This window comes from Anguilla rostrata, chromosome 18 (assembly GCF_018555375.3).
Source record: "Anguilla rostrata isolate EN2019 chromosome 18, ASM1855537v3, whole genome shotgun sequence".
Lineage (NCBI taxonomy): Eukaryota > Metazoa > Chordata > Actinopteri > Anguilliformes > Anguillidae > Anguilla > Anguilla rostrata.
In genome coordinates, this window is record NC_057950.1 from 14,005,926 (window position 1) to 14,149,795 (window position 143,870).

General features: G+C 44.4%; 7 protein-coding genes and 4 long non-coding RNA genes across 15 annotated transcripts in view; 5 read left to right on the forward strand and 6 right to left on the reverse strand.

Annotated features, from left to right (window-relative positions):
* Window positions 1-1,546: 1,546 nt before the first annotated feature.
* LOC135245272 (transmembrane protein 229B-like) lies at window positions 1,547-3,972 on the reverse strand. The gene has a single exon (XM_064318221.1). It carries the CDS (start codon window positions 2,791-2,793, stop codon window positions 2,215-2,217), a length of 579 nt encoding a protein of 192 aa, XP_064174291.1. The 5' UTR covers window positions 2,794-3,972; the 3' UTR covers window positions 1,547-2,214.
* A 5,163-nt stretch (window positions 3,973-9,135) lies between these two features.
* Window positions 9,136-11,930, forward strand: LOC135244901 (hydroxycarboxylic acid receptor 2-like). Of its 2 annotated transcripts, none has more exons than XM_064317568.1 (2): window positions 9,136-9,538; window positions 10,397-11,930. In XM_064317568.1, exon 2 carries the CDS (start codon window positions 10,550-10,552, stop codon window positions 11,516-11,518), a length of 969 nt encoding a protein of 322 aa, XP_064173638.1. In that variant the 5' UTR covers window positions 9,136-9,538; window positions 10,397-10,549; the 3' UTR covers window positions 11,519-11,930. The 2 variants fall into 2 exon arrangements, with proteins under 2 accessions (XP_064173638.1, XP_064173639.1); XM_064317569.1 differs by having other exon boundaries at window positions 10,431-11,930.
* Window positions 11,931-17,304: 5,374 nt separating this feature from the next.
* On the forward strand, window positions 17,305-20,575 carry LOC135244851 (hydroxycarboxylic acid receptor 2-like). The gene is made up of 2 exons (XM_064317459.1): window positions 17,305-17,399; window positions 18,782-20,575. Exon 2 carries the CDS (start codon window positions 18,958-18,960, stop codon window positions 19,909-19,911), a length of 954 nt encoding a protein of 317 aa, XP_064173529.1. The 5' UTR covers window positions 17,305-17,399; window positions 18,782-18,957; the 3' UTR covers window positions 19,912-20,575.
* Window positions 20,576-25,696: 5,121 nt separating this feature from the next.
* LOC135244949 (hydroxycarboxylic acid receptor 2-like) lies at window positions 25,697-27,602 on the forward strand. Its single transcript, XM_064317642.1, has one exon. The coding sequence runs from the start codon at window positions 25,702-25,704 to the stop codon at window positions 26,656-26,658; it is 957 nt and encodes a 318-aa protein (XP_064173712.1). The 5' UTR covers window positions 25,697-25,701; the 3' UTR covers window positions 26,659-27,602.
* A 2,175-nt stretch (window positions 27,603-29,777) lies between these two features.
* Window positions 29,778-80,810, reverse strand: LOC135245270 (metastasis-associated protein MTA3-like). 2 transcript variants are annotated; one of them, XM_064318218.1, is made up of 21 exons: window positions 80,632-80,810; window positions 80,382-80,422; window positions 78,420-78,487; window positions 74,447-74,540; window positions 72,483-72,609; window positions 70,406-70,469; window positions 70,167-70,284; window positions 59,429-59,531; window positions 56,118-56,217; window positions 53,361-53,549; window positions 50,910-50,984; window positions 50,595-50,653; window positions 49,648-49,763; window positions 48,551-48,705; window positions 47,338-47,560; window positions 40,392-40,481; window positions 39,814-39,993; window positions 37,482-37,513; window positions 36,569-36,687; window positions 34,502-34,529; window positions 29,778-30,808 (listed from the first exon to the last, which is right to left on the reverse strand). In XM_064318218.1, exons 2-21 carry the CDS (start codon window positions 80,407-80,409, stop codon window positions 30,761-30,763), a joined length of 2,016 nt encoding a protein of 671 aa, XP_064174288.1. In that variant the 5' UTR covers window positions 80,410-80,422; window positions 80,632-80,810; the 3' UTR covers window positions 29,778-30,760. The 2 variants fall into 2 exon arrangements, with proteins under 2 accessions (XP_064174288.1, XP_064174289.1); XM_064318219.1 differs by lacking the exon at window positions 34,502-34,529 and having other exon boundaries at window positions 80,632-80,805.
* A 2,022-nt stretch (window positions 80,811-82,832) lies between these two features.
* Window positions 82,833-93,256, forward strand: LOC135244603 (potassium voltage-gated channel subfamily G member 3-like). 2 transcript variants are annotated; one of them, XM_064317037.1, is made up of 2 exons: window positions 82,833-83,817; window positions 87,158-93,256. In XM_064317037.1, exons 1-2 carry the CDS (start codon window positions 83,165-83,167, stop codon window positions 87,801-87,803), a joined length of 1,299 nt encoding a protein of 432 aa, XP_064173107.1. In that variant the 5' UTR covers window positions 82,833-83,164; the 3' UTR covers window positions 87,804-93,256. The 2 variants fall into 2 exon arrangements, with proteins under 2 accessions (XP_064173107.1, XP_064173108.1); XM_064317038.1 differs by having other exon boundaries at window positions 82,833-83,787.
* LOC135244606 (uncharacterized) lies at window positions 88,823-94,800 on the reverse strand. The gene is made up of 2 exons (XR_010327018.1): window positions 94,297-94,800; window positions 88,823-89,969 (listed from the first exon to the last, which is right to left on the reverse strand). It is a non-coding gene; the product is annotated as an uncharacterized LOC135244606 (long non-coding RNA).
* LOC135244604 (cytochrome c oxidase subunit 7A-related protein, mitochondrial-like) lies at window positions 94,796-97,722 on the forward strand. The gene is made up of 3 exons (XM_064317039.1): window positions 94,796-94,990; window positions 96,373-96,507; window positions 96,886-97,722. The coding sequence occupies exons 1-3, from the start codon at window positions 94,919-94,921 to the stop codon at window positions 97,021-97,023; spliced, it is 345 nt and encodes a 114-aa protein (XP_064173109.1). The 5' UTR covers window positions 94,796-94,918; the 3' UTR covers window positions 97,024-97,722.
* Window positions 97,723-98,849: 1,127 nt separating this feature from the next.
* LOC135244605 (uncharacterized) lies at window positions 98,850-108,071 on the reverse strand. Of its 2 annotated transcripts, none has more exons than XR_010327017.1 (3): window positions 106,663-108,071; window positions 106,348-106,570; window positions 98,850-98,959 (listed from the first exon to the last, which is right to left on the reverse strand). It is a non-coding gene; the product is annotated as an uncharacterized LOC135244605 (long non-coding RNA). The 2 variants fall into 2 exon arrangements; XR_010327016.1 differs by lacking the exon at window positions 98,850-98,959 and adding an exon at window positions 100,906-102,374.
* A 27,709-nt stretch (window positions 108,072-135,780) lies between these two features.
* LOC135245052 (uncharacterized) lies at window positions 135,781-143,750 on the reverse strand. Its single transcript, XR_010327133.1, has 3 exons — window positions 142,535-143,750; window positions 138,389-138,487; window positions 135,781-137,160 (listed from the first exon to the last, which is right to left on the reverse strand). It is a non-coding gene; the product is annotated as an uncharacterized LOC135245052 (long non-coding RNA).
* Window positions 143,751-143,769: 19 nt separating this feature from the next.
* Window positions 143,770-143,870, reverse strand: part of LOC135245057 (uncharacterized) — a 1,728-nt gene continuing 1,627 nt past the window's right edge. The window contains exon 3 of the long non-coding RNA XR_010327135.1: window positions 143,770-143,870. This exon is cut by the window's right edge and continues 52 nt beyond it. This is a non-coding gene — a long non-coding RNA (uncharacterized LOC135245057).

Genomic DNA, 143,870 nt, shown 5'->3' on the forward strand with positions numbered 1-143,870 from the left:
TCATTTTCCTTTGAAATCAGTTTTTTATTCATTTATTTATTTATTTATTTATTTATTTATTTATTTATTCATTTAACAGGGGCCATGCATAACACAACCGTTGGACCAGAGTTAGCTATATAGCTAATTTACATCTGCGGTCCCTGGGCAGGAAGAATCATAAATATCTTCAATGATATTATCGTTATTTTTTTAACCGCTTTTACATGGTTTTATCATTTTCTTGGCCTAAAGATAAAAACTGTTTTTGCACTTAAAGCTGTAATGTAGAGCTGTGTAGAACCCTTTTGAGGGGCAGGTGAACAAATTGAGGAAAGCTTGCATAAACTCACAAAAACCTTATTAAAAAAATATATTTTTAATAAAATCAAAGGGGAAGGTGCTCAGGCCCCCAAAAAGCATGTAAATCCCATTTTTGTGAGTTTTTCCAAATGATTTATACATACATTTATTTTTCTGGCAATTGACCTGATGAAAATTAATTGAACACACACTCTACAATCTCTAGGCTAAATAAGCCTTACATCAACACACCACTGTTTATTCTTGGCTATTCAACAGGTACACTTACAGTCACATAAATGTCACATTGATGCCAGAATACTCTATGATAGTCTACAAATTATCAATAGCCTATCTCTGGCAGCACACATAAATTCTTCGTAGACCAAGGAAATATGTATATGCAGCTGAACTTGTATTTAAGATACTAGTTCAAGGTTTGGAAGACATTGCGTTCGGGAGACACGCACATTTTCTCCATCACACGTTTGTGTTCTGAATTGTCACACTCTATTTTTCTAAATTGTTTTGGTTTGGAACCATTATCAAGTGTAGCAGAGGTTTGACCTGACTTCGCACATTCATTTTACACAGTGAATATTATATTGGGGTCATCCTCTGCCCCCGAGTGCAGTGCACACAAGGGACACAAAATTGCAGGCTTTAGGCTAAAGATGTACTAAATTTAGGCCATGATTTCCTCAATGTAGCCTATCTTTGCCTACATTATGTTTCCCAGAATAGTTAAATATTTTGTCCGTCAAATAACGTCTGAAGCCAATCAGTCTACGTAAGCCTGATAATTATTGAAAAGGAGACAGGTAGCTGTTGGGTGCTTATTCACTTATTCCTGTCTTGGTGTTGTGTGTGATGTGAAGCCAAAGCTGTTGTGATGTCTATAAGTGGGTCTTTACACACCAAAAAAAAGAGAAAAAAGATGAGTACTCAAGTAATCACATGGACAAATTGGCTTGTCATCATGTATAGAAAATCATAAAATGTCCCTCCTCTAATATGAATATGTTGACAGTAATCCAAAGGTCATGTATGGCCAGTATGTACTGTATGCTGGTTTTGTTCTTGTCTTATGTTTGTAAAAAAAAAAAAAAACCTTTACGCAGAAGTGCTGCTTTATTCCCATATCAAACCACATTCAAATATTTTCAGCCAGCAGGGGTGTGCTGCTGTAGCCCAAGCCTCTATCAGAGATTTCCGTTAGGCAGACTGAATATATAAGACCAAACATTGACAGGACATTCTGAACTGTATCTGCCTCTGTTTTAATAGAAACCAAAGAAATGATTTGCACACATTTGCATAGTTTATGTCAGTCTTGGAACATGCAGTTTTCCTCAATGTGTGCTGTTGATTTAACAGTGATGCATGTTAATTATTAGTAAGTATAAATGCTTCCCCATTTCCTTGAGCTCAGTGTTAGGTTGAGCAGCATACATTGCACTTCATACAGAACTGAAAATATAATGAACATATTGCACAACTTCCCTGAGCTCCAACACAAAATTCTGTGTAAATTTTTTCCACTTGAATTTAAGCCCAGATGCACAATGAATACTGAAGTGGAAAGTCTGCTGTTCGTTTCGCAATATTGAAGAGAGAGTGACACAGACCCTATTTCATGTAATCATGAAAAAACATTGCGGTGGTAGCTGTGAGGAATTCAATAGGAAGCCTTCCTGCCTTAAGGCAAGGTGCCTACATTCATAGCAAGTTGAAAAGATTGTTTTTTTAAGACAAGACTTACAAAGTATTATCAATCAAAAGTTCAGTTTATGCAACAACAAAAAAAAAAAACCCTTTTTTTCCCCTTTTAGAACGGGTGAGTCACTCATTAACAGGCACAGGGAGCTCAGAAAGTTGGGGAACCCACTGTAGGATACCCACTGTCCCCTGTGGACATGGGGAAGCTGTCAGTCAGGTGTGGTGCGGGCTCTCCAGACGCATCCTGAGGGTGTTTCTGATGATGTGGCGCTCTGCGATGAGGCAGGCCAGGGCCCAGGGCAGGGCGTACTCCAGCGTCACCAGGCCCATCACGTTCCAGCGGAAGGACGAGTAGTCCCAGGGGCAGGCCCCCAGCAGCCTCAGAATGAACCCGGTGCTGAACTCCCACAGGTAGGTGAGCAGGGTGTAGACAGTCAGCCGGACCACCAGGGGGCAGCGTGGGTGCAGGCACAGGTGCAGGCGCTCGATGAGGAAGATGGCGGAGCTGTAAATGGGGAGCGCCCAGAGGCTGGTGTGGCCGACCAGCTTCCTGTCGCGGAGCTCGTACCAGTTGCAGGCAGCGGTGAAGGCTACCTCACAAAGGCAGCCGTGCAGGGCGTAGACGTAGAGGCGGGCGATGGGCATCAAGGGATGGAGCACGGCCGGCGATGCCCTCCCACGTCCCCCTGTCATGTTAAAAGAGGAAGAGCTGTGTTTGTGCAACGGCGGGCATTTGTGACGCGGGCATTTGTGCTGTGGTTTTCTTTTTAGAACACTGTTCAAACTTACCATTCCCCATTAAATATACTAGGTTATTTACATTACACAAGGAAATGGACATGGACAGCATTGTTTTTACATAAAATCCATATAGTTGGATATTTTTCACTGCCGCAATTTAGGTTAAGTCCCTTGCTCCGGGGTACAATGGCCATGCCCCAGCAGGAAATGAGTAGGGGTTGGAAGGAAATTTCCCCAGAAATGACACGTTATACCACACTGCCACCGGTATTTTGCACTCTATGCAAAAAAATTCTTGACATTTGCACTAAACATCTCTCACACCTATAACCACCCAGCGTGATGCTATCTTCGTCCTCTTGCTTATCTGCCAAAATCTGATTTACAGTTTTTCTCAATTGTTTAATCGCATTTCCTGAAACTATAGCTCAATTTCTCAAAACTCTACACACAAAGCACAGCAACAGTTAACTTTTTTCCAAAACTACACAAATCTCTTGCAAAATGCATTCATGCATTCAAAACCATGTTCTCTCTTCTCAAAATGGACTTTTTCTATCAAAATGATTCACACAGGCCTCATTTGAATAGGTCTTGTTTAGCATTGATTTCACACTGGTGCGATGAGGTCATGTTACATATTCAAGTGTATAAAATTCTGTAAAAATTGCTTATCTTTTCTCCTTTTTTGAAGTTTTAGTTTTCTTTTCAAGGGGTCCCAAAATAGGCTGCAATTTTACAGTAAATATAAAGACTGTTGCCATGATACGATACAGTAAATATATCATCATATAAATAGTGCATTTGCTAGGTAAACCTAATTCTAATTCAGTACAGTACAGAACAGAACTGTAGTTGCAATGTTTGGTTCCTTAGCTAATGCTAACTAGCACTAGTTGAGGTACTCAAAGTTGTGTTACAAAAAAGAGAACTTGAAGTATTTTGTTTGTCTCTCAGTTGGATTTGAGTTTATATAGTGCCTTGATTCGTGACAGATTGCAGAAGGATAAATAAATTATGGATACTCCCTTTTCTTACTTTTCTATCCAGAAGTACACTGCCCCAAAGAGAAGGAAACGATTTATCAACTGACACATACTACCTTATTACTGAGTCAGTTTAACCATTTCAGAATGAAACAATTCAAAAACATTAGTTACTGGAAAGAAGTCCTTGAACACTTAACTGCAGTTTCCAATATTGCAGATTTGTTTTTACGGCAGTTTATTTTGGCATCTGTATCAACATACAGATTGTTTAAGCTTTGATGACAGCACAATTTTATTACAATGAATTGGAAAAGAGACAGATTTGACCTGCAAACTGTTTTGTGTCACAATAATTTTGCAGTTTAAACAAATGTATCATTAGGACTTTGGAGTTGTTGGGTCTTGATAGCAAATCTTTATCTCTTACAGCAAATACTTCATCCATAACTGGAGACCTCATTCAGAGTTTGGTCAACATTCAGTCTTGCCCAGGCAGTTTTTTATTCACAAGTAATCAGTAATGTGAATGTAATCAAAAAATATATATATTTCTTGATTATTAAATTATTAAATATATATGTATTAATATATATATATATATATATGTATATATATATATATATATATACATATATATATATATATTTATATAATAACATATATATATATATATATATATATATATATATATATATATAATTATATATTTATACCACCGGCCACTTCATTAGGTACTTGCTAGTACCGAGTGTGGTCTTCTGCTGCTATAGCCCATCTGCTTCAAGGTTCGACGTGTTGTGCATTCAGAGATGCTCTTCTGCATACCTCAGTTGTAACGAGTGGTTATTTGAGTTACTGTTGCCTTTCTATCAGCTCTAGCCAGTCTGGCCATTCTCCTCTGACCTCTGCCATCAACAAGGTATTTTTGCCCAGAGAACTGCCGCTCACTGGATATTTTCTCTTTTTCAAACCATTCTCTGTAAACCCTAGAGATGGTTGTGCGTGAAAATCCCAGCAGTTTCTGAAATACTCAAACCAAACCATCTGGCACCAACAACCATGCCACGTTCAGAGTCACTTAAATCACCTTTCTTCCCCATTCTAATGCTTGGTTTGAACTTCAGCAGATCGTCTTGACCATGTCTACATGCCTAAATGCATTGAGTTTCTGCCACGTGATTGGCTGCTTAGATATTTGCGTTAATGAGCAGTTGAACAGGTGTACCTAATGAAGTGGCCGGTGAGTGTATATATATATATATATATATATATATATATATATATATATATATTTGATCTGCATACAAAAATAACAATGTTCATTTAGAGTTTTGAAAATGAATCCAATTCATCTCACCCTGAATTCTGGGCTCCATCCTCCTTGGACCTAATGCTCTTACATCCATCTCTGAGTGCCGAAATGAACTTGCATGGGCTGTATTTTACACCATTTCCTTATTTGTGCATAGATCTGCGTTTGTCCCGGGCTAAACATTAAGCCAAAGCTTGACAGTGACATCTCTCTGCACCAGTTCAAATGTAGAGGCGGAGGTGGGGGGGGGACTATCTGTCCTTCCTACCTGGGTCATCAACAGAGAGGGGAAATGGAAAAGCAAACCACCTTCACAGACCGGCTGTTCTTTCTCTTTTTCTCTGGCCTTTTCTCTGTGTTTTCTCTGTGTGGAACATTAGCTGGGTGTGGCACACTGGGGACAGCACACATAGGGAATCATTAGGGTTCATAGGCCATAAAACGTATCTCAGAAAAGAGGGACAGATATGGCAATATGGTGGGGGGGAAAGTGGATTTGTTGCAGCATAAGTTTGGCCCACTAGCACGCACTGTACTGTCAAGAAGCATGGAACACGTAACAACCAAATTCTTAAAAAAAATAAAAAATAAAAATAAAAATGTTTTAAAGAAAGATGCACATCATAGATGATCATTATCTCATTTCTAGCTGTGGTATAGCAGTATTCTTTACAAAATATTTCCTTATATATTTTGTTAGTTAGTCATGACTCTTTTCTATGGAAACAATTGCGGGGAAAATATACAATACAAATTACCTTACAGGGATTAACATTATGCTGCATAATTATACCGGCAATTGATTCTTGACTTGAAACCTGAAGCTTAAAATGATTTCACTGATTCTGGCCTGGCACAGTTGTGCTATGGACAGCACAGAAATCAGTCACTGCATTGTTCACTAAAGTTCAAGAATTTCTCATGTTTTTTTATCCTCTCAGCTGGCAGAACTAAACCTGTAGGGTTATTAAGGATACTACAGAATTTCAAAAGGTGCAAACAAGATGACTGCTGTGATGTGAGTTTTGCAGCACACAATGGATTAGACGACTAGCACTGACACATTGTGCAAAGGAATCAAGCTGTTCCTCCATCAGATGGATGGCCAGACTACCTTTCAAAAGCAGCAGTGTACTCAAACCTTTTGGTTCAAAATGTTTCATACAAGGGCCGAACAAAAAGACACAATTTTTGAGATTTTTTTGTGTGGTGTGTGCAAGCCCCCAGTGCAAACTGTTTGCAAGTATTTTGCAAGTTAGCAGACTACCCCCTGTCTGCAATTGGTCCATCCAAATATCAAAAGTTTGGTTGCTTCACGATTGAAAAGTGGGGAGGGGGGGGCAGAGTTCAGCTTTATTTTCCTGTTCCGTCTTATCACTACTGTCCCGTAACAGGCCATATCCACACTCTAGATGGGATGGAGAAGTGGTGTCCTATCCAATAGCTGTCCCATTTTGGAAGTGCTGTCCTATTCAATAGGTTTGCCAAGATTTCAATTGTGCCTTATTCCCCTTTGGAGGAAAGTTTGACCTCATTTGTTAGCCAAATAAAAGATGGGGAAACTAGTAACATTAGGTAGGTAGCTAGCTACTTTGTTACTAGTTTGCACATCTTCTGTTTGGCTACCTTTCTTTTCAGATAATGTACCCTTAGTTTGACAAATGAGTTCAAATTTCCTTGATTTAGTTCTTCAATCATAGTGAACGTATCGCATAGAACACATAGGCATAGGCATCCTCAAATCTTCTGTATCTCGTCTAGACGCAACTGTGGTAGCATCGCATCGTCATGATGAATACTTTCCAGGTTGATATTTTGAATGAAGTGTTACTGACTCATGCAAGGGCATCACCATCTTTATGATGGATCACACAGAGATTTTAAAGACAACAAAAGGTGCTCAAATTCCTGGCAGGAAATTTCCATGAAGTTTGGTGGCAATGATCCTGAGTTGTGCAAGAAAACCTGAGGAAATGGAAAATCAAAAAAGTTCTTGCATCCTGGATAGCCAAAAAAAAAACTGAGTTCGTATGGAGTATACTTACAACGATGTTTGGTGACATGTTTGCTGGTAGTTTTTTTTTCTATCATTTGGAGTATACTGCCTGCTTAACAGTGCAGCACTTGGTAAGCACACGCCCTCTAACACACGTGGACATGCACAGTGTAGCAGCAAGTGGGCATCCTGTGGCAGTAAGCAGGTATTAACCCGGTGGTGCGGCAGCGGTTGGGCTCCCTGTGTTTGTTTTTCTGCGTGGTGCAATAAAACATTGAAGGGTTCAGAGTCCAGCACACTGATATTGACTCACTAGAAGGGGTTGCGCTGCATGCCGGATGAACTGGATGCTCACCGCGGCAAAGCAGACAAAAGTGTGTCTGTGCTTTCCCTTAGTTATTGATAAGAGGTCTAGTTAAGCATAAATCACCAAGGTGATATTGATATTGAACATGTTTGAACCGACATAAAGAACCCACCCACCAACCCAGAAATTCCTTTGAATATAGATAATGGGCAATGCATTACAAGCTGAAAGGACAAAATTACAGCGTTACTATTGGTGACTACACATCACACATTACACAAGATTCCGAAGATATTGTACCTCTCTAACACACGTGGACATACCCAGTTCAAAGCCCTGACCCTTGCCTACACTGCTGCCAACAGGACAGCCCCCATCTACTTGCAGGACATGACTCGATTCTATGTGCCTGCTCGACCACTCCGCTCTGCGGCAGCAGGGCGCCTTGTAACCCCTCCCACCCGCCCAAAGGGATCCAATCAAACAATTAAACATTGGTGCTGATTAATAATCCCCAACAGCTGTGGCGCAGAGTTCCGAGAGCCACCCAGCCCACTCTCTCTCTGCAGCCAACGCAAAACCACGCCCACCCTACCACAGTAATGTACCTCAAACACTTTATCGAAAACAGGAAGCAGAATTTGCTTAGAATTGCAAGTAGTTGCTGAAACTTGTGGCCTGTCAAAAAAAAAAAAAAAAAAAAATTTAACAGATGGCATTTACAGGTTCAAGCTGCAATGTATAAACTCACTACAGAAATAAATTAGTCATTTTGTAAGTACTGTACAGCTTTCTGAGGAGTTGAGAAAAAACTTTCAAGAACACCTTCTCAATGCACAGTTAAACATACTGACTACGGCCCTGAGCCTAATCCATGGTAAACTCTGGCCAGTTTCACAAACTTCACTACTTCACAGAAATTAGACAAAACCAGTGGTGTCTCATGAGGTTACTGAAAAATGGATAAAAGGAAATTACTGAATAAAAGGTAATGTTACTCTCTGGAAATCATTGACATACCAACTCTCTGGAAAACATCTTACAAACCTCAATAACTGCATGTAAGCATTATCAAGCCACGGTGGTGGACATCATGCCTTGTCTCTGTGCTGTGCACAGCGAGGTATCTTTAAAGATGGCCTGGACAGAATCAACAGAGTTCCCTGGGATTGACAGGCACCACCAAGCTACTTTGGCCAGATGTGCGAGTCATTCTCAGGTGGACCTCCGGCACAGTTTATTGACTTGTTACCTTATTATGCCTGATAGTATGATTCATATTTAGATTAAATATTTTAATGAATCTGTCAGTACATTTTTGGTTTAGTGCTGAATGGATTTGCTTCAGTTTCTACAGTGCATGTGCACGCACCAGCATGCACTCTCCTATCTTACAGGGAGCAGAACACCATCTCTCCCACAAAACGGGCGGAATACCAGAACCCCCCCCCCCCTCCTCCCCCAGTACTCAGATGCAGATTCCAAAGAACAGGTGGCAGCTGGGTGGCAGTGGGTGAGCGCAATTCTGTGCAGAGCAAGTGAAGCATGCAAAAGCAGTGCAGGCAATCAGCAGCACTGGATAGGTTTGACTGCTGGTTTAAAAAAGAAGCTCCATTAGTGCTGTGTGCATGTGAATGGATGGGTATGAAGAAATGTGTTGTGTGTATGCTTGATTGATCATAAACACAATTGATTGATTTATTGATTGTGGAAACACGTGTGTATGTGATTGCTGAGGCCGACCATTGGTTGGCTGCACCAAAATTTCTTGACCGATCTTGAACATTGCATTCCCTGCCTGTCGCTCACTTATGACTCACAGTTTGTTTTAATGTGTTTGTTTTATTTGAATAGTTCAGGAAACTATACTACTCTAGTAGTAATAGGTTTACGTGATTCTTTCAGATTGGAGCCATACGTGTTTGCCTTCCCTGGACTGAGAGAATTGTTCTAATGTTGTAACATCTACTTTACTACTGCACTGTCTTCTAGGTTACTCAGAGAGATCTGTGACACAGACGTGTGAATCCCCACCCACCATCAGCAACTCATTTATCTATAAAATCAGGAAGTTTTGACTGCGTATAGGAAGGATGTTTGTTTGCAGTGCTGTCAATTTCACAAGGTTCCTTCACAAGGTCTCAGCTTCAGGCCATTCTTCCACAGACCAAAAGCCTCAGCTGCAGTTTCTGGTAAGCAATAATAAATTAAACAATATGGTGCTTGCCAATTTTTTTTACCTTGTGTTTAGTTGTTGGTGGTGGGGTCTGTGTGTTCATTTGTTTACCCGCTTTTTGTTGTAAATCACAGCGGATAAGGACTCTTGCTAAATTATATCTGCATTTAATGCACAAACTGGACATTGTACATCTTTGGTTCACTGATCAGTGATGCAACTTGCCAAACTTTGTCAGATTGTTATTTATTGATTAATCAAAAAAAGGATTCATCAATAGGACAAAACCCATGAGTACAATGCGGCTTCTCTTAATTATGTGGACACACGTTTCCCATGCTGAAGACCAAAACATTATAATAACCAGTATCTTCATGATAATCATCATCTTCTTCATTATCGTACAGCATTTCCATCTCAGCATGATGGTCTTATTTTTACAGTTTTACACCTGTGGTTAAGGGGTATCTGATAATAGTTGAAATACAGCTCTCTCTCATTACCAGAAACACAATCGGAGAGGATAAAAGTTATGGCATAAAATCTATCTGGGGGCAACTGAATCGAATGCCCCCCAGTGATGCCTCAAAGATAGTCAACCACATACGGCAGCATTTTGGGGCATCTGTGCAAATCACAGGGTACACTCGCTCTGTAAATGCAACATATTGGATGGCCCTTTAGCATTATTGTATTAAACACAGCTGCTCCACACTTATTGTGATAATTTTTGTTTCTGTTGCTTTAAGGTGAAAAATATACATTAAATATCCAGCAGTGCAGAAAATTAATTACAGTGAGACAGACCAGCTCTTACCAGTGAATGGCTTTGAATGTAAATTTAACTGGATCTCATCTTTTTCTTTTAATTCAGTTGTGGCTATCACTAAAGACTGTCTCTCCAACAGCGGCAAAGTAAAAAGAGGAAGAAAAGATTTCTACATCTACATATAGACTCGAGGGTGTGTTCGACACTTGAGTTTTCTAAAATAGTAGCCTGTGGCACATCAGCTGACCCAGTTCCATAATGGCCAACTCGTCCCTGCACTGCCCGTCGGTCCACAACCTGACAGTTGAAGTGCTGCCCCCTGTCCTCATTCTGGAGTTTATACTGGGGCTGCCTGGTAATCTGGTGGCCCTGTGGATCTTCAGCTGCCGAATGCAGAGGTGCACGTCCAACACCATGTACCTGCTGAACCTGCTGATTGCGGACTTCCTCCTGCTGGTCAGCTTACCCTTCCGCATCGACAGCCTGATGCGCGGTGAGAACTGGGTGTTCGGTGACGCCTGGTGCCGCATAAACCTTGTCATGCTGGCGGTCAACCGTTCGGCCAGCATCGGATTCATGACCATCGTGGCTGTCGACCGTTACTTCAAGGTGGTCCACCCGCACCACCGGGTGAATCGGATCACAACAGTGCAGGCGGGAATTCTCTGTGGCATGACGTGGGCGGTGGTGTTGGCTCTGCGGCTCCCCCTGCTGGCCGAACCCCTGTTGCAGCTATCACGGGACAACGTCTCCATGTGTCGCAGCTTCAACTCGTACAGCGATCCACCTCCGATCATCAGGCTGCACAACGCGGTCTACGTAGTAGAGTTCTTCCTGCCGTTCCTGCTCCTGATCTTCTGCTCCGTGCGGATCATTTACATCCTGCGTCATCGCCAGCTGGACAAGAAGCAGCAGGTGAAGCGGGCCATCCAGGTGGTGCTGCTCATCGTGGCCGTCTTCACCATCTGCTTCCTGCCGGGAATCGCCACTGGCATCACCGCCCTTTTCATCAAGAAATTTCGCCCCGAAGACTGCGCCTCCTACCAGATGGCTTCCCAGCTCTTCAGCTTGTCGATAGGGTTCACCTACCTGAACAGCACCCTGGACCCGATCATCTACTGCTTATCTAGCAGCACGTTTCGGAACACTCTCAAGAGGTCCTTCAATGCGATGGGCGTCTTCCACATGCAGCTGAGTCGAAGGGGTAGCGAGGTCAGTGACCAGTGAAAGGAGACCAGGGCGCGGAACGTCACCTTCTATTAACTTTACATCCTCATGCTGAACAAATCTGCTGTAAATATACTGTACTTTTCCCCACTTTCATATGCAACAGTGTTTTCATAATGGTAATCTCTTTCATTCAGGAAGTGTGCAGTATGTCAAAGGTCAAAGGTCAACAGTAGTTTGGGAGAAGAAATCCTGAGAGCATATGTCTGTTTCTCCTTTTAAAAATCAGGCATGAACTGTGATTCTTCTGTTGAGCTGTTAAATTTGTAAATTAGATATCACAGCATGTTTTTAAGGAATAGATATAGGTCATTGTTTCTATTGGCCATGTGACAAATTAGGCAATCAATGAATTAACTGTACTGATGTATGTATGTATGTACATGTACCAATAAATGACATGTGGTTCATATTTTTTAAGCCTCATTCATAGCTACTATAGCTAATTTGTGGAAATGGATCACCCTTACATAACTCCATGTTAAAATGAGATAAATTAAGTTTTATACCATTATAGAACTATTTGATTAAATGATATACATTATAAAAGGCAATGCATATTTTTCTTAATCTCCATCCATGCCAAATCTGTCGTTTTGCAAAGTCAGAGACCAAAAATTGGTCGTAACTACAGGTGTGTATAGTCAAAAATAGAATGCTAAAAGTATCCATTCTCACTGCCCATTGCAAAACTAGGTCAGACGTCCTCGTCGTCAGTGCCACCACTGGTTAAGGTCTGAAGACCATGTCCTGTTTTTACAATGTGTGGGCATAATTTTTACTAAAAGCTTTTTTATAACACCAGCAGAGAATGGATAAATTAGCTCAAAGCACAGTTCATGACAAAACAAAACTAATATTGTACATATTACATATATATATATATATATATGTGTGTATGTGTGTGTATCTGGCTTTTCCCAAATTTTCTTGGTCCAGTGTTGATGACGGTTGGCCCACTGAAGTATTTTCTTCTTCTTACCAAAGTGCGTAGCAAGGGCTTTTTTGCAGGTACACATTTTTTAGACCAGTAGATCATAGTCAACATTTCACTGTAGTCAGGGAAACTGGTTTCTTTCTAGTTGCTTTCAGTTCTTCCTTTAGTTATGCAGTTATGCCGTTTTATTACAGTTTTTTGCTAGACAATACAAGCTATTTGTGTCTCCCTCTTGATGTTCCTGATCTTCTCCTGTTAACATTACTGGCCATCAGCTGTACCTTTTCAGAGTGTACTGAACACTGCACCTGGAAATCTTGCTTTCTTACCACAATATGTTTTTTAAGGTAGATAAGATTTAACTCAATTAGATTTTTATATTGATAATTACTTATCTTCCCAATATTTATATTCATCATTACAAATATATTTATACTCATCATTACAAACATTTATAAACATGCTTCAGGAGTTCATAAATTACCAATTGTATAGTTTCCAATTCCTTAGCAGGCAAAAAAAAAAAAATAATTCTGTTCAGTAGCAATACAGTTTAGTAGAACAAAGGAAAAAAAATTGGATGGATTTCCCATATGTTTGGGGCACATATTTAGAGAATTAGAACAGGTATTGTGCGCATGTTTAAATCAGGTATTGTATCAAATAAATGTTAAAAAGAATTTATTATTATTATTATTATTATTATTATTATTATTATTATTATTATTATTATTATTAATAATAATAATAATAATAATAATAATCACAGTTTTCTCAGTTTGCATAACTGTGCTTGTCCTCAGAGGGCTCATTATTGGAGGTTTATAATTTCCTCCTGGGAGTTTTTTTTTTCATTGGGCCAGGCAGACAAACATAACGTGTGCATGCATCGCTCTCTCTCTCTCTCTCTCTCTCTCACACACACACACACACACACACACACAATGATACAATGAGTTGCACTAATTAAGAAACCATTATTGGGTTCCCAAATACCCCCTGAGAGATCATCACAGATAAACATGTGCAACAATGTGTGTGGGCTCATCCTTACAGTTTACATACACGGTATGCTTGTCCAGGCTTGCATGTATGTCTATGGGTGCATGTAGCCCACCTGGTCAGCATGTCCGAACGTTTCTGTACGGAATCTGTAAATGCATGTGTGTGTGAGCATGTGTACATGTGCTCCTAAAGCTAACATAATTTACTGAATTTGTGCTGAAGAATGGTTGTAAAAGTGCTTTATTTAGAAATGAGCCAGTTTATATCATGGTTATTGAATAGTACAAATTGTTGTATTAATTGCTATGCTTCCATTAGAAGTTTGAGGCAATTTTGTTTAGTCTATCATGTGCATCAGATCCCTGGTGCTGGATGTTCCTGACGCCCAACTCTCTTATACTGACCTTATATGCAAAAGTACAGAATTTTGAATCCTTATTTCAGATGTTTCTTTCTATTTGCAGTATTGCAGACAGAGCATCAGCATTGTTCCAGAAGACCTGTGCAAGAGTCCATTGTAACAGATAACTAATGAGAATTAGATCAGGTTTTCCAAATCCGCATATTGGCACAAATTGAAGTTAATTACTTAGTTAACAGAATTCAATGAACTGTTCTGCCAGATAAATTTGATGGATCAAACAGCTTCCTCAGTCCAGCAGTGCAGGCCTAATCACTGTGTGCAGACTACGTGTGTGTGAAATTAATCATTTAGTTGGGACTGTGCTTGTCAAATCATTCTAAGCAGTTGAGGACAATTTTGATAAACACATTTTCTAAACGTAATAACGATGGGCCCTATCTAATTCACAGTAAATTTAGGTGACTTTCATATTGTTCATTCAACATGTAAAATTCATGTATTTACGGGAGACACCAAAAATAAAAATAAATAAATAATGGCACCACTGAATGTTGCAACTTTTTGGAAAACATTTACATTAAAACACTCTGGAAAGCGCCTTACTATCCTTCATTACTGTATGTAAGCATTGAGTATACAGATATGGCGATCGACATCATGCCTTGTCATGGCGCCATGTACAGCTGGGCATGGTCTGAGACGACCCACACTGCATTCGTGGAATTTCTTTGAATAAGCTACGTCGGCCAGATCTGGGAGTTTTTTCACATGAATCTCTAAAATAGGTGATTGACTTTTTAACCGTGTGCTTCACCATCAAAATAGTGTTTAAATCTGGCCTTTTGTGTGTGGTCCAATCTGTCTATACAGCAGTTTGTGAGGATAGTTCAGCCTATGCCTCCATCTTCGTGAACAGTGTCAGAACCAAATTCTTTTCAGCTGTTTCTTGCTTCCATTTTGAAACTAAACTTAGTTAAGAGTCATTCGCCTTAAACTTAGTCTAACAGTATTCAATGTTTTGTTTTTTGGTTTTTTTTGGTCATCAATCAAGAAATTTAGATTGTCATGCCCCAGACACATTTCATATAACCAATCAACGTCACACATTTGTTCGATTTGTGCAATCAATACATAAACCTTCAAAAGTTGCCTTCAGTTTTCCTATGGCACCACTGGCTTGAAGTTGATAGTAGCTTATATTTCTTAATTCGTTTGCTCCATTTCTGTTTTAAAGAAAGTGTAGTTTGGGGATTTCAGGAGAAAACCTCAGTTTTTCTGTCCTTGACATAATTTTCATGGCTTTGAATTTTGTAGGGCCCTAACAATGACTCATAGTACTATACTACAGGAAATACTCTCCAATAGTTTTGCATGATTTTTTCAGATCAGAACTTTGAATTTTTGCCTTCTTTTGACTGAGAAAATTGTCCTAATGTTCTAGCAGTTATAACAGAAACATTTCTAATGTAATGACAGTGATAGGAAAGGTATTTCTGATTATTGGAAGTGATACAAAGAAATGAAGCCACTGTAATGTTGTGACTCAAGGTATGACCACATGTATTCACTGTTTGGGGGTTCAGACCTGGTGTTTGCTCTGTTTGTCTCTTGCCTTGCTACTCTGTAAAATGTCTTTTTGACAGTTCTCTGTAAAAAGCGCTATACAAATATCATTGAATTGAATAGAATATTTGAAGACACTTAATCCTAAAATAGCAATATATCAATGCATAGACAAGCTGCAGTGAACCTAACACTGTGTAGGACAGGAATGCTGAAGTCATACAGTTCAGGACAAAGTCTGTCTCTGAATGGTTCCTGTCCATGAGTTGACTCTGATACAATAAGGGTTTTGAGTTATGCAGTGAAGAGTGATAAAAACATTTTAAACTGATCATAGAGACAGACATGCCTTATTTCATGTGCTGTCATAAAATCATGAAAGCAACGTACTGTGCTGTCATCATGCTGTGCCTCATGTGTTATGACATGTGCTCTCATTAAATCATGAAACAAAATGTAATAAAAAAATAAAAAAAATTTAAAAGCTAAGACTCTAATGTAATTACCACTGATGTCAGCCCACATCAGTGTGTTCTCTTGTGTTCTCTTGGGAGCATTTGATTAATTTTTCTGTCACTGGTTAAACTGGGTAGAACCTGCCTGCTGAGTGAGTGTTGGAATGAAATGAAGTTCCTGTTTACACTTGTTCTGAGAAAATGTGCCGGTTTTAGCTGCATTCAGTCATAACTCACATTGATCATCATTAAATACAGTTTAATATGTACTTGCACATTGCCTTTGATTAAAATATTAACATTTCTGAGATACTATAAATTTGAGATGGTTACAGAAATGGAATACAGTGCAATAGAGCTGTAGGATACTGCTTCAGAAAAAACAGCAATGGTGGCTCAATTTGTCCAAATGCAAACAGTGTATTGCTTTTGTAGAGTAGCACAGATATGTAACTGACCTCTTCTGGTTATTATTTCAAATATTAAGTGCATTTCTTGAGTGAAAGTCATCCAATTGCTTCAATTTACATTGGTTTAAAAATAGATCAGTTTTGATTTCTATGATGATCAAAGTATGATGAATAGACAGATGTTAATATGACAGAATGCGATGGCACGTTTTGGAAAGCAGAGTGAAATTCAGACTACAGAAAAGGAAGAGCTTTAGAGAAATAACTAACACAAAATGGCACCGGCTTTTCTGTTGGTAAGTTGCCAGACAATGTTTATGTTTTAAATACAACAGCAAGGGTTGTTTCCAGTAAGATATTGCTGGTTGGAGACAAACAACATTTTTGTTATGGGTGGAGAGAAGTTAAGCTATAGCAATTTCCTCGATGACTTGAAATGAACAGTAGAGACATCAGTGAAGTCATTCAAGCCATTGCATGCAAGTGATAAATCATTCAGCAGTGCAGTTGAGAGAAAATAGGAAAAATCATAACTCACGTACTACACAAGAATCAATCTGTATGACAAAAATAAATGAGATTTCCCAGCATTCAGCAGAATCCTGCAGCTGCTACAGCTTCCACTGCAGTCTCAGGCTTTGCTGCGTTCTATACATGGGCTATTTATTCATGGGCTACATTAAAATAATGCAGCTTCTAAAGGATGTACTCATACCAAGCCTTTCCATCTGTGTGTGTTTTTGTTTGCATTTATAGCCAGGAGGTGCAGGAGGGAGAGTTGGGGGGGGGGGGGGGTTGTTGGTTGCCTGTAAGCTCTACTAAGGTTCTTGCTGTGACTGGGCAAGGGACTTGTGACACAGAAGTTTGAATCTCCACCCACCATCAGCACCTCATTTATCTGTAGCATTAGAGGAAGTTTAAAGTTTAAAGCTTGGGTGTCTTATTTGAATTACTGGGCAAGAGACCTGTGACACAGAAGTTTGACTTCCCGCCCACCATCAGCACCTCATTTATCTGTAGCATCAGAGGACGTTTAAAGTTTAAAGCGTGGGTGAATTACCTGAATCCTTGTAGTGCTGTTGGTTTTACAAGGTTCCTTCACCTCCATCTTCCACAGAGAGTCCAAAATCCCCCGCCTTACTGTCTGGTAAGAAATTAAAATCAATTTTTTAAAAATGTATTATGTTCTAGACAATGTACATGTGTTGTTAATTTGCTTGGACATGTTTCTGCTATACATGTCTGCATTCAATGCACACATAAGACATTGTATATGTTGGGTACATTGGATCCAGCAGGTACAGGATATGATGCATTTTGCATCACAGCAAACTGTTGTCAGGCTATTTATTGATTTTTAAAAAAAGACCAATCACTCGAATAATTCCCATGTTGAAGATATACCATACCAATGATGTGTGAAAGATAATCATCCACCACAGAGAGCAGGATGCGCTCTGAGTTGTCTTTACAAATCACAGGGTACACCTGCTCTGTAAATACAACACATTGGATGGCACTTAAAGTCTTATAACATTCTTGATTGAAACATATCTACCCTCTGCTTTTTCTGACATTGTTTTTGTGTCGGTTGCATTGATTACATTACATTTATTTGGCAGATGCTTTTATCCAAAGCGACGAACAAAAAATGCATTTCATGGTCATAGACAACTGCTAAACACAGGTTCAGTAAGGTACAATACTTATTTTGTACAGCTATTTCTAGCCAAGACACAGTTTAGTTCACACAGTGAACACTATTCAGACCTAACCTCTGCAAAGCCAACTAGGCAGAAGAATAAGCTACAGTATTAGGACAAATACAAATTACCAAAAAGTGCTGGGATGGGGCAACATGTAACAAGTGTCATGAAAAAGGGGGGGGGGGGGGATTGATGAAAAACATGCTTTAAATATTTGGCAGCATTGAAAATTAAGATTGAAGAAGGGGTGGGGTATCATTGTGATGTACTAGCATGTACAATGTATATATAGTAGGCCTATGCAATGATTTTCTAGAGATGTAGAAGTTTTAGAAATGTCAGAGTACTTAAAAATGGATGATCATGGCATTTTAATTTCCACAAATATACTTGGTCAGTTGCATTATGAGAGCTGAGGATGCAGCTGAAATTCAGGCTAAAGTCCTTTTTTATATAATGTACAAGACGTTTTCCCTCTTCAAAAAATAATAATAATTTTAAAAATAATAAAAAACTAGAACATATAAACTTTTGACTAACAAAAGAAGTAAAGCAGAAGGGGAAGCAATAGTGATTGCAATATGTGATTTTACCAGGAAAAAGTGGGACATTTTACTTGATGAATTCAAAATAATGAATAATGCTATCATTGTAAAATATGGATCACATTATGCAATCAGCACACATTGTGATAACCTTATCTTAAAAAATGCATTACTGTTGACTCACTACATTCCTGGAATAGGAACAGTGAGACAAAACCAGCCAATGGTTTTGAATATAAATGCAATTGGATGTCATCTCTTTCTTTTAATTCATTCAGGACTTCCACTAAAGAGATCATTCTCTCTACTATACTCCATTAAAACATCTCCATTAGAACATACTGCTCTAACGGTGGTGAAGTAAAAAAAAAGAAAAGAAAAGAAGAAGAAAGGATTTTCACAGCTTCTGCCCGTGGGCGTATTCAGAGTTTACATCAGCTGACCCAGTCACATAATGTCCAACTTCTCCATGCACTGCTTGGAAGCCCAGGACTTTGTAGGTAAAGTGGTGCCCCCTGCCCTCATCGTGGAGTTACTACTGGGGCTGCCTGGTAATCTGGTGGCCCTGTGGATCTTCAGCTGCCGCATGAAGGACTGGAAGTGCAACACCGTGTACCAGCTGAACCTGCTGATTGCGGACTTCCTCCTGCTGGTCAGCGTACCCTTCCGCATCGATCACCTGATGCGCGGTGAGAACTGGGTGTTCGGCGATATCGTGTGCCGCATAAACCTTTTCATGCTGGCGGTCAACCGTTCGGCCAGCATCGGATTTTTGACCATCGTTGCTGTCGACCGTTACTTCAAGGTGGTCCACCCGCACCACCGGGTGAATCGGATCACAACAGTGCAGGCGGGAATTCTCTGTGGCATGACGTGGGCGGTGGTGTTGGCTTTGCGGCTCCCCCTGTTGTCAATCCCCCTCATGCAGACACCACAGGACCTCAACGTCTCCCTGTGTCGCAGTTTCAGCTCGTACAGCAACCCATCTCTGATCATCATTCTGCACTACGTGGTCTACATATTGGAGTTCTTTCTGCCGTTCCTGCTCCTGATCTTCTGCTCCCTGCGGATCTTTTTGGTCCTGCACGGCCGCCAGATGGGCAAGAAGCAGAAGGTGAAGCGGGCCATCCAGGCGGTGCTGCTCATCGTGGCCGTCTTCGCCATCTGCTTCCTGCCGGGAATCGCCTCTGGCCTCGCCGCCCTTTTCATCCAGAAATTTCGCCCCAAAGACTGCGCCTCCTACCGGATGGCTACCCAGCTCTTCAGCATGTCCCTCGGGTTCACCTACCTGAACAGCACCCTCGACCCGATCATCTACTGCTTATCTAGCACCGCATTCCGGAACACTCTCAAGGACTCACTCAACGCACTGGGCATATGTCACTTTCAGGAGAGCCAGAACGAGTGAAAGGGGACCGGGGCGTGGCACAGCACCGTCTATTAACTTTACATCCTCATGCTGAACAAATATGCTATAAATATACTGCACTTTTACACCCACTTTCATATGCAACAGTGTTTTTGTAATGGTAATCTGTTTCATTCAGGAAGTGTAGGTTAAAGTTCAAAGGTGAACAGTGGGTTGGGAGAGCAAATCCTGAAATCATACATTTGTTTCTCCTTTTAAAAATCAGGCATTTTGGAACATTTTTAGATCCCTGTATCTGTTAAACTAGGCATGATACCAAGTGTAAAATATGGTTTTATTCATTTTAATACACAAAGACTGTCTGAAGAAAGTATGAGAAAAATTGGAAACACACTGTAAGCCCATAAAGCATAAAGATATAAAAAATATTTTATTAAATACTGTATATTATAAGAGGCAGTGAAAATTTTTCTTTATCTCCATCCATGCCAAATCAGTTGATTTGCCAAGTCAACGATCAAAGATTGATAGCAGCCTACTACAGGTGTGCATAATCACAAACAAATGAAAAAGTATACATTCTCATTCCACATTGCAAACTAGGACAGGCTTCATCAACATACTGATTTTATTCAAGCTCACACTGAAGTGCATAAGGTAAATGGTGGTGGAGAGCACAGATCATAAAAAGCATGAGATCTTAAGGGGCAAATGTTTCATCTTCGTCAGTGCCACCACTGTTCAAGGTATGAAGACCACGTCCTGTTTTTACAATGCGTATAATAATTGATACATTTGATAATAATTAACCAGTTAAATCAAATTTACTTTACATGTTGAACAAGTAAGGTGTTCTAATTGTTGATGCACTTGTGCTTGATACACAGAGTACCAAACATTAAATGAAGCTGTCGGCTGTTAGAATTTCTGAATTAAGATATTAAACATATTTTACTTAATCCTCACGTCCCTGAAAACCTCATGTCTAAGGAGGCAGGGGAGGGGATAGACTTAAATGTTTTTTAATTTATTTAAAATGGTGAAAAATTCATAAAGGTAAACTTTTGGATCTATTCGAGAAATATATTCCTCATGAGGAGGGGGATTGACATTAGATTAAGGTTGCAATGGAGAGGTGCGTGTACATGTTTCTTCCCACATGCACATTTATTGTTTTGCTCCTGCTATATTTTTTAATGTAGCAAACTTGTTTATATAACTTTTAAAGATATGGGGCAGCGGATGCTATATACCAAGTTTTGTGCAAACTGGATATATAGTCCAGGAGATTATGAATACCAGAAGATCCAATATAGCAGACTGTATGAGTTGAAATTGCAAATTTGTACACTTTGAATTGGAGGAATCTATGGATGCTGGTTTTGTGTTTCTAGGTTAAACACACTTTGATCATTTTGGTTCAACTGACTGTTATAGCGCCACTGTGAGGCCCATCTGTGTCAAACTTGAACATTTGCCTGCGCAAGGATCTGTCATCTATCATTCTTCCAATTACAATTGGTAAACACTGCCCAGACAGAATATAAAAAAATGGCAAACAAATATAATATGCAAGCAGAAATGGGGCAGTTGGTAGAAAATCTGGCCATATTTTAAACTCCAGATGTGATATACCATACGTTAAGGGTATATTAAAAATACCTTAAGCCATACCTTAAAGATCACTTTGAAAGTTGAATAAAGTCCACCCAGTAATGAGCCTCTCATTATTTGTGGACCCATCTTTTAAGGTCCTCAACCCTGCCATTTGTTGCCATGTAGTGTAGAAATGGAATGTTTTGATCACCCAGTGGGATGCTCAATGAAAAGTACTCAAACTACCTGCTATTTTCTTGGCAATTATAACACATGAGCTAAATTTTGTATTTGATATGGCACTTAGACAATGATGAGCACATTGCTTTCTGACCCAAACAATTGGTTTGTTCTGCCATTTAGAATTGAACCACTGGCAAAGCGTATTAGAGCCAATGAACTTCAGTTGTTGTTCATTGAAGTCACCAGCTCTACATTACCAGTCCAAACTTGAAAACACTTGAAAAGCTTCAGTCACTTTTATCTGCCGATTCACCTGCTTGGGTGCCAGGAGAAACATAAAATGTCATCCTGACTTTGGAGTTGACATCTGGGAGATCTAAATTGGCGTTGATATCTGAGTTTTGTACTTCAGTCTAGCTTTTCTAGATTTCATCTGTGGCTATTTTTACCTACTTAAGTGGCAGGAGGAACTGTAGCCATTTGAAGAACTGAGGAACGTGGTTGCAGCAAATAGAATTAGTAATTTGTTTCAAGACCTCATTAAACCAAAGAGAGTAGAACGAACACATGACTTTTTAACCATGGTCAGCACAATGTTATAGGGATAAAAGGGTATTGACCTCGTCATGTTGCAGTTACAAACCGTGAATTAAGCCCCTGTGCCCCACAGTTCATTTTCGAACTACAAAGTGTTATTTGGTTACCGGGTGTTTCTGAATTGACGTCTGGTGGTATCAACTGAATGCTAGTTCAAGTTAAGGAGCTTTCTCAGTTTTACTACCTATGACTGCCGAAATGAGAATTTATTGTTGTTGTTATTATTATTATTGTTGTTGTTGTTATCACGGTGTTCTCAGTTTGCATAACTGTGCTTTAGGGTCCTCAGGAGGCTCATTATTGCAGGCATGGAATCTCCTCCTGGGAGTTCTTCCACTGCACCAGGAGTGCAGAGGCAGACAAACACAACGCGTACACGCATGTCTCTCTTCCTCTCCTTTCCTCTCTCTCCCTCTCTCTCTCATACACACACACACACAATGATACACACACATGCACAAACTTGCATGGACTCAAAAAAGCGCAAACAACCGATTCACACAGCCTGATGGAGCTGTCCGCAGACTCTCTCCTTGTTAGTGAGAACAATGAGTTGCACTAATTAAGAAACCATTATTGGGTTCCCAAATACCCCCTGAGAGATCATCACAGATAAACATGTGCAACAATGTGTGTGGGCTCATCCATACAGTTTACATACACGGTATGCTTGTCCAGGCTTGCATGTATGTCTATGGGTGCATGTAGCCCACCTGGTCAGCATGTCCGAACGTTTCTGTACAGAATCTGTAAATACATGTGTGTGTGAGCATGTGTACATGTGCTCCTGCAGTCAATACAATTCTCTTGACATTTTACATTCAATCAAATAGCATATTTTGTAAAAATGCAATGTCTACCATTTTATATGGCGCTGCCTTCCATTTCCATGTCCAAGAACCAGCCAAAAGTACAGAATTATGAGTCATTATTTCAGATGTTTCTTTGTATTTGCAACATTGCGCACAGAGCATCAGCATTGTCACAGAAGAGAATTAGATCAGGTTTTCCAAATTTGCAGATTGGCACAAATTGAAGTTAATTACTTTGAAAGAGTTGATAGAATTCAATGAACTGTACCGCCAGGTAAATTTGATGGATCAAACAACTTCCTCAGTCCAGCAGTGCAGGCCTAATCACTCTGTGCAGACCAAGTGTGTGTGTGTGTGTGTGTGTGAAATTAGCCATTTAGTTGGGACTGTGCTTGTCACATCATTCTAAGCAGCTGAGGACAATTTTCATAAACACATTTTCTAAACATAATAACTATGGTTCCTCCCTAATTCACAGAAAATGTAGGTGCATTTCACATTGTTCATTCAAAATGCAAAATGCATGTATTTAAGGGAGACACCAAAAATAGAAGAAAAAAACTGACACCACTGAATGTTGCAACTTTTACTTCTAATTTATATTAATTCTCTCTGGAAAGCGACTTACTGTGCTGTCATACTGTGCCTCGTGTGTTATGACATGCGCCGTCATAAAATCATGAAACAAAATTTTTTAAAAAGAAAAACAGCTAAGACTCTAATGTAATTACCACTGATGTCAGCCCACATCAGTGTGTTCTCTTGTGTTCTCTTGGGAGCATTTGATGAATTTTTCTGTCACTGGTTAAACTGGGTAGAACCTGCCTGCTGAGTGAGTGTTGGAATGAAATGAAGTTTCTGTTTACACTTGTTCTGAGAAAATGTGCCGGTTTTAGCTGCATTCAGCCATAACTCACAGTGATCATCATCAAATCTAGAAAAGTTATTATTTAAACAGTGCATTGCTTTTGTAGAGTAACAACTTGATCTGGTTATTATCTCAAATATTAAAATAATTTTTGTCCAATCATCCAATTGCTTCAGTTTACGTTCTATGATGATCAAAGTTTGATGAACAGACACAAATCCAGATGCTGCAGCTGCTACAGCTTCCACTGCAGTCTCAGGCTTTGCTGTGTTCTATACATGGGCTATTCAAGAGCTACGTGAAAATGAGGAATGCATCTTCTAAATGATGTACTCATACCAAGCCTTTCCATCTGTATGTGTCTTTGTTTGCATTTGTAGCCAGGAGGTGCAGGAGGGAGAGTTGGGGGGGGGGGGGGTTGTTGGTTGCCTCTACGCTCTACTAAGGTTCTTGCTGTGACTGGGCAAAAGACCTGTGACACAGAAGTTTGACTCCCCACCCACCATCAGCACCTCATTTATCTGTAGCATCAGAGGACGTTTAAAGTTTAAAGCGTGGGTGAATTACCTGAATCCTTGTAGTGCTGTTGGTTTTACAAGGTTCCTTCACAAGGTCTCAGCCTCACCCCCATCTTCCAGAGAGTCCAATCCCCCGCCGTCTGGTAAGAAATGAAAAACAATTTGGTGCTCAGCACTCTTTTTTTACATTATGTTCTAGACAATATCCATATGTGATTAATTTGCTTGGTCATGTTTCTGCTATTAGTCTGCTACAATAGACACTGTATATTTTGGGTACATTGTTCAGTGGCTAGATCCAGCAGGTACAGGATCTAATACAATGTGCATCATAACAAACAGTTGACAGGCTATTTAATGATTTAAAGAAAAAAAAGATCACTTGGCTATTTCCCAAGTTGAAGATATACCATACCAATAGTGCCGCAAAGATAATCATCCACCACAGAGAGCAGGATGCGCTCTGAGTTATCTTTACAAATCACAGGGTACACCTGCTCTGTAAATACAACACATTGGATGGCACTTAAAGCCTTATAACATTCTTGATTGCAACATATCTACCGTCTGCTTTTTTTGACATTGTGTTTGTGTCTGTTGCATTGGTAAACAACATGCTTTAAATATTTGGCAGCAATTTTTGAAAATGAAGAATGAAGGAGGGGTGGGCTATCATTGTGATGTACTAGCATGTGCAATGTATATATAGTAGGCCTATGCAATCATTTTCTAGAAACCTAGAAGTTTTAGAAATGTTGAAGTAGTTAAAAATTGATGATTGTGGCATTTTAATTTCCACAAAGATACTTGGTCAGTTGCATTATGAGAGCTGAGGTTGCAGCTGAAATTCAGGCTTTTTTCATGTAAGAAGACTTTCCCTCTTCAAATAAATAAATAAAAAATTATAAAAAACTTGAACATATTAACTTTTGACTAACAAAAGAAGTAAAGCAGAAGGGGAGCCAATAGTGATTGTGATATGTGATTTTACCAGAAAAACATTTGGGACATTTCACTTAAATTCCTTGATGAATCCGAAATGATGAATAATGCTATCATTGTAAAATATGGATCACATTATGCAATCAGCACACATTGTGATAACCTTATCTTAAAAAATTGCATTACTGTTGACTACTACTCTGCTCCATTAAAACATAGTTTTACTGCTCTAACAGTGGTGAAGTAAAAAAAGAAGAAGAAAGGATTTTCACAGCTTCTGCCCGTGCATTATTACATAATGGCCAACTCCTCCATGCACTGCCTGGAAGCCCAGAGCTTGGTAGGTAAAGTGGTGCCCCCTATGCTCATCGTGGAGTTTCAGCTGGGGTTGCCTGGTAACCTGGTGGCCCTGTGGATCTTCAGCTGCCGCATGAATGACTGGAAGTCCAACACCGTGTACCTGCTGAACCTGCTGATTGCGGACTTCCTCCTGCTGGTCAGCTTACCCTTCCGCATCGACACCCTGCTGCGCGGTGAGAACTGGGTGTTCGGTGACGCCTGGTGCCGCATAAACCTTTTCATGCTGGCGGTCAACCGTTCGGCCAGCATCGGATTTTTGACCATCGTGGCTGTCGACCGTTACTTCAAGGTGGTCCACCCGCACCATCAGGTGAATCGGATCACAACAGTGCAGGCGGGAATTCTCTGTGGCACGACGTGGGCGGTGGTGTTGGCTCTACGGCTCCCCCTGCTGGCCGCCCCCCTCATGCAGACATCACAGGACCTCAACATCTCCCTGTGTCGCAGTTTCAGCTCGTACAGCAACCCATCTCTGATCATCAGGCTGCACTACGCAGTCTACATATTGGAGTTCCTCCTGCCATTCATGCTTCTGATCTTCTGCTCCCTGCGGATCTTCTGGGTCCTGCACAGCCGCCAGCTGGACAAGAAGCAGCAGGTGAAGCGGGCCATCCAGGTGGTGCTGCTCATCGTGGCCGTCTTCACCATCTGCTTCCTGCCGGGAATCGCCAGTGGGCTCGCTGGCATTTTCATTCTGATATTCAAACCCAAAGACTGCGCCTCCTACCGGATAGTCACCCAGTTCTTCAGCATGTCGCTCGGGTTCACCTACCTGAACAGCACCCTGGACCCTCTCATCTACTGCTTCTCCAGCAGCATATTTCGGAACACCCTCAAGACCTCCTTGAATGCACTGGGCATATGTCACTTCAAGGTGAGCTCGCAGGAAAACATGTCCGGTGACGATTGAGGGAGGACCAGGGTGTGGCCACCTCCAGGGGAAGGCCTCTCCCCCCCGCCCCCCCACCCCCCACAGCTTCTGCTCCAAGAGCATCTGCGCTCCCTCCTTTCTGCAGTTTACTGTTCAAACTTGGACTGTCACCTGCAGTGTACTGCCATAGCAACTTCTACTAATTTGCATCATCATGCTGAATAAACTACGCTAAAAATATATGCTCTGTAAATTTGACATAGTGGTGTTTAGATCAAAGGTCAATGGTGGGTTGGGATCTTGAGTGAGAACAAATCTGACAGACTTCCTTTTTGATTAAATCCTACATTTGTTTATCCTTTTAAAAACCAGGCATGAAGAATGATTCTTCTGTTATATTTGTAAATTAGATGTCACAACATGTAATGTTGACTTTTGTTGGAGAATGGCAATTGTTTTAAGCAAGAAAGATGTGTTTGTTATGCTACAAGTCAAAGACCAGAAATTGGTAGTATCCAGTTGCATGTATGTTTCATTCTTCAAATCATCGTCAGCACCACCTGAAGTCCTATTTTTGCAACGGGTGCTGATAATTTGTACTTTTTCTTTTTTTTGAACCCCAGCAGAGATTGTACGAATTAGCAAACATACTTCTTGATAAAACTAATATCACTTTGCTGGTGGAAGTGGATACGTCTTACTTTGAGGATTTTTATAATGAAGGTTTTGTTTTGTATTAAACTTTCTTGGTGAGGTTTATTTATTGTTTAATTATTAGAGGTCAGTGTATGTTACCATATCATTCTCCTTGATAAACAATTGGCCATTTCATTTGGAGAGGGTCAATGTTTTGATGCATCAAACAACACGTGTCTTTGGTCAAAATGATTTTTAAGCAGTTGTTGCTGCTGTAGATTTCATTGTTGTTAACTTGTTTGTTTGTTTTGTTCCATCTCAAAATGTTTTGCTTCGCATTAATTAAAGTCCCACTGCAGCCAAAAATATCAAAAAAGGTGTTCTGGTTTTATGTCTTTCCAGCAAGGGATTTTTCAATTTTGGAGCCCCCATTCTGACAAAGCAGTTTGGTGTAAAACCTGCAGTAGGTTAAATAAATTTTTCCATTTCCATTTTCCATTCCATTACATTACATCACATTTATTTGGCAGACGCTTTTATCCAAAGCGACGTACGCATTCCATTTTCAAATCAGCACCCCCAACCCCCCCGCCCCACTCACCCCCCCCCCCCCCCACCTCACCCACCAAAAAAGATTCTTGATCGGTGCTCACTGTTAACATGCATGGCAGCTTTGCTCTCACACATCTAAAAAAAATGATAACAGTGTGGCACGACGGCCAATCAGAAACCTCACACCATTCCCCTTGAAAACCACTTTGCCTGCTCACTCATTTGAAGAGTCTTACGTTATACAAAATCGTCAACAGTCTCCTTCAAACTCAGCTCCTGGGCTGTTTCACTCTCACTAGAAAGGGTAACTATAATGCCACCAGTAGTTTTTAAAAAATATATATAATTGTTTTACCTTTGGTAGAGAAGAATTCAGTAAATATATGCACATTTATTGAATAACAAACCAAGGTACAAAACTTTGTTTTTTCTATTTATACCTACTATAACACAGAAAGATGACATCTACTTAAAAGTTATCTTAAGCACAACTTTGCTCAAAATAGCCTCTTTTGGCTTTAATTACAATTTAATTAATTATTGGAAGTCTATACAATCATTTTGCAAAGTGGGAGGTAGAGGAGTGGGAGGTGTAGGGGAAATTAAATTGAGTGAAATCTTATCTACATTAAGTTTTTTTTTTTTTTTTTAACCCCAGGTAGCCTAATACCTTTAGTCCACAGTGCAAGTTAAATAGGCACTAAAGTTGCAAGACATATGGCAAAGAAAAAAGAGTTTTAGATGTGCAGGGCCAAGAAAACATTGTGGCAAGAAGGTTATTCCCAGTGAATAATTTGCAAAGCTTGAGACTTCCAGCTGCAGTGTTCAGTGCACAGTCAGAAGCCTCCAACTGATGGGCAGTAATGTTAACAGGAGAAGACCAGGAAGATCAAGAGGCAGTACACAAATATTTTGTGTTGTCTAGCAACTAAAACTGCCATAAAACTGCACCACAAGTACAGGAGGAACTCAATGCAACTAAAGAAAAACAGTTCCCCTGCCTGTGGTGAAACAACAACTATGACCTTCTGGTATCAAAGGATGTGTATCTGCAACAAAAAAAAGCCCTTGCTATGTGCTGCAGCTTTGTTCATGAAGCCTCCTGCAGACAGTAGTCACTGACACACGTGCCCTGAAGAGTGTTTCTGATCTGTCAGACAGGCGTTTGGGGATTTCCTTTCATTATGATGAGGATTCTTTGGCCATCAGAGGTGTTCTTTAGCCTACCAGGACCTTTCTGATTACTGAGCTCACCAACGCCCCCTTTCTTCTTAATGATGTTCTAAACAGTTGATTATGGTAAGCGTAAGGTTTAGCATATATATCAGGCTGTTTATTTCTTATTGATCAACCTCATAATGGGTTCCTTGACTTGCATTGGCACAACTCTGGTTCTCATGTTAGCAATTGCCTATAACAGACTCCAAAGGCAATCAAAAGCCTAGAATCAAGACTAGATACTGAAAACCTGCACTAAGGAAGTAAATGAACTCAGCTGACTAATCATAAACAATTGTGAAGCTATTTCCCCCAAACATTACGATGCCCTGAAATGGGGGACTATGCATAAAAGGTGCTGTCATTGCAACATGGTGAAACCTAAGTATGTAAAATACCCTGCCATAAAAGCTGCTAATCTGCACTTTAACCACAAGTCCATTTTCTTAATTACAAATATAAAAATGGTGAAGTACAGAGGAAAATCAAGAATAAAAATATGTCTGTGTCGGGAATATACAGTGAGCTCTATAATGTTTGGGACAAAAAGTCACCTGTAAACAAGAAGAGGAGACTTGAAGGCATTCAGGCCTTGCATGAATGTAAAGTTTAGTAACCATTTGCCACAATGTGATTTATTGATTGAAAAAATTGAAGCTGAAGTAATTTCGCTATGTATTTATATTGAAGACTAGTGCCAGGAAATCAACAAACATGGTATTTCAGGAATAATATTCAAATGGACACACAAGTAAGCAATTGAAGTTTCTTTTTATTTCTGTATATTTCATGGTGACTGACAGGAAAACACAACATAAATACGCAGGGAAAATTCACTTTTTCATTTATTCATGCGGTTCGGATCTACAACAGGTGCTTGCGACACCTCAAAGCTGGTCGTTCTGATGGTGCGGTATGTGAATATTTTGCAAAAAATCTCTGGGCGCCAGGCACATTTAGAGAATGTCCGGGAGGTTTGTTTACAGAACCTCAGTGAAACAGGCGTGTTGTATGTGAGTGAAAACTACTCACCCAGTCAAAACCACGGTCCGTATAAATTCTCTGTTGAGTGAATTTGATTCACGCATCATCACAGATGCTTGGTTATGAGTGATTGTCGGTAAAGTGATTGATGTGACAAGGATAAACAAGTTTCCATGCCAATCATCCAGGGCAAAAAAAAAAAAAGATCTCAGATTTTTAAAAAGAAAAGCGCACAATTATTTACAGAGAATTTAAGCTCACAGGAGATAGGAAAGGGCAGAAATTACCTCATGTACAGTTTCCAATACCTTAGCAGACCATTAAAAACTGATTTCTGCTAAAAGAGTTCAGTACTAACAAAAGAAGAAAAAAGAACTGGCACTGTACATCTTATTGCCGCTAAAGAGGTGTATTGACAGGTCTGCCACTAGAGGGAGCCTGACGGTGAGGAGGGTTTCTCCTCCCATGACCAATATCACCAACATGTTGTTGAGTGAGGTGTTTGCTGAAGGTATGGTTGGGGGCAGGAGGCGGTGGCCAATTGGTCAGTGTGGTAGTGGGGTCACGTGGGGGGTGCAGAGGGAGGAAAGAGCGGGTTTACTGGGGCTGATGAGGGGAAAACGTGGAAATAGTTCAGTCCTGAATGACAATGGGGCCCCGGGTCCTCAGGCTGGGGTGCGGGGGGGCCTGGGTCAGTCCTGGGGGAGGCCCCTGCGGGGCGCGGCGCACGCTGATCTGCTCGCAGGGCTGCCTACAGGCTCTCCTCAGCTGGGAACGGGACAGAAATCTTCGGACTCTCCTGCAGGGGGTGGGAGAGACAGGACGGTGAGAGACGGGCTACCCACAATTCACCCATCCCCAGACACGACATCAACCAATCCCACTGTGGAGGCTGGAAGAGAGAAGTGTCATGGCAACAAGAAGTCCTAGAACAGACGGTAAATATGCAATCACTAGATCACCTAGTCAGCTTGAGCCAAATTGCAAGCAGGGCACACATATTGGGCACATTGGATATGTCTTCTAAATACATGATGATGAACTTTAAAAATTGTCCTTCTTAGGCATTGATTTCATTATATAGCAGGAAGTGGAAACACACTTCAGGGAGGCAGGCTTTTTCCCAAACTACCAGCTGCATATCAATGAATCAGCACATGACCTGACCTTCATGACAATTCACTTCACAGAACAAGTTCCCGGTCCAGGTTCCTGCTTCTGCTCTGATCCAGCCTGCTAACTTAGTGCCGGGAGCGAGTGAAGGGGAAGTTGATGGAAGGCGTTGAGGGCAGCATTTGCAAAAACAAATGAACTCTTTTCCTGATAAGACCTCTTACAGTAGCCTACCACAGCTGCCTCATGCTAAAGCTAACACCATCTAATGGCCTGGGGACGATATGCAGGAAGGAGGGTGTTCACTGCTGGGTCTGCTCTTTGAAACTTCAGACTCCAAAGACAAGTATTCTACACGCCTCCTGCACACCAGTGCTGAGGCAAGCTTGTCTTTGTTTTATGGAAAGAAATAGGGAAGAAAAGGAACTAATTTCCAGTGTCTCTAACATTAGTGCACATTTGTTGTGCTATTTGACTGTGGTTATGGTGTTATTATTACGAGGTTTAATTAGAGTGGCATTGTGGGTATGGACATTTTTATCACTTGGAAAAAGTAGGACAGTTTCAAGGACAGCAGATAATTTTCAGGCTTTACATTATTGTGCTATACTGTTTATCTGATTGCTATCGTTTTTAATATGTATGTGTGTATGTACATAGCAGAAACTCAGAGATATGAACACTTTGGAAATGGGGGGGAGGCATTCATAATTCAGAAATGCCTGTAACAATGAAAGTGATGGCCAACTTTGTTGTTTCCTTATAGCTTTTTATTATCAAAGGAAAGTGCAACTCTGATTTCTGTTTCATGCTCATCTTTTTGCTCAAGTGATAATAGCAAAGAGAATCTGAGAAGCTTAAGAAGCTGTGATTACCTATGTCACCTACGCTTTTGGTTCATATGCTGATTGGTTCTCTGGCCAGTTCTTAACTCTGACGTATGTACCTCAGTTCAACGGCACATTTTATTCTTCCAATAAAGTGCTTTGAGCACACTACATGAACAGCGCAATATTATTTAACATTATTATTATTTTTGTAATAGTGTATCACGGTGTTCTCAGTTTGCATAACTGTGCTTCAGTGTCCTCAGGCGGCTCATTATAGAAAGTGTGTAATCTCCTCCCGGGAGTTCTTTCACTGCACCAGCAGAACAGAAGCAGACAAACACATATGCACACGCTCACATGCACGTACACACGCACGCTCGCACGTATGCACACACACGTGCGAGGTCACACGCACACAGGTACACAGGTACGCATGTACACACACACACACACACACACACACAGAGTGTACACACAAAACCACAGCACAACTATGCTTTCAAGAGGGCAGTCGTAGAGGGAATAGAATATCTGAGTCAAGGTGATATATGGTTTTAAAGTGTCGCGGAGACAAACTGCTTCTAAAAGCACATTTTGATGGCTCATCAGACATTTTCAGAGAAAATCCCTAAAATAAGCACATGTTTCAGCCAGAGCTTGCGAGTATCACTCCAATTTGCCTCTGATGATCTGATGACATCAATGTAACTGCATGTGGGCAAGGCCATATTCATCAGGCTAACAGAGGAAAGGCATGTATCTCCTGTTCATGCAAGATGTATGAGCCTGTTGGAGCCATCCACAGACACTCTCCTCGTTAGCGAGAACAATGAGTTGGACTAATGAGGAAACCATCCGGTTTCCAAATACCTCCCGAGAGAACACCACACAAAAATGCGCATCAATGCGTGCGGGTTTGTCCATACACTTTACATGGCGTTTATACTGGCACATGCTTGCACGTGTGTGTGCATGGGTGCACTTAGCTCGCCTGGTCTGCATGTCTGGCTGCTGCTGCTGCTACTTCACATATTTGTAAATGCATGTGTGTGAGTGTACATGTGCATGTGCTCGAACATTAACCAGAAAGCTGTTTTCTGGAAGAATGGCTGTAGAAGTGTAGAACACATTCATTGAATTTGCATATTTGGTAAAACTTTGGTCGTCCATTTTATGCGAGGCTGCCTTCTGTTTTTACATACATCACAAAAAAAAACCCCTGTTCTGAAGTCCCAGTAGCAGATGACAATGAATATTACAGGAACCACTATTGAGTTCCTCACAGTAATAAAGCACGTGCATTGGATCCCTAACCTTGTTTGTGAACTTTGACCTTTCTCTGACACAAGATCTCTCCAAACGAATCTTATATCCATAAGAAGAAGTCCAGAATTTTGAGTCATTATTTCAGATGTTTCTTTGTATTTGCAACATTTCACATAGAACATCAGAATTGTCCCAGAAGACCTGTGCAAGGGTTCATTGTAACAGATAACTAATGAGAATTAGATCAGGTTTTCCTAACTTGCAGATCATTGCAAACTGTAGTTAATTACTTGGAGGGAGTTAATGGAATTCAATTAACTGTCCTGTGAGATCATTTGGATACATCAACAGCTTTCTCAGTCCAGCGGCACCCAATGAACTTCCCCCTGTGACAAAGGGTTCGTTTGGAACAGCTGTGATGTCACAATGCAGAGAGAAATTGACCACTGTCGCGCAGGGCTTCCATTACACATGTATTAATAAAGGAGGGCGCGTCTCCCATTCGCAGGAAGGCTCACGTGGCATTAATCATCGCGTAATGGTTCGCCGGGCATCGCTATTATAAAACACTCTCCAGCCCTGTCCTGATGAATGCTCGTTTGTCTCGGGTTTCGTCGCAGTTAAACACTCATTCATCAGGCCTGGTGGTCTAAATTTGGCCCAGAGTCCGAGGCTGGGGGGGAGAGTCGTGCCTCATGCGGACATCGCGCTAATGGAAAGGAATTTTTCTCCCACGCCATGTTCTCCATCAGCTCACATTTATGAGGATTTTTAACTGGTGATTGGGTCTTGGGTCATAATTCCTCAGAGTGCTCCAAGGTCCCACAGTGAAGCTGTGAGGATATTGGTGGATTTCGCTCCCTCTCTCACTGGCCTCCTGATTCCCCCCCACCCCTCAGGTCCTCCACACATCAAGTCAGTCCTTTGGTGTCAAAGGCCCCATACTGGTAAACCTGCTCTTATGAAGCATTAGGAAGTGCTGGGGTACATGGGCCCCACAGGTAACACACACCACTCTAAAACCTTTCTCAAGAGAGACTGATGGGATATGTAGTCCAGAGCCAGCTAAAATGACATCCACAACGAGCAGTGCTGGACTTCATCTCCCATCAGAATCATTACAAACACGGCAATGTTAATGCTAATTGAACTCACTCCTGTAGTGGGGGAGGTGTGTAGAGTCATGTGTGGGCAGTCATCTGCAGCTGTGTGTGTGAGGTTTGGTGTGTGCAGGGGCGCGAAGGCCAGTACCAGTTGGAAGGGCGGTTTGATGCTCAACTTACCATAAGAAGCTGTCTAACGGCTGGGGCACTGAAATGAAACAAGCAGCCAGTTATTCACAGGGGGATGCCAACACACAGTCGCCCCCTCTACATGATGTCCCACAATGCACTGGGACACAGTATGGAGCAGAACCGAACAACCAGAGAAAACCCTCATGGGTCCTGGGGTCAAACGTCATCGGATTAGCCCACATATCTCTACTTCCAATTCTGATTCTCCCTCATCTGTGTAGCTCACGGCTAATCAGCTTGGTTCACTGCCAGCAGGCAGTCATGCACCACTTATTCTACTGCTCAAATAAAGTTTGTTTTTTAGCTTGCAATTTGAATTCTCATGGATGTAACCAATTGAAAAATGAAAAAAAATAATAATAATAAAGTTTATAATCTTGAGATACCCAGATGGGCAAAATTAGTATTGCTGATTTTCACATGGGTATTTACTGATCATTAAACGACTGTCAATTTAATCTGCATGAGGACTTGTTTTGCATAAAAATGTTTTGCACCTAAGAATCATGAGCCGTTTCATCCCACAAGATCATTCCTCAGGTGGCCTCTAATTAATGGAGCAGAGCAGTTTAGCAGGCTAATTGTGTCCGTGTGGGTAACAGGCTGCGCCGCAGGCCGAAGGGACCCACGGTCCTAATGACGCGCGCTTTCCTGGCAGATTCCTCCTGCAAAAGGGGTCCTCTAGATACAGACACAACCTTCTCAAGTGCTCGGCTTCACTGACCTGCCAATCACATCTAATATGAGTTCCGTCCTCCAGAGGAAATGCACTTCTGTGCGATCAAAGTGTTGTTTAAAAACCAAACACACACACACAGTCCGTGACAGAGTAACAGGGAACTGCATTATCTTGAAAGTTAATCTGAGAAGGCCAAAAAAAAAAAAGCTGGCTGATTCATAGAGACTGGGGAGCACTGTATAAGACTTTATACCAGCAATTATTGGCATAAGGGGTTATGCTGTTGTAAAGGTGATGGCAGGAATACTGAGTAGACAATATCAAAAAAAGAGTCCCTTGTGACTGCTCATATGGGTTAGAATAGACTATACTTATATACTGTGTGTGTGTGTGTGTGTGTGTGTGTGTATATGTGTGTGTTGGTGTGTGTGTGTGTGTGTGTGTGTGCAGGAGTGTGACCTAAAGGTTACCTGTGGAGCCCTCCACCACAACACCTAGGCAAACAAGGCAACATCTCCTGAACATCTCTGCCCCTCGACACCCTCTCTAATTACGACTGGGTGTCCCACTTACTGAGCTGCGAGGAAATGTGTCACCTCATCTGACAATGATCCAGTCATTAAGAGCTGCCACTCCTCGTTAAGCAACGCCCACTTTGCCTAAAACACTTAATCAGATCCACCATGCTGCTTACACAGATAATCACTACAGCTGTCAATCACATCCACCCTCACTATAATAGTATTTATGTTTGTGTGTGTGTGTGTGTGTGTGCATTTTGTGTGTGTGTGTGTGTGTGTGAGAGAGAGAGAGAGAGAGAGAGAGAGAGAGAAAGAGAGAGAGAGAGTGAGTGCGAGCAGGAGCTTGCTCATTTTCCATTGCAGGCAACTGGAACTGGAAGCCGCAGTACTAGAGTACAAGGTTCTCTCTGACCCTCTTAGCAAGTGATATGCCTCTGTGAACATGCACTGTGATATGCTGTTCCGAAGTTGTGAGCTGTAGTGTGCTCTCAAGTAAATTGACCTGCATTGCCATGTTGCTTGTAAGAAGCTGTGTGATGTTTCAACTTCTCTGGTGTCATCTTTCTGTGTGTAATGGGTTAAGTATGCAGCAATCTGGTGGTTACTGTGTTCAGAGATGTACAGGTTGTGAAAGCTGCTCTAGAAAAGAATCTGCAAAATATAATGCAATGCAACACAGGTGCCAACTAGCCAAACATGTGATGCCACTCATACCCACACACACATAAATATGCACGCGCTCACACACACACACACACACACACACACAAACAAACAAACAAACAAACAAACAAACACACACACACACACAGCCCCCGAACCAAGCGAAAGGTGCAGTACCTTGGTCTTGCCTACCTGGTCTCCCTGGAAACGAGAAAGAAACTGTCATTAGGGGCATCGATCCAGTTAGGGCGTCTCTTGCGAAGCATTGTTCCAGCAGTCCGTAGAGTGCTGCCACTACTCCTCCCATTGTGCTGCAGAGGGCGGGGTCAAGGAGAGGGTGCAGATGAGGTCACGGAGAGGGTATAGATGGGGTAGCAGAAAGGTGGGATCACAGAGAGAGGCGGGGTAGAGTTGAGGATGAGAGCAAGGGCTTGTAACAGGTGGTATATTATTAATTGGTTACAGGGAAAACAGCTCTGCTTTTCCCAGTGAAGAGCCTCTATTTAATTAACAGATGCTCACACAAGCCATGCTGCGTCAGGCCCCATTTTTGTCTCACGCAGGTAAACGGCCAATAGAAGGTGAGAGATAACTCCACTCCTCCCATTTTTCTCATTGGTCACTTTCCTCCTGGGTGTGTTAGTTGCCCCTCTGGCATTTAGAAGAACAACTGAGGGTTGCCATTACATCCTTGGATCATGGTTCCCTTTGGCCGACCCCTAAAGGGGGCGTGTTACCAGAGACACTCACAGGCAGGGAGCCAAAGAGGTGGAAAAAATGACATGGGATCAGGACCCTCCCACCACTTCCTCCTTCACCATGACAACAGGCCGACTTAGCTCAGAATCCATTTCTATTTACTGAGCTAGTCATCTCAGCACAAGGACTCTGATTTGAGTCATGCGCACGCCAATAAACTCTGCCGGCTGTTTGGCCCTGAACAAACAACACTTCTTTGTGAGGACTGTGGGATTTCTAGATGACAATTACTTTGTTATATGGTGTTCTGTTTAAGGTTACATAAAACCTGCATCACGTTCAGTATGGGCCTACTACATTTTGAATAATAACTGTGTGGGGACTGATGTAAACATGAGAAACTTACCAAGACAGGTCCCACACCGTGACTGGAATTATCTATAAAAAAAGAAAGACAGAGTGAAATAAGGAAGTGCATCTTGAGTGTGGAAAATCAATACAGTGGACAAGCCCGAGCGTGTCCAAAGGGAATTGTGAGATGCTGTGCGTCTGCTGGAGAAACCTGCGACTGAAGAAGAAATATAAAAACCTAGCTTCCATGCAAAACGCATGGCATGCTTGAAACTCTGAGCAGCCAATATGTGTGAACTGGGCTTGAGCTGGCTCTGATTGGTCAGTCCATACCACATCTGCAAGAAGCTCAATCAATGGGTGGAGCCAGTCTACTGACGCTAATAAATCAAAGAGGTAGAAAAAAAAAACCCTCAGGAAATGCTGAAGCACTTTGCCTGTTGCTGCTTAACAATTTCCCAGGCATAGGAACCCTTAAAACTGTCACCAGTGTGTGAACTCCACACGTCACATTCACATAAGCTCATGCAAGAACTGGAAACTAATTGGTCCCGGTTCTGACAGGCGTTGGATAAAAGGTGGACATTTAGGTTGGGGGCGGGTGGACGGAAGTGTCGGGGCTGAGCGCTACAGGACCTTTTCCGAGTCGGGAAGGCGGCAGGAGCGTCCCGCCCCCCGCGTCGGGCCCGGCCCGTTACTCAGCCCCTCCCCCGCCAATTACGCCTCCCAGCCCAGGAGGCGAGGGCGTAAAACCATCCAGCGGCCGACCTTCATCACTCCACTGACATTAGCCTGAGGCTGATCACGGGGGACTGTGAGCCGAGTCTCATGACCAGGCAGGGGTGAAAGGGATGCCCCCACCCCGCGAACAATGACCAGTGCCACCCATTAAGATAAAAGAAAACACCAATATATTTCAACTACATGGACTTCTGAATATTGAAACAATAAATATATTTCAGAGCAATACAAGCACTTATCACAATCTGAAATAGTAAATAATAATAGTCAATATATTGTGAAATGTTGCAATGTTTTCTGCTTTTAATATTTAGTTACATTTTTAATATTTCCAGAAAAGGTTCTGGTCACAGTTGTAGTCGCTGTAAGACACAAAAGACCTCAACGATTTCAGGACCAGCATAGTGCTTCCTGTGTGAAGAGGAAGTCATCGCAGTGTTTTCCGGTTTTAAGCGTTTACAGTAAGCAACTCATTTCAGTCATTGATTGGCTAGAGTCTGAACCGAACTATAAAACAAAAAAACTTTTTAAAAAACTGCAGACACTGCAAGACTGGAATTTGACCTTTTACTGTAAAGTGATTAACTATCTGAGCTAAGTGTAGAGTAATAGCTAGATTTGGGTCTTAGGCAGGGGACGGGTGTTCTTCAGTTGCTCCAGTCAGCAAAGCCGGGTTGTGAAATGATGCCATTTAGCAACTACTATTTATGATAAACATGCAGATGAAAAAATGAGAAATATGCAAATACATCTCACTGCAAAACTACTCAAAAGACCAGCGACAGAGCAAAGACACGTAGCAATGGCTATGTGTACAACCTGCTCTTTGCCTTGTTAACTCTGACTGAGGATATTTTCTGTTCCTGGAACTTCTACACACCGAAAAGTCTGCACCAGAGACACATGACACCTGGATCAGACCAGCGCAAGCTGACTTCTGAAGACAGATCAATCAGCAGATCCTGCACACAGCTGTGGAAGGGGGGGGGGGGGATGGCAGATGGTGGAGAGGAGAGAGAATCCGGGACGGGAGAGTGAGCCGATATAAAGTCGGCGTGCTGCTGTAACAGCCCAGCAACAGCGCGCCCTTAAAACGGAATAAGGAAGACTGCGTTGACACCCGTGCCTTCTCTCTGAGGGGCTGCAGATTGAGCTGCGATTCTGCAGACTGTGAAGCAGCTCGAAATACTGTGAAAATGAGTGTGTGTGTGTGTGTGTGTGTGTGTGTGTGTGTGTGTGTGTGTGTGTGTGTGTGTGTGTGTGTGTGTGTGTGTGTGTGTGTGTGTGAGTGTGTGTGTGTGTGTTAGATGCTTGGTGAGACTCTTCCTCTGTATTTTCTGCCAGTTGAAGATGCAGAAGAAAAGAATGAAGAATGTGTGTGTGTCTGTGTGTGCATGTGCACACATGAATGTGCATGTGACTGCACGCATGCTTGTGTGTCTGCGCATATGAACGCACATGTACGGATGTAAAGGTTGTGTGTGTGTGTGTGTGTGTGTGTGTGTGTGTGTGTGTGTGTGTGTGTGTGTGTGTGTGTGTGTGTGTGTGTGTGTGTGTGTGTGTGTGTGTGTGTGTGTGTGTGTGTGTGATGTGTGTGTGTGTGTGTGTGTGTGTGTGTGTGTGTGTGTGTGTGTGTGGTAAATCACCTTGGCTGGCTGCAGCTGCTCGCCTCTCTGTGTCCATCCTGCTATGGTGTTGGTAGCTACGCTTTCCCAGCATTCCTAGAGGCCCGTGGCTGGGCAGTGAAGAGATCAGGGTCTTGGGGGGCTGGACCTGCAGGCCAGGGGTCCGGGGGGGGCGGGGAGTATGGGGCACTGGACGAGACTCTGGAACAAATAGACCGTACATGCCAGCCAAACATTAGGAAACAGAACCCTCAGCTAAAAAACAGGAAACACAGACCAATGAACCATCTTCAAATCAGCCAACACAGTGCTGCATTGTACCCCTACTAAGTTCAAATTCTGAACAAACACTATACTCCCTTCAGGTAAAAATAATTATTGGGATACATACAGGCATGCATGTTAGGCCAAACAACACTGTCTGCTAAAATCATTAATGTAATGCATGCATACATACTTATACTTGTAAGTACGCATATGCGTACGCAAGCATGGGAGTACAATGGTTGTCCATACGTGTCCATGTGTATTTATGTGTATGTTAATTTGTGGGAGAGTCTAGGTGTGTGTGTGTGTGTGTGCGTGCGTGCGCGTCTCACCCAGGTACTGCAGGATGCTGGAGAGGGTGCTCCGCTGTGTGGCTCTGAAGCGAGCAGGCCGACCCGCTCCGTCTGGGACTCTGCTCAAGTCTGCGCATCAAAGAAACCCAGGAGCCCGATAAGAACACCAGCAGGCACAGAGACGTCCACACACAAGGAGAAGCGGCACTGAGCATCGGTGCTGTTCAGAGGGCACAGCAGCTGACGAGGGCAGAGAGGTTCCGGCTCTAATTAGTTCCTCATGGAACCCTGTAATGTCAGCCTGTCCTTGGGTTACAAAGTGTCAAAGAGAGGGAGCTGTGAAACAGCGCTTCTTATCCGTCCAGACAGGGATCCTAGGAGCGCTGATCAGCGCGTGCTGACAGAACGATCTTTGGGGCAGATGCACGGTTCTAAGCAACGAAGGATACGAAGGCACCCGACAAGAGCAAGTGTCTTCTAACAGGCCCGTTTCTGTGACTGACAACCAGCACACACAAACTACACACGCACACTTACACACACACACACGCCCACATATAGGAGATATTGAGCAGAATAATGGGATGAATGGTCCAATGAAACATTTGCCCATTGGAGATCGATATCATAGAGAGGGCGGGGGTGGGGGGGGGAGGGGGGCTGGAAGGAACGGGGTCACAGGGGGTTGGGGGGAGGGGGGGGTGGGCACTGAACAGAACTTTCAGAATCAGAAAGTAAAGATATCGACCTCACGACCTTCTCTCTTCAGGCTGGCGACTGTGGCTCTACTCCACCAGCAGCAGCACATCCGCACGCTGATCGCCCTGATCACCACAACGTATTACACAAGAGAGGGGCGCTCCAGGACACGCACTCTCATCACCCTCCGAGGCTAAACCAAGAAAACACCAGGCTGCGCTCGAGTCCCAGCCAATGATGTCGCTTCTGCCTCCCCTGTGAATGCGACACTCAAAGCAGTGTCACCCAGAGGGACACAGCTTCGTGAGTCAGCTTAAGAATCAGAGTGAGAATGTTTTTTCAGGTTATGAACAGGGGCGGGTTTGCTTTCAGAATATCAAAGTCATGAGAAACTCTTGAGAAACTCTTGAGAAACGTGACAGAGTATCCTCGTTTTGCAATACTTCACTAAACTGGGGCCACGTTTTGTCACCATTCCAAAAACTAAAGATATTCCAGACCTAAAGAATTAAAAATCCAGGACCTCTCAGAAGTAAATAATTTTTGAAAATGGGAGCTTTAGTTGAGATGTATGGTGTAAGTTTTGATTGATAATGCTTAGTCTTTGCAAGAATGTGACTCCGGATGGGCTGTTAAATGTGGTGCACTATGGTGGGTGGAAGGACTAGAAAGCAGGAAGAAACAAAAGATCTGGCAACAGATATTTTGTTATGTCTGTGACAGTGTCTCTGTGAAAAAGGCTCTACAAATAAGATTGAATAATCCAAACCAACTCAGAGACTCCATGACACATCACAGATATGCAGAGCCCCGAAGTCACAATAAGTTCTCAAAGCAGGCTGACATCTGTATAAACGGAACTTTTTAAAGGCAGTCAGAATGACCCCACAAAAAAAAATCAAGCAGACAAAACACGGCTTAGATATATTTTCATTTAACTAAGATGTACCAAAAACCAAAGGCCTTTATTTTTTATATTTCATTATATTTGCTCTACCATCTATAAGATTTCTGCAAATTAAGTGAAATATTAAGGGCACATTCTCAAAAGAAACACTTGTCCAATGCAGGCATCTCAAACTCCAGTCCTGGAGTGCTGTTTTTTTGTAGTTTCCTTTAGGGCTTGTGAATAAAGTGTGTGGGCTCTAGCCAATCAAAGACTTAAACCAAGCACTTGAAATAACAGTGAGAAATAAGTTTCTTTTTCTTTCTTAAATTTTCAATGCTGAATTTTGAATTCCAAACGATTTAACGACTTATTTTGATTAGTTTGAATGAAAGACCCAGTACTGGGATGAGGTCCACTTCAACATGCGTATCACTTAGAAATAAATAAGATATCATGAACATTGCACATGGATGAAACATTCATGCTTAAACACAGTGTGGAGAGATGCATTATGGGAAGGGTTAAAGCCAATCTGTGGTTTGGAGAGTACACCGTGAAAGGCATGTTTATGCATGTTTGGCAGAGATCTGTACTCCACCTCCAGCCAATCAGCAACAGGTATCACAGATGGCCAAGTGCTCCATGAAATTACAAGGACTCGGAAAATACTTTCAGCTACGGTTTTATTTATATTTCTTTTCTGTCATTTATTTTTGAAGAGATAAAAAAAACTACCACTCACATGATGATCACAGTCAAACAAATTCCTATGAGTAGGCTTTGTGACATGGAATAAAACACACACAAACACTCCAGGAATGAGTGAGGGTACAAGGTTACAGCATGAGAAAAGGACACAAAATGGACAACACATGAATGTAATAGAACAAATAAAATAGAAAGTAAGGAAATGCTAGGTTATTTATTTTAAAAATGGAGCTATTAAATGGATATGAAACATTAAGAACATCTGCTTCCCAGGCAACAAAGCCTTTGTTGAATTTCACCTGACCTAGAGTGTCAATGGAAGTGGTTGTAAATGAAAACACTGGCTTGTTCTTCATGAAAGGTAACACACACAGAAAGGTGTTTACTGGAGCACTTCTAAATGGCTACATTTCCATTAGCAAGCAAATATTACTGATGTTGTAATGGAAAAGTAGCTAATGGTCATCATCATTTCCCTCATCATTTCACAACTGATGTTTCCAGCTTGGGATGAATTACTGGCCTAATGAGAAGACAAAATGATGCCACATGGCACTAAATGCATCCATAATCTGTACAATTATTTAAAAATCAATCCTGTAATATGCACTTATCAGGCTGGTCCCCCTTCAACTGTACAGATCACCAATCAGGGCTCCCAATACAATACGATTACGCAAATTGAACATATTGCCGTACTTTTTATTTTTTAAAGGACCTTTGGGAAAATACGTTATATTTTACAGAAATGAACTATTTATCAAATATATTTTAGTAATTGAAAGTGGTAATAATTTGAATATTTCCCCATGTCTTTTGAAGCATTGGTACATTATGTAAGAAACCCCTCAGATACACCAAATGGTGTGTTGAGGTCGCCAACATCAAGAAACCAAAACTTATCACGCCGGGTCACCAACTGTAAGAAACCCATCAGATACACCAAACAGCAGAAGTATCTGAGTGGCGAAGGAACGCGTGTAGTCATACCCAGGGCTACCAGAACGGGATTCATTTAACATTATCTCAGTTATTTGATTGCAAAAATAATGTTATAACCTTTACTCTGCGCTGACAGTTGTGCATAGAGGGAGACTGCAAGTGATCCGCCAGAAGTGTTTCACTATATGGATCGCTATCTGTTGTCGGTAGTAGATGCCTATATGCCTCAGGCCTGAGTAGCCTGCATAGATACAGTAGTGTATCTTGCTATGGCACTAGTGTATAAGCGAGTGACTACAGGGTACAGATATCCTGAGTTCTATGCTTACGTTAGGACCCTGAAACTGCTAGGTGTGCAGCGGTAAGAGTCATAAAGGAATGCCAGGTTAAAGTGAATGCAGCTTATTTTACAGTATGCGTAGTGACGATACTAAGCAGATGCAAGAGTGTGTGTAGTGAGATGGCTGTACGCATCTGCGTAGGAGGTTGTATTGCCATTGCACCTTTCCCCTTACATATTCAAAGATCAAAGCAAAAAACCAAGTCATCAAATGAAGACACAACGATAACAGAACAGTACATTAATGATCCTGCTTGTGCTATCTCTGCAAGCATACCTCACCAGGTTAAACTTTGTATCTGGCTGGGCGCTGACCCATAGGTATCAAGATCTTTTGTCAGCACCCCACCCACCAGACAACAAATCGTCACCCATGACATTGGCTTTCTTTCAATACAAAACATGATGACACTGCATTATGGACAAACTAAGCTTTACTTAACGATGGTCCAGTGGGATGTTTTGCTGAGCACTGAGTCTTTGTATCAAACCCTGCTGACTCCCTGTCAGTAAACAGAGACTGTTTACCTTTGGGCCCCACTTCTGTAAACCCCCTTCCAATTGCCACAATCTTGGTAAAATATTTTATTTCAATACATTTTGGCATATTCCATTTCTGTAAGGGCAGCACTATTAAGCAATCAAGCGGTTTTCTGTAAGGGGAGCACTGTGGGTCAGGAGCAAACAAGCTGTTTGCACTGTTTGCCTGCCATGCCAACTAAAAAGGATTAAATGATAACAATCACTTGGTTTCTTAGGGTTCACCTGGATTGGGGTGCTTTGCACTCACTCTCCACCCACGCAGGCACAACCAGTCCGGTTTGCAAGGCACTGAAAGCCATTTAACTTCAAAGGTCTCCAAGTGGATCATTATCTCTCTTTTAAAAAAAAAAGTTCTTTCACCAGGGCATTCTTTGCCAGACTAACAGATCCTCAGTACACTGCTGAAAGCACGACCTTTTAAAAAAACAATTCAGCCAGTCAAAAGTTTCAAAATTAAATTAAGGAGCTTTTCAACAGCGAGACAAACCTGGGGGAAGAGTCAGATTTATGCTCATGCTGTTGGAGCATTCCTTCTCAAGCCTGCCAGACAAGACCAAAAGTTCTTCCCAGTGTCACCCCACCCACTGCAAAATCCTTAATATCCTGGAAACCCTACCAGGCCTGGGAGCCACACCCTGTATAAACAGCAGGGGTGGAGCCAGAATAGTCAACTGGGTGCCTCCTCGTTCAATTAGAGTGAGATCAGGCACTTTCCATTCTCCTGTCTGATGGAGATTGGATTGAATTGGAATCTGACTCAAGGAGAGGGAGGGAACAGCATCGCCAAGGCACAGACCTCTCTGAAAAAAAAAATGAAAAAAAAAGAGCTGGAAACAGCAGGAGTGATTGAGTTCGTATGGCTGACATCAAAATGCATACACGTCACAGAATTGAACGAGATTTGGAAATGAGTTCCCAGTGTTAAATGCCTCCTCCTGGCCTCTACAGTGAGACTGCATATATGGTATAGCAGCTTATGAATTTTAAGTTTTAAAGGGTAAGAGGTCAGAGATGACATCCCTTATTGAATGATAAGGAACCCCTTCTCAGTGTGCTGAGCTACAGAAACTGAGCCCCCAAATCCACAGAGCACGCCATCCTCCTGGAGAACTAAACACCCTTATCTGAACAATAACAGAGGCCTTCAGGACACTGCTTGGGACAGTCAAGCACATTCTGTCCACTGAGAATCATCGTACTGCTCAGCTCAAGACAGTCAGCCCACCTCGACTTAGGGGTTGGAACAACTTCTAACTTTTCCTTTGCTTTCAGATCTAGCAACAAATCCGAAAATCCATTCTCCCAAATTCCCACAAGAACCGGCCAACACGACTTTGCAGGAGATAAGACGAACACCACAACAGTTACAAACAGATAGATTTTTCCACACTTCTGCCTGGCCCATCACGTGAAGAGAAAAGAACTGTTTATGGAGAAATAACATATCCTTCCAAAATAACAAAATCCCCACAGCTGTTTAACCAACAGCCAGAGTTAAGCTTATATAAATATCAACACCATCGAGCCCTTAAGGGGACAAACAAATACCATTTCACACGTACAACTGGAGCCTGAAATAAACGTACAAAATGTTGCATTTGAAAATTAATCCTGAGGAAAAGGTTTCAACTTTCACAGGCTTTTTTCTTTACAGGAAACTAAACACATTCTCCAAGATAATGTTTTCCTCAAACAGCCACTAAAGGTGGCTTTAAAATGGCTGTTATTTAAATAATGTGATGAATGGGAATAATATCAGCAACAAAACTTCTGTGGAAAAAGTTGTAATGAAATGTTCCAAAAAAAACAGCAGGAATGAGCACACTATATTCATATGTTAGTTCAGTCAGGGGGAGTAACCTGCCTCCACAAAAAAGAAATAACAGTGCATTACTAATGCACCAGAAGAAAGCTTTCCCACAGATGCAAAATATATTCATCATTCAAATGAACTGCATCTTCATAATGCATACCTCGCATTTATAACTACTAAATAGCAATGCACGAAAGCTATATTAATACATTTTTGCATATTACAACGTTTAATGACCATATCATAAAGATAAAGGAAAACTTCAAAAATGACTTAAGCCATGCGGTCAGACAGAAAACTGATTGCTTTTACGAATACCATCCCACTGGGTTAATTTGAGGTAGCACGTCTTTTAGTGACCATATTGTGCACCGTTTAAATTTTGCCAATCGTTATGTACAAAATCAAAAAGTTAAAGCATATACTTTGTTGCCCTCATATAATGCTTACAGATGTTGAGTATGCATTATAAAGGTAGCTGGTGTAAAGCAAGACCCTTCATTCAGATAGTAGTGCACACCAATATCTGCAGAAAATTGCAAAATATAGCTATCTTCAGGTAAAAATATAACTATATAACACTCAAATATATAACTCATTCTCTTTTGTACATTTGTACAATCCTGATATGGTCTCAAGAGCACATGTAAAGGTGAGAGGGACAGTGAGAGGGGAGTGGAATGGTTTTTGGGTGCGTGTTTGTGCGCAAATCCTTTAGTTAGTGTGCCAGACTTCAGTTTCGCACCAAAAACAAGTTTAGCAGAGTTAAAAATAAATAAAAAAGTACTTAAAAGGGGTCTTTTTTTTTTGGCAAGAAAAAAAAACAGAAATCAAAACAAAAAGAACATCAATGATGCAACACAAAAAATGAGGGGTGCAGGTATTCTTTATTGGGAACGAAAAATACAAAAAAAACAAAATAATATAATAACGATGAGGAAAATAAAAGAGACGGTAAGGGGGAGGAGGGGGGGGAATGGCAGCGAGCGATGGGGGTGGGGGTGAGGGAGGGGGAGGGGGGGTGAGAGTTAGGAATTTAAAGAGCTCTTACACTCCGCCTTTACGGCGCCACAGTTAATGGGCACAAAGGGGCGGCGCGCCGCCTGGCGCAGCCTGATGAGGTCACGGCACATGTGACGGGCCAGCTTGGTGAGGCGCGTGGCCTGCAGCAGGAAGGCCTGCTTGGTCTTCATGGAGGACTTGGGGCTGCCGCTGTTCCGCATGGGGACCATGTGGGAGCCCTGCCGGGGGCCGTGGCCCCGCGAACGAGGCTCCTGAGGGGAGGGGGGCACGGATGGACAGAGAGAGAGAGAGAGAGAGAGAGAGAGAGAGAGAGAGGATAAGACATGGGATGGGAGTAAATGAGATGAGGTAAAGGAGACAGAAAGAGGAGGAAGAAATGAGTGAGGGAAAGAGAGAAAGGGACAATGAGAGGAAGGGCAGCAGTAGAAAAGGGGGAGAAATAGGAGGGAAGGAAAGAAAGGGGAGAGCGAGAAAAGTGGGAATGAGAGGGAGAGAGAGGGAGCAAAAGATAAAGTGAGGGTGAGCAAAAGGGCAGAGAGGAAAGGTATCAGTCATAATCCCGTGCAGTATTACCTTCTAATTCAGTCCAGCTTCTCTAATACAGATATATACAACGCCACCAGTGGGGCTGTCACCATCACCATATAACACGGCTATGAGAATCCATACGGTTACATTTCCAGAACCGTGGTGACAAATTTGTTTTTACAACATTTATAGCATTTTTCAATTTCAGTTATGTAAATATAGCCTCTTTAAAAGCAGCCATGCGTGTATTTCCAGGCAAAGAATGAAGACACACACAGAACGCAGCCGACAGGTCGGTGCCGGTAGGAGAGAGGGCAAATGGTAACAAGTGTTCTGAACATGAACTAACAATTTTGTAGCAGAAAGCATCTTTTTTGCACAGTGATGCAAAGACTACCAAACATCAATTTAAAAGAGACAGACCATACAAATTCTGCAAATAACCTGTTCCTTTTTTTTTTGTCCAACAATAACAAAAACACTCCGGACTTTAAGTTAAAATCACAGCAGTGATGATGACATAACTGATGTGAGCTGTAAAAGGAGGCGGAGCTTACACTGGGTGCAGGGCTAGCACTGAAGTGTGTTGTAATAGGAGGCGGGGCTTAAATTGGGGGCAGGGCTAGCACTGATGTGTGTTGTAATAGGAGGCGGGGCTTACATTGGGGGCAGGGCTAGCACTGATGTGTGTTGTAATAGGAGGCAGGGCTTACATTGGGGGCAGGGCTTGCGGGCATCTTCTCCTCCCCCTCAGCTCGGCTGGGCATTTTCAGGCCCCCGTACTTCTTCCAGTACAGCCAGCAGGACACACACAGACGGCACTGCATGTTGGGGGGGCCCCAGGAGTACCACTGAGCAGACTGCATAGCTGCAGGGGGGGGAAATCAGCAGAGGGTCATGTAGGTGCAAAAACTGACACTCCAGTTGTAAATTGTAAGACACACTTACGACAGTGATAATAAACTGAAAAAGTGTTGTATGTGTACGCTTATAAATCACAGTATTGATCAGATTTGTGGCATAGGTTATGTTATGAGACTGTGTGTCTTATAGTCGCACTACATCTTCAGCAAGGCCTGATAGAAGGCCTTATAAAACCAGCAGACAAGCTTGGCTCTCTGATAAAAAGTTTGGTTCCTGCCACAGCAGGGCGAATTAATCTGCGGGCTAAATCATGCTTGATAAATCACAAGATAAATGGTCATAGTGGTAATATCTCGGTCAGAGTGGCAGTAACCCTGGGTAACTCAGTGTAGCAGAGTCAGTGTGGCAGTAACCCTGAGTAACTCAGTGTAGCAGAGTCAGTGTGGCAGTAACCCTGGGTAACTCAGTGTAGCAGAGTCAGTGTGGCAGTAACCCTGGGTAACTCAGTGTAGCAGAGTCAGTGTGGCAGTAACCCTGGGTAACTCAGTTTAGCAGAGTCAGTGTGGCAGTAACCCTGGGTAACTCAGTGTAGCAGAGTCAGTGTGGCAGTAACCCTGGGTAACTCAGTGTAGCAGAGTCAGTGTGGCAGTAACCCTGGGTAACTCAGTGTAGCAGAGTCAGTGTGGCAGTAACCCTGGGTAACTCAGTGTAGCAGAGTCAGTGTGGCAGTAACCCTGGGTAACTCAGTGTAGCAGAGTCAGTGTGGCAGTAACCCTGGGTAACTCAGTGTAGCAGAGTCAGTGTGGCAGTAACCCTGGGTAACTCAGTTTAGCAGTCACTCCCTGGGTCAGAGTGGCAGTAACCCTGGGTAACGCAGTGTAGCAGTGACTCCTGCTGAATCTCTGTGTCTGTGAATCCGCGGTGAGAGAGAACCAGCGCTACTCACAGAAGCAGCTCTCACAGGCTCGCCCAGTTCCCGCCATCTGGTATCCGCCTGCCCCTGCAGCTCCGTTCATGGTGGCCATCTTCCCATTACTGATCTGGTTGGGGTTTGGCTTATTACTGCCAATCAGAGACAAGGGGAGGAGACTCGCTAAACCTCTATTCAATGAGGGAGACGCAGCGGAGGGAACTCACAGATGATTCCCTCCATGTGTGTAAATGGACTGCATTTATATATATATTACTTATATAGCACTTCTATCCAAAGCACTTTACAATTGATGCCTCTCATTCACCCATTCACACACACACTCACACACCAACAGTGAAAGGCTGCCATGCAAGGTACCAATCAACTCACTGGGAGCAATTAGGGGTTAGGTGTCTTGCTCAGGGACACTTCGACACGCCTAGGATGGGGGATCGAACCGGCAACCCTCTGACTGCCAGACAACCGCTCTTACCTCCTGAGCTATGTCGCCCCTGTGTCTAAATGTGCAACATGAGCTGAGCTGAAATGATAAGACTTGCAGAGGCTGGAGAGGACAGTGTACCAATCCAACAGTGCACTGTCCTAACACCACATATGCTCCGCAATAACACACCCACCTGGATTTATCTACACATGCACTCAGGGACAACACTGGAAATATATACATATCCACTCTGTAAGAACACCTGACAGGCACAAGCATATCTACTCCATTACACTGGACAAACACAAGCATGTCCATTTCATTACACTGGACAAACACAAGCATGTCCATTTCGTTACACTTGACACACACAAGCATAAATGGATGACAAAACAAATTAATGAGCAGTATCTCTAAGGTAATTTCCATTCCTTCTGAATGATTCTCAAAGCAGTTCATTATGAGGGGGTTAGTAGCACGGTTTCATGGGGCTAAAATGAGCATAGAGAGAGAACAGGGCAGGTTTCACACTCACTATGTGGGAATGTAAACTTGCTTCAGTTTGCTCTCTGCTTCCGCTGCCTTCAGCCGTTTCTGTTCACACCAGCGGGGACAAAAGCAGAAGTCAGAAGCTGCACTTCCTGTCTAAGATGCCACCCTTCCTCCAAACCACACAGTGCGACTGGGCTTCCTGTTTGCTCGATGACTAGTCATAGAGACTGTACAGGGTGCCGCTGGAGGTCTGCCGGCCGCAAGCCTATGGCTGACAGTGACATCACAAATGTCCAGAAAACCAACATTACACATCTGAGCCTATAGGTGGCAGCAGAGGAGAAAGGCTTAAGCTCACCTGCTGCACGTATCTGTCTGTGGTCTTCCACATGTAGTAATACTCTATGATGCTGGTCAGAGATTTCCATGGGAGCTGGAGGAGAGAGGGAGAGGGGAGGAGGAAGAGAAGGAGATGGGAGATGATATTAGTTGTATTGTGTATTCTTGTTTTTCCAACACTAATACTTTATTGTTACACAATGACAAAAAAAGTATGTTTGAGAGAGATAGAGAGAGAGAGAGGGGATAAAATGGGTGGCAGTGACCTCGAGTAGGAGTTTGCTCAATTTCCAGGTATTTTACACAACCGATAGAAGCTGCAGTACCGCTGTAGAAGATAGGGGGCACTGCTCCCTATGGGTTCCTCTCCATCTCAGGTTTTGAGTCCCAGCTGGTGCGCTGCCATTGCACCCGCGAGCAGAGAAGCTCAGCAAATCGCTTGAGTAAACATGCAGCTGCGCAGGGAAACGGCAGGCAAAGCGCTGCATGAGCCGTGCCCGCGGGCCTGGACACGAGAGAGCACACGGCAAGCGGACGCGACAAGCCAGGCGCCATGCAGCGCTGCACAGAGCACCCTACAGGGTACGGGGAGGGCCTTCTCCCTGCCTGCTCATAGGGGGAGGGGCCTTCTCCCAGCCTGCTCATAGGGGGAGGGGCCTTCTCCCAGCCTGCTTATAGGGGGAGGGGCCTTCTCCCAGCCTGCTTATAGGGGGAGGGGCTTCTCCCAGCCTGCTTATAGGGGGAGGGCCTTCTCCCAGCCTGCTTATAGGGGGAGGGCCTTCTCCCAGCCTGCTTATAGGAGGAGGGGCTTCTCCCTGCCTGCTTATAGGGGGAGGGCCTTCTCCCAGCCTGCTCATAGGGGGAGGGCCTTCTCCCTGCCTGCTTATAGGGGGAGGGCCTTCTCCCTGCCTGCTCATAGGGGGAGGGGCTGCTCCCAGCCTGCTCACGAGAACAGGAGGAGGAGGAGGGGGGAGAGAGAGAGAGAGAGAGAATAATGGCTCTGCCTAAAACAGCCTCGCCGACAACTTTCAGCCGATGGGGGGAGGAGACGTCGGGGAGCCTTTGCCCAGGTGCCGAGGGCCTGCTCCGCCGCTCCACGGCCCCAGCTTTATCAAGCTTTAGCTCAATAGCCGGGCCGCCGCGCAGAGAGGGATTAGCCGCAGGGCGAAGGCGCTCGCGTGCCGCTGATGGCGAGGCCTTCTCCCGCCCTCTTCTCCGTGCTTAGTGAGTCCCAGGACCCGGAATTTTGTCTGACAGCTGAGCCGCGCGTCCGTGTCCTCAGAGCACCCCTGTCCTGACGTTACCTACCCCGCTAACCTCGCCCCGCGCGTCCCTGCACAGAAGCGCTGACTAGCTCCCGCTCTCGCTCTCAGTGCAGAACGCTGGCTGGCAGCTCCTTTGTCTGTGATCAGCAGGAGGGACTCATGCACTCTTTCGCTGAATTCTCTCTCTCAAATTCAAATTCAAATTCAAAATGCTTTATTGGCATGAAATACACTTGTACTTATTGCCAAAGCGTACACATAGAAACAGGAACAGGAAACATGAAATACGAACAACATTGTGGAAACGACAACAATGCAATCAACAGTGTGGCAATGGCCACAATGGCTCTCTCTCTCTCTCTCTCTCTTTGCTTTCCACTCCCCAAATCTCTCCTCTCAGTCTCTAAACCCCTCCTTATCCAACAACCCCACACACCTCCTCACATGCCCTATATCCATAAAGGCAGTCTAACGCGCACTGTAAACACGGCACACAGGAATGACAGCGGCGCGCTCGTTACCGCTGTGGCATTAACGCGTCTAACTGGATCGTGGCTTTCTGCAGAGTGCGCCCGTTTGACTGGCGCATGCTGAGAGATCAGCGGTATTCAAAAATATTGCACGCCGCACACAGGAAAAAAAAGTCACATGTACAAACATCCCTTCACAGCCCACAGACATACTGTAAATAGCACAGTCCTCTAGTGACTCCTGCTGGCCAGACAGTGCTCATACTGTGTGCAGGCAGACACTGTTGTGCCAGAGGCTTAGATTTCTCCAGTGCAACAGAATTCTCAACACCCAACTGAAAACACTGTTTGAAGTATCACAGCTGGGAGTAATTAAGGTTAAGTGTTGATATAGTTTAATGTGGCGACGAAGTCTGCAGGATAAAACTGTCAATGAATCGGCAGACTTTACCAGCCTGCAGACTTAAAATATTGCTACTGCCACCATTTCCCATGATTATCCACTGCTCCCTCCGTTTGTACCTCTGTTCCCTGTGCACCTCACTCCTGGACACATGTACATCTCTCTCCGTTTCTCTACTCCTCTCTCTCTTTATCTCTGTTTCTCTCTCTCTGTTTCTCCCTTAGTCTGTTTCTCCCTCTGTTTCTCTCTCGCTGCGTCTCTCTCTCTGATTGTCTCTGTCACTCTCTCCCTCTCCCCCAGACCCCGTCACTCAGCTCTTTGCCGCCACTCACAAAGTCTTGCCGAATGTCGTTGAAGTCCTTGCCGTACTTCTCCAGCGCCTCCTCGAACAGGTTGGCCTCGGACGCGCTCCACTCCTCCATCTCGTCCCGGCAGAGGACGGGGCCGCCCTGCGGCACCAGCACGCCGATGGCGCTGGACAGGTCGTACCCGTGCCGGTGCAGCGTGTCCATGGCGTGGAACTGCACGGGGACAGAGTCGCAACCAGGTCACTCACACCACCTTAAACCCGACAAGCACATCACAGAGCCACAACCAATCGCAGGCTGCGTGCAGTTACCAATGGCAGCGGGGCCCAGGAGCAGCCAATAGAGAGTGCCCCGCTGTCTGACCTGCAGGTCTCTCAAAGGTCTTAATACGTGTGGACACTTTAAAGAGGACACATCACCAGGCTGCGGCCTCAATGACTCCAGCGCCCCCCTGACCTTTGATCACTTCCGAAATCAGTGGGGAGACAATTGGACTCAGTTTGCCTGACTGTCGGAAATGAAGGGGGCCCGGGGGCATTCCCCTCGGCGGGACGCACTCCGGCCTGATGAATGGCGCGCGGGGTGGCGGTAATGCGGATGAGGCGAGACAGCGAGACGGAGATTATATTGACCCTTCTCAATACAGCTAATTTCTCAGGGGAGAAGGCACAGACCTGGAAGGATGGATCTTAGATAAAACCCCCAGGTGTTTGCTGTATTTATAGTGACAGCACACCCCACATGACCACATTTTCAACGTTTGTGTTTGAGATTTTACGGTTATCGTATTTCTTCCTTCATAAAGAACACAAAGATATTATACAGATGTTTTTTTTTGCAATAGACTTAATTTCCAAAATGTAAAACCCTGAGAATTTCACTGTAAAATGATATGGACAATATAAATTAAATGAATTATTATTACAACACGTGTAAAGAATGTAACATTTTTGCGAAAGCTGGCCTAAATTTAGAGAACAGGACGGGCTGCTTTCAGGGGACAGAGCCCCAGAGGGCTTTTCATGCAAGTGCATGAGCTGGTAGGTGAGAAAAAATGTGTGGCTTTTTCAAGGGTGCTTATTTTTGCCCAGAAATATGCAGCTCCTCTCCTCCCTGCACCACCCCCCCCCCCCCCCACCCAAAAAAGACTAAATATTTGACTACTGAACTACTCTGTTATTCTGAGATGAAGTGGTGCTCGTACCGCTGAGCAGACAATGAGGTTTGTCCTCTCTGGAGGACTGCGAATCGCCTGCAGGCATATTTAGTTTGATCGGCCCTTAGATTAAAAATGCAGCTCAAAGCCAAAGCACCCCCAGCGAATTACCGATTCCAAATATCTCATTTGTTGGCTAATTGAGTTGCAGTTGCATGCTTCCTCTGGGGCGGGCGGGGTCGGGAAGGATTTCAGATAAGCCCTTCGAGCTGGGGCAGCGAGCCGGGCCCCCGTTAGCCCGAGCACCAACTGCTTTTCTTCAATGACAATCACAACAAATTAGTGACGGTCAACAGGTTTAAGATTCTTTCGCAACGAAACTTACACAACGCAGTTAAAGCCAAAGCTCGCGAAAGAGAAGAAAGCAAAACAAAGCCCTGCTTAATTACAAAAACCAGTCACTGTGGAATACTGGGCAAACTCTGCCAATAATGGATAAGGGTAACCGATCCTTCAGTGTGGCGTCAGCTCTTGGATTCAATCCCAGGACGGCTGCAGTGTAATGGGACTCAAGAGAGCATAAAAGAGTTCTGATGCCTCTTAAGAGGCCGGAGCAGCTGGACTGTCTCTCTGCGTGCAGCTGGACTGTCTCTCTGGGTGCAGCTGGACTGTCTCTCTGCGTGCAGCTGGACTGTCTCTCTGGGTGCAGCTGGACTGTCTCTCTGGGTGCAGCTGGACTGTCTCTCTGGGTGCAGCTGGACTGCCTCTCTGGGTGCAGCTGGACTGCTCTCTGGGTGCAGCTGGACTGCCTCTCTGGGTGCAGCTGGACTGTCTCTCTGGGTGCAGCTGGACTGTCTCTCTGTGTGCAGCTGGACTGTCTCTCTGCGTGCAGCTGGACTGCCTCTCTGGGTGCAGCTGGACTGTCTGCCTGGGTGCAGCTGGACTGTCTGTCTGGGTGCAGCTGGACTGTCTCTCTGCGGTGCAGCTGGACTGTCTCTCTGGGTGCAGCTGGACTGTCTTCTGGGTGCAGCTGGACTGTCTCTCTGGGTGCAGCTGGACTGTCTGTCTGGGTGCAGCTGGACTGTCTCTCTGGGTGCAGCTGGACGTGGTGATGTCTTCTGGGTGCAGCTGGACTGTCTGTCTGGGTGCAGCTGGACTGTCTCTCTGGGTGCAGCTGGACTGTCTCTCTGGGTGCAGCTGGACTGTCTCTCTGGGTGCAGCTGGACTGTCTCTCTGGGTGCAGCTGGACTGTCTCTCTGGGTGCAGCTGGACTGTCTGTCTGGGTGCAGCTGGACTGTCTCTCTGGGTGCAGCTGGACTGTCTCTCTGGGTGCAGCTGGACTGTCTCTCTGGGTGCAGCTGGACTGTCTCTCTGGGTGCAGCTGGACTGTCTCTCTGGGTGCAGCTGGACTGTCTCTCTGGGTGCAGCTGGACTGCCTCTTGGGTCAGCTGGACTGTCTCTCTGGTGCAGCTGGACTGTCTCTCTGGTCAGCTGGACTGTCCTCTGGTGGGACGTCTCTCTGGGTGCAGCTGGACTGTCTCTCTGGTGCAGCTGGACTGCTCGTACTGAGCCCGGAGTCGGCAGCTGGACTGTCTCTCTGGGTGCAGCGGGGCGGTTTCTCTCACCAGTGTGATATCTCGAGAGGCCGCGGCGGCGCTCATGTGTAAACTGGGCTGTCTGACGGAGCTGCTGCAGTCCAGCGCCCGGGCGAAGGTCCCCACCGCACTGCGAACAACAGAGCATCCTCATCATCAACATCATCATCATCATCGTTATCGTCATCATCATCATCGTCACTGTCGTTATCGTCATCATCATAACCATCATCGTCATCATCATCATAACCATCATCATCATCGTCATCGACGTCATTGTCATCGTCACCACCACAATCAGTGTTATCAGTATTGCAATCATTAGAACTGCATCAACATCACCACCAGCATCATAAGTACGAACAAAACTATCATCATCATGATCAGCAATCATCAATAAACTTCAAAACAAGAGGGAAAGAAACACCAGCTGTTTTAACACCCTTCCGTGCCCTTCACCGTGCTACAGAACCCTCCTGTGCCCAGTATCAATTTTTTTCAGAATTTGGAAAAGAAACTTTATCAGCTGCCACGTAAAGGGCCAGGAGGGAAACAGGAAACGCAGTCACTGCCACCGCCTGGGGAGTTCAGGTACTCCAGAGGAGCCAGAGAGAGAGAGAGAGAGAGGCTTCACTGGGCCAGACGGTGCCTACACTGGATGCGTTTCCCCCCTCAGGACCCTCAGGGATCGATTCGGCCTCCAGGCCGCTCACTACCACCACCGCGGTGTGGCACATCGAAGCCCAGAAAACAACCAGTGTGTGAGCCATTGTTCTGCTAATCCCCCAGGCTTGCCAGCCCAGATAAGGTAGGCAGTGGATCTGCACTGTTTACAATACAGAATGCAGGTTGAGATACAACAGAAGAACACCACAATGAGACTAAACTTTTTTTCTTTTTTTTACTGCCATTGCTGAAGATGTGGATTGGAGATTGTGTGACATTTTTCTGTTTGAATGGAATGAAATAGGACCAAGTGGAGAGAGCCACAAGACAAAGAGTGTGTATAAAAAATTTTTTTTTAAAAGAGTGAGCGGGATTGCAAACACAGCTCTGAAAGCTGGTGTGTGTAACCTTGAGGGAGGTTGCCATGGGAACCGGTAACAAAGGAAACAACCAGAGTGCTACTGCTGCTTCTGCTGCTGCTTACAGGATCAGCACAACAGGCGTTCACATGTGGATGGTACATGTGTCCAGCAGCAGTGTGTGACATTGTGGTTCCATGCAAGTGTGCGTTACAGTGATGCATTTTCCACAGGCCGTGTCCATGACATGTGTGTATGTTCCAGCGAGTGTGTGTACATGTGTGCGTTCCAGCAAGTGTGCGTACATGTGTGTGTTCCAGCGAGCACGTATACATGTGTGTTCCAATGAGTGTGTATATGTGTGTGTTCCAGCAAGTGTGTGCACGTGTGTTCCAGTGGGCATGTGTACATGTGTGTTCCAGCGAGTGCATACATGTGTGTGTGTGTTCCAGTGAGTGCGTACATGTGTGTGTGTGTTCCAGCGAGTGCATACATGTGTGTGTGTTCCACTGAGTGCATACATGTGTGTGTGTTCCAGCGAGTGCGTACATGTGTGTGTGTGTTCCAGCGGGCGTGTGCGTCTGCGTGCCCACTATCAATAGCAAGTAGTTTAATTCCAAAACTGATTAACATGCATCATTTTCACCTTGCCAGTGCTCAGGTACACCTCTCCCTGAGTGGCCAACAAGCACACGTATCTCTCCCTCCCTCCTTTTCTCTTACACATTTCCTTTTCAATCTCTACCTGACTAATACACACTTACACCTTTATACCTCTCCACTACAGCCTCTACCCGGCCCACACAGACCTGCAACTCTATTTTGCTACAAGTTCTGCAATACCATTTCCTTAAAACCTCTAATTCTGTAATACCTTTCTCTTAAAACCTCAACCTTACCTCACAATCTCATCCCGACCTACACACACCCATACTTTTCCCAATTCCTCGTAATATGCTTTTGAAATGGACTCCCTGAATGCCTCTCTTGGTGCTGGTAAAATCTATTTTAGACCAAGTGTTTTATTCTAGCACTCTTTTCCTATATGCTCTTCGACGGCTCTTCAAAAAGCAGCCCATCGCTTAGTCTCCTTTAAATGTGCTTGAAGCCAGACAGAAAGAGAATCACAGAACGGTTTTAGCATTTATTCACATCACTATTTCAGCAGATGACCAACCAGCAAAATTTGTATTTCTGGATCCACAACATCAGTCATAACCACTGTTTTAGTATTTCAAGCACTGACAACCGATGTAGACTTTTAAAGTATTAAATGAAGCATATAATTATCAATAGAGCTGAGATATAATGGGTTATTGATGAATTGAATTCTGAGTGAATGTCAGGTGAAGGGAAGGAGGGAATATTTTATTAGCATTAGAGGATTAGATAAGCATTAGAGGATTTATAGATTTATATATAAGCAGATAATGTATCTAAACAAGCAAATTGCTTTTCTACATCATAGAATTTCTACTTTACATACTATTGAATATGCATGGGTATGCACTGAATCAGTAAAGGTTACATGTCTAGCTTAAGGCTAAAATAGCACTGTTCCCAACACATGGATGGATTATTGCCCTGTATGTAGTCTTTGCCCACGTGAGCATGTGTATGTATGTAATTGAATGCATTTGTTACACAGCGTATGTGTATTTTTATTCCTACTATTATTTTTACCTTTAAGTTTTTATGTACGTATCAGGGAGAAATAGGAGCATTCATATTCACCAAAAGGCTACGTTGTACTGTGAGTCCCAACATCACAGTACAGTACAGACCAGGCGTGTGCAGAATAAGTATCTTCTCTGAACTCTCTTCTCTTTTAATTTAGGATTTAGGTTTGATTAAGTGGCCAGATGTCCGGTGCCAAGTCCGTGGAATTTGACCAGGACACTGGGGTTAACACCTACAGAAGTACACTTTTGAGAAGGCCATTTTCAATGACCACGGTGAGCAAGGAGCACAGACTAACATGACAATAATGACACAGACAACATTCTGTGCAGCAGGGTGCCCAAACCATTCTATTGGGCTAAGTGAGAAGAGTGCCCCCTACTGGCCCACCAATACCATTTCCAGCAGCAACTTAAGGTTTCTCAGGTCCCCCATCCAACTGCTAACCAAGACTACACCCGCTTACACAGGGTATGTGTGTTACAGAATGCACACGTCTTATGCAGTGCATGAGTGCTACAGAGCGGGTGTATAGTTGCGTAGTGCTTGCGATAGTGTGTACGTCACATGCAGCGTGTGCGGTTCACAGTGTCCAGGGGTGTTAGGGGGCCCATGGCTGGACAGTAAGGACCCTACCGTGCCACCACGAGGAACTGGTCGATCTGCTTGCTGGTGAGCGGGCAGTGCGGGTCCCACATCTTCTCCTCCAGTTTGGACAGGTCCCGATCGTCCGGCTCGCCTGAGCGGGAAAAAGAACAAAGCCTCATGTTTGAGGGAGAGCGTTTGCTCAGGGCCTGTCACTGTCTGTCTGCACCGCTGGTGCTGTGACTTCCTTTTGCATCATCACACCAATCAAACTCAATTTCACAGCCCGAACCTTTGACATAAAAGAAATGCTCATGCCACAGACCGATTCTGCCAAAGGAAACCATTGACACGAATCTTCCATCACAAAACAGTGATGAACAAGTAAAGAAAGAAATTTTTATTGATTGTACGGTGCATCATGGAATAGATTAAAGGATTTAAAAGAAATGAAGAGAAAAAATAAGGCTACGACCGGAAGAAAGAAATGGGGAGGGAGAAACGGCCAAAAAAATTTCACCAAAAATGCTCCCACAATGCACCTCTGCACTGCTGGAGGGAATCACACCCAATTAATAACGACTTTAATTTAACCGCTGAAGCGGTGTAGCCTCCGCCTTCAGAACCAGTTAAACGGACGCAGGATTATTAATAACAACGGAAGAAGTGAACCTGAAGCACAGCTTCACTGTGGCCACGGCTGGGAATGAGCAAATACAGCACCAATCCCAAAATCCCAAACAGGGAATAAGGAGGGAGAGTTAATCAGACACCCCCCCCTCCACTCCCAAACAGCCCCCCCACCCTCCCCCCCAGGTTGAATAACCATCGCCCTTCTCTTCCACTTCTCACCCCAGAGAGAGAGAGAGAGAGAGAAGAGAGAGAGAGAGCATTGATCACCGCTCCCCTCCTTCTGAAGCTAAGACGGATGCGTGTGTTCGATCAGCCGTGCCTTTAAAACTGCCACTGACAGCAGCGAGCAGATCAAAGGAAGTGCTCTCACTTGTGCGCAATTAGGTTTCTTCATTTTAGCCACGGTAAACAAGCCAATGCGCTCGATGGGATGTAAAAGCAGAGGGGGCCTGCTCCGTCTCACAGCCGCTCGGGTAATTGGAGCTCAAAGGGACGGGGGCTGGCGGTAGCGCGGGACTGTGGGTGCAGACTCCCGCCAGAGGAGCTCCTGAGCGCGGTCCTGCCGAAACGTCCAGTGGCACAGGCACTCTGACCCGCCCCGACCCGGCCCGGCCCGCCGCTGCCGCCACCGCGGGACCGATTCCTTAAATCGCAACTCGTTCACCAAGGTTTCACTCCCACGCAGAGTAAATTCCCCGTCTACCCGACGCGTGCGACTACATCGCTGCTTCGGTCCCGTAGAGCTCCCCGGAGGGAACCTGCCTCCTTTGTGAGACACTCTGCTGGGTAGAGCCCTAATCAATACCTCAACCGACCCCCCTTCCCCCCTCTCCAGCCCATCGCACACTGACTCCTGCCCCGACCCTCCCCTCGCTGGAGCCCACATTTGTTGACCTGATCCCCACACAAATTAAAGGCAGGAACAGGCTGGTTCACCTCTGCCACCCTCCGGTTGCTCACTCTGCATTCTGCTTTGAACCTGGTTCCAAAAAGCCTCAATTAAAATAAAAGACGGCGCAGGACACACATTTAAATTAGCTCTGGGTCACCGATAATTGTTGGGTTCTCTCATCCAGGGATGAATTTCTCTTTCACTGTTTTAGTCTGGGAACATAACAATGTCTTCCCTTGCAGAACTGGGGCTGGGGCTGGAGCTGGAGCTGGGGGGTGGGGCTGGGGCTGGGGGGTGGGGCTGGGGCTGGGGCTGGGGCTGGAGCTGGAGCTGGAGCTGGAGCTGGGGGTGGGGTGGGCTGGGGCTGGAGCTGGAGCTGGAGCTGGAGCTGGAGCTGGGGGGGGGGTGGGGGGGGGCCTCCAGACTTGTTCAACAGGGAAGCAGCAGACAGGCAGCTTAAGTCTGGCCCGACTCCTCAGGTCACAGTGCTCTCCGGTTAGAAGCAGACAGACAGAAAGGCTCGCCTTCGTATCGCGGTGGAAGGCACATTTAGTTTCCTACGGGCAAAGGAGGAGATTGTGTTTTTTGACACCCGTCTGAATGAAGTTCGCTCACTGGGCGGGTTGTGATAAACGACTGTTTGAATGCAGCAGTACGCAGTGCCCTGAGGAAGAGCGCATACTTTGGGCAAAGCCTTGCTTTGATGTCCATTTCACACTTTTTTCTTTTGGTGGCGGGGGGAGGGGGGAGGGGGGTGGTAGAGCTGTCAAACTCTGCGGCAGATTTGTCACCATCTTCCTGTCTTTTCACACATCTTTCTAAACTGACAGCAGAGAGGCACTGTTCTGATGTTTACCTGGATTGTGTGTGCGTGCATGCACACATGCGAGCATGTACACATGCACACACACACACACACACACACACACCATCCTGCATCAAGCTGCTTTTCTGGGAATTTACCCAGAGTGCTCGACTCTGGCTCTGTTTACCCCCCCTCTCTCCTGCAGACAGCAAACACAGCCTCTACCTCTGCAGCCCATCACCACGGTGACAGCCCTTCAGTGCGTTTTAAACGCTCTGCAGTGGCCATGTCCAAACGCTCCGGACTGTCAGCGTCTGCCTCAGGCGGAGCAGCCCCTGTTGGGGGGGGGGGACACCGAATGTGCCGGCGAGGCAAGACCTCGCCCCACGCAAGGCGGCCGACCCCATCTTTCACGACTCGGTCACACCTGGACCGTGGGAGACCGCTAATGTCCAGCAGAGTGAGAGCGTTCCGTCTCCTCTGCGGTGCCCCCGCCTGCTCCTGACCCTGCCAGGCAGGAGAGGCGACTCAGGCGGCCGGTCCGATGCGTGGCTGAGTGATGGGCTGGGTGATGGGCTGAGTGACAGCCGCGCTGGGCTCGCCGACGGGAGGGGAGGGGTGTTCACAGCGCCGCGACTGAAATCTCTATCAAGTGTCAAGCGTGCGCAAAGACTCTCTAAGAAACAAAAGAAAGATTCAATAAACACCGTGCCCGCCACCCTGACTCATTCAAATAAATGAGTGACAGCCTAAGGCCCCGGAAATCAGCAGGGTACACACAAATTCAAATGCATCTTTACCTCAGCTTGTTCCCCCGGTCTGCCCTAGCAGCCCTGCTCGAGCTCCCCGGTTCCCCACCACTCCGCGCAGCTCTGAGTGACAGCCCTCTGAGAATAACAGCGCAGACGAGCGCTACGCTGAGCCGCTCGTTCCAGCACGCCAACAGCCGCTCGTCTTACCCCCTCCCTACGGGTGCAGCCACAGGTGGGCAGATCTGAAGATCATGTGAAACTGGGAACGTTCTGATAAAATACCTTTCTGAGAAGCACATTTCTGATGCCCTATTAATTCCACTGGCTTTTGCAGTAGTAAGGCACTTATGGAGATGTTCTCTGTGCCATAAACATTTGTTCCGTTTCACTGACAAGTAGAAATAACAGAGAATTACAGGAAGAAAGGGGGAAGTCCCATGTGCCACAAAGTGGTCCTGAGAAGGTTTTCAAACACATATTCGTTTTGACGGGAGGGGCTCAGGATCAATCCCCCCGCAAACAATATTTCAGATAAAATTGATCCATTCAGGACGCAGATGCAAGATCAATGAGAGAATTGATCATTTTGTACACTCTACATTAATATTTCAAATCTCATATTTCTACTGCTGTAACGAGAAAACTCAAGCACCTCAAGCTACACACTGCACCATTGTGCCATGTGCCAAAACTCAAGAAGAACTGGAAACGTGAAAGGCCAAATTCAATGGATTACAACATATTACACGGGCGAGAAGCAGGAAATGACACATTTCTTTATCGCTGACACGGGTCAGTGAACAGGGAGGTCTCTGACTCACTTGGAGAAGCCAATGAAGGTCACTGCCCAGCGATGATAAAGACCACAATACACCACTGACAAAGACTGCACACATTCTCAGAGAAATACTTCTGAACCACGAAACCATGAAAAGCCACTGAGTAAAACTGTACTTACACACAGAGAAATGTTATGAGCCGTCATTTAGACCATTAAATGAAATAGGCAAATGGTACAATTGAGCACTGAAAAAGACAGCACACAAACACTGAGAAAGGCGACCAGGACCACTGACAAACATTACAGGCCAGCAGTAAGAAATGATAAGCACCCCTCACAAAGACAACAGAAGAGCAAAACAGCTTCAGTTATACCAGCAACACCGTAAATCAGCACTGAGCAAATGTATAAACAAGTCGAGCCCACACACAGATCTCAGTAATGATCTGAAGAGAAACAGCACCTTATATTAGTATTAGGGCACCAACACAACGACCACAGTGATCAATGACAGCATAAGAACAGCTCTGTTATGCCATATATTTTTCACGGCTGGAGCAAACAGAAAATGTTTGCTAAACACGGGTCCTTTTTTTGGCATGAGTTTCATCACATGAGTACCTGCCTCACAGCGTCCATCTTAAAGAGGGGAACATGGAGTTAGCACACCGCAGGGTAGGGTAACTGCATCCTGGGAGAGTCCAGGGGACAACAAAGGGATTTGTTATGAGCGCGTCATTAAAAACGGGCATATCCGTTTCAGAGAGTGAGCGATGACAACGAAAAGAACAGGCTAATCGATGCTTAGCGTGCCCCGTATCGCACAACACTCAGTAGAGAATGACACCAGAGGGGTACGGACACCATCGCTGGAGAGACAGGTCCTTTAAGTGATTCACTTCCCTTGAGGGTGTGTGGGGTGTAATCGCTCTGAACTCTGAAGACTGAATTATTCATAGTGAGAGGAGGAGACAGGGTGGAGACAAGAGAAAGGAAGAAAGGAGAGAGGTAGAGGAGAGAACAACTGTATTGTTCATCTTTTGCCTGTTTTTCGGGAAGTGAAGCAGCTGTCATCCTGGTCTCTCTTCTATAGAGTAGTGAGCAGTAGAAAGCACACAGCAAAGAATGAGGGAGAGATAAAGTCCTTTCATTCTCGTAATGTACCTGTCATCATCTTTAATAATATACTGGGATGGGGATGAAACAGGACTTAACACTGAGGGAGATAACACTGGTTAGACAGTGATCATTTCCCAGTGATCAGGTGGTGACGGAAGAATCTGCCTCCACATAGACCAAAGGGGGTGCTTTGAGCATGGCTGACCTCTCCAAGCTAGCAGGCCCGGCCTCAGCTCAGGCTGAGCCCAGGTCATCCCCATGGTAATGGGGGGCTGTGTCACCAAGGACAGCGCTCAAAAGGAAACCAGAGAGGAAAGCCTCTCCTCAACTCACCCGACCGCACACAGTACCTTCCCAGGAGACAATCGGCACTGTGAATGCTAGACACTAGACCAGCAAGAAATCTACTTTGCAGAGCCTCATAATAAACAAACCCACACACCTGGCTTACGCAGCCAGCAATCTGAGCGCAGAAGTAATTACAGAGAAGAGGGCGTCCGCTCCTCCGTCTCCACAAAAAAATAAGTGTCAAGTGAGTTTTCGGAGAAGAACCCTGAAACGACCCCACCTATATTGCGCACTCAAGGGCCCATTAGAATTTTAAATCAGGAGAGGCGATGAATCGGCAGATGGAGAGAAATAAAACCATGATGGGGGTCGATTGAGAAGCGGCCACCTGTCGCCCCTCATCAGCGACGTGGATCTTACCGATGCAGAAATCCTCTTCGCCTTATATCGCCCCATATTTTTTTTCGGTCCGTAACCGTCGCGTTCGCGGGACTCATAAGTGCCAAACTGAATTTGGGGAGGCCGGCATCACCGGGTGTGGATGCGAGTTCAAAGCAGGCCGTCTAACCTTAATGTCTGCGGTCTGAGGCACAGTCACGTCATGACTGAAGAGGCCAGGCACCCCAGAGGTTTCAGACAAGTCGCTCAGAATTACTGGAGCGGCAGTTTAAATAATCAGCGCTGGTGAGTGCTCATGAGAGGAGGAGGCCGGCCATGTAGACCGACACGGTTTTGCGGGCTAATCCTCTCTCCAGCAGGAGAACCTCGCACGGCACAGTGTCCCCCCGTGAGGGGCGCTGTTAAGGCACAGCGCAAACAAATGCATGGCGACCCTCGCAGTCCCGCCAGCGCATCGCCAACAAATCCTGGACATGCGCTCAGACACTGCACGGCTGCAGTTCCTGCATCAGTAACTGCATCGGTAAATCTCACTCAAAATATGAAAAGGATAAGCCTATTTCTTGCTATCTTCAGAAGACAACACAAAGAGCCTGATCATGACACATGCTGTGTTCACCCTGACAAGAGCACAGCACCCCTAAGATTCAGAAAAATGACTCCTGATGACATCAATCAAATCTATCATCTAGCCTACATACTACGTGTGGCCATAATTTGGCGCAGCAAAACAATGTTCCCGTGTCTTATCCCTTATTTTGTAAGAGAGTATGCAGCCAGTTCCTTGTTTTCCTTGCCTCCATCTCCCATAATCCATTGCAAAGTCATTGCCTGTGTCACAGCTTTTGGTGAACTGCCTGACAGATTACAACACAATCTCCCAGCATGACACATTTTAAAAAGTACGTTTCATAACTTATGAAGTAACAATGAAGCTACTCTTCACTATACAGTACTAAGATTACTAGCACAATAAATATACGTAATAATATGCAGATTAAGCTAAGGGTATGTAAATTTCCCATTAAGGCACACCAAGCAGGGGCACACACGCACACTTGCCAGGTAAGAACCAGCTGGGTTGCCATCACCTGAGATCAGGTACCTCTGACTAATGAGTTGAGCTAGTGCCAATAAACAGCCAAATGCAAGGTGTATCATAATTATCCATGAATGATTAATTACCAAAACCAATTGGGGGAAAAAACCACTTGCAGTAATGAAGTTAATAATAGATAAACTATAATAGAAAAATAAATATTTTATTATTTTTTCCCTCCAAAACCTACAATGCAGGCATATACAGAATTGCACATATCCTTTGGTGCTCAGGAAGATTGTGGAGAAATGGCATAAATGCTAGTCACTGATTGGCTTTCTGGAGACAAAATCAGTCACTATCAATGGAGGATTAATGGCCAATTTACAAAACTTGTCATGCAAAACAGGCAATTACGCAAGCAAGAGGACTACAGTGAGTGGCAATTAGGGAAGACGGCAACCCCATAAATACTGCAGGGAGCCTGAATCATGCCCACCTGTCTGGCAATCTAAAAAATCAAGGAATGCATCACACAGATAATTTTGCATTTTTACCGACAGGTGGGGAGAAAAAACCCGTGACTAGGTGTCACATGACTTCAGTGGCACAGAAGGCAAGTTATTTAAAGCTTACGGTAGCGGCACAATACCTGGACAAAACTGTTCATTCCTCTCATCTGTATTCAGAGGAGACTCCAGCACAACCAATAATGGAGTCTTCTCTGCATCCTTAGCAGCCATTCTTAAGCAGCTCCACAATCATACACCACGGTTGGCCTAAGCCTGTTCTAGTCTCTTATTTAAAGAGAAGCCTTGTGAAATAACGTGAACCTATTGGGCTTTGTTTCATAATGAAGACCCAGAGGAGAGAACATGGCTACAGCACACAAACCACCATTTAAAACCCTCAATTTACTAATGACAGCCCTTGACTCGATAATTCGTACATTTGGAACCGCTAATTGTAAGCTTCGTTTGAATCAGTCATGAGAGGTTAACAACAAAACTGAGGGGCTGCAATCAGTAAATTGAAAGTTCAAATGAACAAGAGGGAATAATTAGAATTTGATGTAGTCACACGCAATCAATACATTTTCCCTTTTTTGTGTGAAAGAACCAGTGGAAGCACAGTGCAATACAGTGTAGCGTAATGTAGTACGGTGTAGTATACTACACTACACTATACTGTAGCGTAGTGAAGTAGAGTGTAGTGTACTGAAAAAGATCCCATGGTGTACCATTTCGGTTCATATTGCTAGCAGACAAAAGCGGATGCATATTCACGCTGCGTTTTAGCAGTATCGTTTTACAGAAGGAAGGAACACGCTGAGCAGTCTGCTCAACCGACAACAGGTGCCTAACCGAACAGCTAGACCCCTCACTGCAGCCCCTGCTGCTAATCATCTGGTAGAGCGGCTTTGCTAAGGCTGACACGAATATAAAAATCCTCACGTGTCACTTCCTGTGCGTCATTTTGCCACGTCTCCATCGCGCTGTGGAGACTGCCAGGACAGGGGCTGCACGCACTCATTTTTTTCCCTTCAGGGACCAAAGACCAGCTTTTCTGCAAAACTTTGCTTTCGGTCATAATGAGGTCATATGCCGGTCGTAAATTCCACGGTTTTGCCGCGTGAGGTGGACTAACCACTGTACGCATATCCGCCAGCGAAATCTCAAATCTCATGCGCCTGAGGAAGCCCAAGGGGCATCCAGGTGCACCTATCCCGAGAAAGCATTCCTGGCGGATCTGAGCCATTGTGACTGGTTAGTGAATTAAATCACTCGCTCGCTGCGATTTCCCACCCGCAGCCTCTGCGGCTGCTTCTGAAGTGAAGTGAGATCTCAGTGTGCGCTCAGCCAGCCTGACTCCCAGCTGATTCCCAACAGACCCAGCCCTGACTGAGTTTCCATCTCAAGATAAAAACACAATGGCATGCATCCTACGCGATATGTTAATACCATTATCACAAGTCAACTAAATGAAAACGAAATCTATTCTCCGTGAAATATATATATATATATATAATTCTTTCAGCAGAAAACAGAACATATCATTGGGCTTATTGCAGAACAGGATTTTAAACAGGATAACCAGACCTATAGAATAGTACTGTAAAATAAAGAGGAAAAACTTAAGAAAAGCTTAAATGTGAAAACACACAATGTTATGACTGTCATTATTAGTAAACACTCTTGTTCACATTAAACGATCTGACAGAATTCTGGGTGGTTTGCGCACAGTTTTGCAGCAGTGCTTGTCCTATTCTGCATCTCCCTTCTATTTCATGAATCATCTGAGCACGATGCAAAGGAGGGCGATGAGTCTCTTCTGACAGTACTGCTCGCCTCCACAGTCGTGTCAAAATCGCACACCAAAGTGTGTCTGAGAATCAGAAAATAGCATAACAGGATGGAGTCTGCTTCTATTGTCAAAACAGAGAAGAGAAAAAATTACCTGCCAGGGGGGGTTTCATCAATAACGCTCACAGCTTTCTGTTCCAGGATATTCAAGAGAAATTCCCGCTTACAGTCGGGAATGCAAAAACTAGCCTTTCAAACTTCTAGCTTTAATTAGCATTGGACTAACCTGAATTCACACAGCGGCACACTTGAAATGAACTAAAAATTTGGTAGACTGGAAGCTGGGAAAAGTACGGTAAAGTAGAGAAACGTGTGACAAACTATGAGAACCGTGCCTTCCGCCGAGAACAGAGGCAGACTTGAGCGAACTGAGGTAAACAAAAGCAACTGGGCAAAGAGAGCAGGAAGGAGTCTGGCAAGATGAAAGACTGAAAGACTTCCTCTCGAGAACATTGGTACAATTTCACGCCTGGTCGCTCTCCCCCCTCCCCTCCCCCATTCCCCCTAAATCCGGCTGAGATAATGTGCCCAATTTTGCTCCGGATGCTTTGATGCTTACAAATAAAAACTGTCATTGCACTTTTTCTGAGACAAATCGCCAATGTGTCACTTTATACCTCCAGCACTAAAAAAGCAAGTGTCAGCTCCGCACATTAAACATCCAGATGACTGCTCCCCACCAAAATAAAAAATTCTCTCGAATCGATGTCTCAGCGGGCATAAATCTATGTCTCAGAAAGTGTTAACCGGATTTTTTCGTAGCAACCTCCAGAGAAACACATTTCTGAAACAGACTTGGAAAGGAAAGGAACTTCAGCAGAACCCGCGAGCTGACTGACGCATGTCCTCTGTACATTTTAAAGCGAGCAGAAATAATCATGCAAAAACAGGCCAGCGCGACTCGAGACCTCCATCGTAGCTCTGAGGTGAACGCAAACTTCACGGCTGCACCCCTGATTAGAATATGAAATGCTGGAGACAGAACGACTGTACTCAATGTACAATAAGCAACAACATTTTGCAATAGAGTCAGTAGCACTGCTTTTCCTACTGAATGGCTGATGGAAAGTAATGAAAAAAACAAAACTACCATTTCTCTTACTAAGCTGCAGGGAGAAACTAACAAGATCCACAGAGATTATACCCTGGGACTGGACTGGTGCCTGTAGCTTCATAGCAAAGGTAGGGAACAGGAGGGGGTGGGGGGTTGTGTCAGACGGGCAAGGGGTGTTGCTTGGTAACTAGTTGAGGTTGAGGGGAGTGGGGGCTGTATTCCAAGCCTTAGTGGAGATACACCTCCTTTTGCTGCCCAGTGGATATGTCCCAGGTCTAGTTTCATGGAATTTTAATGTGTAGTTGGCTTATGGGAATTACGGCTGCATATTAAGAGGGCTATTTCCAGTGCTTGGAGCACTGTGCCATGGATCAACAGACACACAGGGATCCTCGAGGGTGTGTGGAGCGTGGCTGAGTGGGGTGTGAATGGAGGTAGGGTGTGGGGGAAGGTGGGGTATGGGTGGAGGAAGGGTGTGGGTGCAGGTAGGGTATGGATGAAGGTAGGGTGTGGGTGAAGATAGGGAATGGGTAAACAAAGTGTGGGTGGAGGGACACGCTCATGCTGTACACCTCATGCAGTGGAGGGAGCAGAGGGTGTAGTTTTGGAGTGTGTGGATGGAGGTACGGCGTGTTTGGAGGTGGGACGCGGGGGGTGAACTCACCCTCCTGTAGCATGTCCGGGACGTCGGCCTGGAAGCGGGGGCCCACGCGGATCTCGCCCTTGTCTGCCAGCAGGGTCTTCTGCGTGGGGTCGTACACCAGCGAGTAGAAGAAGGTGTCCTGGGTGGGGAGAAAGGGCGGGACGTTTGAGCCCGAAAGCGTCTGATGCAAACAGCTCTCGTGCTCGCGCACGGACCGTCAGACACAGCCGTCCAGCTCCCAGTCCCGGGCTCCACCCTACCTCTTTATCCAGGTAGGAGAGGACCGCTTCTGTTTCGTTCAGGAGCGCCACACTGCATTTCCCCCTGAAAGAGAAAAAACACACCGAACGCAGGGTTCAGAGCAAGCCGTGCGACCAAAGAGACGAGCCCCATCCCATCCTCCTCCATCTCCCGCAGTACCGCTTTCTCTCCCTTCATCCCTCCATCTCCATCCCTCCATATTCTGTGTGTTGCACCAGGCTCCCCCATTTGAAGCCTACTTCCACAGAAGCGTAGCCGAGAGAGGGGCAGTCACGTTTTCCACAGAGGGGTTTTGTGGGTGGGTGGGTGGATGGATGGATGGATGGATGCGCAGAGTGAAAGAGCGTGGTGTCGTTTCCTGTTCTCTCTCTCGGCTGAGCGAGGGTGCACTCATGGGCACTGCCTGCACACCAGCGGGGGACGGTGCCGGTGCAAACGCAGTGATGGAGAGAGAGGTTTCAAACAGATACGCACCTGCAGCACCAGCTGAGCTGACAACCTGGCACTCGCGTCCAGGATCAGCTTCGGCAGTTAGAGAAACAACAGTAACCCTCGCAGCAGAAGGGCAGTGAACTCCGCATGGCTAATGAGCGCGGCTGATTGGGGAGGATCCCGAGCACAGCTGATTGGGGAGGATCCCACGCATGGGTAATGAGCGCGGCTGATCAGGGAGGATCCCGCGCATGGCTAATGAGCACAGCTGATTGGGGAGGATCCCGCGCATGGCTAATGAGCACAGCTGATTGGGGAGGATCCCACGCATGGGTAATGAGCGCGGCTGATCAGGGAGGATCCCGCGCATGGCTAATGAGCACAGCTGATTGGGGAGGATCCCGAGTGCGGCTGATTGGGGAGGATCCCGCGCATGTGCACCCAGAAACACACGCGCGCGCGCGCACACACACACACACACACACACACACACACACACACAGACTCTTGAGCTGCAGAAATACTAGCACGCATACACAAACACATAAGCTGAGGTCACACGTGCAGTCGTCTTACGGACATAAAGAAAAAACAGTCTGTGATGAAGACGCAAGGATAAGGGACCAAACGCAGAACTCAACTCAAGGGACCAGACAGCGTGAACGGGACGCCCCGAGACTGCGCCGATCAGCTCTCTGCACCCCCTCCAAACACACACAGCGCCCTCGGACTCCACCCTCCACCACCGCTCAGGTGAACGCCTCCATTACCCCCGCTGCGCTGGCTTAATGCTGCACGCCTTTACTTTTATAATGCCTGCAGGAATATAACCAGGAGGGGCCTGGGCTTGTAACTCAAAGGTTGCGGGCTTCATTCCCGGATCCAGGCCCTTCCGGAAACCTTAACTGCTCCAATATAACACCCCGCTGTATATATGACCTGCATGTAAAAACATAAACTGGGGTAGTCACTCTTGGTAGGAGCGTCCGCTGAAAGGCTGAATGCGATATAAACGCGATGCGTACGCGCTGGACGGCGGGACGGAGGCGACAGCACGGAAAGGGAAATGAGCGCGGGCAGACGGGGTCTCTTCGCAGTAAAACGCTTCTGGCGACGGGGAGCCGCAGAGACAGCGGATGGCGGATTAGCCGCGCGGTTTTATAGAGACAGGGGTCTGTGCCACACAGCTGGGTCCGGTGGCCCGACCAGTCGAACCGTGAGCCCAGACGTAATGGATCCGGAGGAAAAAGGTCAACGTCAGCATTTCTCTCCGGCTGAGCTGTGAAGCCCAGCACGTCGCTGGGGTGGGTGGGGGTGAGAGGGGTGGGAAAATGAGGTAGGGGGGTGGTGCATATTTGGACCTGCCCATGTCCATGCCCACCCCCCCCCCACCCCCAGTGTCTCTGAGTCCATTCACCTTTCCCGCTATCTGCCCTGCCCCCCCCCCCCCCCCAGCGCTGTGTTATCTGGCTAATGCCCCTTTGCCATTTCTGGGGCTCTTAAAGAGGTACAGGAGGCTGACTGAAAGGTCCAATGAAAGCGTGAGAGAGCATGTGCACGTGTGAACACGTGCGTTCTTGTTTTTCGTGCGTGCGCATGCGCGGGCGTGCGTTTGTCGGCGGGCGGGCAGGTGGGCGGGCTCACCGGATGTGCGTTGCCGGGAGCGACTCGTACTGGCGGGACAGGAAGAGCTCTCGATGGCGCAGCTGGTGCTTCTGTTTGTCCGTGAGCTCTGGCTCGCTGGGGCTCTCCTTCTCCTCCTCCAGGTCCTCTGCACACGGCACACAGAGAAAACACACACAAGTGAGGACACGCCTCCGAACCCCACCACACACACACACACACACACACACACACACACACACGGGACGCACGGAGAAAACACGCACAAGTGAGGACACGCCTCCGACACGGACAGGGAGAACCCCACCACACACACACACACACACACACACACACACACACACACGGGACGCGCGGAGAAAACACGCCTCAGACACACTGCGCACGCATAAAAGTAACGACTCGCCTCTGCCAAGGACAGTGGGAACGGCACCACACACACACACACACGGGAAGGGGGTCAGACTTCACACACAGTGTCGGACACTGACGAACACGGTCCAGCAATGCGGAGAACACGTCTCAGCTGGCATACTCAGCAGGGGTAAAAGCCAACAGAACCACCCCCCCCCCCCCCCACACACACACACACTCACACACACACTTCCACAGCTCCACTCATTACTCCACCCCTCTGGCGGTGCGTCTCACGGAGGTCCTGCTCATTAGCGTCAGGCAGCGCTGAATGAGACAGGAAACCTGCGGGACGAGCATCACAATGCGCAGATAATTAGCGTCATGGGTTTCTGTTATGAGCCTAATTAGTGTTGGGGGCACGCGCTTCCCCGGCCGGCCTCCGTCTCCAGCCTCACCCCAGAGAGAGGAACACCGAAACACCTCTGACCCCTCATTAAAAATGCTGCTGCTGGGAATTCCCACATTTTCAAAAACATTGACACATTTTTAAACAATTTTTCTAAGAATTAAAAAAATTCACCCAATCCAATTAATCTTTTATGAGGGTGGAATCCACTGTGCTAACCCATGTTGTTTCTCATTGGCAAAAAAAAAAGTTCACTTTATTTTAAGTTTAAGTTGATTTTAAAAAGCGTAGGTTTCAAATTGCCGAAGATACCGAATATATGATTAGCGCTCCATAACAGTCTCTACCTAATCCCTACCCCAGCCACACAGACAGACACACCGGGCCAGAGCCTTCCATCAGGAGGAACATTTCAGGTCGCCTCTCTCCCAAATTAATGGAGGGACCAACACCATACAACTGTGCCCCCCAAACTGGGACAACAGAGGATAAAGTTACAAATTCAAAATAACAATATTAGGAACTAGTAGAAATTCAGTACAAACTAGCTGCCTAACATCATCAAGTAGCTACAGATGCAGTATCCAGCTTACCACATATGTACACACGATTAATGCACTTCATTTTCATGGGTCTATCTGCCAATACAGTTTTTAAAGAGTATTTTCTCACTAGGTGATTTAGATTTGGTTCATTTTTCATTGAAGCAAGATTAAGTACAGAAATATGGCCCTTTAAAAATGCTAATAAATCAATGCTTACATTTTCTGCAGAGATGGTTTTTAAATTCCAATGCATAGATGGATTGATTCCCTTTGCCCCACCCCTATAACAGTCCCCTTTATATAAAAACCAAATAGCAAACCAATACCACTGAATTACACGAAAGGAAACAGAATTAATAAATCACAGGAATGCAGATTCCATTAGACCCACCTCCCCTGCACCCAACGTAACAGATACTACCAGAAGCACACACATTTACACAGACACGTGCAACGAGGCAGCACAAATACACACAGCTGCAGACAGGCAGGCATGTGCACACACGCATACACGCACACACACACACACGCACACACGCACGCACACACGCACACGCACACACGCACGCACACGCACACACTCTCTCACACACACACACGTACACACTCACACGCACAAGCACTCACACACACACACACACACACACGCGCACGCACGCACATGCACACAAACTCACTGGCATGTTTGTCTGCCAGCTGGATGAGGCTGTGGGAGATGTCCCTCCGTCGGTAGAAGCAGACCACCTTGGCCTCCACGTTCCCGCTGGCCGTCTGAAACACAAGAGCGCAGTCAGGGCGGGGGGCCTGCCACGCCCTCAGGGCCGGGACTCAGCACACCGAGGGATGTGAGCGGGGAGGTAACGGGCCCCGTGTTAAACGGAGATGGGGGAATGTGGCACTGCACGTCAACCATGCCCAAATGCTGACTGTGGCAGCTGTGCTTTTTCGCCTGGCAATCTCTGGCTCTGTTATAAAACCATTTCCCCGAATCCTCTGCCTGTCCATAGAGGACAAGGTATGCTTGGTGAAAGAATCATTCACATTAGCCCAAAACAAACAGTGAGGCAAACACATAAGGGTTCTCTCTCTCTCGCCCTCTCTCTCACACACAGACACACACACACACTGCTGGCTGAGTGCCAGCATAGTCCTGTATCACTTTTCTAAAAAAGCTTGCAGGCTGACAAAACAGCAGAAAAGAATGTGCAAATAGGGTTCACTCTCTCGCTCTCTCACACACACACACACACACACACACACTCAGGGAATAGTGAGACATAAGCTATGGTCATCAAGCAAAACATTTACTTGATATAATCCATGATGATATCAGCAATAACAGGTGTTTTTATGTGTATACAGAAGGTTACAGCCTGCTGTGAGTTTTCGTGCACCAACTGTGCAGCAAGATAAGAGCGCTGCGTGTGCCAATCAAAGGTGAATTTCAGGTTTCATTTTTAAATAAGTATCAGCTCCCGCGACATCGTACTCTAACAATTCATTTAAAAAAAGAAATCGACTGAATGTCGTACGTACAAAGATCAGCCAGAGGTTAATGTTTTACAGTTCTGAGAGAGAAAAAGAACAGAGGCATCAGGTAATCAGGGGAAGTGGGGCACGAGAACGGGTCTAATCACAGACACCCTGTCTGCACAATTCACAGGAACCCCCAAGGGGGGGAAAAACTGCTCATGTGCCGCCCTCTTTCACTTTTAACGTCCCATAAATGAAGACTCCATTCTCTGGAGGATAGACTGATAAGGGCAACAATTCAATTCTGTGAATAACTGCAGGAAAAAAAAAAAACCAGGAGAAAGAAACATAGGTCACGGGAAGAACGAGAGAACAGCCAGACTTTGTGCCTCCCTCTCCGTACAGATATTACACTGAGTCCTGAATAATGATGTGCAGCAGAAGTTGGCCTCTATTTTACCATGATTTGGGAATCCAGCCCACCGCACCCCCCTTTTCCTCTATGGAAACCGGGAACTCTGAATCCTATTGGTTCTGATTAGGCCTGTTGCAGCGTTGATGTAACCCCATTGGATGGACCCAATGGGGAAGTGCCTGTGTTAAGGGATGGCGGATGAACTGATTGCCTTACGCCAGGCTCACACTAAACGATTTTTGCCCCGGTTATCCTGCCCCAGACAAATTTTTGAGATCGGTGATGAAAGCCCCGGGTCGGGGCCAAATCGGTGCTCGCGCCCATCACCAACGCTCGTTGACTCCGAGCAGATCAGAGATGCATTCCAACTGCAATTTTCAGCCGTCCCAGATGCCCTGACGTTTTAAAGCACGTTTGAAATTATCGGCACACAATCTGGTAGCGTGAGCAATGTAGTATGACAAACAGTGAGAACGGCAATGAGCAATAGCCAATGAGAGAGCGAGAGGAGACCAGGAGGAGGAAATAACTACAGAACAACATGTCTTCAAAGAAGATGGCTATTTTATTGTGTTTCTATCATAATATAATAATTGTCATGTCATACACAAATGGTTGTTAGGGACTTAACGACGTAACTAAAACAAAAGCACAAATATATCCATGCCGGCAACACACAGTTTGAACACACACAGGCTAGCTAGCTAAATTTTCACTGCACTACTATTTGGGATTCATTTACCTCCAACTCTCTCTGAACACACAATACTTGCTGCCCACATCTCCCCAGCCCCTGACTCCACATTTTGTGTTTTGCCCTCTTCCTCCGTTTTTTGGCACAAAATGAGCACAGGAACACAAAAAACGGTTACCTCTGGCGTGTTTTTGTGAGACAACAGGGTTTTGGGATGCCGAACATAAGATCATGTCATTTGTGAACCGCGTGTGTTTGATTTTGCAGTGTGCGCTACTTTCTTGAACACTAGGTCAACAAAACAACAGATTACAAGAAAGAATGCTTGGTAATGTGAGCAGCACAGCGATTTTGGGATTTTAAAAGTCGTGCAGTCTGAAGTTGGCATAAGTAATAAGACGGCATCCTTCATGGTGGGGTCCACTCACACCTCTTTACCACAAATGCAGTGCAGAGTGATGGGGAAATGAGCATTGCCAAAAAAGGAGAAAAGTGTCCCAGCCTGTACACTCCTGAGGTCACATTTGTACAGTGACATGAAGCCATTATGGGCCGTGAGCTTCCTGCATTCTCTCCAGAGAGGGACCAACGCATCAATCTTACGTCCTATTGAGACACACTCCACTCTGAGTTGATGGCAAATTCTGTGATGGTATGGAGAGCTCTAGGGTTTCTAGGTGTGAATGGGGGGGGGTCAGTGACACCAGAAGTAGCTACCAAGTAAAAAAAAAAAAATCCACACCAGTCTTCTGTGGAGGGAAAAAGAAAGAATCTAAATGGATGCCATCCTCAGTGCTGACCCCAGTGCCGATTGTTTAAAACCAAATCCTCCATGGTATACAGTCCTCAGTGCGCATTACCAGGTCCTATAGCAATAGTGCTTCCTGCTAAAGCTGTCCTTACATTCCAGAGTACCAGAAAAGATTTACAGCGCTGCCCAAACATTACAGCATGAGGCGCTAACTTAACGCAGAGCTCTGGAGCCGGGAACCGAAAACAACTGGCTCAGGTCACTGTCAAAAAAAAACACCCATCAGCTCAACTGCTTGTGACAGACCAATCAGCCGCCAGATTACAGCAATGTGGCATGTTCTACAAAGGCCCGGTAACTTTGCTGGAACCCATTGGACAATGTCGAAATACGGTGGCATATTAATCTGGGAGGATTTTTTTTTTGCGCTGTCAAATAACCTTCAAAGGCTTCATACGAACCGTCAGTTTTTTAATCAGATTCCGGGGGTAAGTACTTGACGCTGCATGAACAGTCCGTGCAAAGCAGCCAATCTCCGCTGTGTTTCAAAAGCAAACAACAATGGCTGATGCAACGCTGACAAAGCTGTGGTACAATAACTCTGAGTCACTGTATCTGACAGTGCACGTCTGTGCGCAACTTGTGGGACGGGCCGACATCACAGACAGGGCTCGAGGTGCAGCGTTCAGACCAGACAGAAACCACAGATTTTGGTTTCTCTCGCACACTGGGCACGCAGGGAGAGAGCCGCAGATATTCAGATTTAATGAGCACTTTCAGAAGCACAACCCAACAATTTGCAGAAAAATACTAATCAATGTAATTAGACACAAGAGTTTTGGCTGCTGTGTCCAATAGGCTTCATATCCAGGGATGGAACAGGCCAAGTCATGATGACACAACACACAGAAAAGAGGTGTGATCTCACTGCAGTACAAAGCAAGGTGCAAGCTTGGCAATGGCAGCAACAATTAAGAAATGCAATATAGAAATAACATCACCATCAAATTATGATTCATGTTCAAGTGGTACCGTATATGCAATCTTTATATTCAGGTACGAAATGGAATGGAGAAGCCTGCACTAGCTGCCCAAATCAGTGAGGGGCACATCTTTCTCTGAGTGGAGCAAACGGAGAAACTGCATCTGCCCACGTGTAACTACAGGATAAGTTCTGACAGTGTGCATGTACAATGACATGCTTCAAGCTGTTAGTCTCAAGCAAAAAAACGAAACAAAAAAAAATAGCACCACACCCAGAGCCCGGCTAATCCCTTCATTCCATCCCCCCCCACCCCACCCATCAGGACACTATACCTTATTGAGTTCCTCTATTCGCCTGATCAGATAAGGGTTGCTGGAGGAATTCTCAAAGAAGACGTAATCTGCAATAACAGAGAAAGAACAAGCGTCTTAAACCCCGGATTTGGTTTTCATTGACAGCAGGCAATTCAATATTGATACAGACGCACAGAAGCATAACCAAAAAAATGTGTTGAAGCAACATACATAATTATACTGTGTTGAGCAGCACAATAAGAGCACAGCTTCTGAAACCTAAAATTAACCTGCCTCTTAATCCCTAAAAAGTGTTATTTAAAAAAAATGAGCTGTCTATCACTCTGCAATGCAAGACACATACATTAAAATATGCAGCAATTATTTCATTTCAAACAATGGGCATTATACAGGCCTAACCCTTTATTTACTAATGGATTACTTCACAGAAACAATTACTCAGGCATCTACGAGGGACAACCCATGCTCTTTCTTAGGATATTAAAGGTGTAGCATTCAAACTCTTCTAATGTGATCCTGTTATTGCTCTTGCCTATTAAATTATCCATTGCTAGAAAGGGTATCAGCAGTATAAAAGTGAAACGGACATATCATTACAAGTAGTAATTTTATCATTTTTTAATTTTGTAAAAACTTTCATGAAATATAGCAAAGTTCTGGCAAGTGACCAGTGAACACACAGCCTGAAATTGAAAACACTGAGTCAACTCTCGACCACCCTGGTACAGTAACAGCGAGCGAAACACCAATCCTTGCCGACCGGGTAAAACCTACAGTCTTTGCACACTCCCAAGTCACGTCAGCTCTTTCAGTCTCAGAATGAACACTGTCAAATCATTTACGTGTCTGGTTATAATCCTTAATTGGCCAGAGTATGAACGCAAAACTGCTGCTGATGTTTTGGCAACGTCTGATTTAAATACCGCAATACATGTCATTTTACAGGAGCCATTTCACTCCCAAATCTAATGGGAAACCCAACAACCTACGTAGGCTATAACGTGACCTGAGTACAGGTAAACTCGTCAGTTTAACTAGATGGAGACATGCACTGATGATGACATCTATCCAAATAGCACAAATACGTGTTTCCTATAGTTTTAGACTATAATAAGCTGTACAGTAACAAACAGCAATTCTTCAGAGAAGAGAATTGTGAAGACCGAGTAAAAACTGCAGCCAATGTCACGTGACTTACATTCCGATAGTTTGTCGCCGGAGGACAACGCAAATTAACGCGCAGATAGCCAGTTTTGTATAATGTCGGTCGTAGCCGTTACATACAATGGTTTCGCATTTCATGTACAACTACACATCATGGTTTCGGAAACACATTTACGACACAATAGCACAGCGCGACACATTACAAAGACTGGTAGCTACCGTAGTTTTGCAGCACAGCTGAAGGAAACAGTGTACATCATCTGTGTTATGCATGCCATTACTTTCGCAAAAGAATTACATTTGGAAAATTTCGAGCATCAGTCATCGCACATCCCGTGACTGCACCTAGCTACCCCAAGCAAGCCCGGGGAGCTGAATCAGGACCCGTAAACCATGGGGATACGCCAGAAACAAGGGCACACATTTACGTCCAAAAACAATAGATACGTAGAAACAAATAAGCGACTGTAAAACTTTATTTTACAAACATCAAACATACTCATAAACAGATTTTAAAACAGCCGAGTAGTTGCTCGTATAAACTAGGTGATGCATGCTATTGTTTTTGTAGCATATTATTTTGCGAGCTTGCTAGCCAGATAGCCCCTGTCTGGGTGATTGGAGGCCCGGCCCATATTTAGCGAATCACAAACATTTAAATAAATACCCACCACGCCGGACGGAAAATATGCCTGTATACATACTGAAATTTGGACAATGGAATCGTAATCGAAAGCCTGTCTGAATCGCTTATACATCTCCACCACGTTTCAAAATAATGGCACGTTTGTAATTCATAAATCGAGGCTGACATACCTCCGACCCGGTACATGTTGGCCGCCATTTCTGCCCTCCTCCTGGAGTGTAAGAAAATAAAGACAAAGCATAAACAAAAAATGTAGCCTACTATACATACATATACAAACAAATAAATATTTTTAAGGTACTTCTTCTAAAATTGTTATGAAATACAAAAAGATGAATTGGCGTGGTGGGATGAACTAGGAGTTGAGCGGGCGATATTTAAACTCCCCCTCCCAGTTTTCAGAATACAACAGCAACTCACACGCGAAACGGCTTCAGATGAGCCGGGCCCGTGTTTCCTGGTTGGGGTGGAGGAAAGAGGAGGATGAGGGGAGGGTAGCTGGGGAAGGCGGCGCTGGTGCACACACTCACACCCTCGTCGTTGTGAAACACAACACTGCATGCTGCGTACACTGTCCACCCAGGCTTCCCTGCTTCCGTATAGCGGTGAATTAAGTCGAACCTTTACGGAAATCCTCGAGCGCTAATACAATATATAGCCAAGATAGGGGAGGAAAATAAATAAATAAATAAATACCATTTTCCCTTGCTTGGCTGTTAAAACGTTATGTTTACGGTACGGATTAAATGGGTTTCCCACACTCACTCGCTCACTCACAGGAGCACCGCGGGTTATCTTGGGACACATAAAAAGATCTCATATTGGGAATTATTACCACCTTTCTCCCTACTGATAATGGGGCTGCACGCACATATGCACACACACATACACACACACACACATGTTTGTATTGCTATACTTGTGAGGACTTCCCATTGACTTACATTCATTCCATAACCCTAACCCTAACCTTAACCTAATTATTAACCCTAACCCTAACTCTAAGTCCTAACCCCTAAAACAGCCTCTTGAACTTGTGGAGACCAGCAAAAAGTCCCCACCTTGCATGATTTTCCTCATCTTTCTATCCTTGTGGGGACATTTGGTTCTCACAAAGATAGTAATACATGCCGACACACACACACATACAATTTCAGAAATAAATGCCCTGTTGGGATTTTCATGCACTATAGGCTCTAGAGTATTTGAAAATATATTTCAATCACTGTACCCTCAATCTATTGCAATATTTAACAGTATCTTGACAAATATACAAATGTTTCATGTTTTCATGATATTTCAATATATTGCATTACTGATGTGAAATCTATTTATCATCATGTTTTCCACATATATTGAATATACTGCAATATATGTGAAAAAGTCCACATATATTGCAGTATATTGAAGTTCTATGAGGATTAATCACGTCTGGTGTCCTGTATCTGAGCTTTTCACATTTCACCCATGCCAAATTACTTGCCATGCAGTCATCGCCATCCTGAAGAATTTAACAGAAGGGCCCTGTCACTTGTTCATTTGCTTTTTTTCTCACATACTCAGCAATATAAGATCAAACCAAACCACACAGAAGTATGCCATTCTATGGATCAGCTGAAGTAAGCTAATGAACTGGACAGACAGAGGGCTCAGGATTTTTTTAATGCATTGCCACATTGAGCAGGCCATATACATAATTTAGACTGGACAACAGTCCCTTAACCGCTTGAAATGTATTCTTTTTGGAATGTTTATTATTATTATTATTATTATTATTATTATTATTATTATTATTATTATTATTTCTAAATCTAAGTCATTGTTCTAAAACACTGCTTTCTTTCCATTGCTATCAATTACCATTAGTGATAATTACATCAGCATTGCATACAGTCAAACATTCCGATCATATATTTGTGATTTTACACCACAAAGGTTTAAAGAACCCATCTATACCCCACATGTATATTCTACATTGCGTGGGTCGTGCAGAAGTTTGGATAACTTATACTGTACGTACCTGCTTTCGCCAATTGATTAAAATATCACAATGTGTTACTGGGAAAGTGGGTACATTGATAACAGCAGCAAACACCTGAAACTGTCCATTCACAAAAAGTAGGTAATTGCGTATGTTATTTAAAGCTGTAACAAATGACGTTATTTTAATATGACGCTATTTCATTGACAACATGCAAACAGTCCACTGGGTTAATTGGCCTATACGGTACAGCGAAACATAGAATAGCTGATGGAATATTGATCAGATGAAACCTATTTTGCTTGTAAAAAATGTTTCCCTCTGACTGAACAATTCTCTGTACAATTTACTGGGTAATTTACATCCATGATATAATACACAGACATTTCCTTAACAGATATTAAGAAAATGGATAAGTCCATAGTTTGTGGAACGGCTACAATACAGCATCTAAAAGAGCAATAGGTTGTCAAATGTATAGTTTGGGGGGGGAGGTGGGGGGAATCACATGAAAAAGCATAATCTGGCATCTTCCGGTCCGGGCTGCAAGGTGCGTAAAGCTGCGCGCAAGTTGATCTACTTTCACGGTGTGTTGGGGGCGTGCTGTGTGACATCACTGCTTGGGGCTGCCCGCTGTTGAGTAGTTGAGTTGGAAACGGTGCATAGGAGCCACAACCCAGCTTGAGCGCGGAGCAACGCGAGCGGAAAATGCGCTCTGTTGGAGAGACTTTCTTAATCGATTCCAGCTGGCCAATTGCCTCGTCGGGAAGAATAAACAATGAGGAACCCCTCGTCTATAAGCAGGCACATATTATCTACAAACTTGTGGATGTCTAAAACTGGACTTGACGAGAGGGAAAGGATGGTGGACATTGATGCTTGTGACGGAGAGGGTCCCCCCTCTTTCAATTTTGTTTAAATCAGAGGGAGGCTGTTCTCAGTATATCCGACGGGAGGAAAAACTGCTCTAAAATGAAGTTTGGAAAGAGCATTTGCATTCTAAACGTGGGTGGCACAAAATATGCGTTTCCCAGGGACGTGATTAAGGATTTTCCTCTGAGAAGAGTGAGTCGTCTGCACAACTGCGCCTCTGAGAAAGAAGTGCTGGAAGTCTGCGATGACTACGATCGGGAACGGAACGAGTTTTTCTTCGACAGACACTCCGAAGCTTTCGGTTTCATCATGTTGTACGTTAAGTATGGCAAGCTCAGGTTTGTTCCGCAGATGTGCGAGCTGTCATTCTACAACGAAATGATCTACTGGGGTCTGGAGAGCTCCCACTTGGAGTTCTGCTGCCAGCGGCGGCTGGACGACAGGATGTCCGACACGTACACCTACTTCTCAGAGGAGGACACCAAAGTTGAAGATGATTTGAGAGGCGAAGACGTGCCGGAGGACTCCGCCGGCACTGGGAGAGGGAGCGCAAAGTGGTTGGAAAGAATGAGAAGGACTTTTGAGGAGCCAACCTCGTCTATTGCGGCGCAAATTCTGGCCTCGGTCTCCGTAATTTTTGTGATAGTGTCCATGGTAATACTTTGCGCGAGCACTCTACCGGACTGGAAAACTGCCGAGAACAACAGCGTGGAGGAGCACAGGTACACAGAGAGTTTAGAGCATCCATCGGGGTATTTATGTCTATTTTTAAATCCTTTCTCTCTTCCACCGTCGCATGGTATCAGGGTACATGCTGTTTGCTCTGTGTTTATAGCTACAGGCAATTTGTGCATGTGGGCCTACAGTCATTGCTAGGCGTAATGCGTTAATGTTCAAAGCTTTAAGATCACTTTCAGCCTTGCTTAAAATCAGTACAATTTAAAATCCAACACTTTGACAAAGATTTATGAAAGTGGTATCCATTTGCACAAAGCATGGTAATTTTGGATACTTAAAAACAAGTGAAACACTTCCTTTATACGTATAGTCTACCATACTTCTTAATATGCTCATAACGTACGTCAGAAGTCGGCTAAGTAAGTCAATGTAGCCACAGTACGTACAGTAGCAGAGAAAAAGTTATGCACTCGCAGAAAACAGAAATTCACAAAGCAGAATAGCTGCTGTGAATATTACACCACATTTTAGTAAAGAGAGACCGAATAATGACTGCTGTATTTAAAGAATGAAAAGACACAGTCCAACCAGAATTGTAACGTAGATATGGGTTACTGATATTCGTATTCACTAATTTATTTGTATCACATTCCCAATCCTTTGTCGGAGTTAGAAATATGATGCTTATGTCTCCAAACGTGGAATATTTTATCTGTTGATTACCATTGAATTCACTGTCGGTTGTCCAATGTTATATTGTCTTGTTTTGTGTCATAATTCTTAAATGTTCTGTCTTTTATTTTTCAGCATGATCACTTAACAAAAACATGGGCTCTGTATAATTTAACCGAGAATACTTTAAAAAGCCAACTGCACTGCAAGATATTTTTTCCGTATGTTGTTGGCCATTTTGTCTCTTGGCCGTAATCTGGTGAACGGATGGGAACGTTACACTGATATTGAGGCCCAGAGCAATACCCTGTTAACATTTCATTCCACATAGCCATAGCCTAAATATATTTTCGATGAAAAGTGAATATATTTTAAAATATCCACTTCTGCATATGAAAGTAGATAGGTCATTCTCTAATGAAAGGTTTATGGCAACAGAAAAATAGTTATTGAATGTACCTCTGGGGCTAATAACTGTTACTTAAATCGTTTTACTTTAATCTCGTGTTTTCTGAAAGGGGATAGTCCTTTTATCCGAAGAAAATACATTAAGATCGACACAAGAACACTAAAAGATAAAATTACTTAGACTAAGCTAACGCAGTGGGCAGTGGCGAATTTTGGTTGACTTCAAATAATTCTGTGGGATTTGTGAAGTAGATGGTATCTTTCCAAGGTGCTGAACAGTCCTGCTGAAGACTCCTGCTTGGCGACTTGGACGGGTGCCTGCTCGAATTCAGTGTCGCGGGATCGAATATTAAATTTAACACAAATTACTGATAGGCAATGTACGTGCAATGTGCACGTCAGTAGTTTTTATACACAATATCGTAATGGCGTTAGTAATAATTTCGATGAGTTATACAAGGGCGTACTCTCTTAAAATTGAGAAAATGTGTATTTTATAAATCATTAGAACGGTGCCTTATGTAAGAAATTGTTTAATACCGAGTTCACGCTTTGACAATAAATATAGCTACGTGGGAATAAGTAAAATTTAATAGCGCACATAGTTTAACTTCTGCTTCTGTCCTTTGAACTCATAATTAATAATTTAATCACAGCGTGCTCACTGTACTTATTAATTTCTTTAATTGGTATGACAAAATAATAGCCACATCTGCTCAAAATTTTTTGTTTTTTTTTGATGAAAACAATATTAAGTCGTGTAAAATCTCTCAGTTTTCACAATTGAATCTAAAATGAGCCTAAATATTACGAATAACCGTCAACCCATAAAAAAGTAAAACAGCCTTATTTAAATGCACCAAAGTGTCAGGAACCTTTCCATTTCAGCGCGGTGTTCTCATCTTTCGTGCATTTTTCCACTCTCTCCGTTTTAAACTGTGTCTCTGTCTTGTTGCCATCACTGCCAGGCGGACTGATTTCAGGTAGTCAGTGTTCGCCGCGATAGAATTAAATCAAAATGGATATGTACGATATATGTGCGTCGTGCGCCAGCAATCCGCGTGCGCAAGCCTTGGCTTCTTAGCCAATGCCAGCACTGGGGCACAGCCCAGGTGGGAGGTAGCACCTGGTGACTGGCTGGTCAGAGGGAAGCTGAAGTCGCAGAAGGGTCAGGTTTGTTACCCATGGGTGCAACGGGAAGCCATAAATGCCAGCAATCTTGAGTTGCAGCTGAGAGGGATTAGTTTTCACAATTTAACCCCCTCCCAATTTCTGCTAACGGCCACGTGTTCTGAATAGGGCAGGATGTAGATTACATAGGACAGAAGAACTTCTAAATTATGCACAATTCTAAGCTACAGTAAACAATTTTCTTATGTAAATGACGTTTTTTTTAGTCTGTTTTGTTCAATTTCCTCTTGTGTAAAAGAACACAATACAATACTATTAGCCATTCAGAATTCAAAAAACCCTATTAGATATATCAGTCTTCCGTGGAATAAAAATGATCCTGTCGCAGTGTTCAGATAAGGTTATTTGTTAATGGGTTGTTTCACGTATCAGTGTTCTGCAGTTCTTTTCTGCGTTAAGTGAAATTGTTACAAGCTATCATGTTCAGGTGGGGCTTGGGGGAGAGTTGGGGAAGAGCTGGAGTTCTCTGGCATCTGATGGCTTACTGCTGCTCCTCATGTTCCCAGCTCCACTTTGGTATTGTGTCATCTCGCCCCATTGGTCTTGCTCAGTGCTCAGTCTCTCCCATGTCACACATCCACACCAATCATGTTGCGCTGAGCAGCCATGCTAATTGACCGCTGAGAAAAACCAGCAAGTGACTCAGGACAACAAACAGAATACCTATCCATTTTCTCTCCTGACTGGGTACTGAGCAGTTACAAGTCTTTCTATTTGTTCTGTTTACCCCTAAGGCCCAGATACCTTTCCGTGAGCCAGGTATTTCATGTTATTTTTTACTTTATCAGCTTTTTGCTATTTATATATTCTTAATATTTCAGATCGAATGGCAATTCAGAAATTTAGCAAAAATAGAGAACAGTATGAGGTGTCTGGTTCTTAAAGGGTCAAATGATTGCATGGACAAACCTGTAACCTGACAGCTGTAAGTAGCAACAGTGCAACAATATGAACAGTCATTGATAAGGGCTAAAATGAGCAATGACATGATGGAGAACTATGTCACTTGCATAAATCCATGCTGTAGCTAGTTACCTGTCAGGTGCCTTGTGATCGATGATGGTGTGCCAGATGAGGGAAGACGTTCGCCTGCTCCCAGTAAATTCTGCTCCTTCTCTCTCCCCTGGCTGGCCACCTGTTCAGGATCATCGAGGCGGTCTGCATTGGCTGGTTCACGGCGGAGTGCATAGTGCGCTTCATCGTGTCCAAAGACAAGTGCGAGTTCGTGCGGCGGCCGCTCAACATCATCGACCTGCTGGCCATCACGCCGTACTACGTCTCGGTCCTGATGACCGTGCTGACGGGCGAGAACTCGCAGCTGCAGCGCGCGGGCGTCACCTTGCGCGTGCTGCGCATGATGCGCATCTTCTGGGTCATCAAGCTGGCGCGGCACTTCCTGGGCCTGCAGACGCTGGGTCTGACGCTGAAGCGCTGCTACCGCGAGATGGTGATGCTGCTGGTGTTCATCTGCGTGGCCATGGCCATCTTCGGAGCGCTGGCCCAGCTGCTGGAGCACGGCCTGGACCTGGAGATGGGCAACGAGGACTACGCCAGCATCCCGGCCGCCTGCTGGTGGGTTATTATCTCCATGACCACCGTCGGCTATGGAGACATGTACCCCATCACCATGCCTGGGCGCGTGCTGGGCGGCCTGTGCGTGGTGAGCGGCATCGTCCTGCTGGCGCTGCCCATCACCTTCATCTACCACAGCTTCGTGCAGTGCTACCACGAGCTGAAGTTCCGTTCGGCCCGCTGTACCCGCAGCCTGTCCGCAGAGTTTCTCAACTGACCAACCGGGTGTGTCCATTAGCTACGCTCCCATTCCCTACTGCTCCCCCCCTTCCCCCTTTCCCCCTGGCTATCTGGACTCCCATCTTGCCTATCATTTTTTTATACAGCTTCATGCTGGAATTTTCCCCTGAAGAGGAATTTGGTCGGTGGATGGTTGTCATGGTGAAAGGATCCCCATCAGAGCAGAGATGCCTGAGATGGTCTAGTTACAGCACAGGGGAGCTGTTTGCTAATTCTGAGAAGACACACAGGAAGGGAAGCACAGTAATTAACAGAGAGGACAGTCTCTCTCTCTCTGTCTCTCTCTCTCCCGGCCTGACAGTGGATCTTATTTTACAAATGGTTTAGATTGCCATGTGCTGATAGTATCTGCTCACGACAAGCAACAATTACTGCTTTGTTTTGTGACTCATTTTAGGGTTCTTATGTTCTTGGTACATTATTAATTTTATGGAACAGTGGTATATAATTGTAATATCAACCTACCCCTACAAAGCAAAACTGTATTTTTACATTCAACTACACATACCAATGATATCAAGTCATAGCACTGACTTGTTTGTGAAACGAGAAACCATTACTTGAAATGTACAATGTATTGTAATTTATATAGAAACATGCATTGAATAATATATATTTAAATAGATTGCAAAGCAAACCAATCATTTCCACTTAGGTAATGATTGGTTCCACAGTGGGATATATCAGAATCTACCCAACAAAATGTGTTCAGCAAAAATGACATTTTGGCATGTACTGAAAATATATTTGGAGTGCCTCCATACATTCAGACATATTATTCAATGTATTACAATATATTTTTATATACATGGCAGTATATTTCCATTGCATAAGGGTACCATTATATATCTCTTGATATATCTCCTGACATATACGTACAGGGAAACATTTAAACAAAACCCATATAATTGCTGTTTTGGGTAAAGCAAAGAATTATTCTTGCTTCGTAACTCACTGTGTGCCCTCTCTGGACAGATAGCATCAATGAATCACAGATGATCTTATATCACCAAAATATTTTATTTGCGTATTTAAATCAGGGCGACATGGTAAAAGACTCACAGTCCTGCAGCAGCTAGCGGCTGGGTGCTTCTCGGTGCGTCCCAGCGGCTGTGGAAGATTCTTCCACAGCCAGACGCTCTTTGCTGGGTGGTGAAAACGTTACGGAGAGAGAGAGGAGGTCAGAAGCGTCCCCGTCCCAGCGCCGCGGCTCCTCCGGTCTGTGGCGGGACGCGTGACAGGATCCGAATTCGGCGGGGCGCTCTGATGATTAATTCAGCGGAGTTCGGCGCCGGGAGAGGGAGGGAGAGGGAGAGCTGAGAGAGGAGCAGACCCGCGGGCCGAGTGGGCAGGTGGGTAATGTGGAACACCGTGTGCCACAGAGTGAGAGCGCGTCATGGAGGAGTGGATGGCACGGCTGACGCCACGCGGCCAAAGGCAGGCTTTGCTCCCCGCTGTCCTCGCCTCACTCCGGGTCGCTGCCGGGCCTGGGGCCTGGAGCCACGCGCGCGCTGGGACTGGCGTGAAGCGTGTGCCTTTTCTTTTTTTTCTTTTCTTTCTTTTAAATAAATACATTTTTAAAAAGATCTTTCTGGCTCCCGGGAGCAGGGCGTGTGAGAGGACAACGCGGTACGACGGCCTGGACGCGCACTCAGCGGCGTTGGCCGTGCCACCCTCTTCTCCCCGATCCGCCGTCACTTCTTCCCTTGGGCGGCCGTGTGATGCATTCGTCCTCCTCCGCAGACTCGAGCGACCCGCGGCCTCGTCCGCAAAGGGCCCGCGCGAGCCGCGCTTATTCGCCGCGTCGGTCTGGCCCGGGCCGGAGTCTCAGCCACGCTCCGCTTCAGCCAGTCTAGAGTCTCCCCGGTTCTCCCCATTGACCCGCCCGGTCTCAGTGGCTCCTGCCATTGATTCTCTCCATTCTTTGAGTGTCTTTTCATTGATCTGCCCCCCAGTTTAAGTGTTTCTCCTCATTAACCTGCTGCCGTAGTCTCGGTGATTAAATGCAACGTTTCCAGGGTTTCAATCATTCTCCGTGCTGTGCTGATATGTTCGCAGTGATTTTCCACGCAGGTCCACCACAGTCTCAGTGATTTTCCATGGCAGCTCCCTCCACTGTTGAAACTGGTGTGATTCTGTTTTACTGAGTGAATAAAATATTTGAAAGTTTGACTTTTAGAATGCAAACAGAGTGCAACCAGAGACACATCAATTATTTGATTTTAATTAATTCTTACAATTTTACTGTAGTCTCGCAAAATTGCCTGAAAATCACCTTCCATCCCACATGGTATCCATGGTGATTTCTCACAGCACTGTGTTTGATGGCGAATTGGAATTAGTTTGAGTTAATTTATGATTAATGGTAGTTGTTTTGTGAGCTGTCTTCAGAGTGACAGGAACCTTGATCAGCTTGCAGAATTTGATATTGGTGGTCCACTGGGATAAAGTCACTCATTTCTGCATCTCTTAATCAGGGAAAGCAATTTCTTTGATCAGTTATAAATCCCCATAATCAACACACAGGCAATTCATTCATAAAATGAATGAACCTACTAAACCTTTTATGAGTTTACTTTCTCAATAGGTCATTTTTCGTTTCAGCATGCCTGCTTCCAGACAATATTATTAAACAAGTCAACACAAAGGACAGAATTGCAATGAGAACAAAACAATTATATTCATGCTTCAAAAGATACATTAATAACAAGTACAATAAAAGGACAGTGGTGTACTCAGGGCATTAATGGAGACTACCGTACAGGTCTACTGGTCGAGCATTAGGATATCCTTGGTTCTGTGAATATCTGGCTTTGATTCACAGTAAGCCAGTGGGTCAAGGGTTGATTAATTGTTTGTGAAGTGAGACTGCTTCTGCTGGGTTGCTAATGTTGATGTCACAGTGTCAAACATGGTCACAGTATGTTTGGATATACAACAGGTAGAGCAGTATTTCAGAGACAAATGGATGGAGATTATTGGACAGACAGGGCACATGACTCTGCCTTGTACGGGAGGGGTTAAACAGGATGGGTAATATTGTATATATATATATACAGAAACAGCTGCCATGCTCAAAGGGTTGATAGTGGGTGTCACTGCCAGGGGGCAGCTCTACCTGGGGAGCTTGATTCTACTCTCATCTCCCTCCAGGTCTCCCCTGACGACTGTTTCATATTATAAATGCTAAATTCTCTTAATCAGGCCTGCCCCAGGAAGGCCAAATTGGTATCGTTAAATGCCTACTCCTGCTTGAATTTATTTTAATAGGCTTTTAATTGGTTTAAATATTCGTGACATCTGTTTAATTATAAGCTAAATCTGTTTGTGTGCAGGGATGCATCTGACAGATTAACTAACTTCAGTTGTTTCTTAATTACACCAAGTCGTACAGCAAAAAAGTAAGACAATTTCGGAGACGGGAGAGAATACAACAGAGGCACAGTGTATTATTTGTCACTACTAACAACCAGGTCTCAGCTTCAGCTAACTCGGCAGAGGTCATATTACTTTCTTAGAGAAGCCATAGCTATATAACACTGCTTTACAGCCATCTGCCAATATATTCATGAAAGATTTTGTTCCCTAAAGGAGAAGTGTTTACCCAATTGATTAACAACACTTCACCCACACATCGTCAGCAGGGACTGGCTCTTCCCTCCCCCATTCTCCATGACTGAGCTCGAATCAGGCACAAGCTGGAGCACCATTTCACACCGAGGAGTTGAGAGATTCTGAAAAAAAGTGATTTTCCTCTCCTCAAACATGCATATCCATAAGCAATTACCCGTCAAACGGAAACTAAAGCTGCAAAAATGTAGGGGTTTTCTCACAGTTCCTTAACATTGTGAGGTGCAAGATACAACACTCTCTGTGCATAAGTTAAGAAGCTCATTAATGACTTTACCTCTCCACCGACTGCACATTTCCCATCAGATGTAGTTGCAAGCAGGCTGTGCTGGGAGACCAGGGTGGCTGACTGCACTTCATCCAGTTCAGCTGTGGGTCAGGAGAGTATCACAGCAACACCCTGGGAGTGTTAATGTGTTTTATGCGGCACACACTTCTCTCTCTCTCAGTGGACCTCGCTAACAGTGCTAAAGAGCGGGGTGAGTTTGACATTCAGTGCGCACGCCGGACCGAACCGTTCTGCAGCGAGCAGAGTCGTACGCAGCGTGAACGGGGCGACAGAGAGGAAACTCTACGCGAGCCAGCCTGTTGACGTGACATTTAGGCATGCCTCTCTCCAAAAGGGAAAAGCGAGGCATTGCTAAGAAAATCCAATTTAGTTTTGAATCACTCCAAACCATAGAACTGATTTCATGGCACTCACACCAAAGTATACCAGATTTGCGGCCTAAACTGCTCCATTGCTACCTACTGCTCACTGGTCCCTGGCCAGCCATCAGTAACTGAGTAACGGATAGTGAAGGCATAGTTTAGGATGAAAGTTAACGGTGCTATGGGATGCTATGGGTGGTGATCACTGGTAAAGACAAGAAAGTAATATATTTGCCATATATTATACATAGTGCTGATACTCTTGCCTAACCCGTCAGCCCTTTGAGTTCCAATTCAGATCTGAATGTAAATTTTTAACTGAAGCTGTGAAGTCATCACTTATAAATGCAAATACAAAATGCTTGTTCTCAAATATCTTCCACTGCTTTTCAGTGAAAGACATAGACCAGATTACTCTGAGGTAGCCTCTGGAGTAAATATTTAGAAGACATCCTCCTTTGAAAAATGTATTCATTCTGATCATCACATGTATCATTGCTAAGACAAATATTTACAGAATCATTTTAAGGCCAGTTGTACCCTGTACCTCCTGATGGGCACATCATTTTTGAAGCCCACATCATCGTAAAAGAATGGTGACATTAAGTTACTGAGTAATGAAATCATTGACAGATTTACAGTATGTAACAACAAATATTCTGTCCACAATAGATCAGGACTTCACTGTCTGGTTTGTTTAGAGGTATCAGTAGCTAACAAAACTTGAAAACATTTGATTGTATAGAACAATTGTTTTGTAAAAAAATGAAAATTAAAAGTACACTGACAAACTTTATATTTAAAACCAATTTCACAGGCTGTTTGCAGTAAGCTGCTAAACCAACGGATTCCAGTTGTTGTACCCACCCTCAAATGTCTGTAAACTGTTGTAAAAAATGTTTCCAAATGCTTTTTGTGGATATTTCTAGTAATTATTCCGCTTCAATAGAAATCTTATTATTATATGTGTATTAAATCTATGTTGTGAAACATGACTGCAATTTAAGCAGAAACTGTTTTCTTTATCACAAAATATAGTTTTCAATTTTATATAACATCTATTTTATATAGAGCTTATGTTTCCAGATAGAACTGCTTTATGGCTGAAATACTTGAATACAAATATTAAAAAAGTATTCTCAAGCACTGCTTTTGGGTTTGTTTTTGTTTTTTTTCATTTATTTTACAATTTGCATGCAAGAGGCCGTACTGTCACCCTATCCTCCAAAAATGATCCTTGAGAAAGTAGGCGCCTGTCCCCCCCCCCATAAATGTACTCATCATTGTGACTGTGTGTGGGATGTCAGTTGCCAGGTTACACATGAATGGTGTATGGTGAATGGTTTGTATTTGTGGATGCGGCTATTATTATTGTTTTCCCCAAAAGGTTGTGTTACCCTGGACCTGGATGAGGTTAATTCCCCCAGGTTTCTCGCTGACAGCTGATTGGCTCCTTCAAGACGATAATAGTACAGAACTCATTGAATCATTGAATTGGATAAATGGGAGCCACACATAACAATAATAATGCTGAGAAATATGTAGATGCATAAAAATACATTATTCATGTTTCAAAGCATTTAGCACTCTTTGGCCAAGGAGTACTGACAAGTAATGCGTCAGTTTGTGCATGCACAACCTAATTAAAGTATCCCTATCCAGTTCTGATCCAGGAAATCCTCAGTCCTGTGTGCCCAGCAGCTCATTGACATCTAGGGTGACAGGCGATTAAAGTTTCCCATTTCGTACATTGGCTCCAGCCAACTAATCAAGACCTGAACTGTAATGAAGACCAGAAAAATATTGAAAGCTGTTTAAAAATGAATAGCTTAGGTCTTAGGTCTCAGCGTCCCTAAGTCATTATCCCTCCGCTGTCTTGGTGCCCCTACACTTAAGCATACCATAAAACAAAAAAACAGCTTCTATGGTGAAACAAGCTGCCACACTATAAACGCACAATGCAGTTTTATTTAAAACAAGGATCCTCCTTCTCTATTCTTAAATGCAAATAGGCCTATATCTTTATCATTTCAAATATTATTGAGCAAATATTCCCACAAATCATTTAGTTAACATGGCAATAACATAACAATAAAATCCAATCAACCCCCAACATAACATTCTACAAAAAATAAAAAAATAACTCTTACAGTTACAAAATAGTTACTCAGTACTTTGTCCCAACTCACTTGCTGCTTTTCATCCAGTCGTTCTTTAGATTTTTTTTTTCATTTTATGCTTTGTATGAGCCAAGATAAATAACACGTTCCACTTAAAGGCATGGAGACCAAGAAACCATGGATCACTAATGTACACTGCTGACTTCCAAAGACCCAGACACGTCAACATAAAGCAGCTAGCCAATTAGCTGCATTATTAGCCTGTCCATCCATTAGCATAGTGTCATGTGTTTCTATAAAACAATAATATTTACTCATTAAAAGAGGACATATGAATTATTGCCTTTCATCTCACTATTTTGTATTTCTCTATGTGCACCGATTGAAAATAAACGTTTGAAGCAAATAATACCAATATTACCAGCCCAGCAACAAGCACTGCACTGGGTGAATTCACTGAAAAGTAGGTGTTTGCTTTCCTTTTTTAAGATTACAGTGGTGCATTCATCTTTCGACACAAACGCATTAATTCAGCGACCAACCATGCATTTAATCAGGCGATGAAGAGGCAGCCTTTTACGTCACCACCCCGTGACAAAACCCTTAGGTCCTTCGTCGTTTTGCCGGGTGGAGAGTTCTAGCATTTTGTGCGGGTGTAGCGGTGATATATTTTTGTTTTGTCCCATTTAAAATGTACTATAAGTTAAGTGGAATCACACAAAGACTGACGGGATCGGCGCCGTCGACCGCCTACACCCCTCAGGTGAGTTGAAAAAGGATATCTTTGATACAGAAACGGACACGTTTGCGAGGCAGGAATGACCTTCAATCATCCATGGATTAACGTTAGCGAAGTTGAACTTAATTAGCCGGCTAGCTATAAAGTTCTCGATGTAAATGTCAAGTGTTTGACTTACACTATGTAGCATATTCCGTCTATGGATTTGACACTTGCCGTTTTAATATACAGTTATTACTAGCTAGTAGAGACAAGATTGATAGTTTGCATATATATATATATATATATATATATATATATATATATATATATATATGATACGGTATTACAAAATTATGGTGAACCTAGCAATGGTGACAGTGTTTTAAAGCAGCAACACACTCGCTAGTATACAGATCTAGCTGGCCAGTCACATACCGTGTTAATTTAAATACCGCATTCGGATTACCGTCATGTCAGTGCCTATGTAGCTGTGTCCAAGGTTAGTCTAATTGTTCCAGATCGTACCGCTTGCGTGGTGGCCGACTGTCAGCTAGAGAAAACATTAAACCATGCCGGTATTTGTTCTAGTTGTGTTTGTATCAAATAATGTTTCCATCTAGCACAAAGATATTTCTAGATTGCTTTTATAAACATAAGTAACATTTTCAGTTTCTGAACGTTTGCTAGTTGGCTGGATGTTTAGCTGTGATTGACTTACTAGAAGACAAGATAATGTAGTTAAGAGCAATATTACAGTCGGTTGACTTCCGTCGCTAGCATAAGGCCAGAACCCGCTAACCAAGGCTAGTATCCCATGCCTAAAAGGTTATGTGGCAGTATAGCCCACAGAGCTTTGACCTCACAGAAACCTTCTATGGCGCTGATGATAACCTGTTACTTAAAAGGCTGTATGCTTTCCCTCACTTCAGTGACCTGTGTAACTGCATGGCCCTGACTGTGAAATGGAGGTTGAGCTGGGTAATGTGACCTTGTGTAAGCTGGGTGGGCTAATGTGACCGGAATGTAAACAAGAATGAGAACACGCGATGCCAACCTTAAGAGCAGTCAAGGTTCAAACAGGGTCTCCGTCCTCTGGCGCATTTCAACCTTGCAGCTGAAATAGGAAATTAAAATAGTGCTTAGTGATGCAACAAAAGATAATTTGTTTGTATTTTGGGAATGGAGATTCACGGGTTATAACGGCAAGCTTTTTTTTTTTTTTTGCTCTGAAGAACGTGTAAAACAACTAGCAGTTTTGAGCGGATTGTATTTTGAGTTTAGCCGGTGTGACACTCATGTGGTGGCTGCATGTAGTCTGGAAAGGAAATGAAGCCATCTGTCCATTTCCGTGCCTTTGGCAAACTCACACTGTAACAGCAGATTTAGAAATTCTGAAATGATTATAAGGACTCGGGTCTCCACAGGGCCTGAAGCCTGCCACCCCCGTGCAACCCAAGACCATGGTCTTCGCCACGCCAACCAAACTGGTATCCGAGTCTGGATCTGTGGTGGAGTACCTGGGTGCCAACAAAGTCCCAGACCTACAGAGGCTCTTCCAGGTACAGAACCCCACTTTAAACCTCAGCTCATTCCCTAGCTGCATGAGCCAGTATGAAACCTATGTGTCACTTTGGAATCTCAAAAATGATTCTCATTCTGTGTGGAGGAGTGGGAGGAATTACAATGAATCACATGCATTACTGGTAACTGCAAGAGTTTGGCTATATGCTCAGGTATCTTAGACAATTCCTTAGCCAATGATTGATGCCATAATGAATGTAATTTAATGTAAATAGGAAAAAGGAAAAAAATCTTTAAAAATGCATTTGCCTGCACCCTAGCTTTAATGTTTCCCCCTGAGTGTGAACGTGAATAGAAAGCTTGCACTCTTAAGGGTAACTGAATGGCTGCTTTCTGTCCCCCCCCCCGCTCTGCAGTTGTCGGACGGCATTCCTGTGCACCTGAAACGGGGCGTCCCAGACAAGCTGCTGTACCGCACCACCATGGCGCTGACGATCGGGGGGGCCATGTACTGCCTGGTGGCCCTGTACATGGCAGCGCAGCCCCGGAAGTGACCCCGACCGACCCCCCTCCTGCAGGAGTACCTCTTATTTAACACTCATGTGACAATGACAACAGACATTTATAGGAATCACAATTAGCCCCCCCCTCACCTGACCCTTCATAATCTCTTGATTTAACCTGTCTTTATTTATTGCCAATGTTAAACTGAGAGGGTCCCACTCTTAGCGGTCCACATCCCACTTGGAGTCTCTCTGCCCTGCACATGCCAGCAGATGGACAGGACAGACTCTCATGACCAGCTGCCGGCTCTGCTTTTGCCATCAAACTCAGCCAATTCCGACTGAAGGGATGTCCACGTCAACCACTTCCTGTTTAAATAAATAAAAAAAAACACATTTTTGATGGACCAAGTCATTCCCTTAATTCTTCTGATCTTGCACAATGGTCCGAAAATCTCTGTTCCAGTTTCATGTCATTCAATGTTCCCATGGAGATGTGCACAGGGATTTCTGGGTAATGTTTGGTGTTAAATCTCCAAGTGTGAGAATGAGGAGCCAGCTGCAGCTGTGAGCTGGACAAGCACGTTTACAGAACTAATGAAGTGGCAGGCTAGTTTGACACATGCCTTACCCTGGCTAGTCTTATGGTCTGGTTTGGGTTTCACACCAGGACCCCATTTCATTCAGTGTGCTGGAGTGTTCAAAGGTTTAGAAGTATTAATGTTGAAGAAAAGATAGAATGAGATGCAGTGCTTGTTCAAATCAGTTGCATGGAGGTATGAAATGGTTTAAGTAGGTGCACAGCAAGCCACTTTCTGTTCGATATGATACCTCAGAAGTGTATGACTGGGTTTGGCATTAGTCACTGTGCAGTGCAGGCTCTTCATGTGCCACAAGCACACGTGTCCTGTGCTCTGCTCCCAGGGCGCGGGATGTGACCAATCAGGCTGCGGCGTAGACAAACCGAGACGTCGTGTGAACCCCGCGTTACGATGTTGTCTCTAAATTTTCCACGGCGTACATGATTTGTCCTTGTCCTTTTTTTTTTTTTCTTCAGGAGAATAAAATATTTTCTGCGTTTACAAAAAAAAAAGAACCCTGACATCTTGTAATTCTTTAACATCTTCCCTCCTCTTGAGCAGCAGCAGGTGTGCGCTCTTAATTGGAAACCCCGCCGGTGTGATTTCCCGTTTGTTCGTTTTTTTTTTATCCTCCCGCTCGTCTTCGCGCGATGGGAAAGTGTGGGGAACGCACGCTGTGGCGATGAGGGTGCATCAACCATGCAGCACTACATCCAACGCTCATCTGCAACTGCTTCAGCTTCAGGCCATACACAAATATTAAGCGTAATATGTTAATATTATACTTAGTATTTGTGTATGGCCTGCAGCTGTGTTGGCATCTTGTATCAGTACACAGAGTATCGAGCGGGCTCTGATTCGGAATGTGCTTCAGAGACCTATGCTTCAGTTCTGCATACATGAGAACACTGGGATATGTTCTGATGTATGCAGAAATTCACATATAGTTTAATTTTAACAAGAGCACATCTTATGAAGATAATGCACTTGCAGGTGTTAATGTTTCATGTTAAGTATGCTGCAAGAGAGTTGCCATTATGTTCACACAAACCTTGTTTTTTTAAATCCTGTATGATATAATAAGTGACAGTAGTGCAAATACTGTGCTTATTAAAACAGTAGCTGGTGCATCAGTTTGATTGAATTACTTCAGTCATGACTAATTCTGACCAGTCAAAAAGGAATGTGTAATTGACTAATTTTAAGGCTATTTTAAGGCATCATTCAACATTCCTGGCCATCTAAATGGTAAATTGAATCATTAACTGTATTGCTTCATTAAGTTTAATTGGCTGATTGCAAAGTTGGGAGATCAGGAAGTAAGGATTTACTTACTGTTTATTTGTTGTCTCGAAGTGATGCACACACAGAACGTCAAAGCCAGTAGTGGTACATGGATTTAATCTCTGAAAAAGATGCAAAAGCTTTCTACCCACTACTAGAAAATCTGACTACAAAGGTGTCCTGGCTAATCAGGTGCAATTGGAGGCTTGAGACACCTACAGTGGTAAATATAAGCAGGCTTAACATGCTGTATTAATTCTGGTCCATAAATGATTGTGTGTATATTACACAGCACAGAGAATAGAACTTTACTTTGGGGCCAACATTTAACTAAATAACAGCAAATTCTATTCTGTATGAATCAACACAACGCTAAAGGGAAGTATAATATTCAAAAAGGAAAATAAAAGGAGTATTTTGTACAGTTATGGTTATATAACAGCCATCACAAATCTTCACTGGTGATCTATAATATCCTGGGTATGTATCCATTCTTTTTGTAATATGCGGTGTTTGCAATTGGCTGCGTTACAGAACCTTTACCAGTCTCTGCAAACATAAGGCCTCAAAGGGTTTTCAGGGTTTTGAAAGAAATCTTTGTTTGTTTAAGCTTTTCCGCCAAGTTTGTTGCCAGGGGGTGTCGGGTGTCTCCTGAGCCCCCCTAATCATGTTTCCCTCTTAACATGCCAACATGCATGCGCGCAAACCCACATACGTGAGAGAGCACTGACATTCGAATGGTGTACTCAACCTTTTCTGAGGCAGAAGTGGTTAGGGACTCAAGTAGGTGGGTCCTCTTGTGTGTGGGCTTTGGAAGGCTTTGATCTTCTTTGATTTGGAGGGGGGTGGCGTGGGGAGGATGCAAGCGTGCTCAGATAATGGCCAGCGGGGTTAGCAAGACAGTTGAGAGAAGTCTACACTTTTTTTTTTCTTTTACATAACTTGAAGCAGCTGCCAGTTGTGATAATAGAGGGGGAAATAAAATCCACTTTAGTGCAAACGGGACACCTAAGTAGATGTTGGCACCTTTAGCTGATTTAGCCAGTGTGGGTGTGAGGGGAAACTGGGGTCCACCACTGTGCAACCGCCCCGCCCCCCCCCCCCCAAAAAAAAAAACCTCTAATAAAAAATGTCTGACGCATTCCATACAGTCATTCCTCAGCCCCTAAGGAGACGTAGGTTACAAAGTGAGCACTGATATTAGCAGTGGCATTGTTGATTGATTCCAGAGTGCAGGAAATGAATGCCATAAATCCTTATGTGGAATGGAATAAGGTAAATGTGAACTCCCGCATAACCAGCCATAATGAGCGGATACAAGAAACGTAAGGTAAACCGGTAAAAATGAAAAACCGCTGGCATCCAACGCAATTTCAAAATGTGAAGATAAATTCAATCAACAGCATGTTTTGTTAGCTTTTTTTCTTGTTTTCACGGCGTGGTGAACACAATCAATCACATGCGACTAGGTCCAGTCGATCTAGCTCGCACGAAGAGCGCAAGTAGCCTATAGCGATATCGCATTACATACGTTTTCAAATTTATATTTCGCAAGGCCGCCAATTTTGATTAGAAATTGCAAATGTGTGCGTCGGATAATCGGGTTCACTGTGTTATCAATTACTGTGGGAGAATGATTAAAATGAAGACTGAAAACTACAGCGCCAAATTTGACCACCCTATTGCTCAGTGTTCATTAAAAGGACATGTCACAGTATTACCTGTAGCCTACCCTGGCCCGTTCCTCTCTGATGAGATTACAGACGGGACGTTATTATGCCAAATTTAATATCTAGCAGAGGCTCCACAAACGTAGTATAATTCCATGTTGATAGATGCTTTTTTCCTAAATTTGAGTCCGATCATTCATATTCAAGAACCGTTTACTTGTGTAAAAATAAAACAGGTGAGACTTAATGCCCGTGTGTGCGGCCAGTGGAGAATGCCATGCACCATATGCGCGCGTGTGCAAACCCGGAGTCCCGAGCTGCGCTGGTTCTCATGGCAACGGCCTGAGTACGGTATTCTGATGAAATTCACACAAAGACACATGCAGTCTACGTCTCGTTTCCAAATTTAATTACACTGCTTGTGCATAGTTTGGGAGGAATAGGAGTTTGCTCTTGCACGTAGACCTGTAAGCACTCGAAATATTTCCTTTTGAGACAGCAATGATTGGACCTTGAGTTATTTTCAAAAGCAGCAATTGAAAGTTGATTCATCATCATCTTCACATTATCTTGCATAAAGCAGGTATTTTCTCATGGTTCAGTGGTAATGGAAAATAATAACATTATTTATCAAGTATCCTCAGCTGCCATGGCATTGCAAAACATTTATGTAGTGAAAATGATTAGCCTTTGTGTTTCTGTCTCTTTCCAAATCGGTCTAAAACCATCAGCCACGTAAATTGTCTGTCAGCAAACTTTTGGTTTTCTATTCCTGAAAGAAATGTAAAAAAAAAAACATTTTATCTGTGCTGCACTCACTGTGCATAGATGATAATTGATTAATGATGGATGATATCTTACAATCTGTGAAACAGGATCATTCTTAATTTATTTTCCATTGTGCACACTTGTGCACACTGTAGCCTACATTGCACATACATGCACCTGTCCATTTACCTTTTGGTCTACTTATTCACTGCACACAGCTGCTGAGTTTGTATGCAAGATGCACAGATCCAGGGGACGAAAGGAAAGCATTCTGGGAGAGGACAGGTGCTTTAGGAATGGATAACTCAATCAAGCTGATGTCTGTGTTTGCCCTCTTCAACCTGATTGCTACTTCAGATAGTGTGGAGGTGTGTGGGTGGGTGGGGGCGATGAACGTATTTTCTGTTACTGCTGGAAATCTGTCAGAGCAAAGAGCCTCTGAATTTCCTTTGTGATTTTTTTTTAACTTAAAATGCCTAACGTCCAGCATCCTCTGTACCACAGAGTTCTTAGAATCATCACAGTGGGAGAGGCCACTGTTTGACAGTCTGTGGCTTTCTATCTGTAAGACAAACATATGCTATTGCCTCCCATGCCACTAAAGCATACTGGAGTCTAAATTTCAGCATCCGTTGGGGACGGCACGTTTCTTTCTGTGAGAGAGCGAGACCGCATGTTGCTTCCTGAGAAGCTGAATGCTGCTCTCTGTCTTTGGGAGACTTTGGTTGTTTTCTCTTTGTGCGACTCCTGGTCCCCTCAGAGCTCTTTCCTGGCTGGAGACTGCGAATGAGGCAGCTGCTCCCCCACTGTGTGAGGCTGAGACTGGCATCGGCTGGCTGCAGGAGAGCAATTCACTCTCAGCACACTCTGCCTTCTCCTCCATCTGCAGCCCGATCGTTCACTTGCTTCAGGCAGAGGATGAGCAAGTCAGACCTAGGTCCCCAGAACCAGATTTCTGCCCCTCCCAGGCACCTGGATCAATGAGGGGACACATAGCCTCTCGGCACATGACCCCCGCAATGCCCAATGCCTCGCTCCCTTCTCAACAGTGCAGTGCATTTGCATTCCCAGTGGTTCACCTTACGAAGAAACTGGGAACCTGTAGACAAAACGCTACTTTAGTATTTATGTGCAATCCTTTATTCCTCGCATGCGAGAAATGTATCATTTGCGTAAAATATAGTATGCAGCAGATGTTTTCCTGGCCTGCCTAATAAATGCTAATAAACAACAGAGAAGCCACCTGAGGTTGCCATGCTTGCAAGGGGGGGGGGGGGGGGCGTGGTAGGCAGGAGAGAGAAAGATTACCCAAGGATGAGAGGAAAAGAAGCAAAGGAAGATAGGGAAAGAGGGGGAAGAGAAAGGCATGGAAAAGAATAGGAAGGGGTTCTGACCAGGGATAGAGGCTTAAAACTTGGAGATCCAAATGTTCAGGGCTTGTAACAAGCTATGCTGTTTCTGCTGCAGAGCAGGTCCTTGTGTACATTATTTAACACCCTGTGACATCTGAAAGACTCTCGCCATTCTGCCACGAACTGGCTGCAAGCAGCAGAGAGGAAGATGCAGGCAAATTTTCGAGTGTGCTGAACGCTGCGTTCCCCCTCCTCTCCTCTCCTCTCCTCTCCTCTCCTCTCCCCAGTCCTTTCCTCTGAGCCTTGTTTTTGGATCTTGTTTTTTCTAAAAGCTGTGCTATAAAAGCACACACCTCAGTTCTGTGCACACCCACAGAACTGCCCTGGGCTAGAGCCGATCAGAGGCGCTCAGTGAAAGCTCTTTACGAGCGTGCCCGCATGGTGAAGACCGAAGCGGAGCACCTCGCGCTTCTCGGAGCAGTCGTTCCCGGTACAGCCGTTCCCCCCTGTGCCACATGCAGCGAGCGATGATGGATCCGCCATTGCCGTAGGCTGTCTTTTCTAACTGCCAATGACTGGTGCCAGGAGGTCGTGGTTATGTCTCTATCAATAGGAAACAACTCTCTAATGCACAGTTATAGTTTTTTATTGATCCCACCACTGTTGGAAAGTTAAAAATAAATGTTTTAAAGTTGCCTGTCTAGATATCTTGCCCCATTCTGCACCTGAAACACAGATCTTTGACTCAGCTCTGCATTTTTACTGCACCAAGAGTGAGTGTGGATCATCACTTAAGCAACTTAACACCAAAAACTGATTTTATGGGTGAAATTATCAACTTACCACTGATTTTTCAGATTAATTCATCTCCTTCGGTTATTTTCTTCTAAAGGAGTTATTACCTGGCCTTCACCTGGCCACTGTATGTGGCCTAACCAGAAGTTCCTGTTTAGGGAAACAGAAGGCAGCTCTTGTAACTATAGGGGGGGGGATCACACTGATACCAAATGCAAGAGGGTCTTGAGAGCACAGTCCTACTCAGAAGACCCCCACTGGATGCAGTGATTAATCCATCACCTTTTCTCACTCATTCTCAATGTCATTCTCTGCAGCACAAGGCTGCACAGATCCGAATGGACCAGTTCTCATCTAAGATCCACTAATCCTGAGCACAGCCATATTTGGCTAGCCATGCAAGGGAAAGCTTGCACCTGTTCAAAAAAAAAAACTTTCAGATTTACCTACTGGTGAATTGTAAACCAAAATGATGATGCTTGAACTCCCCACCTCCTGCCCACAGCAAATCTAATTGAACGAGGTTGGATTTGCTCAATGAATAAAGGGTAAAGATTTACTGGGACCGGAATTGATTCATAAAGTCGGTGGAGCAAACCTGCCTTCCCCCTGCTTCTCTAGTCTGTTGACCTGTCAGTGTGATTAAAGCATACACTGCATGATTACTCAATCAATACAGTGGGCCAGGGAGGCAGGAGAGCTTGTGAGGGCACCTTCCTTTTATTAAAGCAAGGAATTTTGTCTGAATCAAGACATTTATGAATGCCTTGTGCCTCCCTTCTCCGGGACCTTGTAGCCCACCACGCTCTTTCCCATTTCATCTCTATATCAAACAGCAGGACACTGCCTTGCCTCATGTACAAGCTGCTGCCGCAACTTAATGAGAAAGACCTTTTTGTCTCGCAGCGCCATCCCGTAAATGACACTCACAGAAACGTGCACCAAATCCTGCTGCTCTTTCCTGCTCTTTCACCCCCTGTGCTTATGAGGCTTTCGCTAACAGCTAACCGCCGCGCAGCTGCGCGGGAAGCGCGGGGGTCTGGCCGAAACTAATAAAAGAGGGTCTGCGCACGGGCGTCCGGTAATCCCCCCCGAGCGTCTCTGGCGAGCGACTCCTTTCCGGGAAGCGCAAGAGGCGGCCGCAGATGTGGAGCCGCGGTCAAGCCGCGCCTGGCCGCTTCCCCAGATCTAATTTTCCCGGGCCGTCTGTTCGCGAAGACGAGCGTCTGGCGTTCAGGAATATGAGACTGTGGCAGGAAGAGGAGAGCGGGCTGACTATCACCTCGGCTTATTTCGGTCCCTCGCTCCTGCCAACACGGGCCCTCTGCTCACACCTCTCTGCTTTGCTGCATCAGAGCTCGGATGAACACAATGTGAAGTGTTCAGCCGTCACTAGAAGGACAGCTATGTCTTGGACAGCACTGGACTCTCTGGTGTGAGGGCCCAGCCAATGAGAATACAGAGTTCTGGATAATGGTGTAGTGCTCTGGATAATGGTTCTGGTTATGGTCCTGGCATCACAGGCAAGTAGGTAGATGCAGGTTCTCCCACGTGTAAGTTTGGGGCACAATGGAGCTCAAGAGTTCACTTGCCAAAGAAATGTCAATACCAATGTGACTACCCTGGTTAAATAAAGGTTAAATAGAAATCATTTTAAAAATGAGCTGTGTGGTGAAAGTTTATCAAAATAAGTTCTTAGGAATAGGCAGTGCTAAAACACAGCACTTGATCCAGCTTTGCATCCACCTTTCAGTTTGGTGTCCTATGTCTTTGACTGCATTTCTGTGACACTGTACCAGTGTGATGACTTGGCAGCAGTGTTGCATTAATATTATGCATTAGTTGGGACCTATCAGTCCCAGGGATGGAAATGTGCATCCTAATGCCCACAGCTATGGCTGGAGAGTGGGCGGAAGTCTTGGCTTCAGTTGGTCTGCTGCTAAAATATTCATGCATTCAGGCTGATAATTGCCTGGAAAGAGCAATGGGTTGAAGTTATAAATAACACACTTCAGAGCTCAGTGATTAGAAACACCCCCCTGTTTGTTTAATTAGAGACGACAAGCTCTGATTGTTCAACTCCCTCTGATGCTTATCCCGGGGTTCCCCATTCCTCTGCCATCCAAAATCCTGCGCTGGTTTCATTATCTTCCCTCTCTTGCCTCACACCACTCTTTCAGTGCCCTGTCATCATTCATTCCCTCTCCCCCCTCCAGTTCACTTACATTTAAATGCTGTATTAGCCTAATACAATAAAAAAAAGTATAACGGTAAATCCAGCAATCAAAAGATAACAACAATAATAAACATAGACATATGATGGATAGATACAGTATATAGATGATGGATAGTCGTAAGCAATAAAAATAATATGTTTAACAATTAGGATTCCCTCTTTCACTCTCTCCAGTCTAATTGCTCTTTCCCCTCCGCTTCTGTATCACTCCCTGATCTTCCTTTCTTCCCCTCCCCTGTTCTTTCCTCTCTTCCTATCTCTACTCTCATGTTCAGTGGGCTGATTGCCTTGCTCATAAGAGCGTGGGGCACGTACAGCTGATCTTCGTCAACGCGCGGCATACGAAAACAAGATTACCCAGAGAATCACCATTAATTAGCGCTTATCACTTGATTAATGATGAGATGATATCTCATTTTCCCAGGGTTGCTATGAAGGATTAATACTGCTTCTCATCATAGGCTCCACACGCACAGAAGGCTTTGTATGAAATATTCTAAATATCAAATATTCCAGCATGAATATGCTCCACACATGTCTACCAGTCTCATGCATCATACTCAGTTGATATCTAAAGAAATACTGAGGACATTTGTATTTTAAGTGGCATACTCCACTGTCACTATGTCATCAACGTCAATGGAAATAACATGGTTTCTGAAGTTAATTCAGTTGCTGATGATGCTCACCTCCAGTCCATAATGCCCATGTGGTGGACAATGCCTGGTAATGTGAGGTTCCTGTGGCAAGTTGGGCCTCTCCAGTCAGTGATATATAAAATGGGTCCTTGGAGGAGGGGGGTGCGGGGGGGCCTTCTCTTTGGTCTGGAATATGCTAAGTGCATCCTGTGAGCAGGCGCCCTAATGCCTCTCTCTAATGGCTTTGTGGAAGGTCACCGTAGTCTGCTTGGTCCTAAGGGAGGGAGAGGGAGGAGTTGTGTGGTCAGATATTTCTCAGTGAGGTCAATATAATTAGCTATTAGGGGGGAAACGCAGGCTTCTTACTGGGAGTATTGCTCTCGACTGCTGTCTCCAAGCAGATCAGGAGGCAGTGATGCAGCAGGTTTCTTCCACGGAACACCACCTCCCAGTCTCCACACACAGCCGTGTAATTCTTCCCGGTTGTTTGCTACAGACATGGCGGGTGCACCTTCCGCTGAAAAATAGCAGTAATTTTTAACATGACTGATTTTCAATTTACAATGTTGAATATATTTTTTACAAGCATGTTCACATAAAAATCAATTTGTGAAATATGCCACCATTTTTTATTGTGCCGTCTTAATTCTGTCAAGTTAGTGCAGCGCAGTCTGGCATGCAAGTCAACTGTAAAGCATACAACAAACTGCTGGTTCTTTCCATACTGCAGTCCACCAGCTGAGCCACCCACCCAGTGCACTGGAGGAGTGTGATACTTTCTCAGCTGGCGTGGGCAAATCCTCCAGACGGGATGCAAACAACTGAATGTGTGCAGGACATGCCACTGGACAGCTCCAAAATGTATAAAAATGAAAGTTAAAAGAACAAGCACCTCACATATCTGTGTATATAATTGTCTATTGCACAGACGATCGATTGCAAATGTTCAGAAATTATGACATCACAGTCTACATTAGTAACAAAGCAACCCATTATCTAATCCAAACAGATTGTTATATTGTGAGAGCACATTGCTGGCAGGTAGAATTATTTAGTCTGAAGCTCTGTGAAATGGATGGAAATAAAAGCATGGGGATCCATGAACACACAGACCGGCTGTGACCTATCTGGTCCCTCATTAATGGTTATAATGGGAGTCAGGGTTCCGTGCACTACGATGGTCATAGGCTATTAGGACATCAGTGACAGGGGACCAGACGGGTCATCCCTGGACCGGGAGGAAAAAGACTTGCTGTATAATGGAAACCTACAAGCTGATAGATGTATGCACTGTAATGGCATTCAATGAAATTATCTGCGAATGTGCAGCAGCTCTGAATTCAGTGGGATACAGTGGGAGGATGGGTGGTAGACCACAGCCTGGATTACAATGAATAATGATGTGGTTTTACATAGCGTAGGACTATTACCGTTTTGGAGGGCTCTTTTTAAAGGGATAGTACACTTCTGGGGTTCGCCCCCCCCCCCAAGTCATTTAAATTTAAGTGAATGTTTTCAATTGCGCCAAACAATCTCTCTGGGCATGAAAGAGCTTTTGAACATTTAGTTAAGTTTTCTGACAACCTGTCAGCTTTACCTATCAGGTTTTGGTCTAAACAGGAAACACTTCATGCAACTCCATTTTGTTTAAAAAAAAAAACAAGAAAGAAAACTAAACAGAACACTGAGACGTTCAGGCCTTCCCACAATGGGAAGACAGACTGGAATTACTCCAAACGTTCCTACAAACAGTTAAAACAGAGCTGAAAACACAGAAAGTCCACCAAAGCAACAAAGCAACCAGTGCCCAATAAAAGAAACCAAAAATACTGGCAAAACCCTATGAGGCAAGCATAGCCATAGACTGGCTCCTTGGCGAGAGGGGAAGGACAAATATTTATAAGCTGCAGAAGACAGGGTGAGGGCTATTCCCAATTAGCACAGGTGCGGATGGTTCCAAATGAGCTCCACAGGGGGAAGGGAAAATATACTTACGCTCTCATGACACTTCAGGAGGAGGCGAGGGAAAAAAAGGAAAAATGATGAAAGACAAGAAGCTGACAATTAAGAAAAAGTTTACTTGACTCAGGGGCTTGGAACAAAGGGCATGGCTTTGGAGGCGTGCTTCCCCCTTCAGGACCAGCAGAGATTAGCCTGTTCCTTTCGCCTTTCTTTGACCAGATGGTCTAAGATTAGCAGTCTTCCTCTCGAGCCAGGGGAACAGCGGCACGGTGATTCAGATGATGTACATGCAACAGCGCCAGGTAGCGAAAGAGTACAATAACAATATGCAGGAGCCCGCGTGTATACATTACCGTGAATGCAACAGGACAGGCAATCACCATTTCAAAGCACCAATATTCCTCAGTGACACTGCACGCATAATTACTTTATTGGAATGGGGGTATGGGATCCATGATATGAAAGTAGGATTAACTGGGTAATGCCTCATGTTCCCATTTGATATAATTAAACACCCAAAGGGGTGGGGTCACTGTTATCTAACTACAGATTCTCATATGAAATATTACTTTTAATCAGGATTATGCACAGCAGGCAATCCCAAATGTTTTCACATCAAGGCCTCCTAAAATAATTCCCTTGCATCAATAAAATGCTTAATGATTGGTCCTCTAACCAATTCCCTCTGAGGGGAGCAAACCTGTGCTTATATAACATATGCACGGAGTAAAGGATCACTAAATCATGATATAATGAATATTCCATGTATAAGACCTGTAGCTGTTCAGTGCACAGTACACTGATTACAATGATCGCAATATGGATGTGCAGACCGGTTATTTACAAAAATAATTTATGAAACTGAAAAATATGAACAAATACCCCCACCCTCACCCACCCCCCATTCGGGATTCCACAGGATGACTGATGATGTTCTATTGATCTGCGGGCCCCAAGTGGAACACTTTGTACTGGAGGGATTTATATCTGAAGACACCTGTGCTTGTCCTCCCACACAGATCCACCTTACAGATCTCCTTTCCTGACCTGCCCACAGCCACAAATCAATCCGCACGAGCGCTCTGCGTGAATGTGACTCAGTGCCACTCACTGCCCCGATGCACGCAACAGCAGTTGGTGCATGTGTGTGTGTGTGTGTGTGTGAATGAATCTGAAGCTCCTCCGTGTTTCACGTGAGCTAGCAGCAGCAGCAGGCCTTTCGCCTTTCCCAGCAGCCCCTGGTATCCCTGGGGCAGGGGCGTAATTACACGCCTCCTCTCACCCCTTCCCGACACCGTCCCCTCGCTGTCGCGGCGATGTAATATTTTTGGAAAGCTGAGCACCCCCCCGTACGGCCGTGCTGGCCCACATAAGCCTGAAGAGGGAGGGAACTCGCCTCTATCTGGGACAGAAGAACCCTCGTCCAGCTGCACCACCGGCGTGGCTTCGCTCCAGTCTCCCTGCTCAGCTCCCGCTGCTGAAGCTCTAATTGCCTGTCCTGTCAGAACCAGGGCTGGCTGTGTAGTTCTGAGTGCCGCTGTTGCCGTGGGTGACAGCTCCATTCGCCGGCCCCCGGAAAGGTCTCTGCTCTCCCCTCCCCTCCCGTGTGTAATAGGGCTCCTCGAAGGAAGCCTATTACACAGCGGGGGCTCAGCCCACTATGGCGGCCGCGGCTCTGATCTGACAGGCCGTTGGGGGGCTCCCATTGTCCACCGTCGAGCACCCCACCTCCTCGGCTGAAAATCTGGAGAGGAGAGAAAGACGCACGCAGACGGAAAGAGCAGAGCTGTAATGGTGTCTCTCTTACCCCGGGTCCACATCTCCGTCACACCTCCCACTCTCCCTGTCTGTCAGCCAATATCTCCTCTCTTTTCAAATTCAAATTCAAATATGCTCAATTTGCATGACAGTTCAATCTGTGTTCCCGGAGCACTAAATAAAATAAATGGATGACATAACAACTCACCCCATCTTGAAGAGCAGAATTGTTTTTTTTTGACAAAATAGGACGCCTGTGTATTAAGAAGCATTGAGAAGTAAAGATGCTGTAGCTGCAAAATTCCAAAATAAATATGTACCCCTCTCTGGGAGACTGCCACATGCGGTAAACAGTAAACAGCTTGTCTGAGTGAACGCGACACCAGGCCTCTGATGCCCTCTGTGGCAGTGTTCTCCCCAGGCAGTGAATACTCCCATGAAGAAACCAGCCTCAGGGCTCTTACCATGTCAGTGCAACAACAACCCTCTGACTACATTGGTTTTAAATACGATAACAAAACACACACGCCACTGTTGTATTTCCACTGTAAACAATCCGTGCCAGCATCTTTGTAGAAAGTTCTATGCAAATAAAATTGATTTGAATTTAATGTATTTTAAACAAGAGGCTGAAATTTTATATTTTACATTGCCTGAGAACGCTGCTATGATTGTCCTGCCAGTAAAGCACCATTGAGCTGAACTGAACTCAACTGAATTGAATCGAATTGAATTGTATTGTATTGAGAGAGGGAGAGAGAGACAGGGAGAGAAGGAGAGACAGAGGGGGAGAGAGAGAGAGAGATTACGAGAGTACGAAGAGTGTTTTGGCCATGAGCAGTTGCTTTACGGCTTGCCTCTAGTGGTTGTCTCCTGCACCTTGTCCTGTCACAGAGGGTTAAGCCTGTAAACAGCAGGGTCTTCTGGGAGTCAGGAGCACAATCCGTACAGACGGCAGAGGCTCCGGTGATTCTCAGCTTAAACAAGGCCCTCGCCAGAGCAAGGCACCCCGGGAGTGAACCTCATCTCGGGGTCAAAGTGGGCATGCTCGGTGCCCCTTCGGCTCTCCGGCGACAAGTGCTCCTCGCGGTCTGTTTCCAGAGGCTAGCGCCTGGTCCAACACCCGCTGTGCTCCAGCTACGCTGTGTACTCTGGCGAATGACATCAGAGACAGATGTGTACGTCGAAGGGCCTGTTTACTCAGGATGCTGGATGAGCGCAGCCAGAATGACAAACAAAATTTATTTCCTAGAGAGAGAGAGAGAGAGAGAGAGAGAGAGAGAGAGAGAGGATGACAAAACCACCCGCACTTCCTGTAATGAGAGAATTACAGAAGATTAAATATTAGATTTTAAACATTTTTAATTTGAAATATTTTTCATTTTCCTCAGAAGCTGATTTTTTTTTTGCCACAGGGATGGCAAAAACACACAAGAATGACATGCCGGTGGAAGACGTATGAATAAATTATTTTGTTCAAACTCACATGCCTGAATGATTCATGGATGTCCCCTCAAGTGAAAGATGTGTAAGAACAACAGAGCTAATCCACGAGAAGCTGGTCTTTCGAAGCAGGACGTGGGTCCTTCCTGGCTCTGCGTTAGCACTGTCTGCACATTCGAATATACAACGGACCGACTCTCCTCTGACTTGTGCAGTTTCCCACAGCTGTCAGTGCTTTTTTCGCTGGAGGGAAAACATTACAAGGAAAAATTAATGCTCGGCACACCCTGCTGTTCAAACACTTGTGTCGCTCAGCACCCATTCCTTCTTTCTCTCTCTTTTAATCTCCAAAAAGGAAACAGCCACTTCATAAGTCTCTTTGTAAATCTTGCTTCACAGTCTGTCGACTTCACTCCTGAAGATGAGTGACTGGGTAGAACATACGTATATTAGCCAAGTGCCAAGATGCCAGCAAAGCACAATTGTTGCTGTCAGATGTTCTGGTTCCTACAACACTATTTACAAACCACAGATATGACAGAACCACTCTTTGAAAACAATCAGATGGAGCTAAAACACCGACATTTTTTCCCACCCGCAAAAGTCACAGGTTGAGCGGTTAAGAGGTCGTGGAGTTAGATGTCTGAGGGTGCTCCTTGATTGGTCAGGATGGTCAGTCGTCCGAAAAAGGTAATTGCATTTGGAATGAGCTATGCTTTGTGTCTCGAAACATTACTTGTTATCCTATATCTGTGTGATACAAAAGCAAACACAAGCCAAATAATCCCTATCATACATTGTAACTCCCTCTTCTAAAAACTGCAATAGCCCTTCTGAATCATCTTTGATCTCAGTTAATTTACTCTCATACTAGAGTACTTTGATGGCAGACTTTCTGCAGATTGGATCTCATTCACACTTCAAAGCTGCTCCTTGCTCCTTCAGAGCAACTTTAATCACCTTCCTACATCATCTTCTTTGCCTTAGAATGGATGTCATTTTCCCGACATTTATGATCACTATGATTATGATTATTTGATGTGATGGATATGGTAATAACAGAGAAGGGGAGAGTATGTTTCCTTTCTAATGAAATATTGTTTTCTCTACAGACAATGCACACTATGACAATTAAATGCAAATCTAGAAATCAGAAATGAAAATAAAGAGCTATCATGTGTCATGTCCTGCATCTATTTATCCTGCATCCCTTTAAAGCATGGGTTTTCAACAGGGGGTCTGTGGACCCCTGGGGGACCTTGAAGGTACTGTAGGGGGTCCCTGGCCACACTTAATATGCAATGACTATAGATTTGGAAATCTATAAAACCTTTATTTTATAAATATAGCCCTTTTTAATTTATGATGGGGTCCCCTGGATGCCTTTGAGCCTTGGTGGGGATCCCTGGTTCAGAAAAGATTTAAAACCCCCTGCATTAGAACATATAGGGTGATTAGCGTTGTGATAAAGCTCAAGGTAAGTTAGACATGACCAGCTAGCGTAACTAGCAATTGGCTAGTTTTCCTATAATTTTAGCTTAATTGTTAGCAGTCTTTTGCCTGCCCAATTGTGAAATAGCAACTCCTCTGGGAACACAGGTGCCTGCCGTAAATTGTATTATTTGATTGCCAGTACCAAGCAAGCTTAGCACCAGTGTATTTCTAGTGACAGGTCAATTAACGCCTGGTCAGCAAACTGGAGCAATAAAGCTCGATCAAAAAGCTAAAAAGCTAAAATGTCAACCATACGTATCTTTTATTAAGATATATAAGCTTGACATTTTCCCCCACAATGGAGGAATTCTGAAAGATGCGCAGCTTCTAAATGGCACCAGGCAGTTAAGCTAAGGCAACAGGGACAAGACCCCAGACCCCAATCAGCACTCCTTTGTTAGTTAAATGTCACTCTCTGCCCGCCCTGTCTTGCTTACCATTATGTGCATGTGTGCAAACAGGTTATCGCAACACTGAGTCACAGAAATGAAAGCAGGGGTTACGCTGCCAGCCGCCATGGGACGTCCTCTGAAGTCAGGCGCAATGCCAGCGCGGTAAACTGAATGGTGATGAACTTCAAACAAACACTGTGCTCGTATTCTCTGCCGTGTGCGAGGTCATTGTCAAGCTGCAGCCTGGACCAAATGTCACAGCGCTTATCACCCTCAAGCAGACCATAAATAAGCACCCACTGGGACAGGGTGCAGACATAATCAAAATAGGGGGGAGCTTGAGGGGGTGTGGGGAGGGGTGAAGAGGGGGGTCCCAAGGGATGTTAACCTCTAGAGGTCACTGCCTGGCTTCAGAGAGCCAGCCAGAAAACGGCTTGTGCTGTGGGCATCCTGTTTTCTCCTTTCAAGTGTGCTGTGGTGTCTCATGAGGTGAATGGTCTGCTTCCTTACTTCTGTAGTGAGTTTATACTGCCGTCAGTCCACACACACACACACACACACACACACACATACACAGTGCACCTTGCAACCTCACCCATGTGAATTATTCACCAAACAGATGGGTGCGATCGAAAAAGCATTGAGTGAAAAAACAGAATAGGCATGGCAAAGAACAGTTTTTTTAAAAAAGAGATGATAAAAACGAATGGGTGAATTTTTATAATCCATCTGTCATTTTTTCTGTTAGCTTCAAAGAGTAGAGAATAAGACACTGCGCAACAAAGGGAATGGAATTGTCTGTGATTAAACTAGTGAGAGAGAGAGAGAGAGAGAGAGAGAGAGAATAACAATGTATTGAGAAAAGTTTTATGAAAACATCATCACAGAGAGAAAGAGAGTGATAGAGTTCATCATATTTTTCTTTTATATTTTTTGTTTTTATTACCCACACTGCCCTCTAGACTTGTGTGGGTTTGACTCTCGAGAGCCGACAGATCGGAATGTTCAACATAAGTCAGTCTAAGTCAGAAACCGCACTAATAAATGAGCCAAGCAGCACCAAACATGTCCGCTAAAATTTTCCCATTTTTCTTCAAGAGTTTTTCTTTCTCCCATATCTGGTTTGAAAGCAAATTAGCCTTGTGATGTCCTTGTCAAATGCTTTCCATTGTTAGCTCACAGCACTGTATAAATTTGCTTTAGGAATATAATTTTTAAGGCAACATTTTTTTTTCAATAAATTCTGCTGCTACAGGCCTGGCTAACACAGAGAGTGGGTGTTCATGGCCAACACACTCATAAAATCATAAAATATGAGAGAAGAAAAACCCATGCTGGCATTACTAGTTATTGTACTATTAAACTGTCCCAACAAATGTTGTCAATCTTGGCTAATTTCTTAGTATGAGTCTATGCACCTGCTTTATGCAAAGCAATGAGACAGATGTAGGTCATGTGAATGATGGAAAGAGCATTATGTGAAAATTTATTTCATCTTCAGCCTAAGAAACCAGGAACCATCACATCCAGAAATGGGAATTATTCATCAAACCACCTCCTTCACACAAAGTGCTATCAATCAATATCAATAAGAAACATTCAAGGACCGATGCTATTGGTTGAGATGGGTTTATTTTCCTATCCAAGCTGTTCCTGACAGAAGGCAATCGCTGAAGACTTTAATCAATTAATGAGCTGTAGCAAGACAACATATACAGTTTTAACAAGAATCTCAGCAAATGCAGGCATTGATTGGAATCCCTGCTGACAGAAAGGTCAATCCAAAACCCTGGTGAGATGATAGAACTCCAGTCAATAATGAATCACTACCAAATCATGCTTTATCTATAGAACTCTGTGCAAAACTATTCTTCTGTCCACAGTGTGATCACCATGACTCCCATGGTGCTCATTCCTAATGCTTCAATTACACGCAGTCGGACCAATCAGAGCACGGGGTCTACTCTGGCCTCCTTTGCACTGACAGGTGAGCAATGATTTGAACGGCCTCCTTATGAAAGGTCCAAAGCAGAAACAGACCAAGTAACCCTCCGAATGCAATTATTCAAACTGTAATCACCCTCATGCATCGATATGAGTGGTGTGCGGCTCATCGATCATTTCCAACCGATTTGTCACCATTTACAGAGAGTATTTTCCCATGTGCGTGAATGTGCCTCTGTTTCTCAGTCTGGCAGTCACACATGCCTGGGGTTATTATTGTTATTATTATACATCCTGTTATTATTAAATTAGTCTATAATTAAAACATTTATTTTATTATTTTTCTCTTTACGTTTTCTAGCGCAGCGTTAATCAAGGTTATTGTTATTGTAGAATAGCCTCAGTGGGTGATTTAAATTATACACATCTGAACCAATGCACTTCTGGCCATATTAATAAACACCTGCCAATCATCACCTGGCTTAGTGGGAGTCACGGGAAAATGCGCTGATTGGTCCCAGAGTGAACAGGGATCAGGTTGGAGATAAGGGCCATGGGTGGAGCTCACAGAGATAACATCATGACCAGGAAGTGTTTAACATCCAGTTTAACATTGATAACATCATGACCAGGTTATATTATGATTAAACTTCGGTTACAAAAACCATACGTGCATATATGGTTTTATGGGTGTTGTCACGGTGTTTAAACTCATTTCCACCTAACAGTAAATCCTGGATGTCCACCAATCAGCGAAGGAATAATATAACAATATGAGGCTACATACTGACTTGGGGAGTAGAACTTATGTGGATCTGAAATTAAAGGATATTCATATGAACACACCCATGAACACACCTCTGTACCATCCATTGTCTTCATGAGATTGAACAATGGATGGTACACAGGTGTGCTCTCTGAAAGATATTAATCTGCCTTGTCTGAGCACACACATGGTTGGGTCTATTCAATCATCTCAGGCTGTTTAATTTCAGTCTCACTCCTCCCTGGATAAGGCCGTCCAAAGGAGGCAGCTGATACATTTCATCTCCAGCCTTAGTTTGCAGCACAAACACTCACAGATCCATAAAACACAGCAGACCAGATCTCAGAGAAGGTACAGCTTCATAATCAAAGGCCATCTCCAGAACCTGAGCTCAATCCCATGGGATCTCAGCCATCAAGACAGAATTGTCTGACAATTATATCACGTTTTTGAGCTCATGTCAAGAAATGGACTCTTCCAGAAATGAGGATGTTTTTTGTTTTTTTGTTTTAAGGCAGTACTTTTGATTTCTGCAGATGGCATGCAGAGCATAAAAAGAAGAAAGGGGCAGGCTTTTCTTGTCGCTGCTTGCGGGAAATAACTGTGTTCCGGTTCCTAGGGTCCACGCTTTTCAAATAGTGGGGGGATTAATGAGGATATGGACTTACAAGAGCTTCTGTCCAGTAGGGCCATGAATTATTCAGAACTTACCACAACTGCCTTTTCTCCTCCCTTCAAACATGCAGACATGCTAATTTATCCTCAGTCCATTCCCCAAGTTTCTCTGCATCAAGGTTCATCTGCATAAAAACCTGAAAGGTTGTTTCGCTGTAGGCTTTGGCCATTTCTCATTTTGTGAAACGAAAATTATCTAGTGCTGTGTGCTGGTTGTACACATTAAAATCAAAACATTTTGTACACAAGATAACAAATGCCCTGACAGCAACACAAGCCAGGAAGCAACAGGGATAATAGATGAGTATTGGGCTCAGTGGAGACATGGAGCTTCTAGCTGAACATACAGCTTTGAGCTGATTGCAGTATGGAACAGCTACAAAATGCCTACTCAGCGAAGTATGTTCCAGCTGCAATACTATTTGTTTATTACAAGAGAGGAAGCCTGCAGACTTTACCAAGCAAAATCACCAACAAATTAATTTACTGTTAGTAATTGTGATTACTGTTAGCCCCCAGTAATCACAATTTATCCCACTGCTCCTCCCACCTCTAAGCGAATCCCACCCCTTGACCACTCCCCATCCTAGGCCTCTCCCATCACATTGATCCTCCTATATAACCTGAAAGGCCTTCTGCTTCCCAAAGCTTGTGCATTATCGTTCAATGACCCAAATGCATAATAATGACCAGACCTACAAATTTGTTCCAACTAATACAGCCTAATTTCTGCCATCCTACCTGGCGAACTCCCGTCACTGCAAAATCTCATCTCTCAGCGGCACACTTTGTTTAGCACGTCCCTGCCACAGCGTCGTTCCCGACAGCAGCAGGTGTAGCTAACCTCATTGCGTGAGCCCTCACCATTTATTAATGTGAAGAAGAAGAAAAAAAATGGCACTGTGAGGACGCTGAAGTACACAGGTTAGAGAGTAATGGAATTTTTTCTGAAGGTACCACACTGAATTTTCATTTAATGCAGAGGGTGGATTCCAGTTTGAGCAAAAAGTCTCCTGGAAAGACGGACCTCGTGCCGTTTGTCTGAAACTGTGTCCAGACGCAGGTGTAGCGCAGTTCAGAGCCACGAGTTAGCATATGACCTTCTGCTGCAGGAGGCGGCAAAACCCCTGCAGATGCAATAACGGTGTGATTAGCTCCCTTAGCTGGGGACTTAGCTGGGCTTTAGACCTTGATCAGCAGGCTTAAATCAGGCTGTGTGTTGTGGCCAGCGAGGGTTGCAGTTCAAAACCTATTGCAGACCTCAGGGAGCTATCAAAGTACAATTTTGTGTACCATTCCGTGCAGCGAATATATTACAGACATGTCCACAAGACACAAAACAAAAAAGTGACGTGGCAAAATACCATCACATTAGCCCACCCCTCCCTCCCACACCTATTTCCTCACACCTTTGTCCCTTTACTCTCCACAGACTTTGCAAGGGATTCATCTGTATCTCTTTCCCAACTGCCTCCCCCCTTTTTTTCCTCCCAGGTTTTGGGAATCTAATAGTATCTAGCTCTTGCAGCTGAGGGTGAGCTGTACAGTATTCACATACACTCACCTGAAGGCAGTGATTATTTTTACCACATTCTAAGTTACAACATCCGTGGTACAAGACAACCCAGACCAAAACTGCCCGCTATTGACCAGTCATTATCTTTAAAAATTTGAAGGCAAAGTTTATTGGCTCCTGGAAGGCAGATGCAATTCCCTCTCACTCTTAATATTATCCAATTCTCAGTCTTTCAGGACTGAACTGGATTTTACTGGCCTCAATAAACTACAGTCTGTATGTCTGTGAAATAACGCAGCCAGGCAATAGGATTTCAGTGAAGGCCCCTGCATGCAGGTTCCAGACATTTGGCATATGGTGAACTGCAATATATATGAGAGTCTAACAGTTTATTTTCCTCCAGTGCACAAAATTGCTTTGGCTGTGAGATGGGACTGTAACAGAAAAAGAACCGCAGAAATGATGGCTCATTCCAGGCAATCTTTTCCAATTAAAGGTTGGACTTTGAGTCAATTTTCCGAGCACAGAGGATCTCATCTAGCCACAGGCTTGTTAAGAATGTATGTCAGGGTCACCGCTGAGGTTTGGACTGAAAATGCAGTCCCTTTCAACCATGAGAATACTGACCAAGGGCCCGAGAGAGAGAGAGAGAGAGATAAAGCAGCCACAAAGTGTGTTTTGTGTGTGTGTGTGTGTGTGTGTGTACATGAGCACTAAATCTTAGTTTTATCTATGGAAATAACACGAATGGGTTTGGATATTTAAGAGCCAATCTACTTCACAAACGCTGCCCGTTCTCTCGCCTGAAACGTCACAATAAAACCTTAAAAAACGGCCAAAACAGAGACTGAGCGCAATCTCCTGCCTGCTGCAGAGTGTGCTGAAGGGCCCTGCAGCCCACACGAGATCTCAGAGAGAGGAAGAGGAGGAGGAGAGGAGGGAGAGAGGAGGGAGAGAGGCGGGAGGAATCTGCGCGGGAGAGCACAGGTCGCGGCGGTCACTCTGAACATGTGTTTCTGGTAAAAAAAAAAAACCTAAAAAAAACCCCCTTGTTTCGCTCAGGCTTTTCCAACTGAAAACCAATTTGGGCTTCACACAGCTTCACAACGACGCCCACTTATCCAGAGATCTCTCGACTGGGGGGGGGGGGGGGCAGGGGGGAAAAACAAAACCAGGAAATGAATGTCAAACTGGCGGTGCTTTGCCAGGCTGTCCCGCCTGCGGTCCCTGCTCCTCGTTCTCAGCGCTGTAATCAGGCTGGCTTTTCGCAGTGCGCCGATCAGTCCGGCCCATCTTCTTCTCTGAGCACTGTCCGACCGGCGTCGCGCGTGCCGGCCTGTCGCCATCGACACTGAACGCTCGGGATGTGACTGCGGCTGTGACGCGGATGAGCGCACCGCCATCACGGATCAGACCGCGCAGGCGAAGCCAGACGATACGAGCTCAATTACCGAGAGAGGAGCACCAGGCTCAGACCGCAGACAAAGCCCCGACTTTATGTAATGGAAAAGAAATTGTGCCGGTTCAGATCAAACAGCTGCGACGGCGGCCTGGTCACAGGGGCAAGGGGCATTTCTGATCTAGCCAGCACCCATGGCATGGGTCCAGAGTAATCTCAGTGCCTTTTTTTGTAACCGTGTGATCCCCTTTTACTGAAATTGCAGGTGCCCAAGCCACTCTAGAGCACAAGGATTTTTGGAAAAAAAAATAGCACCATGATTTGTTTGAAAAGACTGCCCCACGTTGCCATTCATAAGACATGCACATTCATTCACATTCAGTCAAATCTCCCGATGAATCAAACGATAGACTTAAACTTCACATTCACACGACTGAAGGTTCACGTAAACTGAATTTTCCGTTGTGTTCTGCCACTGCTGCCTTGCTTATGATTGCCCAGTGTAATCCATCCCTGAGTCATTCAGCTCCCTACATTGCTTCGTAGTTGAATTTGAGACTTTAGTTCAAGCAGGTATACACAGGATTTCCTTAAGTGAATTTAAACAGAAACTAAAGCAGTTCTCATATAGGAGTCAATCACATAAGCAAGGATTTCATGTGAAATCCATAAATTGCTCACTAGCTACTCCTTGTTTATTGACGTTCCATACGAGCGGAGGATATCAGAATTAACAGCACCTGACAAAGATAAACCAGGGGTCCAACATGTAGTCTGCAGGATGATTATTGCATCACTTTAATGGTTTCGTGCCGCTAATTGACACCACTCTGCTAATCAAGATCAGTCGTTATTTCAGTCAATGGTAAGCAGCAGAGCCAGATTAAATTTTTTTGTGATCAACCAACAGAGGCACTTCAGACTGGGGTGTCCGTCGTGCACCGGCCATTCGATGACTAAACCGAGAGACTGATGGGACAGTTAGCTTAAGGTCGAAATTAATGGCTTTCTCATTGTTCGATTAGCATTCGCCCCTGTGCCTGGCATTCATTTCCCAGGGGCATCTGTCAGACAGAGAACAGACAGAGTCAGACAGGAATCCTTTCAAACGTTTGCTACTGAAGAATGATTCTGAACGTTATAGAAGTCTGGATGCTTTTTTCCCCTGTCTCAGCAGTCTCAAAGCCGCTGGGAGACATGACTTAGATTTAATAGATGTACAGTACTAGGCCTTAGAGGACAGGGACTGGGGTTCTTAGAATGACATGCGCAAAGGTTACAGTTCCACCTGCTGTCCTGACTGCTGATATAGGGCTCTGACTACTGCACTACACGACTGCTCTGACCAGTACTCCACATAGCTGTTCTGACCACTGCTGCTCTGATCACTACTCCACACTGCTGCTCTGACCACTGCTGCTCTGATCACTGCTCCACACTGCCGCTCTGACCACTGCTCCACACGACTGCTCTGACCACTGATCCACACTGCTGCCCTGGCCACTGCTCTACACCGTTGCATTGACTATTATTTAGAATCCAGGATGTTCTCCTGGATCAGTGACGTGTGTAAGGACAAGGGTGCAGGAATAAGCATGGGTCATATATCTGTCGCACATGGAGAACACATGTCACCTCTAATGGGTCTCAATCTAGCTATAGTGCTTCCCCACAAAGGATGAAGCTGTCCTGCCAGAGCTGAGTGGTGCATGTCCCATGGGATATGAAACAAACATGGTGACATAGTGGCCTCATGTACTGTATGGAAAGGAGCCATATGTTGTTTCAGGGCCAGTTCCAAATGGTGGTCTATAAGCATTAAATTATTGATGAAACCCATCTTCAGAGAGGAGCTAGAGCTTATGAAATGGTAACAGTATCTTTCTGGGTCTGGAGAATTCTCCAAGATTCTTACTTTTGAAGGTAGGACTTATATTCTTACATATTCCTTAGTTTTTTGCAGTGATATACATTTGTCCTGATATCACATATGTAAAATGACTCTTAAGATTATGAAGAGTCAGGACTGGAGTTAATATATTTTAATGATTTTTCAGCTAAATACATTTTTAATTATTAATGACTTAATACAAATGTTCTTGTATTTTTTCAAAAAATATTGATTAAATTCAGATTTAGCTTTCCAGCTCATCTCAATGAAAAAGATCACATATTTAAGATGACTCTTAATGTTGCTGTATGTTAGGTTATAGGGTTTGAAGCCAGGGTTATGGAGAGTGTTACGATTTTATCAGTCTGATTGCATATGTCCCATAAAATGAAGAGGCTGGTGCAGAGGAATGGGGGCTCTTTCTGAGGATCACCGTTAATGTGGGGTGTCTGTCAGAGCACTCAGGAGTCAGAATCCAATCCGGCTGATTTATTGAACACGCACAGGCTATCTAGCTGTCCTGAGAATTTCAAAGAACAGATGCCATAGCCTTTTCTGATAGCTTCTGAGAGCTTCACTCCTACGGAATAACCTTCCAAAAAAAAGGTAAGCAAATCAGACATAGACTCAATATTCCAGTCTAGATTAAAAATGCCCCTCTACAAAGAAGAGTATAATGAATTATAGTCTATAAGCACAGAGCTATGCAGCCATAGTGTATTAAAGGTAGGTAAACTGGTCACCATGTAGAAAAAAACATTTGGTAAGTTACTCATCGAAGCACTGTATTTAAGACAAATAGTGTATGGGACAGCTGGCGAAGACCCATGAAACCTTCACTGCTGCTGTCAGGAACATAAGCAGCTAACATTCTGTGGATTTCTGCCACAGCAGGGACTATGTGAGCTGGTGGTCCACAACCTTCACACTGAAGCAAGGTTGTGGACTTCAGGGAACTCCTCACAAAGAAGGACTTTTCCGTTTTGTCCACCAAAAACCCATATTCAATATAAACAAGAGTAAATAACACTTGGATTGGGACAGTGAGCTGGCCAAGCACTGCAGTAGCTTCTTGAATGGTCTCCTACCAGCCACTTCTACCATTGACTCAATGAGGCTTGATCTCTCTGCTTGGACATTAGTACTGTCTTATGTTATTGATAAAGAGGTAAACGATACTGATTAAGTTCTTTTTTGCCCTTGGAGCTTTCTGTCCTGACTAGAGATAAGCCGGCCATTTTCCACCGTCTACCTGACGTGCCTCTTAGGTTATTGATTCATGGAATACACAGTGTAAGGAAAAATTTTACTCAATCTCAGATTAGTGGCTCCCAACCTGACCATGGGGTACTCTCTGCATGATGGTTTTTGTACAGCCAATCTCTTCATCAATTAAGGTTGATAACATGTATTGGTTACTTCTTTATGTTTTCCTAAACTTAAAAAAATACAGGTTCTACTTGTCGCAGTTTGAAATCTTATTTTTTCCATTAAACTTTCATTTTCAATGGCCATGTTTTCATATTTTTAGATGACAGGACCCTGATTATTTCACCTGTCACTATAATTTAGACAATTGAAATTATAACCTCAATATAAAGGAATTAATTGCCATAGCACATTACTGAAAATGAAAGTTTTAGTTCTTCTGAACAATGAAAAATGTGAATGTGGGGCATTCATTATTCATGTCATGCACAACTATTTCTGAAATACTGTGGCTTAAGAGAATAAATCATCCCTCGACAGAAAGGAAAATTGTAGATAAGAATAATTAACAGCGTGTTACAATTCAGGGGTCACAGTTGTGTTCGGATTGAGGTCCTCCAGTTTGAAAAACCCAGAAAAAAAGACAGAGTAGTCTTTCTTGTCCAAAATGAAATATTTTTATCTGCTCAGTGTAAACTTGTTATGATGTCATATTCTGTTTTTGGAAAATATATGTTGAAAGCCATACACAATGTGACAAAAATATTTATGACAAAATGCATACGACACCAACCTGTTTGGCTCACGGAAGCAGAACGACAGTAAGACCCTTTGATTTGCATGCAAGGCTTATTGAGTGTTTTGCAAAAAGCAGAACTGGGAAGCTGAGTGTTGAAAATAAATTGTTTAAATGCATGCAGGGGTAGATCAGTGGGGGAGTCAGAGCAGCATGAGTCAAGTACATCAGTCGAACGGAGGGGTTTCCATTAAACAGATCAGCTTCAGCCACAATACATTGATTAAACTTTCACTATTTTTCATAATTTATTTGATTGCTTGTTGCAAGACATTCTCTCAATTTTTTTTTTTTTTAATAGGTTGAATCGTTTGTAGATGTTTTCAGTTTTATTCCACAGTTTGATTTATGCAACCAAATCAACAAGGAGACTCTAAATCAACCAGTTAACAATCTACTGGAAATAGCTACCAGCTTTATCATCAAACAACTTCCTTTTTTTCTCACGACTGCATGAATATTAATAATTAGAGTACAGATGGACTTTCACTCCCCTTTGGGAAATCAGCTTTCCCACATCTCACATTTGATGAGTCAATCAGCATGAAGCTCTATGATTTGATCAGTTCAGCCTGAGTGGATTACTTAGGTTAGCTATTAGTTGACGCTCCCCACTATTATATAAATAGAATACACTGCAATATATTGAATTAAAATGTCATTTGCAAAATGATTAGATAGACCTCCAATAATTTGTTTAATTGTAATTAAAGCCAAAGGAAGCTATTTTGAGAAAAGTTGTGTCTAAGATTATTTTTAAGTTAAATTAATCTTTTTGTGTTATTGCAGGTAGAAATAATTTTTTAAAAAAATTAAATTTAAGTTTATATATTTTTATATATATTGCAATCCAAAAAATGTAATTGAATAAATGCCCTAATGCTTCTAATATTCCCTTAATTTGGTGTTTTGATGGTGGTGGTGGAGAGTGCTGTCCAACACTTCGATCAAACATCTCCCATAGGTGTTCAATTGGGTTGAGATCTGGTGACTGCGAAGGCCATTGCATAGGATTCGTATCATTTTCATACTCATCAAACCATTCAGTTATAGGCAGCGATAGGAAACATTTGGTGGGGTTAATTTCTGTTACAGAGGTCCTACCAGTTCCTAGATACATGGATTCACATACCTTTTCCAACTTGAACTGTGAATTTTTAGACAATGTGTTCAATAAAGACATGAAAAGTGCAATTAATTGTGTGTTGTTAGTTTAAGCAGAATGCGTTTGTCTCTTCTTGTGACTTAAATAAAGATAAGGCTACATTTAATGCGTAATTAATGTAGAAATCCAGGTAGTTCCACTGGGATCACAATTTTTTTTTCTTGCAACTGAAAGTATCTAGATGCAATGGGAAAAAAGGAATTTGGCAGAAATAAAGTGTGCTATTGAGTGGGAGTACAAATGAGACAAAACAAACAAAACCCTGTGGAGGGAGAAATCTAAAATGTCCCCACTGAGTAACGGCAGAGGGGACAGAGGGGGAAAAAAAAACCCTTCCGGGGAGGAAGACGAGCGTGGACTGGCACGTGCAGCATCAGCACGTACGTGTGCGAAAGAGAACTTAACGCAGCGCCAGAGAGGACGTTCGTATTCGTGTGCAGGGTGCCACACACGGTGCTAATCCACTGTAGCGTAAGGGCGAGGGAGAACACCCTGATTGTGCGGGAACATGCTGACTCACTGAACACGGCGGCACAGTAAACAAACCATTTAGCCAATCGATGGCACAAATAAAAGCGACAAAAAGAGCTTCACACTGTTTTCTTTCTCAGACAGAGAGAGAGAGAAAGGAAGAGGAGATGAGAGAGAGAGAGAGAGAGATGAAAGGCACCATTCCCGCAGGCAGTGGTGTGTAAAATAAAACGGTTAGAGCCACTTGTTTAGAAGGGCAGAGTGCCAAGGACATGTCATTAGTGCAGGTAAGTTAGGCGTCGGGCATCGCTGCCCACAGTGTCACCTGACCTCACCCACTTCACTGCACAGACAGTATTATGTGTTATTTTCCTGCGAAAAAGACTGTTGGAAATGTACAGAGTCTCTCAGTGACCCACCCCAGTGTATTCCAACGCACGTTAGTGCTTTTTATACATTGAAAACACATCCTTGGCTATGTCTAAAATGAGTTGTGAATATAAAGGTTAATTGAAAAAGTATGCAGTTTGTGAGGATTTTCACCAGGTAAATGACCTACCGAGCTCTCCCTGACCACATCTCTGCTGGGCCTGCAGGGAAGCAGCGCACGTCTCACCTTTTCATCTCCGTCTGATTAAATGGCACCGCTCCCTTTTTTTTCGTGATGCTGGGGAGAAAAAAACAGCCTGAGAGGCTCTGACTAGACCATCAAGACATTGCCCCCCACCACCCCCCAGCAATACTGTATACACCCCCCTGTGTGAAGCACGATTGTTCTTCACAATCACCCGTCCCCTCACCACAATGCAGCACGCTCACTCCACTCATTTGCCTGTGATATTTCTCAGGAACAGGGAGAGAACGACGAAACAACTTCATGTCTCTCATATTCCTCAGCCCACTGCATCTGTCCACTCTCATTTCCCTATAAAACAAGCACTCACTCACACATACACACATACACTCACTCACATATACACACATACACACACACACACATGCACACATATACACACACACGCACTCACTCACACATATACACATACACAGACACTCACACACTCACACACACACGCACACACACACACGCACCTGGATTATAGCATCACATCTAGCCCATCAGAAAAATCAGCTTTCCAGATTGTCAGGTCAGAGATGGAGATGACAGGACGGATTGTAAATGCAACAGAAGGGGCTTCACATTGGGAGGCGCAGCTCCAGGGCTGTGACTGATTTGGTGGAACCTTCTTATTAATATTTTCAATAAGTTAAACACATGTACTGCCGCTACGCTTGGGATGCTGCTCATTCCATTTACTTGCAACCATTCCCAAGCTAGCTCAGAATGTGTGTGTGTGTGTGTGTGAGAGAGAGCAAGAGAAATAGAGAGAGTGCGTGTGTGTATGTGTGAGAGAGAGAGAGCAAGAGAGAGAGAGTGTGTGTGTGCGCATGTGTGTGTATACACTTGTACAGTCTGTGCTGCTGACTGCAGTGACAGTGTGTCCATGCAGTCCTGGGTCTGGGTACAGGAGCAGAGATGATTGTGTGTATTAGTATTAGTGTTGGGGGGCTGTATGGTGCTGGTGAAAGCCGTCTGATTGAATTGGGGGAACGTGGAGTCCCTGATGGTGGGGTTCCCTGCATGTGGGGCTGGTGAATCCCAGCACATGGAACAGCAGGGGGAAGGGGGGGGGTCCTCTCTTCCCTGTCTCCAGCACAGCGGATCACAGACCGGGGAAGCACTGCTTCGCACGCCCACGCTGATAAATAAAAGATTAGAGACACAGCCCACAGCCTGGAGGCAGACATGGAGAGAAAACGAGCAGAAAAAAAGAGATAGAAAGTGAGAGAAAGAAAGAATAAAAAAGAGAGGAAGATTTAGAGGGACAAGGACAGAAAGAGAAGAGAAATAGAGGCAGAATGAGAGACAGCAATGCAGAGAGAGAATGAGAGAAAAAAGAGAAAAGGAGAGAAAAAGAAAGAGAAAGAGATAGAAAAGGGAACAGTAGAAACAAAGAACGACAAGGACAGACAGATAATGGGAGAAACAGAGAGAGAGAGAGAGAGAGAGAGAGAGAGAGATGCAAATAGCACTGTGCTGGAAAAATACACCTTACAACACACTACATTACCTTCAACATCTAACACATGAAAACATAATTTTTATGTAAATTCTAGCTCCAAATATCAAATATGCATCTGGTTATATAATTTCTACTTTGAAGCATTAGGATTCGATTCGGATGGTGAAATGTTTACACAAGACAAACACCAAGCCGTGATACTCGCACATCACTCTGCCGAGCGCAAACAGCGAGAGGCCTTGCATCATATATGCAAAGCAGTATCATTGTGCCATTTCCTATTACCGTAGCTCTTTAAATGGTCAATGAGAAGCACAGAAAATCGAGCTTTTTTTTATCATTACAAGGGAATGGAAATCTGTGAAGCATATTCCATAAATGCATTATGAAGGTCACATTAGACAGAATCTAGGCTTGGCTCTCAGCAACGGTAACAGGATTACAGACACAGGCGCTTTAATGGAGCGCTCGCATTAGCCTCTGCTTGCGCTCACACAGGTTCAGCAAGCCGGGCCGGAGACGCTGCGCGCCTGGCGCTCTGTGCACTGCTCACTGTTATGGCCCATTGAAGCCTGTGCCGAGAAAATGAGGCGGAACTCGGGCTGTGGGTGGGGAAGCACCTCGGCTAATGGGCAATAACCTGCGTGCCGATAACCCGCCTGCTCGGGGGGGCGGCGAGACACGCGGCGTGTCACAGTTCAGCCCAAGTGCACCGCACGCTCCGACCCTATTGGGTGGAGATGAACCGGTCAGATGTTTCAGGTTAATTGACCTCTCTGGGGGGCTGACTCAGAAATACGGGGGTCGGGGTGGGGTGGAGGTGGGGGTGGGGGGTAGGGGGGGGCTGTGCGGAGACGAACCCTACACTTTCCCCAGGTTTGGGCACGTGGGTGCTGACCTTTGGGGGTCAAAGGGCAGCGTGTACATAATGCGCTTGATACACGAAGTGACGTGTCCTCCAGCGCCATGGAAACAGGCCCTGCTGGGAGCATGTGTTCAATGGTGTATAGAAGGGAGGGGTGTGGAGGCACTGTACACACTGCACGTGTGCGATCTAATGAGAAAACGAGTGAGAAAAGTCCCCGCCAGGATCAATAATAAACTGAGACACATTGATAGATGATCCAGAACGGTCTCTGTGGACAAGAGAGAGTTTCTGTGTCTCCAGCATTCATTCACTGCAAGGTCACTGGGGAGGATCACTTTCTCTCTCTCCCTCTCCTCTATCGCTCTCTATCAAGGCACAAGTAAATCACGCGCGCGCGCGCACACACACACACAGCAAACTGGAAATTACTGGCACACATACACACATATGTGCTCACACGCACGCGAACACACAGAGGTCTTGGTGTTTACTCTGCAGAGAGCTCAGAGTTAAATGGAACAGATGTGAAAGGTTGTTCCCATGGTGATTAGGTTTTTGGTCAGCCGCGTAGCTGTGTGGGCTCAGTTCAAAGTGCATTCACGGAGAGGAGCATTACATGTGGCAGGTGAATTCAATTGGTTGGCAGCCATCAGATAAGACCAATTCATCCTGAGAGGGTGGCGAGCTCAGGGTGACACTGAGCAGTGTTGGAGACCGTTTCCACGGAAGCTGATGGCTGCTCAGAAAGTCGTAAGATTTGGCTCTTTTTTTAAATAGTCGTTAAAGGGGCCTGAAATGCCACTAAATCTAGCGACAAAGTTTCCAGCAGTGAAAACAACCAATTGACGTTTATGTTTATGTGAATGTGATTTTATGTATTTTGGATTTAAAGATATATAACTTGAATGATGTAATGACAGGATTGCGTGATGATAGCCTACCACTAATAAGTGGGTGTTGCGGAAAAACTTCCCAGTGAACATTTTTGTTGTGAAAAGTGAAAATTCAGTGAAATGCACAGGCGTTCAGGTGAGAACCAAGCTATATTTGGTTGAGAAGTGAGTTTTCTAGCCAACTAGGATGCAGCCAGCCAGGCTATATCCAGGTAAAACTTGAGCTAAAGGCCTATTGGGATTAACCTAGTACATTTATCTCTCAATCTAGATTTTCATTCCTCTAGACATCCAGATTCCAGTTTTTGCTCACTGGGTTTGTTGGCTAAATCACTGAAATTTCTATTTTTTTTTTTAAGCCAAACTATCAATTTATGTCAAATAAGCATCAAATGTGTCAGTACAAATGCTGCCAGATCTGGAGTCAATTTTTCTTTTTTACCCGGCTGCTCTCGAGCGAGGGAGGCGTCCAGAGGTGCACAAACAGACGATCGCTGCGGGAGTCTCAGCAGTAGCGGCTACGCAGATTTGATTTTGATGAGTTTTCCTCCGTAAAGTCTGCGAAGGAAGAGAGCCGTGGGGGGTAGCAGCGTTAATCAGAAACACACTGCTCCGCTATTTCCATTCCAGATGCTTATCGCCCCGTCAAACTTTGGGCATAAAGCAGCACCCACTCCGCGAGACAGACGGGAGCAGGAGAAAAATGTGAACCGAGTGAAGAATGAAGTGAAGAATGACCGTCGCATTTAAAATGTGCTCCGTCTTGGTTTATATGGAAAATGATCAGCATGTATTTGCGCGTGCTGTCGGCCGACGCGAGATAAAAGAAAAGACGTTGTCTTTGTGTCCATCTGCCCAACGACCATATTCATCCCAATAGATTGCATCAGGTGTTTGCATTTTCCCTAGAGCTCTGTTGACCACATAATGCTAATAAATAAAATGAGTTCATTAAAGACATCAAGCACAATGATTCCCTCTCTTTACCCTTCGGCATCAACGTGCTAATGAGTCATTACTGCTGCGTGAGGCATCATAGCTTCGTATAAAGAAATTAATTTACACTTTCTTAATACAATAATCAACAACAAAGCCATTTGAAACAATTTCAAGGAAATCAATGTCAACATTATAATTACAATTTTGATGAATTCCCACCCTTGAGACACAGGGAAATTAAATCTCTGGTTGAGTTTACAATGCTACTTACTGTAATTGTAGCAAATGTTATTCTAAAATAATCTGTGCAATTACCCATGGTCAACTCTGCCTCTAAAGATTAGCTCACATCAAAACTGCAAGACCAGTTATAGTAAAACTGGCTTGTTTTATGGAAAGTTTTTAGAATATAGCTGGAGAAAGACTACAGTATCAAAACAACGCTTAACAACTTAAATGACTGTTCCCATAACAGCTTGGTTTTGTGGATGCATGTTGTCTTTGAACTCGAGACTCAACAGTTTTCTTGTGTTGAATTACAGAGGCTACAACAGTTCCCAGCAGGAGTTCTAAAACTAGGTAGTTCACTCTGAAAAAATTCTTTCCTGCAAAAAAATGTTGGTTTATAAAACTCCTGTCTGTGTCTTGTCAGTGTAGTAATATGACTAGGGAACTAGGTAAGTGCAGGATCACTTCCCTAGTGGAGAAATGCCTTTGTAGCCAAGAGAAAAGTACTTAAATTTAGGCGTTACGATTTCATATTGCATGGGCATTTTGCATTTTGCATGGGCTCTTATCTTGAATCACTTAACATAACATAATATAATGACGAGAACAGGCCGTTCAGCGCGACAATGTTCGCCATTTTCGTAACTAAATTAGTGCTCTGATTTCCTGCAGACTAGATAGTATCTAACACTGTATCAAGCCTAGTCTTGAAAATCCCCGGAGTTTCTGCCTCTACTACGTGACCTGGCAGGCTATTCCGCACATAACACTTCACATACAACTCATTTATACAGCTCGAGATGTAACCAGAAGAAATTCAGGTGAAGTATCCTGCTCAAGCATATGATGGCAGTGGCCCACCTGGGAATCAAAGATATTGCTGAGGAGTTTCAAGCCTAGTAATCATATGTTGGTCTCCCAGGTAATACTGGTCATTAGTTCTTCAGACTGCTTGCAGTGAACCAAGGGTGGGCACACCCCTGCCCCAGAACAAGAACAACCAGGGCCACTCAAGAAAGAAGCAGACTTGGACCTACGATCACAGGCTTTCGGCCACATGTGCAATCAGGCGCTTCCAATGCCAGAATTTCCCCTGTGGTTGATTGCAAACCTATTTAAAGAAACTTCAAATCTTCTGGAGGAACTCTGTACAGCATCAGTGGAGGGCTGATTTTGAGCTCATAGTAAGATTTATAGTAAGAGCCCTGTTACAGAGTGCAATAAAGGCAAAATACGAGTGGAATTTCCTCTTGGCATTTATAGGACTTGCTCCAAATCTTGACCAAAAAATTGAAAAAAAAAGAAAAAGAAAAATGAGGGAAGTCAGAAGGTGGACAATATGATTGATCACCGTGCGTGCAATTCTGTTTAGGCACAAAGCAGGTTAGTTTGACGTAAATGTATTTCGACATGCAGGAGGCTAGGTAATTGATCTACGATGAGAATTTTTAGACAGCATGACCCAAAGAGCCTGCTGCCCATGTCTGTGATGCACAAGAATTCCCATGGTGCCCGGCTCTCTGCACTTCTGGCATTTTATCTCTGCTTGCTCAGATTGCTCATCGCGTTAATGTGTTTTCTGAAGAGCATCAGATCTGCTCATTGACAACCATAACATTCACAGCTAATACACTTAAAGTTGGCTAAGCTGTGTACACAAGTATGCGCATATGTGTGTGTGTCTGTTTGTGTATCTGGGGCAGGTCTGTATGCCAGTTCCAAATATCCCTCCCACCATTACACCTGATTGACAGGGAGTACCAAAAGTTCCAACCAAAGACATTTTTACAGATACAGGATAGGAATTGTGGGTAAACTGTGGGGGTGGGATGACAGGATCAGAGGGGAAGAGATGGGAGAGTCACTGCAAATACACAGGCATGCTTGTCCTCCTTCCCTACTGGTAACTAGCAAAGCTTCCATGTTTTTTTTTTTCAAACAAACATCTTGCATTTGGATTCCCCAGAGCTAATTTGGCATTCCAGATTCTATGATGGGTCAGAGCAGGTTAACCCTGCCTCAGGGGCCTGATGGGGTTCTACAGGCATGCCTTAAATGCCATGTAGGGCACGTGTCCCCTGAATCTGACAGATAAGATCCAAGATGCGATGTGGGTCCTCTGTGGGGGCAGGAGGCATGAGGCATGACGAAGGACTGGAACAGGAAGATAATGCTAAACGTGGAGCTTTTTCGCATTTCGCCCCCACTTCACATTAATGCTCTTCGCTGACACATTCGGATTTTGGTCGTTAGCCTGAGCCACCTTCTGTCTCACATAAGTGAGGGCTTCACGCTTTAAACATTTTTTTAAATTTGACTCTCCTGACTTGCATGTCTCAGGGGCAAAAATTGAAGAATAAAATACAAACTCCAGCTCTGGAGCTTGTTTTTGAGAAATCACTCTTTAGGTTGTGCAGAACTGTCAGAGTGCCTGTGACAAAGGAGCGTGGCTCCTGCAATGTACCCATTTCCATGAGCCCAAAGACTGGGTCACTATGAGCCCAAAGACTGGGTCACTATGAGCCCAAAGACTGGCTCACCATGAGCCCAAAGACTGGGTCACTATGAGCCCAAAGACTGGGTCACTATGAGCCCAAAGACTGGGTCACCATGAGCCAAAAGACTGGCTCACTATGAGCCCAAAGACTGGGTCACTATGAGCCCAAAGACTGGGTCACTATGAGCCCAAAGACTGGGTCACTATGAGCCCAAAGACTGGGTCACCATGAGCCCAAAGACTGGGTCATCATGAGCCCAAAGACTGGGTCACTATGAGCCCAAAGACTGGGTCACCATGAGCCCAAAGACTGGGTCACTATGAGCCCAAAGACTGGATCACCATGAGCCCAAAGAATGGGTCACCATGAGCCCAGCAGAGCAGAGAGAGTCCCGGCTCTCAGAGTGCCTAAATTCACCCTGACAGAGGCATCTTTCAGGCTGCTGTTAAGTAGAAAAAATGAACTTTCTGCCCTCAGCCAACAATCTGAGACACAATATGCCTCACAAAACAGCTGTTCATTCTTATCCAGAAAGAGCCAGTCCATATGGGTGCAGGTTCTTGCCGTGCACTCTTGCTGTGATCTTTGCAGGATGCCCACTCCTAGGTAGAGTAGCAACAGTGTAGAATTTCCTTCACTTGTAGACAACTTGTCTTATTGTGGATTGAGGAACACCCAGGCCTTTGGAAAAAAACTTTCGTAGTCTTTTCCAGCTTTATGCATCTCTACAGCTTTTCTTCTAAGGTCCTCTGAAAACTGTTTTGATCAGAGCATGGTTCACATGAACAGATATTTCTTGAGAAGAGAAGACTCTGTCAGTAACCAAACTTTGTGTGCCTTTTTATAGGCACACAACCTCCAATCTCATCTCATTGATTGGAACAACTGATTCTAATTAGCTTTTGGGGAAGTCATTAGCCTAGAGGTTCATATACTTATTCCAACCTAGACTGTGAATGTTTAAATGATGCATTCACTATTGACAAGTAGAAGTACAATTACTTGTTTGTTATTAGTCTAAGCAGATTGTTTTTGTCTATTATTGTAACTTAGATGAAGATCAGACCACATTTAATGAGTAATTAATGCAGAAATCCAAGTAATTCCAAAAGGTTCACAAACTTTTCTTGCAACTGTATATGTATATAGTTGCTCCACATATATATGTAGTTACAAGAAAAGTTTTGTGTCTCATACTTCCTGGGACACTGTGGCATATGTTCAACCATATTTTTAGTGGAACAATAAAAATAAAACACCATGTAACTGTGCTGTAGCATAACAATAACAGTGACAATATGGGCACTCGTAAAAACATGGACATTAACTGCTTGCTGGAAAATAAATGCAAAAATGAAACTATTTAGCTACTGAGTTGGCAGTCCTTGCTCTTGATAAATGTGATGTGCAATTTAAGGGGAGGAAAAAAAGCTACTCTTCCGACTGTTGTTAAAATGACCTACAGCATATAGCGAGATGTGGGGCAAAATCTGTACGGCAGCCGACTCTCGAGCCATATGTCCCCTGCAGGTGGGGGTTCAGTACCCTGCCATGACACCTTCTGAGCTGTGATCTTTTCTGATCTGTTACCCCCTGTGCTTTCTACCTTTCTGACTAAAACAAAAAAAAAAAATACAAAAGGAGGGCAGACTACCTACTCTCCTTTTTTACATTTCCTTTATTCATTTTGTATAGCCTAATCCAGCGAATACATTTCAGTCCTGTTTACCCAGGCAAGTAGTCATGAGAGGTGGAGCTAGAGAATTACAGCTGTGAGGGGTGGAGGTAGAGAAGTAACAAGGTGGAACTAAATTTAAGTGGTAGAACTACAGCAGTGAGAGGCAGAGAAACAGTTATGATAGGTGGGCTAGAGCAGTAAGAAGTAGAGCTATAGCTATGAGGGGTGGAGCTAAAGGAGTGACAGGTGAAGCTAAAGCACTGAAAGGTGAAGCTGTGGGGCTTATTGCACACAGTTACAAACAGGTGCTAAGATGAGTCACACAGTATGCTTTTGCCTGCGGCCTTGCCTAGCAACTAATCTGTCAATGTGGATTCTAATTCTATGTGCCCTGGCACAGGAAGAATGCTGACCTAGAATCAGTATAGATTAAATAGATGTACATGGAAGGATGGCCAGGAAAGAATGTTTATGAAGGGACTGTGGCCCATTTAATCTAAATGCAAATCCACTCTTTTCTTTTTGTAAGAGGCAAGAGCTTGCTCCTGTGTCCCAACACAGGCACAGTGTGATTATTATCATTCAAGGGAGACCAAAAGAGAAGAGGGCGCATGAGAGAGAGAGAGAGAAAGGGAGAGGTGGAGCTGAGAGAGACTTCACAAAAAACAGTGATTTACTGAGAAAAAACGAAAAGACTTGTGAAAGTGTTATCACATTATAAAATGAGTCAAAAACCTTATATGCACATTCTACATTCAAATATGTAGCTAATTTTTCATGCATTGGTGTCAAATGTTCAGCATTGAATTATTGGGGCTTTCAAATGGTGGATTGAATCAGGATTGTGCCGGTGCCAACATTGGTCTCAGCCAAGAATCCAGCAGAGCGACACGTAATTGGTCGTAATGTCAGCCAAGGAAATGGTGCCGCTTACCTCATTACACAACAGGAGCTCTTCTGGTCAACTCAGGTGCCTGTTCCACATCCACACGCACCTGTTGTTCTCTGGTGTAGTAGTAGCCCCAACTGTTAGCTCCTAAAGTTGTAATGAGGCACTGCGATCAGGGAGAGAAACTTAAGAAAGTGCTGAGAGATTCCTAAAATTGTAGGTGTGTTTGCGTGTTGTGTCACCCGTGTGTGTTTATGTCACACAAAAATAAGGCTGCGTGTCACAGCTGCTCGTAAACAGATTTTTCAGCCCATAAAACCTGCCCATAAAAACTGCCCGCTGCTGCGCAGGAATCAAATGCCTGGCCTTTGAAATTAAGCTCAAAGAAAACGGCTCATTCTCAGATGCCAGATTTTCTGAGAACTTCAAGATGAAAAGTTCACTGTGACATTTGATGGAGGGGTGAGGCAAATAGAAATTAGTTTGGAACTCACTTCTTATTTTCGTCACATTTCTTACCAGCTCAGCCACCGGGGAGGAGGGCTTCAATAAAAGTAGCAAAACTCGTTAAATAAAAAGGGCAACTTTTTTTTGAAAATGAAAGCAACTCTTATGATCACATTTCACAAATTGCCAGGTTTTAGTTGCATGGTGTTTTGAATATGCTTGATCAGTGAAACATTGACAGTACACAAAGGACAAGCCTACTGATCTCAAACACAGAGATATTTATTTCCTCAGGCGAAATGTCAGATTTATATGCAAAACTGATGCCCACTTGTTTCTGGTGTTACTGGAAAAGCTCTACCATCTTTGCACATTGGCCTGTACCACTGAAAATTCACTGAGCTTCCCTGGCTGGGAACAAATTGAATCTACAGGTGCTAGTACAGTGAAGTAGTGCAATAATTAGTGTTATCTCATTTAGATCTGGTTAACCTGCTTTTTCCTCATTCCTTGCGAGCTTCCAGGTATTCTTTAGAAGGAACTTTAGGGCAGATTTGGTGGCGATGCTTTAAATGTGAATTTTTCAGCCATGCAGGGCCAAACTTACAGTACTGCTTTCAATAAAATATGACTTAATATTTCAAAATGAATAATTCATCACCTTACTTTATACAATCATGACTATGCTGTTGAGTCAGGTCTAATATTAAAATGCTTTTTTGGAAAGGTGGGGGTGGAGGATTGAATAGTTATTTATCCATTAGAGTAGACCTTCCATGCACGCATGTCCCAGGTCTATATATCATTTGAATTTATGAGACTCAGTGTGAGCTGGATTTTATTATGGGTGGGGGGGGGGTAACCTTTCTGATTCAGTGCTGGTTTCTTTCATTTCAGCAGGATAGCCCCTATCGAGATTACAGAGACAAAGTGTAATGTAGCATTAATCACTGATGCTTTATGACACATTCTCAGCATTAGACCAATATCTCCAGACAGAAATACAGAATTATGGCTCCTGCAAACTTTTCTGCCAGGACGAATAAGACAGAAAAGACAGAACATATGCATCTGGGTATGCATGGGGTGGGAGGGACCGCTTTCTAGCCCCTTGATTGCCATGGGACTGTAACATGAACATATTCCTACCGATGAGAGGGGGACAGAGGGAAAGAGAGAGAAGAAGAAACTGGAGGAGCACAGCCAGCCAGGGTAATGTTCCAGCATCAGTTTTTTTTTTTTGTTTTTTTTTTAATCAGAATGGGGGGGGTGGAGTAAAGGAAATTGAAACCAAAGGCCTTTCAACATCCATGCCATCTTCATCCGACATCTTTACGCTGGTCTTTCAGTGTTTCATCCACTTCAGCTCACAGTGGGTATTTTTCTATGCCTCTGAAAAGAAGACAAGAAACAGAGCCTCTCTCCCTGCATGGTTCCCCCGCAATCATCACACTGCTGTCTGTCGAAGAGAGAGGGAGGGAGGGAGGGAGAGAAAGGGAGGGAGAGAGTGAGAGAGAGAGAGAGAGAGGGAGGGAGGGAGGGAGGGAGGAGAGAGAGAGGGGGGAGGGAGAGAGAGAGAGAGAGAGAGAGAGAGGAGGAGGGAGGAGAGAGAGAGAGAGAGCGAGAGGGAGGGTAGAGGGAGAGAGAGAGAGAGATATGGGGGGGAGGGAGAGAGAGAGTGATAGAGAGAGTGAGGGGGAGGGAGAGAGGTGAGAGGGCGGGAGAGAGGGGGAGAGGGAGGGAGAGAGGGGAGAGGGAGGGAGAGAGAGGGAGAGGGAGGGAGAGAGGGGGAGAGGGAGGAGAGAGGGAGGGGAGAGGGAGTGAGCGAGGGAGGGAGAGAGAGAGATATGGGGGGAGGGAGAGAGAGAGTGATAGAGATAGTGGGGGGAGGGAGAGAGATGGAGAGGGAGGGAGAGAGGCGGAGAGGGAGGGAGAGAGAGGGAGAGGGAGGGAGAGAGGGGGAGAGGGAGGGAGAGAGGGGGAGATGTTACGTGCAGGTGCTGAAGCTAACCCCTTGCATGTGATCTGTGTCTCTCTCTCTACCTGTGCTCCACCTTAACGAGCGGCAGATTGCCAGACAGGAGAGAGACTTTTGTGGCTGGATCCTGCACATGTTGTAGACTTGTGGCTTTGTTTGGTGTTTGTCTTTTTGTGTGGTGTTGGATGGAGAATTTTCTTTTTCTTTTATGTACACGTTTTGGTTAGGTTTTAGGTCAGAGTAGGAAACCTGCAGAAGATTCACCATTTTTTGTTTCCTTTGGGAGAAAGATAACTATTTGTTGCAGGCTAGGGTTAGTAGTCGTCTGTAGCCCCTGTTTTGGCATTACCCATCTTGTCCAACACCTACAACCGTCTGTGTATATATTTTGTGGATTTTGGGTTTGTTTTTTGTGTCTTTGTAATAAATGTTTGTTTATAGTATGTTTTAGAAAATGTCTTTTGCACTTTATTTTGTTATGGGCATAAGGGACTTTATGTTGCGTTCCAAATTTGAGTTGTCCTTGTTATTATGTAGTGGGCGGATTTGGGACGTAACAGAGGGAGAGAGAGAGAGACCTCGCAAACACAGAAATGGGTTGAAGAAAAACTGAACGGCTTGTGGAGGTATCATCACATTGACAGATAGACAAACAGTCAGACTGATTCCATCTTTGCAGGAACTTCTTTGTGGGGTTTTGTCCACTCACCTCTCAGTTTGTTTCTCGCTCCAAGTGTGACTCAGTCCTTTGAAGCTCTTGTCAGAAACACACCTGAGGTCATCTATTTCCGCAGATTTGGCCCTCTGGCTAAAAAGAAGATGGCACAGAGAATTGCATGCACTGCATGTGACCTATAATGGAACCACTTTGTAAACACCTACAGTTACTAATAATTTTGATTACACACAAAAACTCAACACATTAATATCATTGTTTACATGATGCAATGTAATTAACCAACATTTCACATTTCACTCTTGCACAAATGTCAACCAAAATGGCATGCGGACTTCTCATGTACAAACTTTAGCTAACACGCTAACCAGCTACAGGTAAAATAATTGGGCAGATAGTTGCTTGCCAGCTAGCTTGTGAACTAACATTAACTAAGCTAACAGATCAATAGCGGTTTAGCTAGCTAGCAGAGCAATCAATCTATTTATTTGCACTAAATAGTGTATTTATACTGTAAGCACTGTTCACTTTTGAGGCAAATGTATCACAATTGTTCTAAACCATATATAACTAAATTCCCTGTATTCTATTGTTCCATTGCTAAACCACTATTGATCTATCTTCCATATGGGAACACCGTATGGGTTGGCAGATATGCATAATGACCGATATCCCTAACTACAGTCTGCATCATGGCTCACTGATACTGCAGATCACATGCGGCCCTGTGGCATCGCTGTGGAGGTGGGCTTAAGACCGTGGCCTCCCCACAGCACAGCCTGCTGCAGGCTAAACGCCGGACTGGAGTTTTATTAAAGGCCAGTTGCTTTCCTGCAGTAGATCAGACTTCTGCATGCCTACAGATCGGTCTGTGGGCTGCGCAGTCCTGGCCAAACTCTCGCACCACGTCCTCAGGCGGATTCCCGTAACCGCTCGGGCTTCACGACGGCACGCTGCCAGCGCGGCACGGACAGGCTACAGGCTGGTGAAGCCAAGAGGTGAACGTGTAGAGGAGAAGGAAGGAGGGAGGGAGGGATGAGAGAGGAGACAGAAGAGAGGAGACTGGAGGGGAGCAGAGCTGAATAAAGATAAGAGAGGAAAAAATGAAACAGGCAAAAAAGCGGACAGAGAGGAGAGAAAAAAGGAATGGGAAGAGTAAACATTAGACAGCGGAGAGAGAAGACCTAGAGAGAGAGAGAGAGAGAGGGAGAAGAGGAGTTCATGAGAGGAGAGGATTGAAAAGAAAATTAGAGAAAAGAAAAGCACAGGATAGAGCGATGCTCTGCACTGAATAAGGGGTGTGTGGGCGACCAGTTACCCCTCCCACAGACAGGACGTGGTAATGCTTCACAAAACGGGCAGCCTTCATTTACAAAACCAGGCCTGTTACCACCCAGTCTGTTTTAATTGCTAGTATCAACCATACTATTGTTTGACTGCTGCTATCATCTGTATTTTTTATTTGCCACATCAATAAGGAGAACAGAAAACCTACATCAGCAGTACATCATTCTAACAAGCAAATATAATACATAATTTATTGATAATTGTCACACATTTTGTGGAACTGACAGACTAGAAACTAATACAGTTAGACATCCAGTCCAAGCCAATCAATGGTGCTTGAAACACAATTTAGTGATACAACTGCTACACTGAATTATTTTGATTTACACACCATGTTTTTAACATGAAGGGCTTAAGCCAGAGCACAATCAATTCCTATGGCAAATAGACATGAATCTCTCAACCTGTGGCAGATCTTTCCCATCACAACAGAGCAAGTAAACAAACAAATACCCAACCCCCCACCCCCCACCCACCCACCCACCCTGTCCTTAGTCCACCCTTAGCCTACTTGACTGTGTGTACAGTCTCCCAGCTGTACTCAAAGTCTCACAACTGTAGCTGTGCTGACAGTCTCTTAAGAGAAGCACTCACAGGGGAGACTCTATGATGAGACATGTTTTAAGCTGCCATTCTGGCTCCTAGCTATAAAGAAAACACTCTGCTGCTCAGTCATCAGCAATTCAGGACCCAGTTCTGTCTGTGCTGACCTGAGCTGGGTGTCTGCAGGTATTAAACAGAAAGGATGTACACCTCAGCACTTTTACTTTTCTCTTTGGGTCAAGTGGCAGCAATGTTCTGTTCTGGGACTTAGCACCACACTCTGTCCCCTAAGTCACATCTCCAAACAAACAGAGCCGGAAACCTGGTGACAAGTATTGACAATGCCCCCGATGCCCCTGACACCCAAGCGCTAACATTTTTTTACTTAAAATTTTTAAAAAAAATAAAGTTCCCCCCACACACACACGTGCACGCACACCCGCACATATTAATTACAGACGACTGTAGCGCCATCAATCAAAGGGAGCAGCGTACGGGCTGAGAAGCAGGAAACTGAATGAGGAGTTGCCCCCTCTCAGACACCACCATGGCTTCACTACAGAGCCCATTCATTCACGCACCAGCAGGCAGTTACGCTGCGACCCGGCACGTGAGACACGTGCCTCTCTCGTCCGGCGGACGGGCTAACGCTACACTCCATCATCCTCTCTCCCTCCATCATCCTCTCTCCCTATCTCTCTCTCTCTCTTTCTCTCTCTCTCTGTAATGACTCCATAAATTTCAGCCGGATCATTTGGGCTGCAGCGTGCGCCTGACCCCTGTGAGGGTTGATTAATGAGCGCTGCGTGCCCAGGCGGCAGGAACACGCACCTGGTGGCTGCCAGCGCGCTTTGACATCGGGTGGCTCACGCTGCCTAACGCTGCCTAACGCAGGCCCACAAATCATCTCTCTACAAGCCCCATTCAGTACTGTACACATCTCTGAGAAATGAGGAGGGGGGGGCGGCATGCTGAGACTGTGTACAGTCTGTGTTATGGAGTCTGCAGCTGTATACAGACTGTGATATAGAGGCTTGAGCTGTGTACAGCCTGTGTCATAGAGCTGCGTACAGCTTGTGTTATAGAGTCTAGAGCTGTGCAGTCTGTGTTACAGAGGCTTGAGATGTGTGTAGTCTGTGTTATAGAGCCTAGAGCTGTGTACAGTCTGTGCTATAGAGGCTAGTGTACAGTCTGTGTCAGAGTCTAGAGCTGTGTACAGTCTGTGCTATAGAGGCTAGTGTACAGTCTGTGTCATAGAGTCTAGAGCTGTGTAGTCTGTGCTATAGAGCGGTGTACAGCTTGTGTCCTAGAGTCTAGAGCTGTGCAGTCTGTGTTATAGTGGCTAGAGCTGTGTACAGTATATGTAGGTGGGAACTAAGCTACTGTATTTGCAATCCATGTTACAGAGCGTAGAGATGCATCTACATATCAGGATCCAGAGACCCACACCCCTCTGCTCTGAATGGCCAGTCAGGATCCAGAGAGCCACACCCCTCTTCTCTGAACGGCCAGTCAGGATCCAGAGAGCCACGCCCGTCTGCTCTGAACGGCCAGTCAGGATCCGGAGAGCCACACCCCTCTGCTCTGAATGGCCAGTCAGGATCCAGAGAGCCACACCTCTTCTGAACGGCCAGTCAGGATCCAGAGAGCCACGCCCGTCTGCTCTGAACGGCCAGTCAGGATCCGGAGAGCCACACCCCTCTGCTCTGAACGGCCAGTCAGGATCCAGAGAGCCACGCCCCTCTGCTCTGAACGGCCAGTCAGGATCCAGAGAGCCACACCCCTCTGCTCTGAATGGCCAGTCAGGATCCGGAGAGTCACACCCCTCTGCTCTGAATGGCCAGTCAGGATCCAGAGAGCCAAGCCCCTCTGCTCTGAACGGCCAGTCAGGATCCAGTGAGCCACACCCCTCAGCTCTGAGACACCATGCAAGATCCAAAGGAGCTCCAGTAGCTCTTACATACTGAGACACCACAAGGGACAGGAGAATGCCCTCTAATAACCCCTAAACTGCCAATCGACCGAGTCAAAAGTGAAAAGACTTTTCTGGGACACCACTGTCACGCTTAACGTCGCAGCATCCTGTCACGTGACCGCGATAAGGTGGAGGCGTTTCGGGCGAAGCACAGACGGATGGCAGGTGCAGCGCTGCCACCTGGCCCCTCCGGGCAGTTTTTCAATTCCAAGCTGTCGAGCTCCAGCGATTCTAAACACTCATCAATGTTTCAGGAGCTGTAATTGAAAATCAATCCATCACCCGCTGCTGAAAAAGGCACTGATGTTACTTACCTTTCAACTTCATTATCTGCAGCCCTGAGAAAGGTCTCGGTGACCAAACTGACGTCCAGGGGTCTTATCTGCCCCTCCACTCATCCCAGTCTGTATCCTCTTCACCCCGCCCCACCTCCGCCCTCAGGTTGTCTCAAGGCATGGGTGCCATCGCTAGTCATGTGACATGAGACCCCATTAGGCAACATCCTGACACTGAGGAGATTAGGTTTCGCACCAAGGGTATTGGCTGCCTTCCATTTATGTTTCAGAAGGGAATCGAGGGGAACAGTGAGATTGAGAGAGAGAAAGAGAGAGAGAGAGACAGGTAGGGACGTGTAAAGAATATGCCAGAGACTGATAGAGGGATGTATAAATATTCCTCTTCTCCCACAAATTATTTTAGTTGTGCAATTGTTTTGTTTTCTGTTGTTATTAGTAACCCTTGCTTCAGCAGCACAGTGTAATGTCATGGCAATGAAACCCCTTGAAATTGAAAAATTCAGAGACAGAGAGGGGTTGGGAGGGGAACAGCAGAGAGAGAATGAGAAAGGGGGGAGAGAGACAGAAAGGGAGAGAGATGGAAATAGACAGAGATTGAGAAAGAGAGGGAGGCAGCACAGAACAGCACTGTAACCACTCAGAGACCAAAGATGACTTGACGCAACTTCATTTCTTACAGCAGTCAGACACACCTCAAACCAGACTCAAGACACTTTCATCCGATTGAAATGGCAGATTAAAACTAATATGAGATAACCTCTTCTGAAATATTGGCAACTTCATAAAATAATATGAAATTATTTGATTGGTGTCACACTTTAATGTGACTGACTGAAGAGACGTTACAACAAGTGTGTCATGGGGCTTATTTAGCAGTACTCTGGCACCACCTATTGAAAGGTAATAGTAAGGTAGCCCATCAGGAAGTTTTACATAAGGTCAATGAAATGAGATTGATAAAATCACGGCAATCCATAATGTCTGTCAATTCCTATGAGGAAGGAAACCAAATTAGCGTATTCAAGAAGATTCTGAACCGCCAACCACAGCTCACTAATAACTAGGCCAGAACTGACTCAAGTGGACACTGGTTAGAATGACTCATAAACAATGGAAAACCAGTCAGAACTTGATCTACTGTAAGCAAACTAGCCTGGATGTGCGTGTATAAAAGCTATTTTCAGAGCCAGAGCAGGCTATGATTTGATTTCCTGACCTGTTTAGGTGAGAATGGATTGGGGGGGGGGGTGTTTCTCTGTGTTCTGGAAGGAGGGTGATGCCGCACCTGCATGACCGGGCCTGCATGTGGAGTGAAAGTGCAGCTCAGTTTCCCGGCCCTGGTGTGAGTTTTCTC

What these genes read in the sequence shown, in the direction of transcription:
- LOC135245270 (XM_064318219.1), bottom strand. Translation starts at nt 80,409, where the DNA reads ATGGCGGCCAACATGTACCGGGTCGGAG. An exon ending in CTCCCGGCAACGCACATCCG is followed by an intron (nt 70,470 to 72,482) that starts GTGAGCCCGCCC and finishes TTTCTCTTTCAG; the next exon opens with GGGGAAATGCAGTGTGGCGC. An exon ending in CAGACAGATACGTGCAGCAG is followed by an intron (nt 50,654 to 50,909) that starts GTGAGCTTAAGC and finishes TGGTGTGAACAG; the next exon opens with AAACGGCTGAAGGCAGCGGA.
- LOC135244604 (XM_064317039.1), top strand. Translation starts at nt 94,919, where the DNA reads ATGTACTATAAGTTAAGTGGAATCACACAAAGACTGACGGGATCGGCG. An exon ending in CGACCGCCTACACCCCTCAG is followed by an intron (nt 94,991 to 96,372) that starts GTGAGTTGAAAA and finishes GGGTCTCCACAG; the next exon opens with GGCCTGAAGCCTGCCACCCC. An exon ending in ACCTACAGAGGCTCTTCCAG is followed by an intron (nt 96,508 to 96,885) that starts GTACAGAACCCC and finishes CCCGCTCTGCAG; the next exon opens with TTGTCGGACGGCATTCCTGT.
- LOC135244901 (XM_064317568.1), top strand. Translation starts at nt 10,550, where the DNA reads ATGGCCAACTCGTCCCTGCACTGCCCGTCGGTCCACAACCTGACAGTT.
- LOC135244851 (XM_064317459.1), top strand. Translation starts at nt 18,958, where the DNA reads ATGTCCAACTTCTCCATGCACTGCTTGGAAGCCCAGGACTTTGTAGGT.
- LOC135244603 (XM_064317037.1), top strand. Translation starts at nt 83,165, where the DNA reads ATGAAGTTTGGAAAGAGCATTTGCATTCTAAACGTGGGTGGCACAAAA. An exon ending in AGTTTAGAGCATCCATCGGG is followed by an intron (nt 83,818 to 87,157) that starts GTATTTATGTCT and finishes CCACCTGTTCAG; the next exon opens with GATCATCGAGGCGGTCTGCA.
- LOC135244949 (XM_064317642.1), top strand. Translation starts at nt 25,702, where the DNA reads ATGCACTGCCTGGAAGCCCAGAGCTTGGTAGGTAAAGTGGTGCCCCCT.
- LOC135245272 (XM_064318221.1), bottom strand. Translation starts at nt 2,793, where the DNA reads ATGGTAAGTTTGAACAGTGTTCTAAAAAGAAAACCACAGCACAAATGC.